We start from the raw sequence: 130,554 nt of genomic DNA, 5'->3' as shown, positions 1-130,554 counted from the left end.
ACCAGTTAAAACCTCCCAGCTTCTCCCACACCGTTTGATCCCCAAGCCCCAGCCTGTTCCCTGTGTGCTGGTCCCCAGTAACTGGCTCCAGCCCTGGGGCTCTGGGGACCAGGTATCTGGCATCCCTGCCTGTCATCAACATGCCCAGTGACTCGGATGCCTTCCTAAGCCCCCCTGAGCCCCGGCATTCCTCACCTGGGCACACACACCTGCCACACAGGTGTGAACTGAGAGAGTATTTCTCTGCGGCGGAAGGAACGAGGAAGCCTGGGGCAGCACGTCCTCTTCCCCATCATCACCATCACCGTGAAACCAGCCACCCATGCCAAATCAGAGGGAGCACGGGAGTGGGGGCACGGTGACCCACCTGTTCTTGTCCTTCTGGTTGATCTCGATTTTGGTCGCAGAAATCGTCTACCACCCTGCGCTGTGCGGAGAGGAGAGGCAGAGATGGGAGAGACCCGGTCCTTCTCCCTCAGGGTCCCAGGTCCACCCACAGGGCCCTGACGCCCCTCACTCCCCCAACCACACGTCGGGAAGAGCTTCTTACCAATTGGATACGTAGAATTTCCATGGGAGTTCTGCGTCTCTGTGGGGTAACAGTGACATCCAGGCTCACGTGACCTTGCCACCCCCACCCCGTGTGTCGTACACAAGCACATGTACACACATGCAGAGGTAGGAACATTGCTGTGGAGAGTGCAGGGTGGACCGGGGCTCCCGATACCTGACCCTCTCTGTCCTTTCGGTTGGCGGAGGGGAGGACAGGTGGTGGCATCCGGTCCTCCGCAGCAGTGACAGAGACACGCCTGTGGCCAGCAGCTCTTCCTGACTGCTGACTTTTTTATTTTATTTTATTTATTTATTCGTGAGAGACACAGAGAGATAGAGAGACGAGAGACAGAGACACAGGCAGAGGGAGAAGCAGGTTCCATGCAGGGAGCCCGATGGAGACTGGATCTCAGGACCCCGAGATCACACCCTGGGCCAAAGGCAGGCGCTGAACAGCTGAGCCACCCAGGCTGCACATGACTGCTGACTTTGAAGACCTCTCTGGGCTGCCCACACTCCTGGCTTGACCCCCGGCAGTGCCAGGTCCCCCAGACCCCCTTCACCAGGCTCTACCTGAGGGCTAACCGCGGTGCTGGCTTCCGCAGCCCCGGGGAATCAGTGCCACGGGCAGGCCGCAGGCAAACGCCTTTCCCCAGGCATCTGTCCCCAGGCATCTGTCCCCATGCTTTTTCAGTCGGTGATCCTGTCAGCCCATTGTCACACGAAATGGGACAAAAGAAGGACCCAACGGGGCCGGGCAGGTGGGAACAATTTGCTCTCCAACCCATCCTCCCAGACTGGCCTGGCCACCAAGCCTGGGGTCATTCCCTAATCCCATTGCCACAAGGCCAGGAGATGCCTGGAGCATCTGGTCAAACTTGTGGTAGCGGGAGACCGGTAGGGTGTAGGGGAGGCTACAGGGCACCCCGAAAGGAAGGAATAGACACAGAGGCTGATTCAGGTCCTGGGCTGCAGGTCCAGGCATCTGAGAGGAATTTGAAAACTTTGCAGGATGGGGTCCCTGGGGGGGCTCAGTGATTGACAGTCTCCCTTGGGCTCAGGTTGTGATCCTGGGGTCCCAGGATCGAGTGCCGCATTGGGGTCCCTGCATGGAGCCTGCTTCTCCCTCTGCCTGTGTCTCTGCCTCTCCCTGTGTCTCTCATGAATAAATAAATAAATAAAATCTTAAAAGGAAACCAAAACCAACTTGCCCCACCCCTCAGGTTTCTAGGGTATAGAGTCTTTGAGGATTGGTGCTTTTTCTGGCCCTCTGGACCTTCCATCCTCCAGCTGCCCCACAAACATGTGGTGTCTAACTCCTAGAGTAACTGCTTGTCCCATAGCTTGCGCTGTTCTCAGTGCCCCTCACACAGCCAAAGACACACACACAGAGCTGCCCCCATAGCTCACCCCAGACAGAAAATCACCCACAATCAGGACTTGCTGTATAAAGTGAATGACTCAGAACAGAATGAGACTGTGAGTTTTCTGTCAACAATTACTTAGAATTTCCAGATGTCGAGGGCAGAGATTCCACCAAACAAGGTCAGGGTCATTATGAGACTGGGGCCCTGTTGAGAGCCTCAGACTCCTGCCTCCCCAGTGGGATCCCCCACTGGCCCCAGAGAACCGGACAGAGCCAGGTGCATGTGGAGGGATCAGCAGGCCTGGGGCCAGCGCAGTGGGAGGGAGGGATGCTCCGCAGGGAAGTGGTTCCCACACGACCCCCTTCCCCTCCCGCCCCCTCCCCCCCAACTCCTACCACCACCATCACCCAGACATACCACCCCCCACCCCCCCATCCCCCCACCCCTGCCTGCCGCTCTAGCTCACCTCGGCCAAGTGCATGGTTTGATCTTTCAGGGCTCCAGGGGCTATGACCTGAAGGGGAGGAACACATGTTAGGAAAAGAGAAGCAGCCCCACTGCCACCCCCACAGAAAGTCCCTTTGGCTGCAGCTCCCTCCCCGGCCTCCACTGAGCCAGTTACCTTCTTGCAGTTTCTCCAGCTGAGGTTGGAGCTCTAGAGAGAGCCGCTCTTTTAAGAGGTTGGAGGTGGGAGGGAGGGGGGCGGGATTAGGGAGGGTGGAGCCTGTCCTAAAGGCAAGATACGGGGATGTGAGTGTTTGTGTGTGTGTGTGTGTGTGTCTATGTGACACACAGAGATGGAAGCAAAGGTCAGACGGGAACACTGAGGGGCCTGGGTGGGGGTGGGCATGGCCCTTGCTGTGGCCCCTCCACTCTCTGAGCTAGGGCAGGGATCTCAGAGCCTGGGAACAGGCCTTCCCCATCCTCATCCTCAGCCTGAGCCAGGGGAGGGGCGGTGGGAAAGTCTAGGCTTGGGAAAGCAGATTTTGATGCCTGCTGAGCTCTGTGAAATGAAGTAATCCAGTTGGGGGCCAAGGGCCTGGGGAATGCCGACCAGGTCACTTGAAATGGAATGTATCCCAGCTCCAAAGTCCAGAGAAGGTTCCAAGAACCAACTGGCCCAGGATATAGCAGGAGCTGCAAGCCACCTAGCATGGGCCTACCAGGCCAGGTACCTGAACAGACTGCCCCATGGGTCCCTGCAGGGGTGGCTAGAGGGGAGCCTATCTGCCAGGGGACAGGGTAAAGCCCCCAGGAGAGGTTCAGGATGGCTTACTGTCGACCTAGGCCCAGCTGACCAGGCTGTCCTGAGGTCCCCTGAGGCCTGGGGTAGGTAGGGGGGTGTCATGGTCCTGCAACCCTCAGGCACCCATGCAGGGGGCATCCAGATCCTGGCCAGGCCCTCGGGGGTCCTCTCACACAGCCAGGCTCACCCTCTGCTCTTCCCTCACCCCACTCTGGGACCAAAGCCCCTCCCAGTTCAGCACAGCCTCTGTCTGCCCTCTCTATTGTGTCCCGGGGCTGGCACAACAAAGTACCTCCTTCTGGGTTCCTATACAGAAATGTATTCTCTCCCAGCTCTGGAGGCTGGAAGTAGAAATCAAGGTATCCCTTCTGAGGGCCTTGGGGGAAGGGCCTGTCTCCCAGACCCGCATACAACTGTCTCCATGTCCAAGTCCTTGTCCTTGTATGCATGCCTGTCCTCTAATCTCCAGTTTTTATAGGGACACCAGTCGTATTGGATTAGGGCCTATCCAATGGCCTCATTACCTTGATTCCCTCTATAAAGACCCTATCTTCAAATCAGGTTGCATTCTGAGGTGCTGGGGGTAAGGACTTCAACATATGAGTTTGGGGGGACACAACTCAGCCCCTAATACCCTCAAAGAGGACTTGGGCTCCTAGGGAGCCACCAGAAGGACAGAACTGTACTGCACATTTCCTCAGTGAAAGTCTCACTTGCATTAACTAGACCTCGGCTGGTGTCTCCCCACCCCCTAGGAGCCCATCAAGCACACCTAGCAGTCCAGACCCTTCCCTGAGCCATCTATAAATTCCAGATGGGAAGACAGAAGACAGCTGCTCCTGCTTCACCTACCTGTAATATTTCTGGGCTTCAACTGGGAAAGCCTGGCTCCCTGATCCCATGGAACAGTTGGCCCCTCCACAACTGGCTCACAAAGACTACTGTCTGAAGGTATTTTTGCTTCATTGAGGACTCTACCATTCTCTTTACAGCTCCAGTGAGAAATAATTCACATACAATTCACCCATTAAAGTGGATGACTTTTGGCAAATTGAACCTCAATAATAAATAAATAAATAAATAAATAAATAAATAACTCGATGCACAGAACTGTTCCACCTTTACCACAACCAATTTTGGAAGATTTTCATTACCTCAAATAGATATCCTCTACCCATTAGCCATAACTTCCCAATCCCCAAACCCCATCCCCACTAGTCCTAGGTAGCCCCTCATCTACTATCCGTCTCCAGATTTTCCTGTTCTAGAGATTTCATATAAATAGAATCACATGGAAATGGTCACACTCATGTGACCTTTTGTATCTGGCTTCTTGCACTTAGCACAGTATTTTTGATACATCTGAGTGGCGATATCAATCAGAACTTCATTCCTGGAACACCAGCAGTAGAGCATCTGCCTTTGGCTCAGGGCATGATCCTGGGATCCAGGATGAGTCCTGCATCAGGCTCCCTGCTGGGATCCTGTTTATGTCTCTACTTCTCTCTGTCTCTCGTGAATAAATAAATAAATCTTTATTTTTTTAAATATTTTATTTATTTATTCATGAGAGACACAGAGAGAGAGTGAGTGAGACAGGCAGAGACACAGGCAGAGGGAGAAGCAGGCCCCATGTAGGGAGCCTGACGTGGGACTTGATCCCGGGTCTCCAGGATCACACCCTGGGCCGAAGGAGGCACCAAACCGCTGAGCCACCTGGGCTGCCCCTAAATAAATCTTTAAAAAAGAAAAGAAACTTCATTCCTTTTGATGGCTGAGAAATTTGTGCTGCATGGATATGCCACCTTATGCATCCTTTCACCTATTGCTGGGATGCTTGGGTTGTTTCTACCTTTCAGTTATTATCAGTCTTGCTGCTGTAAACATGTATGTACATGTTTCTTTCTTTCTTTTTTATTTTTATTTATTTATTTTTTTAGATTTTATTTATTTATTCATGATAGTCACACAGAGAGAGACAGAGAGGCAGAGACACAGGCAGAGGGAGAAGCAGGCTCCATGCACCGGGAGCCCGACGTGGGATTCGATCCCAGGTCTCCAGGATCACGCCCCGGGACAAAGGCAGGCGCCAAACCGCTGTGCCACCCAGGGATCCCTCTTTCTTTCTTTTTTAAAGATTTTATTTGTTTATTCATGAGAGACAGAGAGAGAGAGGCAGAGACACAGGCAGAGGGAGAAGCTGGCTTCTCGAGGGGAACCCGATGTGGGACTCGATCCTGGGACTCCAGGACCATGCCCTGAGCCGAAGGCAGACGCTCAACCACTGAGCCACTGGTGTCCCTATCTACTAGTTTCTGTGTAGAAATTGATTCTTCCTTCTTCCTTCCTTGGGTGGAGACACCGATGAGAGGAATGGCTGGTTCATATGGTAACTATGGTTTCAACTTTTGAGAAAGCACAAATTTCCCAGCAGTAGTGTACGAGGGTTCCGATTTCTCCACATCCTTATCAACACTTGGTGTCACTTTGAGCCTAGCCACCCACCCTATTGGGTGTGAAATTCTATCCCAGTGTGGTTTTGATTTGCATTCTCCTTAGGACTAGTCAGGTGGAGCATCTTTCCATGTGCTTATTGACCACTTGTGTATCCTCCTTGGAGAAATGTCTGTTCTGATGCTATGCTCATTTTTATTTTTTAAAAGATTTTATTTATTTACTTTAGAGAGGGGGAGCGTATGAGAGAGAGAGAGATCACAAGCGGGGGTGGGGGGGAGGTTGAGGGAGAAGCAGACTCTCCTCTGTACAGGGAGCCTGATGCAGGACTCAATCCCAGGACTCTGAGATCATGGCCTGGCCTAAGACAGACGCTTAAAAAAAAAAAAAAAAAAAAAAAAGACAGACGTTTAACCAACTGAGCCACCCAGGTGCCCCCTTTGCCAATTTTTAAACTGGGTTATTTATCTTCTTACTATGAAATTGTAAGCGTATTTTATATATTCTGGATACAAGTCTCTTGTCCAGAATATCCAAGATATGCCATTTGCAAACAAATTCTCCCATTTTGTGGGTGGTCTTTTTTTTTTTTTTTTTTAATGGTGCTCTCTGAAGCACAATTTTTTTAATTTTTTTTTTAGCACAATTTTTTTAAAGTGGGAACAGGTATAAGGACTTTATTCTACTATCCCAAATCAGAAATAATTTTTCTCCTGATTCCGAGCACTTTCATTCCTCTCCTTAAAATACTCTTATCAGGGAAGTTTCACCTGTGACACTCAAGATGAAATGAAAATCAGGAATTCAGCAACTTAAAGTGTAAGTATTTCAGGCAAAGGAAAGTGCAAAGAAATTGGGGTAAGAAAGAACACCTCCAAAAAAAAAAAAAAAAGAACACCTCCAAGAAAACAAAGTTTTCCTAAGGGCTAAAGCACCGTATAGGAAAATTGTGACAGGAAATGACAGGGAAAACAATTTGGTAGGAACCAGACCAAGTGCTTTAAACAATCTATTTTTAAATAGTTGACTTCAAAGGCAACTTCTTTATCCTCAAAACACAGCTATTTAAGACAGGATACAATTACAAGCACTCGTAGCTTCCCTGAACTTAAATGAAATGAATGTGATAGGTAACCTTTCATGTGTTTAAATTTTTTCTTTCCCTTAGGGATTTAAAGGGATTATTTCCCAACTACTATAAATATTTTCAAAGTAATACCTGGCAGTTTTCTAACCAAATAGGTATACTCTCTTGTACAATAAACCACTTCACACCTTTCAGCAAGAAAAAAGCCACTAAATTTGAATAAAAACATCACCCAATGAATTAGAACACAAAGTTTGCTTTAAATATTTTTTTTAAGTGAAAGGACACCAACCACACTCCTACTCAATTAAGAGAAACACTTTTACAATTCTGAAGTCTTTTATTTTCTTTACATTTATCATGCCATGAATTCATAGGGAATGGGTTCCAGCAGTTTAGGCTCCTTTCCATTGGTTCTCACAAAATGTGCTTCTCTGGGTGGGGCAGGCTGGCACTTCAGTTGGACCCAAGTACCTTCCTCTTTGGCTTCCTTCTTTTTCTGATCATTTTCCTTCACACGCTTCAGGAAGCTACCTCGGCTCTTTGAGTGTTTAATATGCTCAATGCGGACATTAATTCTCTTGGCAAGAATCTTGCCCTTAACTCGTTTGTTTACAACAATGCCAACGGCATGCTGAGTAACATTGTAGACTCTTGAGTTTTGCCATGGTAATATTTGTGGGGCATTCCTTTTTGAACAGTGCCCATTCCCTTGATGTCCACAATATCACCTTTCTTATAGATTCGCATGTATGTGGCCAAAGGAACAACTCCATCTTTTCCAAAAGGCCTAGAGAACATATAGCGGGTACCTCTCCTCTTTCCCTTTGTGTTGGTCATTTTGGCAAATTACTGAAAGATGGCGGTTCCACTGAAGCACAAATGTTTTACATTTTGATTATGGAACCATACCACTTAAAAAATAAAATTAATCAGTTTGACATGGCATTTGTCTGTAGTATACTTAATATATTTTTAAAGGCTGGAGAAGAAATTGCATGGAGCAATGATAGTGGACACAGATTTCACATTGGATGCCCCTCGTCTGTGCTCTCCCAGCCAACTTTTGGGTTCCTCTCGCTGCTTCATTCTTCTTTTTAAAAAAGATTTTACTTATTTATTTATTTGAGAGAGAGAAAGAGAGAGAGACTAAGAACAAGCAGGGGAATGGGAGAGGGAGAGGGAGAATCAGGCTCCTGCTGAGCAGGGGGCCTACGACGTGGGGCTGGATCCCAGGACCCCAGGATCATGACGTGAGCTGAAGGCAGATGCCCAACTGACTGAGTCATGCAGGCACCCCACTCTCTGCTTCCTTCTGCCACACATTCTCTCTCCATCTGCCACCCCATTGCCCATCAACTCTGAACCCCAAGTTCCTCTACAAGACATAGCAATTCGGGTCTGTCAAGTTCCTGCTGCCAGACTCAACCCAGGTCCATCTGTGCTCAGAAGTAATGAAAGGCTTTCTCTCCAATTATTTTCATTGTCCTCCTGTGTGGGGTTCATAAGCTTTAAAATAAAAGTTTCCTCATCCACATATTTTGAAAGGATCCCGACAGAGGCCCAGATTTCTGGTTTTCTGGTCGCTTACAATTCCCAGGTGATGCACCGGTTGAAGACCCCTGGTACTGTTCAGCTTCTTGTGACCAATGGCAGGCAACCCCCGCCCCACGCAGCCCTGTGGGCTGGATGGAAACCCAAGAAGTCCTTGCTAAGTGGCTCCACCCTGCTCAACCAGGGCCATCAGCTTGACCCTACCAAGAATGTGAAGAGGTTGGCCCCTGGGAGGGAGACTGGGCAGAGACACAGGGAAATCACAAGACTGGGATGACAGCTGCTGTCCCAGATCCTTTACACATCAAGGCCACCCAGCCCCCAAGCTTACTAAAATGCAGACTCCTGGCCCCACCATCAGAGGAATTCAGGGTAAGGGCATCGGGTCTGCATTTTTTAATTCCCTAGGTGATTCTGATGTGGAATATTCCAGAAGTATTGTTCCAGAGGCACTGATTTAGATCCTGGATTCTGTGGAGAGGGAGGTGGGTGAGGGTGCTAAGGAAGCAGTGGCCCTGGATTGAGGGGAATTGAGTCCACTGGCTTCCCAGCGCACTGAGCTGAGGAGTCTGGGAGCTGTCCTTGAGGGAGGTGGCCGACACTCCAGGGTGATGGTATTGAGAGGATCTGAGGGATCGGAGGGGGTTCTGTCAAACGGGGACAGTTCTGGGTCCAGAAAGGAGGTCCTGAGGCTCAGGTTGTGGAGGGCCATCCGGGTGGCCACTGATGTCACCCAAGAGGTGGGCGCTCAGGGGCAGTTCCAGGGCTGGGTCTGGGGTCCCAATCCGTGCCTCATTGGGGGACGTCGCGGCTGTGTCACAGGGTAGGGCCGTCCTGGGAACCCCGGAGCAGCGGGTGGAGACCTTCAGGCCATCCCTCGAGAGCCGAAGCGCCCCCACCGCTCCTGCGAGGGTCTGTCGCCAGGCGAGTGCTGAGGGACGTCCCTCGAGCTCCGAGAAGCACCAGCTCTTCCGGGAAAGGGAGCGTCCTGCGGTAGAAGCGCGGGCGGGGGTGGGGGGTGTGGCGGGGGGAGGCCGGGCGGAGCAGGTGACCGGTCCAGGCTACAGGCCAGCCGTTTGTCCCGTCCCCGTCCCCGGGGCTCAGCTCCCAGCTGCCCGCCCGCCGGTGGAACAGAGGATGCGCCTCCGCGGCCATTCAGGACCCCCCGCGCCCCAGACCCGCGGAGGAGCCGGTCCCCCTCAAACGGAGGCGACGCCGCCCAGCAGCAGGGCCAGAAGGGACACCTCTAAGGACAGCGACGGCCGCCCTGAGGCCTGATTGATCTCGCAGTGGCAATCGCAGGTCCCGGGGGCCAGGGTCCCCCTGGGGGGCCTGGGGGCGCGTGGGTCGGCGCTGGCGGCCGGGCAGTCCAGCCACTTGGGGCCCATGGGCTGCGGGGAGTCGGGCTCGGCCTTGACGCTGCCCTTGGGAAAGCGCCAGTAGTGGGCGCCCTTGAAGAAGTAGGTGTCACCTGCGGGGGAGGGAGGCGCACGTCGGGCCGGTCCAGGCCGTCTCCCCTGACCACCCCCCCTACCCGCGCCCCCGGGCCAGGGCCCTCCGCGCGCACTGCCGCACCCGTGTTGCTCACGGTGACGTCGTCCGGGGCGTGAGGCGCCCCTTCCCAAAGACTCAGGTCGCGGGGGTAGCCGGGGTCCGCGCGCGCCGCCGCCTCGTCGTAGCGCCAGTAGCGCCGGCCCCGGATCAGGTAGGTCTTCCCGTTCAGCGGCCACGAGAACACGGCGTCCACCTGCTCCCCCGCCGGCAGCCCGAGCGCCGTGAGCGGCCGCGGGGCGCCCTCCAGCTGCCGGTCCCGGAACACCCAGAACCGGGGGCCTGAGGGGCCGGGCAGGTCAGCAGGTGCGCCCCCCCCCCCCCGCGGGCCCGGGCCGCGCCCCTCGCGCACTCACCGCTGAACAAGAGGATGCGGCCGTCGGGGTGCCGGGCGTAGGCGGCCTGCACGACGTCCACCGCCGCGGGCAGCCCCTCCCAGAAGCGGTGCAGCCGCGCCGGCCGGGGGGACACCAGCTGCCCCGAGGGCTGCAGGCGCCAGAACCAGGGCCCTGCGGGGGAACGGGGCGGGCGGGCGCGTCAGGCGGCGGCGAGAGCGCGTCCCGCTCCCCCGGGTGAGGACGTCCGTCTGGGTTCCAAGGGTGCGGCGGCTCCGCCTTTTTTTTTTTTTTTTTTTTTAATAACACTGAAAGTCCAGGGAAACCCCGCAGGCTTGGTGGGTCATCCTAAGGGGGTAGGAAGCCAGCTCTATGGGGTCAAGGGAGATCTGAAGCGACTCACCTTTGAAGAAGAAGATTTCGCCACGGATGTTAGCGATAGCGTCAAAATTGCCATCACACCGGTCAGGGATGGGAAGAGAGGGACTACAAAGGAAAGGACGGGTGAGAGCCGGGTCGGGGCTGCCAGTCTTTTTGCTGAACGTTAGGACAGTCCTATGAGGTAGGGACTCTCACCACCCCATCCTACCAAGGAGCACACTGAGGTTAGGGACTTCACCCCGAGTCAGACAGCTGGAGAGGGACTCACCTGTCCGGGGGCAGGGCTGGGGGTGGGGGAGGAGGAGCCAGGGGTTTCCTTGTGGGCTTATCATATGGGGTCTGGGGCACTTTCCCTGTGGAGAGAGTCAGAGAGGCATGAGTTCCCTGACCCTGCTGCAGAGGCCACGGGGCAAACCACCCGCCCCAGTCCCGTACCATAGAGCTGCTGCAGGCCTTCTCGGTCGTCGTTGGACAGGCGGTACTCGTGCGGGTCACCCACCGGGCCCTGGTAAAAGGGCCTCATGATTGAATTGGGCGCTGAGGAGTGGCCCAGGCCCAGGGCGTGGCCAAACTCATGAACAGCCACAGCAAACAGGTCAGTCCCCTCACCATCTGGGGAAGGAGGGAGATCGGGCTAGAGCTGTGCCCTTCCCGGACACCAGGGAAGAAGGCAGCCAGGAAGTGTCTGACATGGGGCCTGCTGGCAGAGCAAACAACCAGGAGACCCTCCAGGGATGGCTAAACCCAGACCCTTCCATGAGCCATTTTGTCCCTCCTGTGTTCGTTCATTTATTGGGTAGATTTTTTTGAGTAGCTTTGTTTGGCAGTTCTGGACACTGGGATAAGGTCTGAAGAGGCCCACAGAAGGGGGCAGGGAGGGGGCAGGAGGAGGACAGAGGAAGGGGCAACCTCCTGATGTGGCGCTGGCTGCCAGGCAGGGGAGCCTGTGCACACAGAAACCCTCTAGGGGAAGCAGGAACCCAGGGGTGCGTGCATCTCTCTGGAGGAGGCCCCAGCCCTTGGAGTCTCCCTCCTCCAGGCTCCAGTCTGTGCTCAGAACTCCTGAGGAGTGTTGCTCAGTCTCCTGGGCCTCAGTTCCCAAGACCTTGCTCCCACCCTCATGGTGCTCCCCTGCTCTTCCCATGGGCACCTCTGCAGTGCCCCGTCCCCTCAGCCCTCTGTGACCCTCCCCCATCTCCCCCGTTCCCACCGCCTCCACCCCTCCCTGGCCTCCCTGAGGTCCTCTGATGCCTCTCTGCCTCTGCAGCTTCATCCACCTCCTCAGGCAGGCACTCTCAGACCACAGCCGGCTGGCCCTGGCGGCCAGCCTCCTTCCCAGCCTCTGTGGCCACAGCCTCTTCCTTGGGGACCCAGCCTAGGCGCCAGGAGTGAGCCTCTTCACGCTCCCAGTTGCTGGCCCAGTCTCAGCTCCTCATTGATCCACCTGCCAGCTCCCACTTGCACCGCTGAGAGGCCAAGAGAGCAAGGCAGCAAGACGGGCCAGCGGCTGCCCAAGAAAGCACCATTTCCACAGATGTAGATCTCCTGCAGGGAAATCTCTAACTCAGCCAGCAGTGTGGAAAGTGGGTTTATTGGGAGCGACCTGGTGATCCAAAATGCAAATTTCTCTCAGCCCTAAGGGCCGCTGGATGGGAGTATAAGAGAGCGCGTGAGTGAGTCTTAGGAAAGGTAGCAAGTTCTTGCCCTCATTCACCTCTCAAAACCTCTTCCGTCTGGCCTCATCTGACAGGTGGGAAACTGAGGCACAGGGAAATCAAGTGAAATGACAGGCTAGCCAGGTACTCTGGCTGGATCATCCTGCCTTTCAGCAGCAACTTCAGATGATCTTGGTCAACTGTAGTGATGAATTTCTGCGTGGACTGTGGGTTCCTTATTGCCCTGAATGCTTTTTCTGAGAAGCTGGAGGAAGCTCAGTGTCTACATCAGGTAAGTCTCTTTCATCTCTCACCCTCCTTCCCTGCTTTGCCTCTCCTTTGGCCACACCGTTCCTTGCAGCCTTCTTGTGCTTTGCAGCTGGGAAAGCACAGCTGCAGCCCCTGCCCACGAGAGCTTCCCTGGGGGCCAGTCTTCAGGGGTCCTTGATACCTCCTGTCCGCTCCTTTGCCCTCTCTACGGGTCTCAATTTCAGGCCCACAGCTGCTCAAGCTGCTCCCCAGCTCTGCCCCTCAACTCTTAGATAAGAAATGCTGACAAATCTATTTCCTATTTCATCAAGACAGGCCATGCGATGCAATCTGTAACTTCCTGTGTGCCTGGGCAGATAGGGCCACCTCCCCCAAGCTCACCTCCTGCCTCCTCCCCTTCCTGCCCTGTGCAAGGACCCTGCTTCACTTACCTCAAGGACAAGGAGGCCCCATCCATCCACCCATCCGTCCATCTCTCCATCCATCCATCCATCCATCATCCATCTATCCCTCTGTCCATCCATCAATCCATGCATGAATCCATTCATCCATCCCCCATTCTCTTTCTTTCTGTTCTCACCCAGCATCACCAAGGGCTCACTTCTCCCTCATCCTAAGACACCCCAGTACCTACCTGCGCCCATCCACAGCCCTCTCCTTCCCTAGTGAGTTCTGTGGTCAGCAGTCTAAACCCAGTCTTCACTTCCTCAGTCCCTCTCATGCCTAATCTTGCTGCAGTCGGGACTCCTCCTCCACCTGCCAAGTCTGTAGGCACCAAAGTCACTTTGTCCCCAGATGACCCAGTCCAGGCCTATGTTACGTACTGGAATGTTTTGCCACCCTGCCCACCACCCCCTGCTTGCCTCTTCAGTCTTGTTCTTGATCACCTGTGGGCCTGTTCTTTCTCCATTTCCTTTGATTCCTCCTTTCCTTCTACCCTCTCCTTAACCGTGGGGCTCTCCACAGCTCCGTACCTGACCTTCACGTCCTACATTGTCCTCCCAGAACCTTGCCAACCGCCCTGTGTGCCCCCAGGTCCGGCTCCTAACAGCCGGGGGAAAGCGGAGTGCTACCACATGCGGGGCCCTGTGCTAACAGCTGTGGGTGAATTACTTCTCTAACCCGCGAGCCCACCCTGCCTGCAGGTACTGTTATAATTCCCATTTCCCAGACGAGGAAACTGAGTGCATGGAGGTCAAGTAACTTAAACCGGTAGCGAGCAGAGGAGCCCTGACTTGAGTAGTGCTTCAAGGAGGCGCTTCAGTGCTGCATCACACAGCCTTGCAGGGCCTGCCTGCCATCCCCTGGCTGCTCCCTTCCACAGAAAACAGCTCTTCCCCCCTGGTCAGCCTCCCCGCAGCCGCAGGCAGATGGCTGAGTAGGATGGCTGAGTAGCTGGAAGAGTGGACCCCTCGCTGTTTACGCTCCCCACTGGAGCTGGGTCCGGCTCCTCTCAGCTGAGACCGCATCCTGACTTAGCTTCATTTCCCAGCCTGCTCTTGCTTCCCGTTCCCCAGAGAACATACCCTGAGAAACCGCTTGCACAAGAATTTTCATCTCAAGCTCCACTTATGGGGAACATGACCTAAGTCAGAGAAGTCCCAGTTCTGGGGCAAGACACTCAACCATTAATGCACTGCCCACACTCAACGGCCCGCAAGCGCAGCAGACATAGAGCCAAACTGAACTCACCTCTGCCTTCCCAGAGCCTGATCTTCCTCCTCCAGGGGCCCCAAGTCAGAAACCTAGCCATCACACCTTCCTCCCCATCCCCTCTGCCCCCAGGATCCAGTCAGATCCCAAGCTTTGCCCAGCCTGACTAAAGTGCCCCCTGACCCCCATCACCCAACATCATCTCTCTCCAGGACCCTGTATCAACCTCCCGCCTCCTTCCCCCTATCTTCCCCCCCCTCCACCCCCCACCCTCCCAACCCCCCACCCGCCGCTGTGGCCAGTGGTATCTCCACAATGCAGAACCTTCCATGGCTCCCATTCCCTTCCCCCACCCTGCCCCAGTCTGTCCCCGCGCTGGCAAGGCCCTCTGTGTTGTGAGACCCACCGTCCATCCTCAGTCTTCCTCCTGACACTGTATTTCAGCCTTCCAGCTCCAGATACCCCCTGTGCTCCTACCCCTGATGACTCTGGACTCAGTGAGCTCATTGGCTTGTACTTTTCTCTGTGTCCTCCCCGTGGCTCCATGTACTCCAGTAGAGCAAGACCTCGTGCATTACTCGGCCCTCAGTATACACATGGGGGATAAGCAAAGCCACCACATTTAGAAAACCCCATCAGTCAAAGGCTTTGGGTACACCTCTGCTCTGAGTACCACAGACCAAAGGACTTCCTCTGCTAGGATTCTCCGCAGTTGTGTCACTGTGTGTAGCAACTGCTGGTTACTCTTCTGACTCAGCTGCTAAAAGAAGCTGTTTTCCCCTCTTAAAGTGCTCACCTCAGAGCTGGATGCCTGAGAAGCCTCAGGGATGGGTAATTTTCTGTGCCAACTTAGCCACACTATGGTGTCCAGTTGTTTAGCCAAACACCAGTCTAGATGTTGTTGTGTAGGTTATTTTGTAGATGTGATTAACATCTACAATCAGTTGACTGTAAGCAAAGCAGATCATGTTCCATGGTGGGTGGGCCTTGTCTAATCAGTTGAAGGCCTTAAGAACCAAACCTAAGGTTTCCCAGAGAAAAAGGAATTCTGCTTCAAGACTGCAACACAGAAATAATGCCTGAGTTTCCAGCCAGCCGGCTTGCCCTGAAGATGTCAGACTCAGGACTGCAACATCAACTCTCCCTTGAATTTCCAGCCTGCAGGCCTGTCCCATATATTTAGGGTTTACCAGTCTCCACAACCCTGTGAGCCAATTCCTCAAAATAAATCACTTACATACATCCTACTGGTTCTGTTTCCCTGGAGAAGCCCAATTGATACAGCCTCCATCGATACATGTGACTTAAACCAAATTCATAAGGGCAGACAGGCCAGGGGAGAAGACCTCTCCAAACAGAGGAGACTGTACCTTTTGACCCGTAAGTCCAGGTCTCCTCATCATCGAAGTGAGTGTCCCCAGAGATGGGGTGTTCCCCGGGGAAGAAGGCATGGGCTAGGGTACCTCCCTGCCCGTCGAAGGGGTAACTGTCCTGGTGGTATGCCCGGGCAAAGTCTATGAGGATGTCGGGCTCTGTTGGGGCCTGAGAAACCAGCTCCTGGAATTTGAGGCCTGACTCAACGCCCCACGTGGTCAGGGCGTGGTGCATGAGGGTCCGCACGGTCTCCTGGGTCAGTGCTGAGCTCTGGGGAAAAGAGCGTACCCTGGGGAGACAGAAGGCATTCTTTCCAGGCGGGTCCAGCAGGCAGGCGGGGATGAGGGGGGTGGGCATTGGGACCTACCTCCACGTCAGGGTTCGCTTCCTCCACATGCTGCCGCTCAGAGCATACCGGCGGCGGCGGCGGCGCCTGACCAGCTCTGCCACCCCCAGCACATCAGGCAGGGAGCAGCGGGGCTTCTGCATGGTGGCCATCGTTGCTGAGTCTGTGGGAGAGGTTGTGGGGATAGGGGATCAGTGGTAGGCCAACCTGCCCTAGTCGTGGTGCCGGCTGGCTTCCTACACGGACAAACAGGCTCAGTGAGGTTAAAAAAACTTGTGCAGGAAAGGCCCCCCAGCTTGGCTTTGAACACAGGCTGTCCAGTTCTGTGAGCTCATACCAAACCATGACCCTGCTCTTCGGGGCACCGTCACCCTCTTCACCTGGCCCTGGATGACCTGGCTGCTTCCCTGTGGTGCTCAGGTCTGGGGTCTGGGGGTCCTGCTTCCCTGAGCCGTGGTGATTAGACTCTGGAGAAAGGAGCCACGGGGGTGCAGTGCAGACTCCTCTCATTGAGGCTGGAGCCTCCCCGGGAGGTTGCCTGCCCATACCTCACACCATGGGGCCCTAATCCTCACCACATCCTAAGTCCAAAGTCCCCAGGCTGGCTGGGTCTCTGGTTTCCCACATTAGGTCGGCCTGGAATCCCCCTTCCTAGCTCAGCTCCATTCCCAGCTGTCCCCTCATCTTCAAATGAAGGTCAAACCTCACCTCGTTGGTTGAGGTGACAAAGAGTACTGGAGCACATGCAGATGCCAGACACTACTCGGCAGTGGACAGGACTGAGAAAGGTCCCTTCTCCCTTGTAGCTGGCCACCATCCCCCCAACTCTCTCTTCTTCCTCATTAACCCAACAGATGAGCCTCTCAGATCTACCTCCAAAATATGCACCCTGGATTCAACTGCCTCCTTCTTGGTCTCCATTCCCACCCTCCATTCTCCATCAGCAACCACAGGAAGCTTACAACTGTAAATCCAACCCAATTGCCTCCTCCTTCAAACCCTCTGGTGGTTTCTTCTCATGCTTGTAATCAAAACCAAACACCTTTCAAGCATCACTCCCCTATCCCCCATCAGGCTCTTGCTTTTCAATCCACGTCTCAATACAGGAACACCAGTTGTGCTGACCACGGGGCCTTTGCATTTGCCTGGGACACTCTTTTCCTACATCTTCCCAAGGCTGGCTTCCTCCTTTTTGAACTCCTCTCAACCTATGACACCTTTCAGAGACATCTGCCCTGATTAGCATTTTATTTTCCTCAAAACATGAATCACTATCTGAAATTATCTTGCATATTTCTGTTCTTGATCTGTGTGTGTGTCCACGAGAGCAGGGGCCTTTTCTGCTTTGTTCATCACTACACCAGCAGAGCCTGAAATGGCCTTACAAGTAAGAGATTCTTAGTTAATATTTATTGAAAAAGGAACGCTTGAGAACCTGCTGCAGTGGGCTCCAAGATCAGCATATCCTAGCCCCTGTGATTCAGGTGATGCTGAGGTTTAGAAACCTCCGGCTAATGGTCAGGCTGGGAGCAGAAGCAGGGCTGGGGAGAGGGCGGGGGTCTACCTACCCAGGACACCCGTCTCAGGCAGCCCGGCAAACCTCTGCATAACTTTGATAGCATCCCGCAGCTTCGTAGGGCTCTGCAGCTGGGCTTGGGCAGGGTGGGGTGACGGCAGATAGCCATAGCGGGTCAGCCAGTCCTAGGCCACAGAGGGATTGGGGAAGCGGGATGAGTGGGGCGACCCTTCCCACCCCCATCCAGGAAGCCCCACCTCTCGCCAGGCACCCAGGCATCCGGAGCCCAGGGGGCCCTGCCCCGGTGACTGCCTGCTGCCTCTCAGTCTGGCCTCTCCAGCCCTGGGTTTTGTCCCGACCCAACAGTCCTGTGCTCTACCTCCCCGCCCCTGCGCCTCTACAGATCTTCCAATCCCGGCCCCAGCCTGATGGGTCCAAGAATCTGGGTCCCCAGGCCGCAACCCCAGTCCCTCTTTGGACATTTGAATCAGCAGTACCCCCGCCCCCCGCAGACCCGGGAGCCCGCAGACCCCGGTACTCACCACTCCCAGGCTCACGTCCTGCGCCGAGGGCTCCCGGGCGCGCGCGGGCGGCGGCAGCACCGAGAGCAGCAGCGCCAGGAGCCGTAGCATGCCCGCGGGGCTCGGGGGCGCCGCTCTGGGGGCCGCGGACGGTTGAGGAGGCGCGGGGGGCGCGGAGCTGCAGCTCCGAGTGCGCGGCGGCCTCTGGGTCCCGGGCCGGCCCCGCCGGACCCCGCGCGCCGTGGGCGGCCCCTCCCTCCCGGGCGGGGCAGGGCTGCGGCACCGGATGAGCGGCGGGGCGCGGCGCGGCAGTGGCCCGGGCTTCGGACCCCCGCGAGCCGGGGGGAGCCGGCCGGCGGCCCGGGACCCCGAGAGCCCGGTCGCGGCGCTCCCGAGAGGAACCGCGGCCCGGCGCCCCCGCCCCCCGTGCGCCCGCCGCGCCCGCGAGCTTCTCTTCCCAGAAGCGGGTCCGCTGGGACTCCCCGCGGCCCGGCTCGGTTCTGCTTTCTTTTTTTTTTTTTTCTGTTCTGCTTTCTCCGCACGCCTCGGCCGGGCCCCGGGGAGGATAGGCTCCGGGGCGCCCCCGCCGCCCTGCCCCGAGCCCCCGCGGCGGCCGGCCGGAGGCTGGGGCGCTCGCCTCCCCCGCGGGGTCCCGGGCCGCCTCCCCGCGCGCCCTGCCGGCGCCCGGCTGTGCGCGGTGCTGCGCCCCGGGGCTCCCCGCCCTCGTCCCCCGAGCCCGGGGTCGCGGGGGTCCCGGCCGCCCCGAGACCGCGCCGCCTCCCGCAGGTGCCTGCTGCGGCCCCCCAGGACCGGCACGGGGCGGGAGCGGCCTCCCGGGCAGGAGCGCAGCACGGAGGAGGGGTGACGCGCTGCACCCGGCGGAGCCTCGGGGACCCGCGGAGCCACGGCCCGCCCCGCCGGGGAAGCCCCGGGCTGGAAGGCGGCGGGAGGGGGCCGGGAGGGGAGGCTTCCGGGAGGGGGCGAGCTGCGTGCGAGCGCAATAGCTCGGTCTCTGGAGCCGGCAGCGGTGAGGCACCCTGTGTTTTAGACAAAATAAATAACGAGCGGGATTAGCGAGCTGGAGATACAAACTAAAACATTGAAATCCTGTATTCGTCGACGCCAGCTGCGCTAACAAAATACCACGCACTGGGCGCCGGAAATTTATTTCTGGAGGCTGGAAGTCCAAGATCCAGGTGCCCGCAAGGGTGGTTTTTCCTGCCATTTCAGTCCCTCTCCTGGGCGTGCAGGTGGCTTGAAGGGGGTGCTTCCCAGGGCTCGTTCTCTCGTGGTGGTCTTTCCTCTGTGCCCGGCTCCCCTGCTGCCTCTGGGCACCCGCATCTCCTCAAACTGTCAGGACAAGGTCAGGTCACCCCCACGGCCTCGTTTGGCCTTCGTGGCCTCTGTAAAGGCCCTGCCTCTAAAAACAGCCACAGGCTGAGGCCCTGGGGGTTAGGACTTCAACACAGCAGTTGGGGAGTGTGGGGTGAGGACACAGTGCACTCCACGGTAAATCCCATGTGTAATAAAGGCCTGCACTGCTCCTGCCCTTTCTCCTTCACTCTCAGACTACTAGGACACTCAGAGGCCTCCCACACCAGACATGTGTACGGTTTTTCTTCAATATCAAAAAATTATTTGGGACACCAGCTGAGTGTCCTGCAACTCAGTTGGATTCTGACACTCCCTGGAGTTACCACAGACCCCACAGGGTAAGGGCTCAGTCCCTCTGGACACCCCGCGCCCCCCACTTCAGATGCCAATCACAAGTAGTAGGCCCCCTGGTTACCCACAACTTCTGGCATTTGGCTACAAATTGTAGGTTCCCCTGAGCCTGCCCCCCCCCTTCAATTATTTGCTAGAACAAGTCATAGGATTCAGAGAAACAGGTGCACCAGCCTATTATGCAGTAAAGGATACAGCAGAGGATGCAGCTAAACAGATAAAGAGATACATCAGATGAGGTCCTGGAGGGTCCTGAGCACAGGGCGCCCCTTTACTAGGCCGGGCTGCCAGTGTTCTCCCGCCTGAGTCCGTAGACACCAAACCTAAGGGCTTTAACCACCGTTCAGTTCTTCCTTCACAGCTGGAAAAACAGCTCGCAGTTCAGCCCACCGAACTGACTTGTTTGTACCTTCCCCTTCCAAACAGGATGTGTCCGTTCACTTCCGAGCGGCCATCCGCAGAGCCAGCGGCTCTCTGTCGGTCAGCGGAGAGCAGGTTACGGGCACCGTCCAAGGGACGACAGCATCCAGCAGCTCCTTATTTTTTTTAAGGTTTTATTTATTTATGAGAGACACACAGAGAGAGGCAGAGACACAGGCAGAGGGAGAAGCAGGCTCCCTGCCGGGAGCCAGATGCGGGACTCCATCCCGGGACCCCGGGATCACTACCTGAGCCCAATGCAGAACCTCAACCACTGAGTCACCCAGGCACCCCGGCATGGTCCCATAGAAACCATTTTCACTTTCTCATGGCACTGCCGTCCCCATTAGAGTGTTTCTCTGACATTACTAAGACAACACCCGCATACAGCTCCAAGGTCATTTGAAGTCCTCCCCAGGGTAGCCTCAGTATCTGTCGGCAAGCAAGGTAGAAAATGCCCCTGGAATGGAAAATGCTTGAGTCCAAAGTCCTAGTGACCGTTGCTGGGGGGCGTGCGCAGGCTGGTGCCTGTCTACACCCCGCAGGGGCCGGAGCGCAGGGAGCTGGTCCCTCGCTGCGCTCCAGCCTCTCCTCCACGGCTTCCGGGCTTGATGCCTCCTACTTTATTTACAGTAGTAGGTAGAGGAAACGTCCCGGTCAGACACGATGCCCATCCCTAAAACACAATCTGGTTTAAGAAATTCAAACATCGCACATAACACCTGTTCCAACATACCAATTCCTATACTTTTACCTTAATTCCACCCACCCTTACATTCCTGTTAGCCTCCATTTAGGACTTCATCTACAGGGTTAGGTTTTTTTAAAAAAGATATTTATCTATTAATTTATTTGACAGAGAGAGAGCACAAGCAGGGGGAGCAGCAGAGGGAGAGGAGAAGCAGGCATTCTGTTGAGGAGCCCATCGCAGGACTCGATCCCAGGACCCCGGGATCATGACCTGAGCTGAAGACGGATGCTCAGCCACTGAGCCATCCAGGCGCCCCTCATCCGTGAGTTTTGGTTTTACCATACTAAGTAGGGGGCGTGTTTCCTAGTATGACTTAATATCCATTTGCATAAAATATTAAGTAAAGGAGATGGAGCAGAACACGCCTGCCCAAACATTCCAACTTTTATGGCCTTAACCAGCGCTTACATTTTTACATCCTATGTACTTGTAGCCCAAGGCAGGGTTTCACCAGGGGGATTTTGGTGCCACAGTGCGCGGGGCTCCTATGTCAAGGAGTCCAGGGAGCTTCTCTCCTCTGCCCCAATCACTCTTGCGAGAGGCCTTGGATCAGAGAAGATTCTGGGAAGACGGTAGAGGAAGAAGCCCTGGGAGTTGTCTCCCCACCGGGACAAATACTGCACAAATAGAATCTGTCTAAAGTAAACTGTTTTTGGAACTCTAGAGTCCCCTGGACGGCTTACAACTTCCAGGGAGGCTAGGGAGGGCCAACTGCCACCAATTTCAGCTTTCAGCACAGTAGCAGCCTCTGGCCGCCACCCGCAGACAGCCCCCACTGCTTGTGGGAACTCAGGTGGGGGAGAAGGCCGCTGTCCTCCAGGGACCAGGAATCTCAGCACAGAGGTGCAAGGAGGGGGGCAGCCGCTGGGGCCTTCCCCCAACCCTGGCAGGCCCCTGTCTCCCGCTGAGGTGACTTCCAGCGGATTCCAAAGGCCAGGGACTTTATTCCCCCTTCATTGTTCACTTTCCTGCTTTCAGGAGCCAGATATTAAAAACTAGAACATTCAAAACAACTGCATATAATAGAGACAGAGACTAGAGTAGCATGGCCGTAACCAGGGGCGGGAGGTGGGGGAGTGGGGCTGGGAGATGCTGTGTAAGGGCACGAACTTGCAACTAGTGGATTAGTAAGTCCTGGGGAGCTAATGTCCAGTACAGGCACAGGCGTCAACAGTCCGGCCTTACAAACTGCAAAGCTGCCAGGTGACGAGATCTGACGTGTTCTCACCACCTGAAAAAATGATCATGATGTGGTGTGTTGCAGGTGTCTGCTAGCGCCACAGCGGTAGCCCCGTCGCTGTGTATTAATGTGTCAGATCCACACGTTGCACACTTTCAACTTACACAGGTCAGCTAAAAAAACACCCCGCCCCCGCCCCCAAAAAACCACACTGACACAAAACAATTGTGTGTGTGTGTGTGTGTTGGGGGGGGGTTTGCTGGTGAGAAAGCGACTGCACCTGTCCAAGGAAGGGCTCAGACAAGACCCAAGTGTACCCCGCAGGCTGCTCCCAGGCACAGAGACTGCCCGCGACACCAGCAAAAAACAAAACCACTCAACAAGCACAATAACAAAGGGGGAAGGAGACTCTGGTGTCCAGATCTATGGCATTATTAGACTCAAATGTCTAGTGTGCCACCAAACAATCACAATGCCGGCTGGCTGGCTCAGTAGGTGGAGCAGGTGACTGTTTTTTTTTTTTTTAAGATTGTATTTATTTGTTTGTTTTTAGAGCACGCAGTGGGGAGCGGCAGAGGGAAAGGGAGAGAGAATCTCAAGCAGACTGTGTGCCGAGTGCCAGGTGGGGTTTGATCTCACACTGCGATTAGGCGCCCCAGCAGGTGAGTCTTGATCTTGGGGTTATGACTTCAAGCCCCGCGGTGGGTGTGAAAAAAAAGGGGGGTGGAGGGAAAAAAAAGGTGGAGAGAAAAATAAAAAATAAAAAGGGTGGAGGTGGCACCTGGGTGGCTCAGTCGGTTGAGAATCTGATTCCGCTCAGGTCATGAGCCCAGGGTCTTGGGATCGAGCCCCACATTGGGCTCCCTGCTTGGTGGGGCATCTGCTTCTCCCTCTGCCCTTCCTCCCACACTTGTCCTCACGCGCTCTCTCTCTCTGTGTGTGTCTCAAATAAATGAAATCTTAAACAAACAAACAAAAAGCAGGGGCGCCAGGGTGGCTCGGTTAAGCATCCACTCTTGACTTGGCTCAGGTCACCCTCTCAGGGTCATGAGACCCAGCCCTGTGTTGGGCTCCATGCTCAGCAGGGAGTCTACACTCCTTCTTCCTCTGCCCTTCCCCCACCTAAAAGAAACATATCTTTACCCAAAAAAGGCATACAAGGAAACAGGAAAATGTGGCCCACTCAAAGGGAGAAAAAATAAACCAACAGAAACTATACCTGAAAAGACCTAATGGCAGACAAATACTGTAAGATTCTACTTTAATGAGGTATTTAGTGTCATGAAAACCACAGGGACAGGGAGTAGATGGTGGGTACCAGGGGCCAAGGGACGAGAGCGGGGAGTCGGTATTTAATGGGGTCAGTCTCCATGTGGGAAGCTGAGGAGGTATCCGGGGGTGATGGGGCTGATGGCTGCAGCAAGATGTGAATGGCATCAGTACCACAGAAGAATGATCGAGATGGCAGGGCTCATGCGTGTGTATTTCACCTCAATGATAAAAAAAGACTGATGTGGAAAACCAACATAAGTAGCCAGACAATGGGGACACCTGGGTGGCTCAGTGGTTGAGCATCTGCCTTTGGCTCAGGGTGTGATCCTGGTTTGGGGATCAAGTCCTGCATCAGGCTTCCTGCTCCTCCCTCTGCCTGTGTCTCTGCCTCTCTCTGTGTGTTTCTCATGAATAAATAAATGAAATCTTTTAAAAAATTTTAAATTTCATGCAATCTCTTATATATGGGGCTTAAACTCACAACCCCAAGATCAACAGTCTCATGCCCTACTGACTGAGCTAGCTGGGTGCTCCACATTTTTACTTTTACCCATGAGAGGAAGTAGAGACAGCAAATGTAATAAGATTTCCCAAACTGCCCTATCCAAAAGGGCATCCCTTATTTTTTTTTTTTTACAGTTTTTAAATTTAGATTCAATTTGCCAAAATATAGTAAGACACCCAGTGCTCATCCCATCAAGTGAAGGGCATCCCTTAAACACAGCATTTACCGTGTCTGGGTAAAAAGCATATTCAGTGGGTGAATGTCCCTGCTAAGGCCGGTCCCGAGTGGCTTATGTACAGAGCTCATCCGCTGCATCATCTGGGGTGCTCCACTTGGCGTTTGTAGGGGGAAGCGGACAGCCCTCCTTGGGGCAAATGGACCTTACAGTGGCTTTTATCCCACCTGCCAGGCTGGCTCTTCCCTCCCGCGTGTCTGGATCATGTGCAGCCATCTGTGATTGTTTAATAGAGAGCTGTAGGTCCTGACTCACCCCAGCGTGCTCTTCCACTCTGCAGCATCCACAGCCAAAGGCACGGCCCCCACATGAATCATTCTCACAGTTGTGTCAGTAAGGGCTCCTCAGCCAGCCGATGATAGTGATCTATGAAACGAAACAACCCCTTCACGCTGACCCCCGGTTTCAGTGGCTCCTCGGTTCTGCCCTCCCCTACATCGACTACCTCCTCGGCAAGCAGTGGTCTCGGGGTACTTTCTGTTGTCACTGGGTAACTTCTCCCTGGGGGCGTGGCTTTTAAGCAATGGGCCAAAGCTTAGACTCACCAAAGTCCGAGCTTGTCTAGCACCAAGGGTTGTCCCAGCCTTCTCTTTTAATTGCATTTAACCATTACGAATAACCAAGGGATTGAATATTTTGTCTTTTTCTTACTAGTTTGCATTTTCTTATGCATCCAGTGAACCAGCTCTCAGGGAGCTGGATGGATCTCTACATTCCTTTGGTAACTTTTACCTTGAGTCACTGGATGCAGAAAACTGCTGCTCCCTACCACATGGGGGACCACATACCCACTAGGACTCAGAGGCTCCTCATCACCCACCTTTTCCCCCTTTCTCTTCCCAAACCATGTTTCTGTCAGTAAAGTCCATTCTAGCAAATCCTATTTCCCTGACACCAACTGTAAGGAGAACCACGTGTCCCTGGCACCCCTATATACCCTACTTACAAGGGTTTTAGGAGCTTTGTGTCAACAACCAGGGGTCAGTAATAGATATATAGATATACATAGTTTTTTTTTTCTCTATAATTTCACAGCATGTTTGCCATAAGACTGACAGAAGGTTTAAAGTCTGATAATGCCAAGTTTTAGCCAGATGTGAGCCAGGTGCAATTCATGTGCTGCTGTCAGGAGTGTGTTTTGTGGTTGCCCCACTATGGGGTCAAATCTTCACTTAAAATTTGATTCAGATGTGAAGACTGATGAGGCTGCCCACACCAAGAGACTATGACAAGATTGATTACTCACATAATGAGGATTTCTATGGGGAGCAGGGCCAGACCCCAAGCAGGTCAGAAGTGGCTTGAGAGAGTAAGGAGGGGTTTCATTATGGTAAAGGGGTGAGGCTGGGCTGAGGGCCCCTCCACACTGGACAGGGGTCCCCTAATTTATTTTTTTTATTTTTATTTATTTATGATAGTCACACAGAGAGAGAGAGGCAGAGACATAGGCAGAGGGAGAAGCAGGCTCCATGCACCGGGAGCCCGACGTGGGATTCGATCCCAGGTCTCCAGGATCGCGCCCTGGGCCAAAGGCAGGCGCTAAACCGCTGTGCCACCCAGGGATCCTGGGTCCCTTGATTTAAATTTCCCTCTAGTGCCAGAGAGAGAGAGCGTGCACCAGGGCCTTGTTATCAGCTTGCCCAGATGTGGAGCACAAGGCAAGAGGGAGGCATGTGGCTTTAAGGCTGTCAACCACCAAACATCAAGAATGGAGTCAGATTCTTTATTACAGAGTGTAAATTAATACCTACACTTTGCAAACCAGTTTGGCCATATTTCATAAAGCTAAAGAGCATAACCTCTGTGGTAGATAAAAGACGGCTGCAAATTCTTTGTTACTCCTCCCATTGAGAGGTGGAATCAAACCCTCTCCCCTGCAGCCTGGATTGGCCCCAGTGACTTGATCAATAGAATGCCACAGAAGTGATGCTCCTTGAGGTTGAGATTCTCAACCTCCAAGGTCGAGTCTTAAGAAGCATTGCAGCATCTTCCCAAGCCCCTTGGATCCTTACGCTGGGGAAGCGGCTACCATGTAGAAGTCTGGGATAGCCATACTGTGAGCACATCCATGCAGGCCACAGGCAGGGGCCATGTGGTGAGGGAAATGCTGACTGGCTCTAGTTGATCCAGTGACCCAACCATCCAGCCCAGGTGCCAGATGTGGGAGCCAAGAAGACTTCTGATTATCCTGGCCCCAGCCACTATTTACATACAATTGCATAGGAGCCCAGCAGAAAGAATCCCCAGCAGAACCCTGGCCGCCCTAAAACCTGTGAAACAGAAAATCAAATAATTGTTTTAAGCCTTCTAAGTTATGGGATGGTTGTTACACAGCAGGGGAACAATGGAACACCTCCCCTCTACTGATTCCACTTCTGGTTGGGTAAGAGCATAAGAATCCCATTCATGTTTCCATGGAAGTCTGTGTACAACGATGTGCATTAGAACGTTGTTTAAACATTGAAAAAGTGCCAAAAGACTAAGTCCTTCACTGATAGAAAAGTAGAGAAATAAATTGGGCATAAACATTGGATGAAAAAAACCATACAGTTAGTAACAAACTACATCCAAATGCATCTTTGGGGATAAATCTTAGAAACATTCTGGAAAACAGCTGCCTGGAGTTTTTTTTTTTTATTTTAGATGCTTTTATTCTTAAGTAATCTCTACACCCAACATGGGGCTCAACTTGACTCACAACCCCAAGATCAAGAGTCACACAGTCCATTGACTGAGCCAGCCAGGTGTCCCGTGGAGTCTTTAAAAAAAGAAAAATCAGGGCATTTTAAAAAAGATTTTATTTATTTATTCATGAGACATACACACACACACAGAGAGAGAGAGAGAGAGGGGGAGACACAGGTAGAGAGAGAAGCAGGCTCCACTCAGGGAGCCCAATGTGGGACTCATGCCCTGGGCCAAAGGCAGGCGCTAAACTGCTGAGCCACCCAGGGACCCACCCATTTTTATTTTGGGGAAATTTCTTATTTAAAACAATCCTATCATTTTGGGGTGCCTAGGTGGCTCAGTCGGTTAAACATCTGCCTTCTGCTCAGGTTGTAATCCCAGCGTCCTGAGACTGAGCCCCACATAAGGCTCTCCCTCTGCTTCTGCCTCTGCCTTCTACTCCACTTGCTTGTGCTCTCTTTCTGTCAAATAAATAAATAAAATCTTAAAAAAAAAAAGAAAAGAAAAGAAAAGAAGAAAAATCAATGTCCTGAAAGACACATAAAAAAGTAAGTAGAGGGACGCCTGGGTGGCCCAGCAGTTTAGCGCCTGTCTTTGGCCCAGGGCCTGATCCTGGAGTCCCAGGATCTAGTTCCACATCAGGCTCCCTGCACGGACCCTGCTTCTCCCTCTGCCTGTGTCTCTGCCTCTCTCTGTGTGTGTCTCTCATGAATAAATAAATAGAAGCTTAGAAAAAAAAAAAAAGGTCAAGTAGACTCTTTTTACTTTTGTTTTTTAAGGAGGCTTTACATCCAACATGGGGCTCGAACCCATGACTATAAGACCAAGAGTTGCACACTCTATAAACTGAGCAAGCCAGGCGTCCCAACAAGCGGACTATTTTTTTGTTTTAAGTTTGTGTATTTATGGGACACCTGGGTGTCTCAGTGATTGAGGGTCTGCCTTTGGCTCAGGTCATGATCCCAGGGTCCTGGGATTGAGTACCACATCGGGTTCCCCACAGGGAGCCTGCTTCTCCCTCTGCCTGTGTCTCTGCTTCTTTCTCTGTGTCTCTCATGAATAAATGAATAAAATCTTTTTTAAAAAGTTTATCTATTTATTGAGAGAGAGAGAGAGGGAGAGAGAACAAGAATGCAAGCACAGTGACGGGCAGAAGGAGAAAGAGAGAAGCAGACTCCCCATTGAGTGTGGAGTCTGATTGCAGTTGGGGAGGGGGGGCGGGAGCTCTATCTCATGATCCTGAGATTGTGACCTGAGCTGAAATCAAGTCAGGCGCTTAACTGATAGAGCTACCCAGGCACCCAATGGACTATTTCACAGTAAAGAAGACTGAAGAGAAATGACAGCTAAATATAGTATGTGGTCTTCGATTTCATCCTGGATCAATGAAAACATCATCTAAAAAGGGCATTAAAAAAAAAAATAAAAAGGGCATTACTGGGAACATTAGAACATGGGCTGTGGGCAGCCCCGGTGGTGCAGCTGTTTAGCGCCGCCTGCAGCCCAGGGCATGATCCTGGAGACCCGGGATCAAGTCCCATGTTGGGCTCCCTGCATAGAGCCTGCTTCTCCCTCTGCCTGTCTCTGCCTCTCATTCTCTCTCTGTGTTTCTATGAATAAATAAAAATCTTTAAAAAAAATTTTAAAAAACCATGGGCTGTATATTAGGTAGATTATTGTATGTATTTTATCACCGTTCAGTTTGTCACATGTGATAATGGTACATGATTACATAGAATATCTGTGCCCTCAGGAGATGACAGTTGAAGTAGCCAATTGGTTTAGCAAAATGTGTGCGGGTATGTGCCATGTAAGAGAGAGATAAAGCATATGTGGCAAAATGTTCACAATTGTGAGCCTACGTGGAGGTATTCTTTATATAATTCCCGCAATTTTTCTTTAGATTCGAAATTTGTCAAAACTATTGATTTCACTAATACATACAACATGGATGAATCTCAGAAACTAAGAGTTCTGCTAAGTCAAAGAAGCCAGGTGCAAAAGACCATGTACTATACATGATTCCATTTAGAGAGCATTCTGGAAAAGACAAAATGGTAGGGACAGTAAGCCGACCAGTGGTCGCCAGTTGCTAGGTATGGGAGAGAGGTTGACTGCAAAGGGTCATGGGGCTCTCTGGGATGAAGAAAGTGCTCCCTACTATGATTGTGGGAAGAGTTATACCATCACAGACATTTGTTAACTCATCAAATGAGGACTCTAAACTTGGTGAATTTTATTCTATAAAAATTACTCCTGGGCCGCCTGGGTGGCTCAGCTGGTTGAGTGTCTGACTTTTGGTTTCAGCTCAGGTCATTCATGATCCTAGGGTCCTGAGATTGAGCTTGTGTTGGGCTCCTTGCCCAGCAGGGAATCTATTTGGGATTTTCTCTCCGTCTCCTGCTGTCCCTCCTTCCTGGACTTACATTTGTGTTCTCTTGAAAAAAAAAAAAAAGAATTTATTCCTTGTAGTGGGTTGAATTGTGTTTCCAAACACAGATGTCCTAGTCCTAATTTCCACTCCCCGAGAATGTGCCGTTGTTTGGAAATAGAGGTTTTGCAGTTGAAAGTTAAAGATCTCAAGATGAGGGATCCCTGGGTGGCTCAGCAGTTGGGTGTCTGCCTTTGGCTCAGGGGTGATCCTGGAGTCCCAGGATCGAGTCCCACATCGGGCTCCCTGCTCCATGAGGAGCCTGCTTCTCTCTCTGTCTGTGTCTCTGCCTCTCTCTGTGTATCTCTCATGAATAACAAAATAAAATCTTAAAAAAAAAAAAAAACCAAAAACTCAAGATGAGACAATCGTGGGCTTTACATCAAGGGGTAGTGATAAGAGAAAGTAGAGAGAGATCTGAGACACAGAGACACAGAGACGACCCGGAGGGGGAGGCCAGGCCATGTGAGGAGGCAGGCAGAGATTGGAGTGCTGCTCTTCCTGGCCAAGGAACACCAAGGACCCCCGGCAGCCACCGGAAGCTAGGAGAGGCATGGGACAGATTTCATCCTCAGAGCCTCTAGAAGGAACCAACCCTGCCCCCACTTTGATTTTGGACTTTTGGCCTCCAGAGCTGAGACAATAAATTGCTGTTGTTTCAGCCACCCGGTCTGTAGTACTTTGTCACAGCAGCCTTAGGAAAAAAATACCTACTTGAATGAAGCTGAATTTTTTTTGTGCGTTTTTCGTGATTTTTTTTTTTTTTTGGATGGGAAGAAACTTGGAAACATCAGGTTAAGTGGAAAAAGTAAGCTGAGGAACAACGCATCCAGTGTGAAACATTTTATATAGAGGCTTAAAACACTCCAAACAATACAACTAATTGTTGGTGGACCTTGTCTCTGTGTAGAAGCCTGGAGGCGCCTGGGTCTGGACCTGGGCCATTCCCACAGGCTTGCCTGCGTGGCAGGGTCCTTCTGCCGGCCTGGATGCCAGCCTTGGCTGCCCCAGCTCTGTGAGGTCTGTGAGGGCCTCCCGAGGCCGGAGGTGCTGGAGCCAAGGCTTGGCATGGCAGTGGCCCAGCAGCTGGGGGGAAGGGTGCTAGGGTGGGCATGGGCCCAGAGGCTGCAGGAAGCTGGATGCTTGAGCGCGGGCCTGGAGACCTGTAAGGCTGGGTTATCTCCCCTGCCCTCACTGGACGTGTCCCAGCCCTCCTAGGGCCTCCCTGGGGCCACTCTGGCCCTTCTATCCATTTCCTTCCTGGAATGAGCAGGGAGGCTGGGGGAAAGGGGGTAGGGAGCAGGCAGGGAGGCCAGGCCTCAGGTCCAGTCTGGGCAGCTGGGTCCAGAGGAGGCAGGGCGCTGATCCAAACGACCAAAGAGTGACTGGGGCTGCCAAGCGGGGCTGGGGCCTCCGGTGTGGACACAGGTAGATCTCTGGGTCTCCATGAGCTGGTGTCTGCTCTGCGAACCATCGGACCTCACAGGGTGGCTGTGAGGAGGAGCTACACCAGAGCACATGTGGTGAGTCACCTCCATGGGCCTGCTCTGGCCCTGCTGAGGGCCACCACCAGGACTCGACCCTTCCTTTAGCCCCACAACCCTATAAGCTAACAATTATTATCATCCCCATTTTACAGACTGGTAAAGTGAGGGCTGCAGAGGTTAATCAGCTAACTGACACAGGTGTGCGACCAGACTGGGATTCAGCCCAAAGCCAGGTGATGCCAGTGCGCACGAGCCAAGCTCCTTTGCTGTGTGTACTGCTTTATCGGTCTGTTTCTGGTTTATAGATCTATGCCCCACCCCCACCCCAGCTCCTGGGTGGCTTTGGAACCTGGGAGTAAGGCCTTGACCACTTCATCACCAGGTGAGTCCAGCCCCCTACCTGGCAGAATGGGGGTCAGGGAATGTGTGCTAAGAATGGGTGTGGGTGGGACTCACGGTGATCCTTGCATTTCAGGGGGTCAGATGGTGGCACCAAGAGGAGATGGAGGCATCCCCAAAGTCCACCCGGCTGTCGTCGCAGGTGCTATGGGAAAACATGGTGGCCTACCTTGGCCCTGCAGCCCTCAGACTTCTTTTTTTTTTTTTTTTTTTTTCCTCAGACTTCTTTGCAAAGGTAACTGGCACCCCTACTCTATGTTGGCAGGAAACCTTGTCCCAGCCCTCCCAGGACCCAGAAGTCCCAGCCCCTAAACCACACGTCCAATGAGTCCTTGCACCGTTTTTCCCCAGGTCGGGAGTTCCAACTCCCATCTTTCTTATTTCTCTAGGACCAGGCAGCAAGGCCCCCAGGCCCCCCAGACTCGGGAGTCCTGGTGCCAGCCAGGGGTGTATGGGAGCCAGCCAGTAAGTACTAGCTGACAAAAGCCATAGTACACATCTCTGCCCAACTTCATGTTCCATAAGGTCATGTCCGTAGCTTGAAGTCAGCCATGCAGGGAGTCCTATACCTCGATATTGCCAAGTCAACAATCGGGGCTTTCTTTTTCCCCTGAAAGCCTGCTATTAAAAACCAGCACACCACTGTTCCTTCCAGCCTTCCGTGTGCCCCCGCCCACCAGGCCAGGAGGCCCCCCGTACCACCCCCAGGGAGCCCTGGGAGTCTAGAGACTCCCCACCAGCCACAAGGCCATGGCCGGGGCAGCCCCACACATGTCCCGGCTGCCGGCCCTGAATCCTCCAGTCCTCTGTCCTTGGACGGGAGCATGGAGTCCAGCCTCGAGTCCAGTTCAGAACCACACAGGCCAAGGCCTCAGCGAGGGAATCTGCATAAGAGCATGCACCCCAAAGTCACACTGCTGTGGTTCCCATTCAAGTTCTGCCCAGTGAGCCCCAGCAAGTTAGGGCACCCCCTAGCCTCGGCTTCCGCACCTGTAAAATGGGGATCATAGTTCCTGCTTCATTAGGATGTTGTAAAAGTAAAGTAGTTGTGTCTATAAAAGAGCTTCCTTAGCAGGGTGCTTAATATGTTCTATTCGTCCCTGTCGTTCTCATGCTGTCCGATTCCGCAGGGCAGTGGGGGGGAGGGGGCGAAGTCTGTGCCCCGCGCGGGGTTCGCACCCTGCAGGCGCTCAGTCCACGGGGCGTGGCTTCCGACCGCAGCAGGTCGGTGGGTGCGGGGGAGCCCGCGGGAGGCCGCAGGCCGCAGCCCGGCCATTCGGGCCGCCAGGGGGCGCCCCAGTCCCGCCCGCGGCACCGCCCCCTCACCTGCGCCGGCCCGGCACCTGGCACCGCCTCCGGAAGAGGGGATTGGGGACCGCGGGGACCTTGGAGGGAGCGCGGCGGCGGCGGGTGAGAGCCTGGGGGGCGCCCCGGGCTGGCAGGGTCGGGGCGCGGGCCCCGGGGCACGGGGAGGCCCGGCCTGACTCCTGGGCCCCGCCAGCGGGGGCGGCGGCGGGAAGGCGGTGGTCGCTGCGCTTCAGGCGCGGGGGGGCTGGGGGCTGGGGGCTGAGGGGTCGAGGAGCTGGAGGCCCAGATGCCTGGGTCGGGGTGCCCACCGGCAGCTCGGTGCCGGAGGCGGGGGACAGGGGTCGCCCCCGGGACTCCGGAGCGGGTGGGGTCCACAGGGGCCGCGTCAGGGAGACTCGGGGTCCCCGCTGGGCTGGGACTACCCGGACCACGGGTCCCGCGGGTAGGGCTGGGCTCGGACACCTGGAGAGGCGAGAGGAGGAGGGACAGGTGTGTGCGTGTGTGTAGGGAGTGGGGGGCTTCCAGAGGGCTGGAGGGGGGCCCTGCCCTGGAAGTCTGCTGTGTGGTCTCCCCCTGAGACCCTGGACCGCTGGGCCCTGAGCAGTCCCCGGAGAGTGCCACCAGGCTGCCGTCCCCCGGGGCGGGCCGGGAAGTAAACAGAAACCTGGAGTGGCCGGGCAGCACTCTGCTGGCACAACCTGTTACCTGGCCCTGCCCTGGGCCTGCCACCTGGGCCCCGGAAAACTGGGGCCAACACTCCAGAATGGGAGGACCGGTTCTGCCCACCTGCGTTCCCAAGGCCGGTATTCTTGGGAGGGGAAGGGGCTGCGCTCATCTGAGTCCTGAGTCCCTGAGAACTTGGTTTCTAGGAAGAGTTTCCCTGCTGCTAAGGAGCTGGGAGCCAGAACAGCTGAGGCGTGGGAAGTGGGGGGGCACTCTCAGCACGGTGACCTGAGGTCCTGGGGCACCGGGGCACAGTTACCTGGGGGCAGAGGATGTCTGCCAAAGGCAGCTCGTTTCCTTGTGCTCCCTGCCTCAGTTTACCCCGGGGACATTAACGGAGCTGGGTGGCCAAGATACAGATCATTAACCCTTCGTGGCCCAGGGAAGCCCTGGCTGCAGGACGGAGAGGGCCAGGTCTTGACCAGCAGGGGGCAGGTCCCCCTGGCTGCAGAGTAGAGTGTGCTGTAGCTACCTGTCCCCACTGACCCACCTGTGCCCACAGACGCTGCAGGTGCCATGAGCTCCCCCCAAGGACCAAGCTTCCTGTCGGGGCTGCTCTCAGGAGGTGCCTCCCCCAGTGGCAATGAGGGCTTCTTCCCCTTTGTGCTGGAAAGGAGGGACTCCTTCCTGGGAGGGGGCCCAGGGCCAGAGGAGCCTGAGGACCTGGCCCTACAGCTGCAGCAGAAGGAGAAGGATGTGCTGTTGGCCGCGGAGCTTGGCAAGATGCTTCTGGAGCGCAATGAGGAGCTACAGCGGCAGCTGGAGACACTGAGCACCCAGCACGCTGAGCGTGAGGAAGTGAGCTGGCTGCAGGGGCAGGGCCGGGCGGGGGTGCGGGGAGCAGGCTGTGGACAGGGAGGAGGCTCCTGGCCGGTGGGCAGGGGGAGGACAGCCAGGCAGGGGGAGGACGGCCAGGCCGGGAATGCCTGCAACCACGTTCAGGACTGGGCTGTCTTCCCGGGAGTATTCTCCGTGGTGTAGGACATGGGCTCTGAGGTCAAGTCCAGATGTGGGTTCAGACTCTGCCTGGCTGTGTGACCCTGGGCAAGCCACCGGCCTTCTGTGAATCCTGGGTCTGGCTCCTCAGCAGGATGGCAGAACCCCAGCCAGCAGTTACTGAACACCCGCCCTGCCTGGCTCTGGGTGAAGCCCTTTCCATGCATTACCTCCACCGCCTCTCACCTAATCCTGTGATGTAGGAAGAAATCCCCCCTCTGCCCAGGCTGTCCTCAGCCACAAAGTTATTCTGGGGGGTCACATCTGGCCCCCTAAACACCCCAGGCACCACTGATTCCAGCATCCAGGTAGCCCCAACCACTGCCCCGAGATGGGCCTGGGGAGCTTATGCCCCACACCCCCTCCCCAGGCCACCTAATGGGCATCTCAACATAAGCTGCAATCTTGATTCTCTGCCCCCATCACGTGTGGTCCTCATCCTGGCTTCCCACCTCAGGACCAGAGCCCGAGCAGCTCATGACCTCACTTCTCCCCCGTGTGCAAGCGCTGTGGATCTTGCCTCTAAACTAGATTTTTTTTTTTTTTTAATTTATTTATTCATGAGAGACACGGGGTGGGAGGCAGAGACACAGGGAGAAGCAGACTCCACACAGGGAGCCCGATGTGCAACTCGATCCCGGATCTCCAGGATCACGCCCTGAGCTGAAGGCAGCACTAAACCCCTGAGCCACCCGGGCTGCCCCTAAACTAGATTCTTAATCCTCCCACTTCTCATGGTCTCTCCAGCTACCAAGCTAGCCGCAGCCAACATTGACCCAGCCCCGCAGCCGCCTCCATAATTGTCCCCCCCTTCCACTCTCTGCCCCCTGGAGCCCATTCTCCGTGCTCCATTCTAAGGCAGCCAGAAGGATCTCCAAAAATTGCAAATATGATCACTTCGGTCCTTGCCTAAAATCTCCCGGCAGCTCCCCATCACATTTACAATGACACTGAGACTCTTCATCAAGGCCTGACAGTCCCCAAGTGCGGCCTCGGCTGCTGCGCCACTGTCCTCCCACAGGACCTCTTTGCAGGGCCTTGAGTAACCTGCGTGTTTTCTCAGGATCTTTGCACTTGCCATTCCTCGGTGTAGTCCTCTTCTTTCCTGTGCTTTAGGTGTGAATTCGAACATTGCTTCTCTTTAAAGGACCCCAACCTACCCCTGTCCGTTTGCCTGTGACTCTCTAGACTCAGCTGCTGGAGGCAGGGAGCTTGGTGGTCTCACTGACTGCAGATAGCCAGACCCCACAACAGGAGGAGCTCAGGAAACACTGGGCGGGTGGCTACATGGCTGGAACCTGGAGACATTAAGGGAGTTGTCTAACCACAAAGCAGCAGCAGAGCGGGGCACCGTCCAGGACAATTGGATCCTGACCCTGGGGAGTCCAATCCTAGAGCTGTGTTGCTCCCCGATATTTGCTTAAGAGTTTGGCCACCTGGGTTGGAATCCCTGCCTCACTAATTTACTGTGTGTCCTTGGGCAGGGCCTTCAACCTCTCTGAGCCCCAGGCTCTTCATATATAAAATAAGCACATTAACGATTCTAACTGTGGTTGATTAAATGAAATGATACCAGGAAAACAGTAACAACTGGCCCAGCAGGAGCGCCTGCTAATAATTGCAGCAGCGATATGGTCAGTACCACCTTCCTGCTTTGAGAGTTTATGGGGGCAGGGGCCGAAGCTGCCCCCCCACTTGCCGCCTCCCCAAGCGGGGGACCTGGGTGTGCCAAGAGCGTCCCCCTGCTGGTTGGACAGGTTTTGGAGAGGGCATGCAGAGGCACGGAGCCCAGGCGGGGCTGGCCAGGGTTAATTAGAGGGAGCTGGCCAAGAGGCGCTGGGGGTGAGGGGCTGAGCAGAGGCTGAACCTCCAGAGCCCCTGGAGCATCGGTGTGCGAGGCCATGGGCCGGGGCTTCCATTCTGCCAGACTCAGACGCCAAAAACGGCGCCTGCGATCTCGGCTCCAGAAGCCCAGGCAGCAGCCAGAGGTGAGTGGGCATCGGGGAGCCCCGCTCCACTCCGGTCCCGGTCAGCTCCTCCTGACCTGGAAACCCACCTCCCCGAGACTCTGCCTTAGGCTCCCTGCCTGCTCCTCCCGCTGGCTTCCCTGCATGGCGTGTCTGCGTGTCTCGGCCCGCTCGGACGCCCTCTGGGTCTGCGTGCTTACTGCCTCACCTCCCTGTCCCTGACTCTGTGTTGCGGCCCCACAGCGGCTGCAGCAGGAGAACCATGAGCTCCGCCAGGGCCTGGCAGCCCGGGGAGCCGAGTGGGAGGCCAGAGCGGTGGAGCTGGAGGGGGACGTGGAGGCCCTGCGGGCCCAGCTCGGGGAGCAGCGTTCAGAGCAGCAGGACAGCGGGCGTGAGCGGGCACGGGCCCTCACTGAACTCAGCGAGCAGAACCTCCGGCTCAGCCAGCAGCTCGCCCAGGTGGGAGCATGCTGACCCCACATCCCCAGGCAGGACCAGGGCAGATGGCTGTGTCCCCGTGTGGGGGTGGGTGCACTGGGCTTGGTGGTAAGGCTTGGACCAGCGAGGCCTCCCCCGCCTTCCCCTCTACAGGCCTCCCAGACTGAGCAGGAGCTTCAGAGGGAACTGGATGGCCTTCGGGGGCAGTGCCAGGCTCAGGTCCTGGCAGGAGCAGAGCTGAGGATGCGGCTGGAGAGTCTGCAAGGGGAGGTGAGTCCCAGCTGGGGCTGGGGGCCGTCTGGGGCTGGCCCAGCACTTCCCCTCCAGCCCTGAGGTCTTTCCCCAGAACCAGATGCTGCAGAGCCGCCGGCAGGACCTGGAGGCCCAGATCCGGGACCTGCGCGAGGAGGTGGAGAAGGGCCAGGGCAGGCTACAGGCAACCCATGAAGAGCTGCTGCTGCTGAGGCGCGAGAAGCGAGAGCATAGCCTGGAGGTGACCAGTGGGGCTGGGCGGGGTGGGTGCATCTGACCAGGGCATTGACCACTGCCTCAGGGCTTCCTGGGAGATGAGGCCAAGCTGGATCACTGGGAGCCCCAGAAGCTGGGCCAGGAGAGCCTGGGCATTAGCCAAAGGGCAAGTGGGAGCCTCAGAAGGGTATTGAGCAGGGGTGGTATGCTTTTAGAGGGCATCAGAGCCTGGCACTTGGGAGGCCAGGGCGGAGGCTGGGGCCAGAGATGACCGGGACTTGGACTAGGTCTGGGGCAGTGGAGATGAGCAAAAGGAAATGACAAGAGGCAGCATGGGCCGATGTTCGAGGTCTTTGTGGTCAAATAATATGGGCTCTTATCCCAACACCCCTTCTTACTATTGTGGGACGCCCAGCCTCAGTTTCCTTGTCTGCGAGATGGGATGGGAATGGTAGAGCGCCGCGGTGAGGGTGAGACACGAGTAGGGCGCTGGATGACCCATTAACGATTTGGGCCAACAGGTCGGGGGAAGGGGAGGGACTCTGCCAGGTGACCTGATGGGGCGGGGCTGGAGGGAGGGTGATGGGAAAATTTAAAGCGAGGGCACCTGTCCGCACCCTACTTTATAGATGAGGAAATTGGTATCCGCCAGGGGCAACTGCGCGCCCAAGGCCGCCGGCCGTCGGCCGTCCAGAGAGGAGCCAGCTGCTGGGGCGCCACGGCGCGCGGGCTGCCCGGCTCTCGGTGGCGCGCCGGCGCCCCCAGCAGGTCGAGGCGGGATGAGGCCGCCGGGCGCACGGGGCGGACTGCGCATGCTCCTGTCCGCCTGTCTGTCCCTCCGCAGCTGGAGCGCGCGCGCTGCGAGGCGGGGGAGGCGTTGAGAGCGCTGCGGGGGCTGCAGAGGCGCGTCTCGGAGCTGGAGGAGGAGTCGCGCCTTCGGGACGCCGACTTGTCGGGAGCCTCACTGCAGTCGGAGCTGGCTCACAGCCTCGACAGCGGCCAGGACCCGAAGGCTGACGCCCGCGGAGCTGCCCCGGTGAGCTGGCGGCCCCCGGCCCCCGTGCCCTGCAGACTCCGCCGCGCCCCCTTCGCGCAGGAGGTCCGACACCTCGCTGACCCATCCCTTTGGTCAACAGAACACTCCGTCCCCCGAGATCCAAGAAGCGTTCAGCCACCAGCCTTCGCCCCAAGAGGAGAGCTTGGAGCCTCCCAAGAAGCGAGCATCCCTGAGGCCAGGGGATATACTAGAGGAGAAGGAGGCCGAAGTGGCCGGGCTTCAGGATGAGGTGTGGGAGTGGGAGCATAGCGCTGGACGCGGAGCCCATTCCAACGCCAGTTTCTCTTGCCCATCTACACCTCTGAGCCTGCGCCCCTCTACCTGGATCTATCTTCATCCCAACAAACCTGTAGTCATGCTTCAAGAGCTGGCCGTACGCCACCTCTTCCAGGAAGACTTCCTGGACCACATTCCCCTCCTTGGTCCCACCTCCTAGTGCTTCCACCAGCATCCTTTCTGCAGACTTACACCACCCAACCGACCCTGCCCCACCTCACCCTGCGCCAGCCCGGGGGCTCAGCTTGGTCTCCAGCACAGGCTGCGGGGAGGGTCTGTGGGGCTGGCGGAGGGCCTGGCTGCCCCTCCTCACCTTTCCCTGCCCACAGGTCGCGCTGCAGCGGGCAGAGCTACAGTCTCTGCGGGAGGAGCTGCAAAGGCAGAAGGAGCTGCGGACGCATGGCGACCCCGACGAGGCCCTCAGCGGCGCCCTCTCGGACCGGGACGAAGCTGTGAACAAGTGAGCCTCTCCACCGTCCACCCCGGCCTCCGCACCCACCAGCGGCCCTCCGACCCTGTTTTCGGTGTTAGCCGCACCGCTCCCGTCCGGGTCCGGCAGCTCCCGCCACCCCCGGGCCCACTCTCTGCCCCTCTTGCCCGCAGGGCGCTGGAACTGTCCCTGGAGCTCGGCCGCGTCTCTCTGGAGCGGGACTCGCTCTCCCGGGAGCTGCTTCGCACTATCCGCCAGAAGGTGGCGCTGACGCAAGAGCTGGAGGCCTGGCAGGTGAGGGGCGGGGCCCGGCGGGGGCGGGGTCGGGGCCGGCGTCTGGGAGGGGCGGCCGACACGTGGCCACGCGGACCGACTGAGCCGCCCGGCCCCGCCCGCCCGCCCGCAGGACGACATGCAGGTGGTGATCGGCCAGCAGCTGCGCTCCCAACGACAGAAGGAGCTAAGTGCGGCGGGAGCCGTCCCGCGCCGCGCCGCCCCGCGCTTCTCGCTGCGCCTGGGTCCTGGGCCCGCCGGCGGCTTCCTAAGCAACCTCTTCCGAAGGACCTGAAGGCCGGGCCATGGGGGCCGCCGGTGCCTTCTGGCTTCCTTTCCTCTAATGGTCCTGAGCGTCTTCCAGAGGGGCCTGGTGCCCTCCCCACCCCGGGAAGCTGGGCAAAGGCTCGTTGGGAGCAGGGACCAGCTTTGGGGGCCAAGGGCCCCAGGTAGGTGGCGGGGCAGGTGAGGCAGAGCTGAGTTTTAAATCTCTATAGGTCTATATTTTCTAAGGGCCTGGCGCGCTGCAGGGCAGGGATGAGGGTGGGTATTTATGTATCAAGATCAAACAGAGTAATATATAAAAATCATGACACCAACTCAGCCTCCATTCTTGAGAAGAACATGCATGGAACAATAGCCTAAAAATTTACTTATTTAATAAAATAAAAAAAAGCAATCTAAATCCCTGGGATGATGGAAGGGGTGTTGCCAGAGGTCAGAAGGACAGGGAGAAGGCGCGGTAGCCGAGATTGGTGAAAACATCCACTCGGGAGCTGTTACCTGCGGCTGTCAGGACCTGGAAGCAGGAGGGCAGTGGCTGGCATGTCCACACACACGTGCCCTACCCCCCCCCATGGACCCCCACAGCCCCTTGCAGGACCCACCTTGCACTCGGGTGCTGCTGGCTGCTGGTTGAGACTAAGGCTAAGCAGCCCTGGGGAGGAGCCAGGCACCTGCGCCTTGAGCTCCCCACTCAGCTGCCACTGGTTGACACAGCGGCCCTGGCCAGCTGACAGAATCTGGAGGGCAGGGAGGGAGTCGGGAGTCAGGATTGGAGAGGGATACTGGGCAAAGGTGGCAGAAGCAAGACAGAGGGCCTCACCAGGTCCTGGTAGAAGGTAACATGTTTCTGTGGCACCCGTATGGGGAAAATAGTCGTGGGTGTGGAGGATCGGAGGTGCCAGAGGGTGAGCGCTGGGCCTCCTCCGCAGACCTGGGCAGAAAGGTGGGGGGCCCCAACCACTGTGAGCATAGTCCCTCAGTTGGCAGGGCCCGGAGTGGTCACCCATTCTGCACCTTGCCCCGCTTACCATCCAGTCTGAGTCAGTTGCCAAACAGCTGATCCAACGCCCATTGTGTGGCCTCGAGCACTCCTAGGGGTGAGGAGGAGAAGAGAGGAGGAGATGAAGACACAGGGGATGCCCAGGGCGGTGAAAGGGAGGACGGGGCCTGGTACGTGCCCTCACCTCATGCTTATATACCTCGATGGTCTGGACTTCCTTGGCTGTGCGGAGGTCTGTGCGGGAAGAACCATGAGAAGCATCCTGCTCGCCCCAGTCTCCGTTGCCATGTTTCCCTCCAACCGGACACTACGCTAACCTACCCCAAAGTCGCACAGCTCCATCCTCTCCACCTGACAGCACCTCGGGACTCCGCTCCCGCAGCGCCAGGCAGTGGACATAGTCTGTGTGGCCCCGGAGGGCCCGCTGCAAGAGGAAGCCCAGTGTCAGGAGATCCAGGAAGAATGACCCTACGACCATCCAGCCCTGACCACCCCAGCTCCATGGCCTTCTCACTGTGAAGGTCCCAGTCTCAAGGTCCATCGTATGCAACTGACAGTCTCCCCCTGCCAGGATGAGAGAATTCTCCTGCAGAAGAGGGAAGGGTGGAATCGCAAGTCAGCATCAAATCAGGACAGGGAGAGGAAAAAGGCTTTAAGTTTGGGCAGGGCAGAGCCCCGGTACAAAGGGCTCAGACCTTGGGGACGAGAAGCAAAGCATTGATCTCAGGCACTTCTAGGCTGGTCCTGGGAGAGAGAAAACGAGGTGAGCTCTGGTGAGGCAGTCCCTTCACCCCCAAGTACCTTCTACCCATTACCCACATGGCTCTCACTCACCTGTATGGGGGCTGACGCCGCCACAGCTCCTTACAACCCTTGGTGGAGGGAAATGCTACATGAGGTCAGAGGCTCTCTGGGACCAGGCACCCCAGCCCATCCCCCAATTCCACACTCCTTACCTTCTTGAGGATCTCTGCCCAAAGCCAGGCCTTCACTTCCCCATCCCCAGCACTGAGCAGATGTCGATCTGTGGAGACCATGCTGTAGACCGGTCCATCATGGGCTAGATGGAAATGAAGACCCTGAGTGACCCTGTCCTGCTGCCCTCCCCTACCTGGGGGTTCTCTAAGCCAGACACAATGGCAGCACCCACCTTGGAATGTCACCACTGGCTTCTTACTTTCTTCTTTGGCCTCAGAACTCAGAGCAGCAGACAAGCTGAAGGAATAGGGGAGGGGAGCCTGAGAGTCAGAAGCCGAGGGCGCCAGTCCCAGAGAGTACAAGTGCTAGAACTACTACTGTGTGGTGAAGCAGGGGTGAGGGTACCTGAAGATGGCTATCTGCCCGTAATTGTTGCCAGCTGCCAGGAACTTCCCGCAGGGGGAGACACTCTGGGAAAAAATGGTCATGTGGAGCCGCTGCAGAGCCTGAAACACTTCCATCTGTGGGGAGAGACTGGATGAGGGCCACGTGGGATATCTAGGACTGGAGATTCTGACTCCCTCCTGCCTGCTCGGCTCTCCCACAGCCCAGATCTCACAGCCGGCCTTTGAGGTGCCCCACCAAGTGGGTGCCTGCCCGTATGGCCCAGGGGTTGGTCCAAGAACAGGGTGAGGAAGTGGGCAGGTGAGGCAAGACTTCTACCAGGACCCTGGCAAGAGCCCAGGCTGGCCCCCAAGGTTCAAGGTCATATGGAGCTCCCAGGGGACTTGGTCACAAGTGTCAGAGCTACTGCACCTAAAGCTTCGCAGACAACTGTCTCATACAAAGCGCTTAACACATGGCTCCGTTTCCCCAGAACAGAGAAACATACTGACTTCTAATCCCTACCCTCCCACTTTCATATTAGGTCCCTAAGATCCTACTGGGTTACCCTCCCGCTCCCGGGTCAGAGTCCGAGTCCCGCGCAAAACAGGGCTCAGGGCACAACTCCCTGCCTGCCCCTAACGAGCCGGGCATGGACTACAAACCCAGAAGGCGCCGCTCACCACGCCCGCCTCACCTGACCCAGAGGTACCGCGTGTGGCACAGCGCGCTCCATCTCGAGAACTACAAATCCCAGAGTGCTCAGCGCGACGTAGCTTCACGAGTCCGAACGTGCCCGCGAGCGGTTCCCCTTCTCGGCGCCACACGGCCCCAACACCGCCAGCCTGTCCGGCGCGAAGGCAACCGCCGAGTACTCCCCAGAGCCTCAGGAGCCCAGGTGACCGCCGCGAAAATTCCCAACACTAAGTGGGGCCCCACCACAGCCCCGCTACGCCAGATTCCCCTCCCCCACCCACCAACCCGAGCCGAGCCGACCCGCCTTCCAGCCGCGCGTCGCTCGACTTCCGCGCCTGCGCGGAAGCTCGCCGTTGCGCGCGCCAAAACCCACGCCCCGCGCGCTGGACCACGCCCTCTGAGGCTCCGCCCTGTCCCCCGGATCCCACCCTCTGTTCGCAGGACCCCGAACCCAAATGATTCTGCAGCAACCCCTGGAACGAGGCCCCCCGGGCCGGGCCCAGCGCGACCCACGGGCCGCGTCGGGGACGCCCCGAGCCCAGGACGTGAGGTGTGTGTAGGGGCACCGGGTGGGCCTGGCTCAGGGACCCAGGAGCTTTGGCAGGGGGCTCAGGGCTGGTCTGCGAGATGACAGGCGGTGGGGCAAGTCGGCAAGGCTTGGGCATAAGCCGAGACTGGGCTGAGAGTTCCAAGGCAGGCTGCTGGCAGGCCTGGGAGAGGGAGGTGACTAGGTGTCAACTGAGACGAATGGCCTGGGGGCTTCTCGGCTTAGAACTGCAGGCACTGGAGAGCAGATCCTGGGGATGGGGCCAAGAGGGTGGGGTGCACCTGGATTTCTTTTCTTCCCAGCTCCCCTCTCCGAGGAGCTGTGCCCATGAGCACCAAGCGGCGCCTGGAGGAGGAGCAGTGAGTTTGGGGGCAGGGAGGGACTCCCAACAAGACCTCTGTCACCTTAGGTCCCCATCAGACTGTCACCCATGTGAATATCCCAGCCTGCCTGTCTTCCTTCCTGTCTCTCCCCAGGGAGCCCTTGCGCAAACAGTTTCTTTCTGAAGAGAACATGGCCACCCACTTCTCTCGACTCAGCCTGCACAATGACCACCCTTACTGCAGCCCCCCCATGGTATTCCCCCCATCTCTGCCCCCACTCAGGTAGGCACCATCCACTGACCACCGCCTGGGCCTTCTGGAGGATCACACCCGATCTTTGGAGCCAATGTCTAGGCCCTGCCTCATCCTGCTATTTTTAGCTTCTAGCCAACCTCTGTTGTTTCCCCTCTTGGCTCCTTGGAAGGTGCTGGCAGCCCAAAAGCTCTTAGGGACCTGGACCTGGTGGGAGGTGGCTCTTCCAGGCCAGCCTCAGCCCCATGCTGTTACTTCCTTTAACAGGAGCCCGTGCTCTGAGCTGCTTCTCTGGCGCTACCCTGGGAACCTGATCCCTGAGGCCCTCCGGCTGCTGAGGCTAGGGGACTCCCCTACCCCTCACTACCCTGCAACCCAAACTGGGGAGATGATGGAGCTCTGAGTGCTGGTGGACAGAAATACTGCCCACCCTCCCTCCCCACAATAGAGAAGACCAGCATTCCCACTAAGGGATCAGCTGTTCCGTATATTCTCCAGACCAGGCCTCTGGGCCCCAGGACCTACCCTCAACAGAGGAGGACACTGAATCCCACAGAGCCCTGGGGTGGGAGGGGCAGAAGGGACAGGAGCATGAGAAGGGGAGCACTCCCCCCCCCCCTAGAAACTGAATAAAGATTGCTGAGCAAATAAAGGCTTCAGTCTGGAACCCTGGGGCCTTTGGGAAGGAAGGTGGGAAAGCTGGAGTGCTGATGGTTGGGGTTTCTCAAAATCTTCCCTGGAAAAAACGGTCAGGGCCTGGCCAGGTCCTGGCAGGCTGGGCTCAGGCATTGAGAATGTGTGAGTCAGAGCCTCACCCCCGCCCCCGCGGCTGACTCACTCCTCCCTCCAGCTCTGGGAAGTCGGGCTGGGGATCATGCCACGCTCCGAACCATTTAAAGTTAAAGATTCTTTTATTAATAAATTCTCCCTCCCCTCCAAACTCTCTCCCCAAAATAAATATTTCCCCCCCTTTGGGGGTTGGGGGGGACAGTGTCTTAGGGCCAGCCCCCCTAGAGGGCCAGCCCCCTAGTGTTAGCAACAGGTCCCTAACCCCCCAGACAGAGACCCCAGGGTGGAATTTCAGCACATCTGAGTGGGTGGGGCCTGGTGTTGTCTGGCCCTCAGGTCAGCCTGGCCCTGAGGCCATGGGAGCGGAGGGACCCTTTGTGCAAATGCTGCAGTTCCTTAGTGTCAGCTGTCTGGTGAACCAGGTGGTCTCCTTTCCTGTCCTAGAGCCAGAGACAGGGCAGTCAGACACCTTGGAAGCCTCCTCTGAAGCCTGGGCCGAGGCCTCAGAGAGGTGATTCACCAGTCCCCCATCTCCACACCCCTGTGGTTGGAAGAGTCTGGCTCTGTTACTGGGGTGAGGGGGCTGGCTCCAGAATGAATGAATCAATGAATCAATGAATGATGAGTGGGTGGGGCCTGGTGCTGGCAAGGGCTCTCACTGTCACTGGATCAGTGCGACGCCAGGACAGCCCTCACCGCCGGTCTCCTCGATGGGGGCTGCAAGATAAGAAGAGAGGTGGTCAAGAGCAGGGGCGATGTTGAGGAATGACGGGGGGTGGGGTGGGCTGGCACACTTACTGGTAAACTTCTCTCTCCTGCGGCACCGTCTCCAGACCAAGAAGCCAGAAAGCAGTCCCAGCACGAGGGCGAGGCTCAGAGCACCCCCCAAGATGGGCCACAGCAGAGGGAAGGAGGCTGGAGGGGCCGCAGCGCCTGGGGGCGGGGCTCCGAGTTAGACCTCGCCCCTATCGGTACCGGCCCCGCCCCCCCTTGAGCCCCAAGCCTTTCCCCGCCGCGGCTCCCGCCCCGATTCGCTCCCCACCCCACCCCGCCTCCCACCCCCCTTCCCGATTAACCCCCCAGATCTGAAGCCCACTGTTCCCCGTCCACCCTCCGCTCCCATCTGCGGCCCGCTGCCCCGGACCCGCCCCCACTCACAGCCCAGGCAGAAGTCGCTGTGCGGTCGCGCCGGGCACGACGCGCAGTCCATGCACTTGTCGAGGTCCGCGCTCCAGGAGCTGCCGCGAGAGCAGGGGGTGGTGCCTGGGGAGGGGGCCGCGGGTCAGAGCTGGGGCGGGGCACGGCTATTCTGGGGGCTGAGGTCAGGGTCGGCCGGCTCGAATAACGTGAGTCACCGGCGCTCTCCCCGCGCATTCCTCACAGGTGACCGCACGGCCCGACCGGGACTCGGCAGCGCAGGGGAGAGGGGGGCCCAGCGCGAGACGCTGTGGGGGGGCGGTCAGGTCCCCGCACACACCCCCCCGCAGCCGGCGGGTGACTCACTCCTGGGCACCGGGCCCGACCCCGGTCCCTCCCCCCGCATAGCTGGGCACTGAAGTCACCGGATGGAAGGGGGCACCCCACATGGTATAGGGGGTACAGACCCCCGTGCTCTTCGACCCCTGGGGCTACACAGATCAGGCACTGAACAGGCTGGGGGCGTGCTCTCTCACCCAACGAGACGTGCCGCCCTCAAACTTTCTCCCGCTACTTCCGAGTCTGGACTTAGGACAGAAGCCGCCCCCACCCACCTCTGAACAGGGGGGAAACTGAGGCCAGGACTGCGGATGAAGTCCGGAGCAGGATGAGCCTCTCCTGGCCGGGGAGGCGGTGTCTGAAGACCGCCCAAGCCCGGATCCGCATGTCCGCCCAGTTCGCCCCAGTTCAGTCCAGTTCTCCGGCTCCCTGGCCCCGCGGCCTCCCGCCCGGCCCGGGCCCCGCGCCCCGCGCCCCGCGGTCCGCGCCCCGCGGCCCGCGTACCTGGCACTCGCTCCCCGGCGGCCGCGCCCAGCAGGGCCAGCCCGAGCCCCAGCACCAGGAGCCGCGGTAGCGGACGCAGCGGGCCCAGAACCATGGTGCGCGTCCGGCGGCCGCGGCCGTCTGAACCCGCGGCGCGCGGGCCGGGACGGACAGCGGCCGCCCCGCCTCCGCCCCCGCCTTCCGGGGCGGCGCCCTCCCTCGGCTCGCCCGGCGCCCGGCTCCTGGACGCCCCGCCCCGCCCGGCAGGCCCGCTGCGTTCAGGCATTCGCTCAACAAACGCTAGCGCGGTGCGCCAGCGGCTGGGACCCCGCAGGTCCGCAGGCCCTGCCCTGCCCTGTGGATGCTGAAGTCCGGGAAGTTGCGGGCGGGGGGGGGGGGGGGGGCGGGCTCGGGAATCAGACACGAAGCACCCGCCTCAACGATAACTGCAGCTTTCTTAGGGGCCCCGGGATATGATGATAACAACATAACCAATAATAATAATAAGGTCTTTAATTTCTACCTTAGGACATAGCTACACAGTAAAATGTGGGCTTGCTGTCTCCAATTTTGCCGAGTATGAAGCTGAAGCTTGGGCGGGTTAGGTGAGTTCCCGGGGTCCCCACTAGGAAGTAGCAGAGTCCGGAGCCAGCTCCGTCTGGCTCCAAGCCCCGGGCCCTGGGCCCTGAGCTCCTGCGGGCCCGGCCTCAGCCTGCTGAGGTCCCCGAGCCCGGGCCACAGGCAGGCGGGGCGGGCCCGGGCTCCAGCGACCCCAGCTGAAGAGGTTGGGATTCGCGCGCCCGCGGTCCGGAATGGGGTCTCTGCCCCTCCCCGGGGCGGTGGTCCAGTGACGTCACTGCCTCTTTAAGACCCCCGCCTCCGCCCGGGCCACACACTCGGCGGCTCCTACGAATCCCGGTGGGCCTCTTCGCAGGTGAGCCTGGGGGTGAGGGGAAGAGGCGGACTCCGCGAGGAGTGGGGTGCAGGGGGCGTGGCGGCGTGGGTGGGGGTGCGTGCAGAGAACCTAGACTAACCTGGTGGCGGACACCGGGCACAGCCCCCGGGCGGGGTCTGCCTGGAGCTGCGGAGCTCCTCAGGTCCTTCTGCAGCCACGGAAGGGTTAAACGCCCCTCCCCCCCGGACAAAGGCACCGAAACCCGGGCGCCCCTCCCCCACCTGCGCTGCTCTCCGGGGCGGGGCTCCCCTCCCCCTCCCCTCCGGGAGCGGACCCTGCCGATCACGCGGCCATTAAGCCCGTCCCGCAGCGCGGCTCCGGGGCTGGGGGCTCGCGGACCCTTCCTCTGGTCGGACTCGCAAAGGAAATAGGGCTCGAGAGCAGGAGGGGGCGCCGTCGGCGCAAGCCGACCCCGCGGTGTGCGGAAAGAGAAGAGGTCGAGGGAAGGGGTAGGGTCTTGGAGGTGCGGGGCAGGTGCGGGGCGCGTGCGGGGCGCCTGGGTGGGCCTAACCCGGCCGGAGGCGCGGAGGGCCGACCCCAGGGTCGGGATGAGCGGGGTCTTGCCGTCCGATCTCCCCCGAGGTCATTACCGCGGGTTTGGGCGGGATGCACAGGAGGCGAGCCCGCTCCGGCCTCTGGCCACGCTGCTGGGACCCGCGCGAGGTTAAGTCCAAATCGTGCGCGGGAACTTTGGGTAATGGAGAGCCACAGCCGGACCCTGAACAGAACCGCCCCGAAGCCAGCCAGGGCACTAAGTGGGATGTGAGGGGGCCCGGGGCTGCCCCAGAGGGACCGGTTCACTGGACACACTCCAAGGGTTTAGGTCCTTTTAGCAGAATTGAGTCCTGAGACGATGGCATTTGGGGCAAGAAGGCACAAGAAAATGTTCCCAACTTTGGAGGGTATGCTCATTGTGACCCTGGGGGCGGGGGGGGGGGGGGGGGGAGCACACAGCCTTGGGGAAGGAGTGATTTGGGGGGTGTTTTTTCCCTTTGGGGTGCTTTATTTCTCCTGCTTCTCTAGAGTTTGACTGCAGCAAGGCCAGGGAGGCAGGGTCACCTGAGACACAAATGTCCCTACCCGCCTGGGGATACAGAACCAGTGACGGGTTTGGACACTGCTATTGGGTAGTGGAAGGAAGCCTGGATCTCTGATCTTGATGTTGAAACTGACAGGTTTGGAGCCTGACAGTCATGGCCAGAGCCAACCCACCGTCTGAGTCCCAAGGAGGCCATCTGGAAATTGCCCTCTGTTGTTTCATCCTTTTTTTGCTACTTTGCTGTCTGATAAATGTACGCAAAGTGCAAAGTGGCTGGGGCCATGGACTAACATGGGTAAAGGCTTTGTGTCTCATTTGCCCTCAAAACGGCCAGGACTGGGTGACAATCGCATAACCAAGGTAAAAATTACACGCTAAACATTAAGTGTTCGTTTTGCCCATGAGAAAATGAGGCTCAAGGAGTGTGCCTTGCCCATGGTGTCCTTACTCCCTGGGTTTGTACTCTCTCGGTGCCCTGTGCGGTGGCCACGGCGTGTGGCATGAGAGTTAGCACTCACTGGGAACAAAGGGTCTGGACCAGCCTGTCCTCTCTCTCATGAATCTGCTTCCTTCGTCTCTCAATGCAGCTCCTGTCCCCCTCCACTTTGCCATGGCTTCTGCCGGCCTGCAAATCCTGGGGATCATCCTGACGCTGCTTGGCTGGGTGAATGCCCTGGTGTCCTGTGCCCTGCCCCTGTGGAAGGTGACGGCCTTCATCGGCAACAGCATCGTGGTGGCCCAGGTGGTGTGGGAGGGGCTGTGGATGTCCTGCGTGGTGCAGAGCACAGGCCAGATGCAGTGCAAGGTGTACGACTCCCTGCTGGCGCTGCCCCAGGACCTGCAGGCTGCCCGCGCCCTCTGCGTCGTCGCCCTCCTCTTGGCCCTGCTCGGGCTGCTAGTATACCTCGCCGGAGCCAAGTGCACCACCTGCGTGGAAGACAAGGACTCCAAGGCCCGTCTGGTGCTAGTCTCTGGGATCATCTTTGTCATCTCAGGGGTCCTGACCCTGATCCCTGTCTGCTGGACGGCCCACGCCATCATCCGGGATTTCTACAACCCCCTCGTGTCAGACGCCCAAAAGCGGGAGCTGGGAGCCTCCCTCTACTTGGGCTGGGCAGCCTCTGGCCTTTTGTTGTTGGGTGGGGGGCTGCTGTGCTGCACCTGCCCCTCTGGGGGGGGCCGGAGCTCAAGTCATTATATGGCCCGATACTCAGCATCTGCCGCACATGCCACCTCTCCGTGTGCCCCCGAGTACCCCACTAAGAATTATGTCTAATTCTCAGTCTAACCCCCTGAGCTGGAGAAATCGTGATGGTGATTTAGACAGCTTTGGGCTTGTTTTTTATCTTTTTTGCTTTTTGGGAGAGGGTTTTCTTTTCTTTTTTTTTTTTTTTTTAATTCATTTGATAACCAAGAAACCCAAGTCTCTCATGGGCTCTGCTGTTGGTATTTCTCACCTTTGGATGAGGGAACCAAGGAGGTGATGCTTCAGAGTTTCTGGATATTTCTCCGCCCTGGACATCCCCATCGTGGAGGCCAGCCTGGAGCTGTGGTCCAACATAAAGGCTGCCTGCTGTTCAGGTGCTTTCAGCCTGTCCCTCACTGGTTAGGCCTCTGGCTCTTGAGCATTTAGAAGAGCAGATGATAAGTCACCAGAGAACTGCCCGCCTTCAAGTCTTCTGACCTCTGACTCCACTATCTTGAGCCCTGTCCCAGCTGTGCTGTAGACCCCTGACCCTCTCACCTTCAGCCCCTGCACACTTCTGCCGTGCTTCCCCCACCACACACATGCACCAGTTTTGCTAAATAAAGCTTGTCTTATTTTGTTGCTTGCCTTGGGTGTTGCTGGGGGGCTGCTGAGTGCCAGCCTGGCAGGGGGAGGAGGGAAGCACAAATGACTCACCCACCTTATCTTTGGATCCCCCGTGGCAAGGGAGGGAGGGCACCCACTGGACAGGTCCTGGAGTGGGCCTTGGACTGACAGCCCAAGGGAAGACCACCTGGTCTTCCCTGCCTGACCACAGATCAGAAGAGCCAAGGTACAAAATTCTGTTTATTTCCAACTAGCAGGTGAGCAGAGAAGGTGGGGCAGGTGACTGGCTGGGACTCCTGGCCTGGATCTCTGGATGCAGGTGGTGGCCAGGCTGGAGAGGACCCACCCCAGGGCAGGGATCCCCTCCTTGGTTTGGAGCCAGAGACCTGCTGCCCTTGGGGTGAAGCCCAGGTGACCTCAGAGGAAGAGGAGGGCCAGCCCAAGTGTGGACCATGGAAGAAAGTAATCTGTCTGGGGATGGAGGCAGGGGCAGGCCAGTGTACCCCATCAGCTCTGGCTCTGCCTGGGTGGAGGCAGGAGAAGGACTTGTGGGAACCCCATTGGAGAGGGTCAGGTTTCAGCTCTGTAGTCAGGCCTGACTGGAGCTTCAGGGAAATGGGTTTCACCCGCAGGGGAATAGGTTGGCAGAATGGAGCCAGGGTGACAGCAGGGCATCCAGCACGAGGCCAGGGCTCATGAGGTCAGGGCTGGAACAGCGGGCTTCCAGGGACACCACCTCACACGTAGTCCCTCTTGTCCAGCCCAGATGCCCCTGAACGGGAGGGGATGGAGTAACCCAGCCTGGGGCCTCGGGGCCGGTCCATCTGGGGTGGAGGGCACGTGCAGCAGAGGAGGCCCCCACCCAGCATGAGCAGGGCGGCAGCGGCCCAGCCCAGGTAGAGGGAGGCCCCCAGCTCCCGCTTGAGGGCCTCGGCCACCAGGGGGTTGTAGAAGTCCTGGATGATGGCGTGCGCGGTCCAGCAGACAGGGATGAGCACCAGGAGGCCGGAGAGCAGCAGGAGGACCCCTGCGGTGAGCACGATTCGGGCCTTGGCGCCTTCATCCTCCACGCAGGTGGTGCACTGGGCCCCTGTGATGGCCACGAGCAGCCCGAGCAGGGCCAAGAGGAGGGCGACGACGCAGAGGGCGCGGGCAGCCTGCAGGTCCTGGGGCAGCGCCAGCAGGGAGTCGTACACCTTGCACTGCATCTGGCCTGTGCTCTGCACCACGCAGGACATCCACAGCCCCTCCCACACCACCTGGGCCACCACGATGCTGTTGCCGATGAAGGCCGTCACCTTCCACAGGGGCAGGGCACAGGACACCAGGGTGCCCAGCCAGCCCAGCACGGCCAGGGTCATGCCCAGGAGTTCAAGGGCTGTTGAAGCCATCTGTCCCCTCAGGTCTTCTGAACCTTGAACAACCTGGCTGACTCAGGGGTGGGTCGGATCCTGCAGGGTGGGCGTCTTGGCGCCCAGCGCAAGGAGAAGTCCGCGTCCTCGGCCGGACAGTCCTCACATCTGTGGGCCTCTTGCAAAGCACATCTCTCCAAGCCCCTCACGGGTGTCTCTCTCACCCCGACACGCACAGGTCAATCTCACAGTCCTGCTCCAGCCAAGTCGCAGTGTCCCCTCCAGGGGCCCGTTGCCTATCCGATGCCCAGTGGCTGCTGCTCCTGCCACCCTGCTGTCACGTCCTGGCCGCCGCCCGCCTGGCCCAGCTTGCAAAGACCCTCCAGACCCACCTTCAGGCTGAGGTCCCGCTGGCAGGTGCAGCTTCACACTGAGCAGCGCACCCTCTGTGGGTGTCACCTGGGGACTCAGCGGGCTCCCAGGTGCAGGCGGGGTTTTGAGGTGGAGGCAGAGGGAGGGGCGGCGAAGCGGAGACTGGCGGAGGCTGAGCTACTGGGAGAAGGAGGGGCTGGGGATGGGATGGGGAGCCTGGGAAGGGGTACTGCCACCGGGAACCAGACGAAAGGACATCCGTGCTTGTGGGGATGCAGGAACAAAAGAAAGGAGAGGCTGAGGACCAGCTGGGGAGTAGGCAAGGGTGAGGGCAGGGCTCCAGTCGGCGCCGAGAAGAGAAGGGAAGTGGAGGTTCAGCTGCCTCCTGAGCCACCGCCTCCGCCCCCAGCAACTCCTCCCTGTGGGCTTTTCATTTTGTGTTGGAAACACACCCAGCTCCCCCAGTATCCACACCCCCAGCCCAGCTCCCGTCCCCCTGCCTGCCCCAGGAACCCGATCTGTCTCCAGTCTCAGCCCAGTGGCCCCAGTTGCTCTCAGGGGACGGCCCCGCCCGCACTGTTCCCCTGGCAACAGGTGCCTGGCGCCCAGCTCAGGTAGCATCGCCCAGGCAACGGCCTAGAAACCCCCCCCCAACTTCAACCGCAGCTCAGGTGTGCCCTTCCTACCCCCCCAGATAATGAAACTGAGGGCTGAGCCGCCGAAGGTCTCCAGGGGCCGAGGCATAAAGAGTCGTCTGTGGAAGTAGGGGAGGGGCGTGCAGGGGTCTGTGGTGAAGGGAGGAGTGGCGGAGACAGGAGCCCCAGATGGGGGTGAAGCCCCCAGGACCCAAGTCTTTTCCACGGGGAGTAAGTGATCGCTCTGCAAGAGACCCCACAGAGGAGGGCAAGGGGGAGAAGCCCAGGTGAACCCTGCCTCACAGTCCTCAGGAAAGACCCCCTCGGAGCCTGTGACTCCGTTTGTGGGGAGCAACCTGAGACTCATAGACGTCAGTTCAAATCCTGCCTCCAACAAGGGACAGATTATGGAAGGTCAAGGTCCTTAACCTCCTTAGGTCAAAGACCCTCTGTGAGAAACCTGATGGGACCCACAAACATGGGCCCCTCATTTGGGGGGTCATGAACCCCCTCAAGCCCTTTCCTAGGTGCTAGGAGCTGAAGGAAAAGGAATGAGGGGTAGGGGACACTCATGACAATTCCTTCCATTCATATACTTTCCTGGGTGGCTAACAGACTCTTCAAGGAGCTGGGCCCTTAATCTGGAAGAGCCTCTGGCCTCTACGCCTCCCCCAGGAGGGCCCACAGCCCATCTGCCCTATGAGGAGACAGCCCCTGATGGCCCGGGGTTCCCCAGGCACACCTCATTCACTGCACTGCTCTAGGGCCCTGGGAGCCGTGCACACCGGGTGCCTCTTCACCTGCTCAGTGGGGCTTAGCCTATAAGAGATTTTCACTTCCAGTGCTTGCCTGCTTTTGGGAATGGGTTTTAGCACTTTTTGGAAGAGAGGCTTCTACTCTCATTAGATTTGCAAAAGGGTCAGTGACCAGAGGAAGCGGAGAGCCGCTCCCCCTAAAATGGAGACGGAGGCCAGCACCACGGAGTAGGACTGCAAGGTGAACTCTGGTGGCCCGGGCTCTTCCTGCACACACTACCTCCTCCAGGGCCGGGAGTGGGGGCGCCACTGGCAAGGGGCCGAGCCTAGATCTCTCGGAGGGGAGGGGCGGCTGAGAGGAAGGGCAAATAGAGGCAAGCCTGGGGCCTGGAGGAATCCAGACACACAGGTTCCAGCAGGTGTCAGGAGGCAGCGGCGCCCCGGGGGCGAGGGGCCCAGCGAGCCACCCATGGGGCCTCCAGCCGGGTCTGCCTCGGCGCCCCGAGGTGCCGGCGGCCGCTCAGCCTGCAGCGGGGGCCAGGCCCCCAGTCGCACAGGCAGGTGTAAACCCCCAGTGCCCGGCCCGGAGGAAGTGTCCTGCCCGGGGGCGGCACCGGGACCGTCGAGGTTGGAGATCCCAGTTGTCTTGGGCTCTGCGCTTGGGCCCTGCGCTCCGCGACATGGCCGCCCCTGGAGCCGCTGCTAGGGGGCCCACACGCGGCTGTCACCAGGCCTGTCACCCGCCTGTCCCCGCCGGCCCTCTGGGGGCCGCTGCAGCTTCCCACCTAAGTCTATTCTTTTCCGTGTTTGTAAGAGGAGGCACCGCGCCCCAGGCCCCCAGGGCGGCTGAAAGTGGGACAGGCCGCTGGGGACAAGGAGGGACGGCCGGCAGGAGGGGGCGGCCGCGGAGGAAGAGGCGCGGGCAGCCGGCAGGACGCGCGTCCCGCCCTCAGCCCTGCTCGGCCCTCCCGGCTCCCGGTCACCTGGACGCCGCTGGATCTGGGAGCCGAAGGGTTAAAGTTGGGGCCTGGCGGGGCCTGTAAATGGGGCTGGAATGCCATTGATATGGAGAGGTGGGGACTCCCTCTGCGCCGTCGCCGCCTCAAAGGCACTTCAACACGTCCGTCCGCAGGAATCCCCACCCCCACACCTCAGCCCGGAAAGAGGTGGGGGAGGGGAACCTGTCCCGCTGCACTGCTGTGGAGGGAAACTGAGGCACGGGGGAAGGGCCGCGCCCTGTTCACTGCTTCTGGTTGGGGCGAACTGGACGTGACCTTCGTTCTCTGGGTGGGGGGGGCACCCATGGGGGCAGAGGAAACCCGGATGGGGCTTAGATGGGGGAAGGGCAGTTGTGGGTTAGCTCTAGTCCTCACGTCCACCACGCTTTTATTTAAAAAAAACTTTTTTTAAATTTTATTTATTAGAGAGAGCACGCCAGAGAGCACAAGCAGGGGGACCGGCAGAGGGGGAGGGAGAAGCAGGCTCCCTGCTCAGTGGGAGCCCGATGTGGGGCTGGATCCCAGGACACAGGAGATCAGGGTCTGAGCCAAAGGCAGACATTCAACGGACTGAGCTGCCCAGGCACCCCTCTACCATGCTTTTAGAGAAAAGTGTGGCCCAAAGATAAAGGAGGGGAACTGAAGGTCGGGAGAGCCACCATGGTGCCAAGGAGTACAGGGGTGCACTGGGGAACAACCAGCCTCTGCTTTGCAGAGGTGCCCAAGGCCCCAGACTTTGTGGGTAGAAAAGCCAGATCCCTGGGCCCCTGAACCAAAAGGTGTAGATGAATCCTCAAGGTCCCTTGACAGTTCTTACTGGGTTACTACCCATTCTACATTTTACAGACAGGGAAACAAGCTCAGAGAGCTATGGGAACTTGGCCACAGGTACTTGTGAGAAACAGGACAAGCCTGAAAGAGCCCCAGACCCTGACTTCAAGGCCCAGAGCCCAGAGCCACAGGATGAGCTGGGCCTCCTGGTGCCTCTTTCCCCAAAGGCAGCCCAGTAGCCACCGCCCCCCACCCCCCAAATCCTGCCCCATTCCTCCCCAGCCGGCGATCCCTCCATCCCACACCAGGCACCCGCACAGGACTGCATCTGGATCTGCTTTCACCAGGAGCCACCCCCCACCTGCTGCACCTTCACCCTGTGTCCCGGGCACAGACCCACAGATTGCACCATCATTGCTCACCATCTGCTCTGGGCAGCCTAAGAGACTCTGGGCCAGACCTTCCTGGGCAAGTGACAATTGCAGTCATCTCAGGTGCCTCTTGGCTGGAAAATGAAGGAAGCAGTCTGCCTCGCCCACCTCCAGGGTCACTCTAAGAATTTGTGCAGGCAGGGAGCACCCCACGCACCTTGGGATGACTATAGGTATTGACTTGGCAGGAGAGTATTTTGTTAACAGTATCGTGGTGGTTTCACCTGTAAACCTGATCAGACTCCATGGATTGAGTAGCAAGCAATTAGCTTTATTATCTGTCCGGGGTTCTGAGGGTGGGGTCGCCCTTCCCCTCACTGTAGTGATGTCCTTCCTGTTTACTCTGATTTTTTGCAGGGAGAGGAGAGGGAGAGGAGAGGGGAGGGGAGGAGAGGGAGAGGAGAGGGGAGGGGAGGGGAGGGGAGGAGAGGAGAGCTCCGGAATGTAAAGGGGGTGGAGGAAGCAAGCCAGCATGAGTGGGAACTGGGCTGTGATTCAAGAAAGGGGAAGGGGAGTCATTAGTAAGGTACTTAGTGCCTTTGGCTCCTGCCCAGGACTGCTGGGCACCCAAGGCTCCAGGTCAGTGAGAGACAGGGTTTCAGACACAGTAGGAAGAGACACTGGGAAGACCGGTCTGGAGGTGGGCCAGCGCCCCAGGGGAGAGGACACTGCCTGTATGGATCGCATGGTGGCCCCCAACAGTATGCCTGGGCTTAAACCCTGGAATCTGTGAGTGTGGCCTTATTTGAAAACAGGGTCTTTGCAGTTGTAATTACATTAAGATAAATTTAAAACCTCAAGATGAGATCCTTCTGGATTCAGGGTGGACTCCACATCCAATGACAGGTGTCTGAGAGGGAAATAGGAAGATTGGAGACACAGGGTAAGGGCTGGTGAAGACAGAGGCCAAGGCTGGATGCCAGGGGCCACCAGAAGCTCCGAGAGGCCAGGAGGGATCCTCCCCTAGAGCCATGGGACAGCACAGCCCTGCAGCGCCTTGATTTGGGACTTCTGAGATGATAAATTCCTTTTTACTTTAAGCTGCCCAATTTGTGGCGATTTGCTACAGCAGTCACAGGAAATTCATATACTGCCTTTCTTGCTGATGGGTTCTCAGCTCTCAGAGGTCCCCCAAGGTCATGCTGGCTTCCTGATACCACTCCTGAGCTGCTGCAGAAGAGCACACTGAGATAGGGCTTGTGCCTGGTTACCTGAGCCGGAGCCACCTGAATAACAAAGGAAATGTTTATTCTGACTTGCACAGGCTGGGGAGAATCTGGCAATGTGGGGGTGGAGGAGAGGCCAAGCAAAGGTGGGGAGAGCAAAGGGGCTTCCTTTCATGAGTCACCTTGGGCGCTTTCCCAGCGGCGGGGGATGACCTAGCCCTTGCCTGTGATGCTGTGGCTCCAGGGCCCAGTATCGGTCGTCCATCAGCACCGCGGCTTTTCCGGGGCACCCAGGCCTGCAGAACCCTGGGCTCTATTTCAGTTCAGTGTGACTCAAGACTTAGAAGGCAGCGTATGGGTCTCGCAGAAGCCATCCACACATAGTGGGTCAGGACCTTAGTCATGCATCCAGACTCTTCGTTTTATAGTGGAAAATGCGACATTTTGCGAACGCAGACAGAGCATTTTATTTTATTTTATTTTTAGAATTTTTACTTATTTACTTATTCATAGAGACACACACAGAGAGGAGAGGCAGAAGCAGGCTCCACGCAGGGAGCCCGACGTGGGACTCGGTCTCCAGGATCACGCCCTGGGTCTAAGGCAAGCGCTAAACTGCTGCGCCACTGGGGCTGCCCAGACAGAGCATTTTAAACGCTTGTTTTAATTTCCTGGAGCCAAGTGCGCCCAACCCCCGCCCGCCCCGGCGGCTCTGATAAGCGGCCCACTTATCAGCACAGGGGATGAGTTACATTCTCAAATAACCAGGCAAGAGGCTTGCTGTAGGGCAGCAAAGTGGAATAAAGACCCTATTCTTAAAATGAACTTATTTTTAGACTTGCTCCCCCCCCCCCACCAAAGCTGGCCGGCTCCCCGGACACCGCTCCCGCCTCCCCAGCCCGGGCTCCGACCCTCGCTTTGCGCATCGGCCGGCCCCGCGCCCCAGGAGGCGCTGCTTACTCAGCCGCCCGCAGCCCGCCGGGGTCCAGACCTCGGAAGGGCCGGGCGGTCAGCAGGGAGGCGACAGGAAGAGGTGCGGCGGCGGCGGCGGGAAGGCGGGCAGCAACCAGGGCGCGCGGGGCGCGGGTGGAGCCAGCAGGCCGGAGGGCGAGGGCCGCGCGGGCAGCGGCGGCAGCGGCCGCGGGGGCGGATCGGCCAGCAGGGGCGGGCGGCCGCGCGCGCCCACGGGCCCGGGCGTGGCGGCGACGGCGGCTGCGGGCAGCGGCGGCAGCGGCAGGTGCGCGGGCGGCGGCGCGGGCGCGGGCAGGCGCGGCAGGTCCTGCAGGGCGAGCGCGGCAGCGGGCGGCGCGGACACGCAGGCCTCCGGCGGCAGCTCGGGCAGCGCCAGGTGGGCGCCGGGGCCCCAGGGCGCCAGCGGCTCGGGCCGCAGCGGCAGCGCCGGCAGAGGCGGCAACTCCGCCAAGGCGAGCGCCGAGGGCGGCGGCGGCGGCGCGGGGGGCAGGCCGGGCGGGAGGCCGGGCAGCGGCGGGTGCGGCAGCGACGGGGCGGGCGGCGGGGTCAGCGACAGGGACGCACGGGCCTGGCCCAGCCGCGAGTGGGCGCGGGCGAGGCGCGGGCTCGAGCGGGAGCGGGGAAGCCGCGCCGCCAGCTTGGCCGCCGCTGCCACCCGGGGGCCCGGCGCCCGCCTCCAGCCGCTACCGGGTCCCTCCCCTCGGCGGCCACGCGCGGCGCGGGGACCGGCCCAGCCAATCACGGGCCGACGCGCCCGCCGCCTTCGCGTCCGTCCCGCCAGGCGGCACGAGCTACTCCTGGCGGCCAATCAGAGGCGGCAGCGCTTCTGTCAAGCTCTTCCTCCCGCCCTCCCGTGTCCCCAACCAATCACGGCGTCCCGCGGAGCGCAGGCCCCGCCCCCGCCGGCCCGGGGACCAGGCGCTGCACACGCGCAGTTGGCGCCCCCACCTGGCTGCAGGGCCCGCTGAGCCGCCGCCCCGCGGCCAACCACGATTGACCTTAGTGACTCCGGGATGAGGCGCCTGGCCTGGGTCAAGACCTGTGCAGGTTCTCGTTCAGTTATCTCAAAGAAAAAATAATTCGGAACCAGAATTTGATGATATGGAGCATTTACGCTATTGTTAACGGAGGATATAAACGATAGATGGGTGACAATTAGAAAAAAGGAGAGAATGGTCCATCTCTTTATAATCGGAATATAGGGGGCACCTGGGTGGCTCAGTGGTTGAGCGTCTTCTGCCTTTGGCTTCCCGGCATCCTGGGATCGAGTCTCACGTTCAGGCTCCTCGGAGGGAGCCTGCCTCTCTAGCTCTCATGAATAAATAAATAAAATCTTAAAAAAATAAAAATAAAATCGGAATATAGAAACTTTTATTAGAATAATATTAGAGGGGCACCTGGGTGGCTCAGTGGTTGAGCGTCTGCCTTCGCCTCAGGGGCCTGAGATGACCCACAGGGAGCCTGCTTCTCCCTCTGCCTGTGTCCCTGCCTCTGTCTCTGTCTCTCATGAATAAATAAATAAACTCTTTTTGAAAAAGAATAATATTAGAACATTTTTAGGTGGGTTAGGAAGGATATCACCCATCGCCCTCACTGAGACAGTCTGCTGGGTGGCCCTTGTGTCCAGAGGTTGGATTTTTTTCTTTTAAGATTTTATTTATTTACCTGATGGGTGGGGGAGAGAGAGAGAGAGAGAGAGAGTGCGCGTGCGAGCGCACACAGCAAGGGGAGGGGCAGAGGGAGAGGGAGAAGCAGGCTCCCTGATGAGCAGGGTGCTGGTTGACACAGAACTCCATCCCAGGACCCCGGGATCACGCCCTGAGCTGAAGGCAGACACCCAATCACTGAGCCACTCAGGCGTCCCCAGAGGTTGATTTCTAATCCTCTTTTCCAGAGTTAAAGAACAAAAATTCAACTGAGTAAATTTGCAGGTTTAATCGGCTTTAAGGATTCATGAATGGGGCAGCACCTGATCCACCAAGTAAAGAGAACTGCAAGTTGTGCAGCATGGAAGGTTTTTATAGGGAGGAGGAGGAGGGTGCAAGGACGTGATTAGCAAAAGAAAAGATTGTTGCAGGCAAGGTCACCTTGTCTTTAGGAGGTATGTGTGTGGGGCGTCTTAGGTGGTCTTAGGTGGATTACCTCATCTTCCTTTGGGGAGGGCAGATAGTGAAGGCCCATGTGACATCAACTCATTGGTGCTGACCTGAAAATTCTTAACTGACACCTTAAGACTTTCTGGGGGAGGTGGAAATTGTGATTAACTTGGGTGTTAAGCCTTTCATTTGGGGACTTGGCCTAAGTGGCTCCATTTTTGGCCTGTGGTTTTCTAACACCTGTAAAAAGACATAATTTATTCTATTATCTTGGGACAGAGAAAGGTGAGACTATTTGGACTTTTTTTTTTTTTAATTTTTATTTATTTATGATAGTCACACACACACAGAGAGAGAGGCAGAGACACAGGCAGAGGGAGAAGCAGGCTCCATGCACCGGGAGCCCAACGTGGGATTCGATCCCGGGTCTCCAGGATCGCGCCCTGGGCCAAAGGCAGGCGCCAAACCGCCGCGCCACCCAGGGATCCCCTATTTGGACTTTAAAAAAATTTTTTAATATCTTATTTATTTGACGAGAGCTAGAGAGAGCCAGCCAGAACAAGTGAGAGGAATGGGAGAGGGAGCAGCAGACTCCCCACAGATCAGGGAGCCCCACGCAGGGCTCCATCCCAGGACCCTGAGGTCTGACCTGAGCCAAAGACAGATGCTTTACCCACTGAGCCACCCAGGCAACCCTATTTAGAGATTTTAAAACAATTAGTAGTTCTGTGAAAAAGGAAAAATCCAGGATTCTCAAACAGAGCAAATCAAATGAGGTTGGCTAAGAAAAATCAGGCTGGAATTCCAATGTGCACAGAATCTCCTACAAGCTGACAACCTTAAGCCTTGTGCCTATTGCACTGAGGTTTTGGTCTACACCTAAATCCCATCTTTGTAAATCAGGCTGTAAAAAAATGAGGGTTCCTCATAAGTTACCCAATCCTATCAAACTGGAAATGTCCACATAAGTACTTCTGTCAGGTGGCAAGAGGTATGGGCTTGGGAGGGCACAGGGAGAGAACAGAGGCCGAGAGGGATGGTTCTGGGCCTGGCCTGGCTCTGAGTAGTTCAGAATAGCAGGTCAGTCCCCAGTTGTGCAACTACCCCCACCCCTGAGCTCCCCACCCCCCTTTCTGGAGGAGGGCGGGGAGGATTTTGCTTCTGCATTTCTGGGAAAGCAGGATAAGAAAAAGCAGCCATCTAGTAGCACTAATATGGATACTGGATTAGTCACTGGCTTTTTGAGACGTTTGAAAGCGTTCAGTAATCTGAGCTATTATTATTATTATTATTATTTTTTTTTTTTTTTTATGATAGTCACACAGAGAGAGAGAGAGAGAGGCAGAGACACAGGCAGAGGGAGAAGCAGGCTCCATGCACTGGGAGCCTGACATGGGATTCGATCCTGGGTCTCCAGGATCGCGCCCTGGGGCAAAGGCAGGCGCTAAACTGCTGCACCACCCAGGGATCCCCCAATCTGAGCTATTAAATGACTGATTTATTAATTTCCAAGAGCCCCTTAAGTGCTTAGGAAGAAGTAACTGGTTGGATTTGTAGATCAAGGAGATTCCGTGTGTAATTGAAGCGTATAAGGAAATTGGGTTAATCAGGTTTGTAAGGTGCGCTGAATGTTCAGGGGGAAGTCAGAACTGTTAAACTCATAATCTTTTTTTTTTTTCAAACTCATAATCTGAGCATTAATCAGAGAATGTGAAAGTGAGTTTTATATCCTAATTATAAAATTAATCAGTACAATAACACTGGGAAGCACGTGGAAGGCTTAAGAGAAAAAGATTTTTTGCTTTAATAGGTTGATTATAAACATGGACATCAATAATGCACAGGTCCCCTAACTGGGATGTGGCTCCCCCTCTGGATGGTGACAAAGCGCTGCCCCGTTAGGGAACAGGTGAATGAGGTGGCGGCCCGCAGCAGCACACAGCACGCAGCCAAACAGGGAAGCACGTCGCCTTCATTAATACTTTCAGCCTGCAGGAGACCCCAGGCCAGAAGCACGCACCCGGGTCTGGGCGCCCTTGCCCAACACCCCAGGCTGCGTCCAGGGTGCTCAGGAGGGGTCAGCAGCAGGGCCTCAGGGCTCAGCGCCTCCCAAGAGGTCAGGGGCCTGGGGAGAGGCAGGGCGCTGGTGAGGTCTGGACCCCTCCTCGTCTCCCAGGGCCCCCAAACTGTCCCTCTTCCTCCTCTGGTCTCTAAGTCACTCAACAGATACCCACAGGCGACCTGAGAGCCCGCTGTCCCTCCAAGGGCTGGGGAGCCAGCCTGGAGGGGCAACAGTGGTAGCAGAGGGCGAGGGGGCGCGGGCAGGGCCACCATGACTGTCTCACCTCCATAGCCGTTTCCCAGGCCGCTGCTGCCACTCTTCGCATCAGGGCTGCCTAAGGCACAGACAAGCCGGGGCGCCGGGTCATAAGGGACGTCAGAGTCCTTCTGCCCTGCCCGGCTTCACCCCAGGCCCTGGGAGACCACCACTCACCGAAGGGTCCGGGGCCCAGCTCTGGCCTCAGCTGTCCATAGGTCGCTGGGGGGAGGGACAAAAGGTGGGAGCACTGAGTCCCCGGTGGCCCTCACCCAGGGTCTTCACCGCCCCATCCTGATCTCGTGTCCAGGCTCCTGCTCAGGGTCCCCTGCTCTACCTGTCTCTCCTCAAACCCCATCCCTTCCCACCTAATCCCTCCTGTCCCTGTTCTACTCCTGCTCTCCGGGGCACTGGGTGGGCCTAGCCCAAGCCCCTGCTCCCGACAGGCACCCCTACAAGCCCATGATGCTCCTCCATGCACCCCATTACCTGGCTGGCTCCCGACCCCTGGATACGCGCCTCCAGCCCCATATCCAGGCTTTGGGGCGAGGCCCCAGGGCTGGACAGAGGGCCAGGAAGAGCCGCGGAGGGCCCCGGCCTGACCTGCAGAGGAGGGCTGCTATGAGCACCCCGGCCCTCCGGAGCTGGACAACCAGGATGCCGCAACCTTCCCGGGACCTCAGAGGTCCCAGGCCGCAGTTCATCCCCTAAACACTCGTTCCTACCATTTCCTTCGGGGCCTGGAACTGCTGCTTTGGGGTAGGCAGGTGCTTCCTCCCCGTAGCCTGTAAAAGATCCAAGAGATTCCGGCCTGGCCCCTGGACATCCCTCTCCCTCATCCCCTGCCCTCTGCCCTCTGCCCCCCACTCACCGTTCCTAAGGCCATTGGCCCCAGGGAACTCTGGAGGAGGGAGGAGGAAGTCAGACAGGAGTAGCCCCTGGGCCCCCACCCCACCCCAGCACCCCCAGGCACCTGGCTGCAGGAAGACCCCGGCTCCCAGACCATTCCCATAAACAAAACCTGCAAGACAGAAGGAGAGGAGGGCTGGGTGGGCGGCGGGGGTGGGGGCTCAGGTGACCAGTTACTGGAAAGACAGGAGGCGGCAGGCAGACAGACAGACTGGCTCAGAGGCAACCCGGAGAGGGCCTCACACACTGTACCGCTCAACCAGCTGACCCTGTGCAAGGCCTACCTTCTGGAAGCCTCTCCTGGGCTCCCTGGGGGCAGCCTCCCTCTCGCCCCGGGCTGTATGTCAGTCTGCCCCTGTGCCCTCCCCAGATGCCACACCTGTCCCTGGCTGACCTGCTGGCCCAGTGGCGTGTGCCGGCTCAGTAAGGAGAGCCAAGCACAGGAGGGCTAGCCATGGGGAAGACAGCAGCTTGCGCCCAGGGGCCCAGGGGACTCACCGACTTTCTGAGGCTTGAGGCCACCACCAAAGCCTGAGAGGGAGGAATGGCAGAGACGGGGTCGGAGAGAGCTGAGCAAGGGCGCGGGAAGGGGGCAGGGGAAAGGCCTCCTCACCCAGTTCTGTACCTGCTCCATAGCCATTCGGGAGCTGGGACCCTGTGAGGGGAATGGGGATCAGCTGAGAGTACCCAGACTTTCCCTAACTCACCAGGGAGCAAGTAGGAACCTGAGGGGCTGGGGGTGGGGGACAGAGGGACACCCCCTACCGACAGGGAATAGAACAGGAAAAAACAGACTTCGCATTCAGCGAGAGAGCCTGCGGGTAGACTGGGGGAGGGACTTCCTGGCCTTGAGGAGCCTGAGCAGCTAAGCCTACAGGGGCCCAAGGACAGTGGAGGAGTGACCCCAGGAGTGCCCCAGTGTCCTAGGACGTGGGGACAGAGAGCAGAGTCACACCTGCTTTCTGAGGCTTCAGTCCCCAGGAGATGCCCGGAGTCGGTGCTAGGAGGAAGGCCAAGGGACAGGAGTGAGCCAAGGGCCAGGAGGAGGCTGTGCTGCAGCCTGCCCTGGGGGCCAGGGCGGGGGCGCTGCCAACGGGGGTCACCCAGGGTCTCAGGGCCAGAGTCAGGCTTCCCCTCAGCTCGCTGTGACCTCAGTCCCGCTAGAGTGGCTGTGGGGGCTTCCGAGCAGCCCAGCTAGACCCAGCCCCTCCTGTGACCAGGCATCCCTGGTGCCACTCCTGGTGCCCCCCAACCCCCCACACTGACCTGGGAACTTGCCGTTCTGCACTGGGGGAGAGGGCTGAGATTTGGGACCCCAGTTGCCCCCTTTATCAGAAGGGGCCCCCGAAGTGGGAGACTTGGGGAGAAGCAGTGGAGGGACCCTCCCATTGCAGGGACCTAGATCGGGGAGGAAGCGGGAGGGCAGTGAACCCAGGCGGCACCTTCCCCGGGTGCTCTCCTGGCCTGAGCCTGGCCAAGCCAGCAGCCTGCAGCGACCTCCAGGGCAGACAGCTTCCAGGGGGGCCACTGGCTAGGCCACACAAAGCCCCAGCCCCGTGGTGCTTGGGGACAAGGTGACCCCGCCATCTAGCACGGCTCCTCTGCCTTCCAACAACACCCTCCGGCCTCTCCTGATGTGCCTCCCTTCACCCCCAGCCCCACCTGGGAGCCTCACCTGACTGGGCCCTCAACCCATTTCCGTTGCCATATCCTGCAGAGAAAAAGCAGGGACATGAGGGGGAGCTATACGGGGAGGGGTGGGTCCTGGAGGGAGGCAGGAGGAGGTGCAGGACCACAATGGGAGGGTTCTCACTTGCCTGGCTTTTGAAGTTTCACACCCCCTCCCAGAGCTGCAGGAGACAGGCGGCTTCGGACTTCAGACCTCAAGCCCCGGCAGAGCCCCCCCCCAGTCCCCCGTCCTCCCCAGCCCCCACTGCACTCACCTGCTGGGAGCTGCAGCCGGGGCCCTGGCAAGTATCCTGGGGGGAAGAGCAGGCATGAGGGCAGAGGCTGGGCGGCAGCAGCTGCAGGGCAGGGCAGAGGAGGGGCATGGGGTGGGGGGGGCTCACCTGGCTTTGGAGGGCTCAGGCCCCTTCCCAGGCCTGTGGAGAGACAGAAACAGGCTGAGTGACAAGTGGGCCTTCCCCAGGACCCCACTCTGCCCCAGGAGGCCCTGTGCCCCCTCCTCCCCCCGCCCCCTCTCCCCAGCACCCCAGGGCCCCCCCTGCCTCTCTCACCTGGCTGGGCCCCCTCGCCTGGGAAGGTTCCTGCTCCCAGCCCGTTCCTGTAGACTGGGAGACAGGGTGTGGGTTGTGAGGGGGAAAGGAGGGGTGGGTGGAGAGTTTCCTGGGGTAGAGAAGAGTAGGGCCCCATCCTGACACCGACCCCAATTCCCAAGTTTTCCCACAGCACCAAGTAATTCTCCCGACATCAGCTGGATGTCTGACTATGTCACTCAGTCCTGGCACCAGCCACCTGCAGACACCGGCACTTCTGACCCGCTGGCTATGAACCGCACTCCCTGGGGGTGAGTGATTTGCTACAGCAGCTCACAGAACTCAGGGAAACAGGTTACCTACTAGAACATAGGCCTCTTACAGGGCCAAGAGCTCAGGACCGGCAGATGAGAGGCATGCAGAGGGCAGACTTGGGGGAAGGCCTGAGGGGCCTCAGCCCTGCCCTTGGGCCCCCCCCCCCCCCCCCCCGCCTCTCCGCACCTCCAGGGGGCACCTCCAGGGGCAGCTCCGGGGGGGGGGGGCACCTCCAGGGGGGACACCTCCAGGGGCAGCTCCACGGGGGTGGGCACCTCCATAGGAGGACAGCTCCATGGGGGCACCTCCAGGGGGCACCTCCACGGGGGGCACCTCCAGGGGGCAACCGTCCCAGTGGCTCTCCCAACCCAGCCCTTCTCAGGGTTTGGGGAGGCTTCCTTGCACTGGCCCGCTGGTGACTCTTTCAATCTCCAGCCCGCCCCCTCCCTAGAAGTCAAAGGGTGAACCCGGATCACAAGGTGGGTTCCCCTGGCAACTAGCTCCCCCCTTAGGTGACTTAGTTGCTCTGCAAGTCACTTCACTAGCCACAAAAGACACCTGCACCCCCTCACTGAGGAGAGTCCAAGACTGAGGAGCTCTGCGGGAACTAGAGACCCCACAGTTACTTCCTACTAGAAGTCACGGTATCACAGGGAGAGACTCCACCTGGCTTCAGCTTCCCGCCCTCACTGATGCCTGGAGAGATGCAGCAGGTGAGCCCCCGCAGGTGAGCGCCTGCCCCCATTTTGGCCCCTCCCCAGAACCCCTGGCGTCTGTCTGCCGCCTCCCTACCTGGTCTGTAGCCCATGGGAACCACAGGGCCTGTGGGGACAGGAGAGGCCCAGTAGGAAGGCCAGGGCTCAGACAAGGAACCCGGGCCTCCTGAGCCTCCTGCCACCTCTGCTCAGTCACCAGCCCCGCCCTTGCCCTTTCCTGGTCAGGCAGGACGCCTGATGGCAGCGCTCCTCTCCCCTCAGCACCTGCCCTGGGGCTGTGGGGAGCAGGGGGGCCCTGGGGGAGGAGGGATGGATGGGGAGTGGGGGGAGGCTGGATGAATGGGGGGTAGGGTGGGGGATGAGCAGGGGGCTAGGGTGGGGGAACCGCCTGTGGTCCCCCCTCAGAGTTTAGCAGAATCAGGGGTCCTGGAGGCCCTGTCAGCTGCTCCTAAGCCTTCACCAGCCCTGCCCCTGCAAGGCCTGGAGGGAGGGGGGTGAGGATGCCCAGACTTGTACCCCCCAGGCCCCTCCAGTCTCTCACCTGGCTGGGCTCCCAGCCCGTTGCCGTTCCCGAATCCTGGGGGGCAGATGGACAGGGGATGTAGTGGGGGCAGGGGAGCTCAGGTTTGGGGGAGGTGCAGAAAGGCAGGGGTGAGGCTGACCTGGCTTTGGGGTTTACTGCCCCACCTTGGCCTTGGCCGGGGGAGGTGGAGGCTGATGTTGCCCCTGCCCTGACCTCTCCTCAGGGTCCCCTATGCACCCCCCACACTCTGTTCCTGCTTTTCTCCCAACTCCTGGGACCCAAACCCAGCTATCCTCACATGGCTGGGCTCCTGGTCCATTTTCGTTACCACATCCAGGGAGGAGGAACAGACAGTGTTTGAGGGGTTCAGGAGGAGGCAGTGGGTGCAAGGCTGCCTCCTCCCTCCCCGGGTTTCAGGGGCTTCCCGCCCCTCCCGGCCACAGGCCAGGCTCTGCCCCCCGCACCACATGGAGGCCAGCCCTCTGCCTTCCTCTGGCCCCGGGAGAAGCCTGGGCCCCAGCCCTGGGAAGGCCATGCCCCGCAGCGCTTCCCAGACCCTAGGGAGTGACAGGGAGGCTGAGGAGGGGGTGCTCTGGCTTCAGGGGGTTCATGGATATAAATGAGTCCGGGGCAGGACCCACCTGGCTTCTGAGGCTTCGTGCCCACCCCAAAGCCTGGAGAAGACACAGGAGCAGGTGAGGCACCTGGGAGTCTTGTCCCAAGGCCTCCCCAGGGCCTCCCCACTTTGCTCCTACCTGCTCCATATCCATTCTGGGTTGCTAGGCCTGTGGGAAGAGGAAGGGTGGGTTGGGGTATTTGGGGTCCAGCTGAGGTAGATGTGAAGGGGCCCCCTTCAGAGCCAAGCCAGAAAGCTGGAATCCCAGAGGCCTCCTCTCAGCACTCCCTCAATTATTTACCAATCCTACCCCAACAAGGCCTGGAGGGAGGCAGGAGAGGAGCCCAGAGGTGGCTCCCCAGGCCCCCCAGTCTCTCACCTGGCTGGGCTCCCAGCCCGTTGCCATTCCCAAATCCTGGGGGGCAGTTGGGGGGCTGTATGAATGGGGTGGAGCTTAGGTTTGGGAGTGGAGATAGGCAGGGGCGAGGCTCACCTGGCTTCTGGGGCTTCATACCCCCTCCAAAGCCTGGTGGAGACAGGGAGCAGATGAGGGCCCAGTCCCCATCTCTGGGTGTCCCCAGAGCCCTGGGAAACCCCTACCTGGTCCGTAGCCATTTTGAGTCACAGGACCTTATGGGAGGTAAGAGGGGCTCTGGGCCAGTGTCTCTGAGGCTCCCCCTGGAACCTGGACCCTGTGGCTCTAAATCCACTGCCACCCCCACCCAGTTGAGTCCCTGACCTGGAGCCCAGCTCCCTGGGGAGCCTGAATGCCACCCCCGCCGCCTGGGTCCCATCTGGTGGGGTGTCACGGCCACCACGGGCATCAGCCAGCCAGGGAGACGGGCTCTGTGCCACGGCTTCGCCTCATGGAGCACAGGGTTAGTGCAAGCTCCTGCCACCTGGCCTCTGAGCTGTTCCAGTGCCTGCGCCCTCTGTCCTCTGTCGGAGGCCCCAGCTCAAGGACCCCCAGATTTTTCAGTGGGCCCCAGCCAGCGGTCTTCCCCAGCCTCCTCTCCCCAAATGCTCCTGGCTCCCCCCAGGGGGCACCGCGGCCCCCTTCCTCAAGCTCCTTTCCCATCCCCCATCTCAGCGCACCCCAGGTCCTGCAGGTCTCCCACCCGGCTATGCTAGGGCAGCTCACAGCAGGTGGGAGAGGAGGCAGTGGCAAGGGGGTGTCACGTGGCTTCTGTGGCTTTAGTTCTCCCAGGCATGGGGAGGGCCAGGAGGCCAGCTGTGTGTCCACCTGGCCCCTCTTCCTCCCTCGGAACTGGGGGCAGGCCCCGAATCATAACTAGGCCTGGGCCGCCTCAGTGACCCCCCACGCACCTGGAACCCCAGAGCCTCACCTGGTTGGGCTCCTGCTTCTGGGAAGGCACCGCCTCCTAGCCCATTCCCATTCCTGAATCCTGGGGAGACAGAGCGAGAGGGAGTAAGGGGGTGTGGGGCTCAGGAGCACAGATGAAGACAGCTGACAGGGAGACAACTAGGGGGCTCACCTGGCTTCTGTGGACTTACACCTGCTCCCAGGCCTGGGGGAGAGGAGCAGGTGAGGGACCCAGAAGCTCAGCCCTGGCTTCCAGCTTCAACCCGCCCCCTCACTACCCCCCACTCCCAAAGCTGCATGATTTAGTGGCCAGGGGACCAGGGGGTGACACAGAAGAGCTGGGTGCCGCTGAAACAGGCCCCCACCCTCCTCCACTCTGCCGTCTGGATCCCAGCCCTCCCCTCACACATCCGTCCTCTCAGCCTGGCGACCAGAGTCGGGCAGGGGGTCGTGGGGCCTGTGACAGGAGAGGGGCTGAGGAGGTGAGGCAGCGAGGGACCCACCCCCCAGACCTGTCCCCACAGCTGCCCTCCATCCGCCTGGCCCCTGCCTAACCCCTGGTCTCCCTGCCACTGTGAAGCCAAGTCCAGCTTCCTGGAGCCCAGGGTGGTTCACCCCGGCTTAAAACCCCAAGGGTGTGCCCACTGCAAGGTCAGAGCCCCCCAGCCTCAGGCGGCAGGCTCCATCCTCCCTTACCAAGTCCCGGGTTGGATTCCCCAGGACGGGGCGTGGCCCAGGGCAGCTACTGGGGTGCTAGGGGAATGACTGGGCCCCTAAGAGCCCCTCTGCTGGGAATCAAGGCCGGGGATCCTGACCTCTCCATCCACGTGACACCGCCCCCCCCGCCCCCCCGCCTGCCCCAGCTGCCCCAGCGATGGGCCCCCTGCATGGCCAGCTCCATGGCCTGGAGAGGAGAGGCTAGGATGGAGGACAGAGTCGGAGGGACAAGCCACATGTGGGCGTCATCCCATCCTATGCCCCAGACATCTCCCCTCCCCCCAGAAATCAATCTTCTGCCCTCCAGTCCCTGCCCTCCCTAGCTCCTCCCCAGACCCCAGCTTGGCCCAGGTGCCCTCACCTGGCTGGGCTCCGACTCCCATTCTGTTCCCATTGCCGAATGCTGGGAAGACAGCAAGAGGGAGTGAGGGGGAGGCCGGAGGCTGGGAGGAAGACCGCAGGTTGGGACAGAGGGGCGCGCGGCTCACCTGGCTTTTGAGGCTTCCCGCCCCCTCCAACTCCTGAGAAAGGGTCAGGGACCAGCTGAGGGGGCCTGGAGCTCCCCTGAACCCCCACACCCGTGCACATGCCCCGGCCCCCGCCCTACCTGGTCCCTGGCCGCCATTCTGAGTCATGGGGCCTGGGGAAACGAGGGGAGCAGGGCTGGAACAGCACAAACGTGGCTGCTCTGGGGAGCCCTCATCCTCTCCTGTGCTGCCCTCATAGGACCCCGTGTCCCTTAGCTGCTCGGAAGTCCCTCCCCCAGATGGCTCCCCCGCAGGAGTGACAGGGGCGTCCCTGCCCCAAGCCGGGGCCCCCTCTCCCCTCACCTGGCTTGAGGAGGCCTGGGGAGAGGCAGAGGCTTCCCCACCCCCTGCCCTGCCCCCCAACTTTCTCCCCCATTAATTCCCTCCTTCCTTTTTCTTTTTTAAAGAGTTTATTTATTTATTCACGAGGGAGACAGAGACACAGGCAGAGGGAGAAGCAGGCTCCCTGCGGGGAGCCCCAGTAGGACTGGATCCTGGATCCCAGGGTCATGCCCTGAGCCAAAAGCAGACAGACACTCAACCGCTGAGCCACCCAGGCAGCCCTCCTTCCCTCCTTCCAACCCCACCCCCGGGCTCAGGCTCCAGGTGTCCTCACCTGGCTGGGCTCCCAGCCCTGGGAAGGCACCCATTCCCAGTCCATTTCCGTATTCTGGGGAGACAAAGCCAGAGGGAATAAAGAAGAGGGAGATGGGCGTCAGAGGGAGCCTGACAGAAGGCAGGCTGGGGGGGGCGGCATGCAGCGGTCATCTCACCTGGCTTCTGGGGTTGCACACCACCTCCAAAACCTGGGGACAGAGATGTGGTAGGTGAGGGGGTCCCAGGGACCCAGCCTCTTTCCGGCTCCATAGCCATGCTGGGCTGAGGAGGAGGGCAGAGGGCTTCTGGGGTCCCAGCTGAAGTGGGGGTGAAACAGGGGTGCCCTTCCCCCCCTCCCCAAAACTTTTATGGCCTTTCTTTTCCATTTCCAAAGAGTCCCCAGGTCTGCCCTAGGGGAGCCTGGGAGACCTCCCAATGCTGACCCAGCCTCCTCAGCAACCCCCCCTTCCCCCGTCTCACCTGGCTGGGTGACAGCACCCGGGAAGGCCCCTGCTGCCAGCCCATTTCCGTTCCCAAACCCTGGGGAGACAGGGCGGGAAGCTGTCAGGCTGGAATAAGGGAATAATGCGGGAGGGCGGCAGAGCAGAGATGGGGGGTGACAGGGCGGGAGGCTCACCTGGCTTCTGGGCTCTCACACCCGCTCTGATGCCTGAGAGGGACATGGGGATCGAGTGGGGGTCTCAGCTCCCATTTCACAAATACCTCTGGCATCCTGACCCCAGCTCCCAATCACCCCGAGCCCACCTCTTCCTGTGGGTGGAGGACCCACGGGGAGAGGGAGGGATGAATGGGGTGATTTGGAGTCCTAGCTGGAGTGGGGGTACAGGACCCTTGGACCCAGCCAGAAACAGCAAACTGAAAAACTCCCTACCTGCCCCTCAATCATTAAAAAATCCTGATCCTCCCCCCTCAGGCCGGGGAGGAAGGCAGAGAGAACCAACCCCCAGAGTCTACCGATCTCACCTGGCTGTGTTCCCAGTCCATTCCCGTTCCCAAATCCTGGGGGGACAGATGGAGATAAGGGGTGTGAGAGAAAGGTGGGGAGCCAGAGCAGAGCTGGGGTGTGCCCACCTGGCTTCCGAGGTTTAATAGCCCCTCTGCAGCCAGGGGGTACCCAGGGAGTAGGTGAGGGTCCCAGGATTCCCTCCTGCGGGGTCTCCCGGGACACATCCCCCACAGCCATTCTGGCTCCGGTAGGTCCACCCCAGGGGGTGGAGGGCCCCGCTGGTGCCGGGCAGGGGCCCTGGAGCCCACTTCTAGCCGGCCCAGAGGGCGCGCAGCGAGCAGATTCGCGCCCCCCCCCTCCGCACGGGGCCCCACGGGGTGGCACGGAGAACAAGCAGGGACAGGGAGGGGTTGGGGGTGCCCGGGTTGTGGCACACGGGTGAGATGGCGCCAGAACAGTCTTGGTGTCCTAGGTGGAGGGCAGTGTGCGCACGAGGGAAAGGAGACGCGGAAGGGGGCACCAGTTCGCTGCTCTGAGGGGGGTGGGGTGGAGTCAGCAGCGTCCCCACATATTGTTGAGGTGGCTGCTTCTCCTAAGCCCAAGATCCCATTTGCCCGTCTCTCACCTGCTCCCAGGCCACCGAGGGGGCCATAGCCTGGCGGGGATGGGGGGAAGAGATAAGAAGTTGAGCCCTAAGGACCAAGAGCTGGGGTGCCTCCCCCTGTTCGGAGGACACAGCTGCTCCCGCCTGCCCACCCTCCCCCAGCTTTACCTGATCTGTAGCCATTGGGGCTCCCTAAGCCTGTGGGTTGTGGAGAAGGGGGTTAACTTCCTTCCCGGAAATCTCACCCTCCCAGTGCCTCACCCCCTGATCTTTCTTTCCTGCTGCTCAGGTGCATCAAGTCTCGGGAGAGAGCCCCTTGGACCCCACAGATCCCAGCGTGAAGACCCTTCTGTGCCACTCTGCGCCCACCAGCCCCAGCCCTTGGCCCGTCTTCTTCCCTCCTGCCGCACCTCCAGGCCTTTGCCCCTTCTCACTGCCAGGGGGTCCTTACCCTCCCTGTCACAGCTTGGCCCCCTTGAAGACCCACTTCCAAGCCTCTCCTCTGCAGTGTTCTCCCGCCCGGAGTTGGGGTTCTGCACATCTCACCCCGGTTCCAAAGACTCCCCACACCTGAGCTGACTACGGACAAGACTGTCTGCCATGAAGTCAGCGAGGGACCCTGACCCCTCCTGGGCCCTACATCTGGATCCCAGAACCAGGTAGCGAACATCTGGGGCCCTCCCTCAGAGATCTCCCAGACCCTAGGGGACAGACGAGGGCCTCTTCCTTGACCTCAGTGCCAGGAGGGACCACTTACCTTTCCCTAGGCCTGGAGACAACGGAGGTAGCCCTGGGGAGCAAGGAGGTGCAGACTCAGGGTGGGGACCCCAGAGATGGAGAGGGAGAAGGACCTAGGCATCTATCCCTAAGCTCCCAACACCCTGCCCAGGCCAGACCTCACATGCCCGACCCCCTCTCCAGAGCCCTGACACTGGCCCAATGCTATACCTCGACCTCCCAGCCCCCACCTCAGCTGCCCACCTCCCGCCCTCACCGCCTTGTAGGCTCTCAGAAGTCAAGCAGAGCAGGAAAAAGGCCGTGGGGAAGGCCCAGGTGCCCATGATGCCGAGTGCAGTGGGAGGGCACACACCCTTTGGGCCTTTAAACACCCCTGCTGGGTGGGGGCTCTCACCCAGGCCCCCCAGCTGTGAGTGGAGAGGCTCTGTTGGCAGACCCAGGGGGCTGGCCCCCCACCTCCCTCTGTGGCAGGACTCCAGACCCTGGCCTTCTCCTGCCCCACCCCTCATCTATCATGAGTGCTGACAGCCGGGACAGGCCCCCACCTGGCCCCTGAGACTCCTCCACCCCTGTCAGGATTGGGGCCCTGGCGCCAGGCCTTGGGGGCTCAGATTCCCTCCCAGCAGCTGGCAAGGGGGAGGCAGGCACCCCAGGCCCAGCCCACATACAACTGGAGACAGGAGGGAAAGCCAGGCCCAGAAATGTGGGGGTGGCTGACAGGGGAGGCTCAGAATGACTTACTGTGTTACACAGAGAGCCGGGGGCAGAGGTCACCGAGTTCCAGAGGCATGTAGAGAAGCAAGAGCGAAGGAGATGAGGTCTGACAGGTCAGTTGTCCAAGAAGAGCCAGGCTATTGGCTTATCTAACCCTGGAGACTCCAGGACCACACCAGGAGGTGCCCTGGGCTTCCAGCTGAGACTCTGAGTAGAAGCGTGGGCCCCAGCCTCCCTCCCCTGAGAGGTGGTGATTCACAGGGAGCCTCTCCAGGGAGCCCTGCCATTGCTTGAAGGCTCACTGGGGCCCTCCTGCTGCAGGGCCCTCGTGTGTCACCTCCAGCTTCTGCTCCGCTGCAGCCGCAGTGACTCTAACTCTGGGGGAAATGGCGGGGGCACTGCTTAGGTGTGATGAGGACAGTGAGCACTTTGTTTCTAGGTGGTGGCAGATGAGCCTGCAGCCCGGGCCAGGAGCCAAGTACGGGAAGACAGAAGAGGCAGGCCTAGAAGTGCCAGGAGCGAACCCCACTGAGCTGGCTGGGGACAGCAGTGACTCAGGCCCCCCAGGCGCTAGTCCAGAAGGCTCCACACCCTGTCTGCTGATGGTCTGGCCCATGCCCAGCGGGCCACTCCTGGCACCTCTGGCGAAGGTGGGCAGCCTGCCAGGTCAGGCTGGCTGACAGGGTGGCGCTACAGTGGGGAGTGGGCAACACAGGAGTCTGTTTGCACACACAAGAACCACACTCATGTGCACACACCCGGCCATCCCCATGGTGTCCACCATCGTCCTCTCCCTCCCCCCAGCACACACACACAAGGTCCCCTGTTCCCTGTTCCCACTGGGTCCCCTTGGCCCAACGCTCCAGTGCAGCCCCCCATAAGCCCACCGCTTTCCCTGCCTGGCATAGAGCCGTGACCCAGAGTGCTGAGGACTGGACCTTTGACTGGCTGCTGGGAGGGGCCAGGGGCCACTCCACGAGAGCCCAGAACATCTGGAATAATCTATTCAGATTCCCTGGGAAGGGCTTTCCTGCCGGGCCACCTGCTCCACCGTATGACTGCAAGCACCCACTCCCTGGCCTCATTGAGGTCTTCAGAGTGGTCGTGTGGTTACAAGGCTGGGTGCCGGATTCAGATTCAGATTGGGTTCAAACACCCGCTCTATCTGCCTGGGATGCTGGAGCAGGAACCCAATCTCCCTGAACCTGTTCTCTTTCCTGTAAAATGATGACACTAACAGTTTTACTGTGTCAGGACTATTGGGGGAGCTGCTGCTCACACCACTTAACAGATGGGCAACAGGCAGAGAGAAGGAACATGCTTCAGAGGATACAACTCCTAAGCAGTGGGCCTGGCACTTGAAGCCAGGCGGTCTGCAGGCCCAGTCACCCCAGACACTGCATTGCTCTCTGCCTGCCCTATGTCAGTCTGGGCCCGAGATGTCTGGTTCAGACTTTGGAGAGCCCATGGCCCCCTCTACAGACCCAGACACAAGGCTTGCCCCACAGGGTGCCAGGAAGCTTGGCCCAGGATGTGGGCACAGACTACGAGGGGCCGTGCAGGAGGTACACTGCTGCTAGGCTACTGCCAAAATGAATGCTGATGCCCACTGCCACTGCCAGGCTGCCTGGGTGCTGGCAGGGCCTGTGGAAATGCCTGCCAGCCTGGGGACTTGGGCCAGCTTGATGCTGCTCAGGGGCTCGGCCAAGCCCAGTTGGGCACCCCAGGCCCACGCAATGGCACCACCCCCACCCCAGCACATCCAATCCCTTCAGGTCATCCCTAGCTGTACCCAGGCCAAGCTGGCCTAAGAGCATATGAACCATTTGGGGGCTGGGAGAGTCCCTGGTGGAGCCCTGGCCTGGGGTACCCTTCCCCCTAGGGGTGAGGGGACATGGTGGCCCAGCTTCCAAGTAGAGGAGCAACTTTGAGAGGACAGAGCCCAGGGCAAGGCGACAGCTGGGTGTTGAAAGTGCAAGGCAGCGGCCCAGGAAGTATGTCGCCTCAAGGGCAGAGCCCAGAGCCATCAATAGACCCCCACCCAGCTGCTCAGAGCAGCACCTGCCAGGGTGGGAATTGAGGGAGGACAGCTGAAGGGGAGGGCAGGAGCCTTTGGGACCTGCAAGTGCATTGAAGTCCCCTCAGGTCACCCTCCTGGCCCTCTATCTGACAGCTCTTTTGCCCCATTCCTGCACTGGGACACCTTTGTCAGCACCCCCCAGGCACTTGCACGGTGCAAAGCTGACCTCTATTAACTCCCTCTCTCCACTCACCTACCAGTTGGTTAAAACCTACCCCAACGTGAAGTAGAGCACGTACAGAAGCGTGCACAAGACAGAAGTGTACAATTGAACAAATACCCACAAAATGAACACCTACAGTAGCTGGCACCAAGATCGAGGAACAGGACATAGAACATATCCAGCTCCCCAGAAGCACCCATCACAATCTCCTCCTCTGTTAGGGTGGCCATGTGTGTGCTTGGGGCCCTCATTTCCTTCTTTTCTTAAGTCACATCAGTCCTGTTCTGTGGCCGCAACCCAAGGGCTTCCCAGGTGAGCGGTGACTGTCTTCCTTGGGAGAGTCTGGGTGCTGCCACCGTGCTGCTGTGGCCGCGGGACACATGGGGGCGCCCGGGGCTCAGGCCGGCTCTCACCTGAGTGCAGGCAGGACCCGGAACCCCAGCGTCTGGGCGGGGCATTGGGGGGCCTTCCTCCCGGACAGAGCTCCAGGCCAGTTCTTTGGTCTCGGGACGTGCAGACCAGTGCCTCTGCCCCCGTGGTCCCGGGGCGGTGTGGGGTCTCGGTTCCTCTCCTCCAGGAACTTCCTTTTGGTCCAGGCACCTGCTTTGAAAACTGCAAAACACTATGTAAACGCGGTAACATTACTGTTATTATTTAACAGTGAGTAAACTCTTACTGTGCGCCTGCTCAGCCTTGAGCTAAGCACTTCCCATTCATTTTTCTTATTTAGTTCTACCCTACAAGGAGGTAGGAACTATTCTTTTTTTTTTTTTTAAAGATTTTTTTATTTATTCATGGGAGACACAGAGAGAAAGCAAAGGGAGAAGCAGGCTCCTTGCGAGGAGCCCAATATGGGACTCTATCCCAGATCCCAGGATCACGCCCGGAGCAGAAGGCAGACACCCAACCACTGAGCCACCCAGGCATCCCGGAACTATTCTTTCTACTTTACAAACATGGAAATGGGTCCAGAGAGATAAAACAACTTGCTCGTGATTAGCACAGTTTCTGTGTGCGGCAAAGCAGCAAAGAGCCCTAATTTTCCTAACTCTACGGCCCATGCTCTTACCTACTATCTGTACTTAACTTCACATTACAGTCCTTCCACACAGTGAAACATCCATTGGAAGTATATTTTCAAACGTAAAACATATTTAAGTCATTGCAAATTAGCCCTTCAAGACTGGGCAGCTGGAAGAGGCCCTGGGTCCAGGACTCCTGGAGATGGGGCTGGCACGGGACACCTGCACCCCGATGTTTATAGCAGGAATGTCCACAATAGCCAAACTGTGGAAGGAACCTCGGTGTCCATCGAAAGATGAATGGATAAAGAAGATGTGGTTTATGTATACAATGGAATATTACTCAGCCATTAGAAACGACAAATACCCACCATTTGCTTCAATGTGGATGGAACTGGAGGGTATTATGCTGAGTGAAGTCAGTCAATCTGAGAAAGACAGTGTATGTTCTCATTCATTTGTGGAATATAAATAATAATGAAAGGGAATATAAGGGAAGGGAGAAGAAATGTGTGGGAAATATCAGAAAGGGAGACAGAACATAAAGACTCCTAACTCTGGGAAACGAACTAGGGGTGGTGGAAGGGGAGGAGGGCGGGGGGTGGGGGTGAGTGGGTGACAGGCACTGAGGGGGACACTTGACCGGATGAGCACTGGGTGTTATTCTGTATGTTGGTAAATTGAATACCAATAAAAAATTAATTTATTAAAAAAAAAAAAAAGAGAGAGAGATGGGGCTGGCAGCTGGAGAGGAGCCCGCCTGCTTCCCCAGGCCTCCTGGGGACAAGCTTGGGGGCTTTCACAGGATCCAGCCTGAGTCATAGGGGCTGTGGCTGCCAGAGATGCAAATGCAAAGAAAGGGTGCACGGAGGTGGGAGGGGGGGAATGCAGCCCCCAGAGAAGCTCTAGTCTAGGCTGTGGGCCTAACCTGGTGTGCCAGGCCCTCCTGTGCTGGCCCATGTACTGGAATGTTCGCACAAGGCGCAGGCACCACAGGGGGCTGGGAACCCTAACCTGTCAGTAACTTGGGGGACTGGTGGTCAACACATAGACCCGTAGAAAGAGAACAGAGTTTCAGATGGAGATAAAAGTAATATGAAGATAAGGCGGAGGAAACGAGATGCAGTGAGATGGGCGGTGTTCTAGCGACGGTGGCCTGGAAGACGGACTCCCGTCCACCAGGTCAAACGGATAAAAGCTGCAGCCGCGCAATTGTTAGGAAGCGGCGCTCGCTCCGCCCCGGCTCCCCGCTAAGAACTCGAAGGGGATCATCCAATTTGAACTTCCAGCTCCGTATGGGAAGCTGCAGCAGCTCGGTTTTTGCAGAAGCGACTAATCCGAAGCTCAGCAAGGCCCAGAGCGTTCCCAAGGTCGTGCCCCAGGAAGGGGCCGAGGCAGGGCTGAGATGAGCTCAAATCTCAAATGCAAAGAATGGCCGGGGCTGCCTCGAAGGTGGCAGCGGTTTCTCCGGAGGACCTCGCGGGGGCGGGGAGAGGTGGCGTCCCGGGGCGGTGCGCGGCCGGCAGGACCGAGCCCGCGGGCCCGGGGCGCTCCACCCTGCACCCTGCGGGGACTTCCCGTCCGGTCCCGGGCACGTCCCCCAGGCACCTCGGGGCCCCCGCACGGAACGCCCCTTTATAGTCTCGGGGACTACGGCTGCGGGGCGAGGGCCGGGGCGCGGGGTCTGGGTCTGGATACAGGTCTGTCCGTATCCCGGGAACCGAGCGGGAGAGGCGCAGCCGCCAGCCCCGCCCGCGCCACGCCTTCGCGGGGACTCCGCACAGCGTAGCCGCCCCTGCCCGCGCGGGCGCAGAGGGGACGTCGCGCCTGCGCAGTGACAGGGTACGGCCTGAGGAGCCGGCGGCGACGCGCACGCAGGGCCGCGGGGGCGGGGCCGCGGTGCTCTGGGCGCCTCTGATAGGCTGCTTTGGAGAGAGGGCGGGGCCAGAGGCGTTCCTGGGCGGGGCCTCGAGGCCGGTTTGGAATTTTTGGCGCGAGCCGGTTCTGCGCGCGTTCACGGGCCGTTCCCCCTCCGAGAGTCCTCCCGCCCGGCGTCAGGAGCCGTCGGCCGCAGACCCCCTCCCGCCTGACCGCCCCAGCGGCTTCCGCGGCCTCTGCCCGCCCGGAGTCGGGGCCCCGGCCAAGCCGCGCCCCGCCCACCCGTCCAGGTGAGCCCAGGCCGGGGCCTGAGGGTCTTGGGCCGGGACGTCCCTCCCGGCCGCCCTCTGCCCCCTGACAGCCCGGTCCGGGGTCAGCCTCAAGCCCTCCGGGTCCCGCGGGGTCCCCGCCCACCGCCCCTCCGCGGCTCCGGGGCCGACCCGGGCCTCCGTCCTTCCCGGGCCTCCAGTGCCCGCCGGGAGCGCCCCTCCCCGGCGGCGGCCCCCCGCAGCCCCTCCCGCCCGGAGCCCCGCCCGCCTCTCCCCTTGCGCCCTCTCCCCCCGCCCCTCCCCGTGACAGCCGGCCTCTCCAATGGTTCGCCAGGGTTTCCCCGCGTCCACGGAGCTGAACCAGCTGTGGCCCTGCCCGGGAGGAGCTCACAGTCTAGCGCGGTAGACCGTGGTCAGCAATGTGTCCGGCGCAGCGAGAGGGTGAGGCCCCTGAGAGCTCCAGAGCTCCCGCAGGCCTGCTCGGGGCACCCCCTGTTCCTCCGCCCTCCTCTGTCCCCTGCAGGAGCTGGTTGGCCGGGCCAGCGGTATTCGAATGCAGGTGACACTGGGCTGGTCCCAGAGCTGGTTCAAGATGCAGGTGCCCGGTGTGCCAAATATGCTAGGACTGGGCCTGCAGGCTGTGCTTCTGCCGCGACCTAGGGGGTTCCCACACCCTGGCTGTGCACTTTAAGACGCCCTGAGATGGGAATCCTGACATGAATACCGGCAGGGGAAGGGTCCCCACGGGATGTAGGATGTCTTACAGGCCGGCCCCCATGGAGGTCCCTCCCGCAGCCCCTCCCTGTCCCAGCGACGGGAGGGCACACTTCAGACTGCTCCCTAGGCTTCTGTTACTGGTTCACTCCCGGCTGGGTATGGCATCTTTTGATACACTGTGGCTTCCTCTCAAAATTGGAGGACCCCTCCCTCCTCCTCTTTGGTTTTCTTGTTTTTGTTTCTCTTATAACATTATAGCAACACACCAGCCCTTTCTCTCCCAGCAAACACCCTTGGGACCACTGCACTTTGTTCTTTCATTACTGCTCAGAACAGTGTTTATTATATGTTACTTATTATGTAACAGCATTTATTGGAGGATGTGTATGCCTGTCCCAATTCAAAATGTCTCTGATTTTAGAAAGTTAATAGAGTACACATATCATTTCTATGTAACATCACCTGTGGGCCTAGGACATCATCCCATAATCAGGCACATAAATATTTTTTCTTTTTTTTTTTTTAAGATTTTATTTATCAGTTTGAGAGAGAGATAGAGCAGAGGGCCGAGAGAGGGAGAAAGAGGCTCCCCACTGAGCAGAGAGCCTGATGCTGGAGCTGGATCCCAGGACCCTGGGATCATGACCTGAGCACAAGACGGGCGCTTCACTGACTGAGCCACCCAGGTGCCCCCACATTAATATTTCTGTCAAGAAATATATGAATATTGACACTTAGATGGAAAAATAAGTCAGATTTTTCTGCTAATTGATTTTTGGATGTAGAAATCCAGTTGTTCCAGCACTATTTATAGAGACTTTCCAACTGAATTGTTTTGGCACTCTTGTCAAAGTCAATTGTCTATAAATGTGAGGGTTTATTTCTAAACTCTCAGCTGTATTCTGTTGATCTATATGACTGTCCTTATGTGAATACCACACTGTTCTGATTCCTGTAGCTTTGTTTTTAAGATTTTATTTATTTATTCATGAGAGGTACAGACAGAGGCAGAGACACAGGCAGAGGTAGACTCCCCGAGGGGAGCCTAATGTGGGACTCCATCCTAGGACCCCTGGATCACAACCTGAGCCAAAGGCAGATGCTCAGCCACTGAGCCACCCAAGCGACCCTGATTCCTGTAGCTTTGAAATCAGGAAGTACAAGTCTTCCAACTTTATTTTGACTATTCTGGGTCCTGTGAATTTCCATATGAATTTTAGGATCAGTTTCTCAGTTTCTGCAAAGAAACCAGCTGGGATTCTGATTTGGATTTTACTGAATCTGTAGATCAACTTGGAGAGTATTGCCATTTGATCAATATTAAGTCTTTGGGTCTATGAACATGTCACATCTTTCCATTTATTTAGGTCGTCTTTAATTTCATTGAGAAGCTGAGGGAAGAATGGAAAGTAAGTATATATGTATATGTATATATGTATAAGTATATATGTATATATGTATAATGTTTCTCATATTGACTTTTCTTATTTATTGCTCTGGTTCTCTTCATTTGTTTCTGTGGATTCAAGTTACCTTCTGGTGTCATCTTCTAGTCCAGTATAGTTCTGTTCCCCCCCCCACCTCTTTTGGGCTGGTATTTGTAAGTATGTTACATTTCTATACCTTATATGGCCAGTGTATAATTACATTGTATTGTTTTGTCCAATTTCCTTTTTTTTTTTTTAAGATTTTATTTATTTATTCATGAGCCACCCGGGCTGCCCAGTCCAATTGCTTTTTAAATCAGCTGGGTGAGGGGGGATATCCCTGTGTGGCTCAGTGGTTCAGCACCTGCCTTTGGCCCAGGGCGTGATCCTGGAGTCCTGGGATCAAGTCCCACGTTAGACTCCCGGCATGGAGCCTGCTTCTCCCTCTGCCTGTGTCTCTGCCTCTCTCTCTCTCCCTCTCTATGTCTGTCATGAATAAATAAATAAAAATCTTTTTAAAAAAATAAATCAGCTAAGGGAAGAAATATGTATTTACATTGTCTTTTGTATCACATAAGTATTTTTACCAATTACTGTTTGGGATCACTTGCTTTTTGCCTGGAGAATTACCTTTTACTTTTTCTTGTAAAAAACTAGAGCCTATTACCAATGAAGTTTTTGTTTTTACCCGGGAACGTCTTTATTTTACCTATGGTTTTTGAAAGATAGTTTTGTTGGATATAGGATTCTTGGTTGACAAAGGTCACCCTCCAACACTTTGAATATGCAACCCGACTGCCTTCTGGCCTTCACTGTTTCTGGTGAGAAGTCAGCAGTTAATCTCCTGGGGTGGGGGAGGCTTGTGAGTGATTAGTGCTTTTCCTTTTTTTTTTTTTTTAAGATTTCTATTTATTTATTCATGAGAGATAGAGGGAGGCAGAGGGAGAAGCAGGGTCCATGCAGGGAGCCCAATGCAGGACTTGATCCCAGGACTCCAGGATCACGCCCTGGGCCGAAGGCAGGTCCTAAACTGCTGAGCCACCCGGGACTCCCAGTGCTTTTCCTCTTAACACTCTCAAGATTATGTCCTTCTTTTTGGTTTTCAGCATTTTAAAAAATGGAGACAGCACAAGCAGGGGGAACTGCAGAGGGAGAGGGAGAAGCAGGCTCCCCGCTGAGCAGGGAGCCCAACACAGGGCTAGATCCCAGGACCCTGGCATCATGACCTGAGCTGAACGCAGATGCTTAACTGACTGAGCCCCCGAGGGGCCCCTCTTTTGAGCATTTTTAATATGATGTGTCTGCGTGTGGATCTCTTCACTTATCCTACCTGAAGTTTACTGAGCTTATTGGCTAAGTTAATTCATTTTTCTTGGGGCAGGGAGGTTTTTCTGGGAATCACACTTGGGAAGCTTTCCTCTATTATTTCTTAGCATATTTTCCCTGCTGCTTCTCTTCTTTCCTTCAGTGTGCCATTCTGTACATGCTGGTGTATGTACTGGTATCCTACAATCCTCCAAGCATCTGTTCCCTCTCTTCATTCTTTGTTCCCTCTGTTCTTCAGACTGCATAATCTCTGTTGATCTATCTTCAAGTTTGCCAATCATCCTGGCAGTTCAAATCTACTGTTGAGCCCCTCCAGTGAGTATTTTTATTTCAGCATTATACCTTTCATTTTCATAATTTCCATTTGGTTCTTTATTTTTTTTTAATATTTTATTTATTTATTCATGAGAGACAGAGGCAGAGGCATAGGCAGGGGGAGAAGCAGCTCCCTGTAGGGGGCCCAATGTGGGACTCAATCCCAGGACCCGGTGATCACACCTTAAGCCAAAGGCAGGTGCTCAACTGCTGAGCCACACAGGCATCCCATCCACTTGGTTCTTTTTATAATTTCTATCTCATTATTAATATTCTTTATTTGGTGAGATGTTATCATCCTGATTCTCTTTGGTAAGCATGGTTTCCTTTAGTTCTTTGAAAATATTTATAGCAGCTACTTTGACGCCTTTATCTGTGAAACCTGGCATTTGGTCCCTCTTACAGGTAGTTTTTTGTCATCTGCTTTGTTCCTGTGTGTGGGTCACACTTTCCTATGTCTCTATATCTAGTAATTTTTGTTGTCGAAAACTGGGCATTTCAGACAATGTTATAGCAACTGTGGCTCCTGGTTTCTCACCCCCCTCTGGGGATTGTGACTGTTGTTTGCTTGTTTATGTGCTTTGGATGGACAGGCTGGGCCTTTGGAGTGATGTCTCTTTTACCTGCAGTGTGAAGCCTCTGCTGCTACTCCTCAGAGGGCCCAGGCTTGGGCATGTGTGAGGTCACCTTGGAATGCCAGTGGTTTTACAGGGGCTTTCTTTATCCTTTTCCACACTTAACTGTTAGGCTCCACCAATTGTGGACTGATTGTTCTATTGCTTTTGACAATGCCTAGGGCATCAGTTGCTCCGTAGACTGAGCTAAGTAATTTGGGGCTCCTTAGACAAGGTAGCTTTTGAATTCAGTGTCTGAGGTTTGTTCTGACCCCAACAAAGCTCTTGTTAGCTATTTCTTTCCCCAGTTCTCTCTGCTAAACCAGCTGGCCTATAGGGTGCCTTGTTGCACTAATGAGATACCAGCTTCCTGCTATTTGCTTACCACCAAAACCTGCACTGACTTTGAGAGTGCCTTTAGGCTTGAACTTCCTACACATTGTTTGAAATCAAGTTTTTTGTTTTTTGTTTTCAGGGAGCGCTTCAGAACTTTCTTTCTCCATTGCCTGTTTCTCTGTAGGCGGAATCTTTGGGCCACAGGTCTGGAGCTGAGGGCAGGGACAGTGGTGCCCATCTCTCTGGGTGACACTGCTGCATTAGGGTGGGGACGGTAGCTTCTGGCCTTCTCTGCTCGCCCTTCCCATGGGGGAGCTTCCTTTCTGTGAATGAGCCTGGGCTGGAGCGATCAGGCCTCAGTGTTCCCTGCCCTCTGGCTCTGAGCTAGAGCTTTTGCCCTGTGACGGGGACTGATGGAAGAGGGAGCCCCCAGCCTCTCTGCTGCACCTGCCTGGACCTTAGCATCTGTAACACGGAGCTGGAAGTGGAGCCCCACTAAAGGAGTTTTAGCCCTGCAGCAGGGAGAAAAAAGTCAGAAAAGAAACTTGGTTTCAGACCTTTGTTTTTACTTTTGAATTAGAGATAAGGGCTGGTGGGCCTGTGTTAATATTTCCACTTTCCATTTTTGGAAGAAGGTGCATATTTTAAAGCCAAACAGCTGGTTTGTTTGCCCTTATGTGGCCCTGGATGTGGCAGGGATACACATTCAGGCGGTCCAGCTCCAGAACCTGCCTCAGCTTAACCTCTGCTGTACTGTGGAAGTCTCTAGGACATGGCCGTGGGTTTTTCAGTTCATGCTTCTACGACCTCCAGGGTACAGACAACTCTGTCCAGGCCTATGTATATCTGTCCCCTGCCTTCTCCCAGCAGGTGCTCGTCCCTGTGGCCTCCATGTGTAAAGCAGAACGTGTGAGCAGAGTGGACGTGGCTGTCTTCCAAGGCCTCTTTGGGGCCACAGAACCAGGCACTGTTTGAGTGGACACACTGCTCCGTGCTGTGCACCTCAGGACCTCCTGCGCTGGTCATGCCTGTGCCCACAGAGGGCACCCCTCCACCCCTGAGTGGTACCCCTGTCCCAGTGCCAGCCTACTTCCGTCACGCAGAACCTGGCTTCTCCCTCAAGAGGCCTGGGGGGCTCAGTCGGAGCCTCCCGCCCCGGCCCCCTGCCAAAGGCAGCATCCCCATCAGCCGTCTCTTTCCTCCCCGGACCCCAGGCTGGCACCAGCCCCAGCCCCGGAGGGTGTCATTTCGAGGCAAAGCCTCTGAGACCCTACAGAGCCCCTCATATGACCCAAGCCGGCCAGAGTCCTTTTTCCAACAGAGCTTCCAGAGGCTTGGCCGCCTGGGCCATGGCTCTTATGGAGAGGTTTTCAAGGTGAGTGGGGAGACGACTCCTTGGGCTTGCTGGGGGATGCCCCCTGCCCCACCTCTCACCCCTGCCTGGATGGGACTGTCCTGGGCAGCCTGCTTCTCACAGGTTGACATGCTCCGTTCCTCAGTGCTTGATTCGACTGCTTTCGCCTTCCCCTCCCACAGGCCTCTCAATACACACTCACCCTTGTCCACAGTCTGGCACGCCTTACAGGCTCCTGGCTGCTTTCTCTCCTGCCCTGGAGCCAGCCCTGTCTGTAGGGCACACGCTTCCCCACCCCTTTGGCCGGCAGGCACTCAGGCTACCCCCTCCATGCCACTTTTTTTTTTTCTTAAAATATATTTCTAGTCATTTATATTTTCTTTAAAATGGTGATTCTGCTTACACAAGTACTACATGGAGATAATTTTGTGGTTAAAAAGTACAAACAACATAGGTCTGTAGACCAGTTCTTCCCAGAGGAAACTACTGTGCTTCTCAGGTGGGTGTCCCTCCTTCCAGACCCTTCTCTGTACATCTCCAGAGTTGACCATATAGAGACAAACTCATCTTCAACACAGCGGATCATACTGCCCACATGGTTCTGTAGCCAGCTTTCTTCACATAACTGCGTGCCACGGACACGCTTTTAGCCCAATGCTTAGAGCTCATAGTGGTTTATCCATTTATGCAATTGTGTGCGCGCGGGTCTCTCTAAGGTAGATGCCATGCTGCAACTTCCACACTTGTAAATTCTTAATAGAACCTGCCAGATAGTCATTCTAAGTGGTCATGCCACCTCCCGTCCCACCTGTGGGCACCGCCTCCCTTCCAGGTGCGCTCCAAGGAAGATGGCCGGCTCTATGCAATAAAGCGCTCGATGTCACCGTTCCGGGGCCCCAAGGACCGGGCCCGCAAGCTGGCTGAGGTCGGCGGCCACGAGAAGGTGGGGCAGCACCCGCGCTGTGTGCGGCTGGAGCAAGCCTGGGAGGAGGGCGGCATCCTGTACTTGCAGACCGAGCTGTGCGGGCCCAGCCTGCAGCAGCACTGTGAGGCCTGGGGCACCGGCCTGCCAGAGGCCCAGGTCTGGGGCTACCTGCGAGATACCCTGCTGGCCCTGGCTCACCTCCACGGCCAAGGTCTGGTCCACCTTGACGTCAAGCCTGCCAACATCTTCCTGGGGCCCCGGGGCCGTTGCAAGCTGGGTGACTTTGGGCTGCTGGTTGAGCTGGGTACGTCTGGAGCTGGTGAGGCCCAGGAGGGAGACCCCCGTTACATGGCCCCGGAGCTCCTGCATGGCTCCTACGGGACAGCAGCCGACGTGTTCAGGTGAGGGCTGGGAGGGGGGCGGGGGGCGGTGCCGGGGGTGGGGGCTGCAGTTGCCCGAGGGAGGGAAGCCCCACCCTAGCCCAAAGTCAGGAACCCCGGCCTGGCCTCGGGCTGAACATCCTGCCCCAAAGGGGTGGAGGCCTGCCCTGAGGCTGAGGGGGTTCTGCAGTCAGGCTGTCTAAGCAGCAAACCCTCTGGAGCCACTTTACATGAATCTATCCACTTCCTCACTGCACCTCCACAGGAGGGATGATTACTGCATTTACAGGGACTGGACCTGGCACTGGGCTCCCTTGTCCCTGCCAGTAATGCTGTTCGGCCTCTAGCAGCCATATCCAGCTTTATCAACAGAGTGGGGACAGGAACATGAGCAGACCCAGTGCCTGTCCAGTGAGCGGTGCAGGATGGCTCACCGGCTGGTGGGCAGCCTGTGCTGTGTGTGGGCTCCATGCCCCACACCATGGTCCCACCATTGGACCTCCTGGGGCCTTCTCAGGACCCCTCACTGCTCCCTCCCCACTTCCCTGGATCGGGGTGGAAGACAGCAGCCCTTCTGGAATCCGGGTCCCAAGGCCAACCTTGCCTCTTCTGTTCCTGTCCCCGTCCTTCCCAGTCTGGGTCTCACCGTCCTGGAAGTGGCATGCAATATGGAGCTGCCCCACGGTGGGGAGGGCTGGCAGCAGCTTCGCCAGGGCTATCTGCCCCCTGAGTTCACTGCTGGTAAGTGGAGGTCGGGGATGGTGCTACCTCCCACCAGGGGGGTCCTGGGGGATGGCATGGCTGGCGGTGGGGACCACTGGCCTCCAGGCCCAGTCGCCCCTGACACGGCCCTGCCCTGTGGACAGGCCTATCTTCCGAGCTGCGTTCTGTCCTCACCATGATGCTGGAACCTGACCCCAAGCTGCGGGCCACCGCTGAGGCCCTGCTGGCTCTGCCCATGCTCAGGCGGCCTCGGCCATGGAGCATTCTGTGGTACGTGGCTGCCGATGCCCTCAGCCGAGGGTGGGCCCTGTGGCAGGTAAGTCAGGCGATGGTGGCAGGATGCCCCACCCTGCTCCCCAGTGCCAGGGTCTGACCTGCCTCCACCATCCCTGTCCCCACAGGCCCTGCTTTCCTTGCTGTGCTGGCTCTGGCACGGATTGGCTCACCCCGCCAGCTGGCTGCAGCCGCCGAGCCCACCAGCCACCCCGCCTGGCTCCCCACCCTGCAGCCTCCTCCTGGACAGCAGCCTCTCCAGCAGCTGGGATGATGACAGCATAGGGTGGGTGAGAGCTGAGGGTGGGTGAGAGCTGAGGGTGCTGGGGGCGGGGGATAGGGGTGGTCAACAGCGCCAGGTCCCAGACCCAGGAGGATTAGCAGGGAGAGACCCCTCCCACAAACCTGGCCCCCATCATGCCCTGGGAAGGGAATCGAGGCCAGTGGGGGTACAGCCTGCCCTGTTTGAATGCAGCTGTCCCTTCCAAGCCCAGAGCAGGGAGCAGGGTGGGGGCCACAGCTCCCATGACAGCAGGGGCTGCCGGTGCTCACAGATGAGGTACTGTCCTCTCACAGCCTGGGGAGCTGCGCCCTGGGAAACTCCTCGGTTCTAGGTACCTGGTGGCCAGAGGAGAGGCTGTCATTAAGGAACTGTTACAAAAGAAAACCACAGGCTTGGGCACCACCCTCAGGAGGAACCATACCATTAACCCCTTCTTTAAGGAAATGTCACCCCTTTGCCATGGGGACACTTTATATCGACATGAAGTACCAGCTAAGCTTCATTTGCCACAAGGTCACTTCAAAGCCAGCTGTCCAAACCCATGTGTTCCAAAACGGAACAGAGGTGGCCTTTCAAAGTTGTGAAAGTGCTTTTCTCAAGGGGCACCTCGTTTCCGCTGGTCCTGACAGTGGTCCTGCTCCTGTCCATGGCAGGAGGAGCCTGGGGCTGGCTCCCTGCCCCGCCCAGCTGTGGTGGCCTCCGGGTGCACTCCCCACCCCTCGACACCTTACTTGTCTGGCTACCCGGTGCAGGCTCTCACTCTCTGCAGAGGCTGTCCTGGCCAGGGCTACTGGGAACACCTCCACCCCCCGCAGTGGCTCCCCCGCCCCCCGGAACAGGTACACACTGAGGTGAGCAGGCCCTGAGTCCAGGGGGGTGGGAGGTGGTGGCTCTCAGTCTCTGAGTGTCATCTGTCTCTCTTCCCTCCCACCCAGGGATGCCCTGGACCTGAGTGACATTGACTCCGAGCCCGCTCGGGGCTCCTTCCCCTCCTTCGAACCTCGGAACCTTCTCAGCCTGTTTGAGGACTCACTGGGCCCAGGCTGAGTCCACAAGCCAGCCTTGGCGCTTTTAACCTTTTAGCCACCCCCCCAATCCTCCTGGAGGTGGGGTTCCCTCTGGGAACTCCACTGGTGCCTCCTGCCTACCCATGTCTAATAAAATGTATTTGAATCTTGGGAGCGCCCAAGCTTGCTTGTGTGGCAACGCAGCGCTTCCTACCCTTTATTGATGTTGCCAGGGGTTTGTGACCCCAAGGCTGAGCCCTGATACAGGGCCCCAGGCCAGCTGACTGGAGGTAGGATCCAGGCGCTGTGTGGAGCAGAGATTTCCTGAGCAGGCACGTCCCCACTGTGTAGGTCGAGCCATCAGAGCATGGCACTCGAGGTGGAGGGAGGGCCCTCAGCCCAGTGGCCACTCAGTGCTTCATGTCTCTGTGCTAGCTGCCTGGAAAAAGCAGCTGCAGCCGCCCTCCTACCCCTTGGTCCTGGGATAAGAGACTAGTCCTGTTGCCCAAACCCCTCACTCCACAGTCTCTGGATGAAGGGAAAAGGGGTGGGTGAGCCTCAGGCTGCAGGGAGGGCTGGCATGCAGAGCAGAAAGGTCAGGAAATATGGGCTGAAGGCTGGGCAAGGCAGCCACGAGGTACCTTACATGTGGGGCAGGGTGGTGGGCTCACGGCTCTGGGCTGATAGCATCCCAACTGTCAGAGCCAGACGTGACCCCAGAGTCCCTCTGGCCACACCCTCACAGGTCACAGAGGAGGATAAACGGAGGCCTAGGAAGGAAGGTTTCCGTCTAGCCCACACAGACAGTACCCTGAAAGAAGGCAGGGAGGGAAGCCAGAGCTCTGAGACGTGCGTAGAAGAGGCTAGTCCACAGGGAAGATCAGACGAACGGGTGATGGCTTCCAGCTGGGAAGTCCAGTTTGCTGGAAGCATCCAGGGAGTCAGCCCCTCGCAGACCAGCAGGAGCGAAGGGCGATCGTCGGTCCCAGGTGACTGCAGAGAGGGTGACGTGGCAGGCAGGAGGTGGCTCAGTCTGGGGGGCAGGTGTGGTGGGCGGCCCAGAGCAGATCTGGCACGACGCCGGCGTGCAGCTGGAGGATGGAGCCCACACTGAGCAGGTGCATGATCTGGTGGGAGTTGCCCCAGTAGTCGAAGCGGCCAGGTCCCCAGCGCTCTGGCAGGCGGGCCACGTTCACCAGTCCCCCAAGCAGTGCCAGCGCATCCATGCGCAGGTAGCAGTGCAGGGAGCCAGGGGCGCCGGAGCCCAGCCCTACTCCCCGGGCCCCGAACACCAGGAGGCGGGCAGCAGCCTGCCAACCAAAGGCACGGAGCCGGGCACTGGTGGAGGGGGCAGTGAGGGCCCGCCAGCCAGCCACACCGGACAGCACGGTGTAGCCCACCAGGGCAGCTGGACGCAGCCAGGGCCTACAGGCCAGGGTGCAGTGGATGATGGGCAGCGCCCCTGTATGGAGAGAGGTGGGAGGCACGTCACCGGGGAACTGCCTGCCCTCTACTTCGGGGGCTCGTGTGAGTGACCCTCCCTCCACCTCCCTGGCGGCCACCCACCTCCCGTCCTTCAGGCCACCCCGTCGCATGGCTCACCAAGGGTGTTGACAAGGCAGACGCCACACATGTCCAGGGCGAGGAGGCGGGTGTACACGGCGCTGCCCCCTTGGTGGCACATGAAGAGATGGTAGAGCACAGAGCCCGCGGGAGGGGCCAGGCAGGCCACACAGTGTGTCCCGCCCAGCCAGCCGTCCTGGCCCAGCTGGCCCCACGGCATGGTCATGGGCAGCAGCACCAGGAAGCCTAGCAAGGCCAGCCCTGGAGGAGGGAGACAATTATCCATCACGCGGCTTGAGCGCCGAGGACAAGCCATGTCCTCAGGGAGCCCACAGTCTAGAAATGATACAGGAGGGAGGAGGCAAGATGGGTCTTGATGATGCTCTTAGCATGCTCGTGGCTGGGCCCCCGGCAGGGGCAGGCCCTGTGCCTTCAGTAACTTCAGTGACTTAGCAGAGCTCCCAAGAGTTTCTGGAGGTAGAGACCGTTGTCCACACATTCAGTTGAAGAACCCAAGCCAGTGCCCCAGGTGACCCCAGCAATGAAAGCAGAGTAGAACCCAGCAGTCTTATCTCCTCCCTGCAGCATATTACCTCCCCAGAACACAGGTGGCCCCGATCCCCCAAACTTGGTGTGTCAGCAGAAGCCAGAAGGACGCATGATCTCATGCTGAATTTTATATAGGATATGTGGGCAATGATACTAGATCTGCGGGTCACTTAGCTTGCTTCTCTCAACCCCTGTGTCCTCTCTATAAGTGACCAGACGCAGGGAGGCTTTGGGTCTTTCTGTCTTCCAGAAAGGGCAGACTCAGGCAGGGGAGACGGGCTGCAGGAGCTCGTTTCCTACTTCCCCAGGGAGCTTTTCCTGCCCTCCATTCCTCTCAGCCCCAGCCAGGCCCTTCCCACCCTTTCCCCTGGGCACTCCGGCACTGCCCTCCCAGGGGTCAAAGACAGGCACAGCCTACTAGGCTGCTGGCTGCACATGGGCAAGGTCTGGCCAGGCCCCAGTCGGCCGGCGAGCCAGGTACCAAGGTTAGGCCCAGCGGGCTCAGGCCCCTCTCCTGGCCCGGACAGCCCAAGGAGTGGCAGGGCTGTGTCAGCAGATAAGGGCCGCGGAGGTGGGGAGGAGGGGCCGCCGCCAGGCGGAGCCCCGTGGCCGGGCGGAGGAGGGTGGCAAGACCGCCACCCCGGGAGGGGCTGGGGCCTGGCTTCTTTCCTGGGCCCCGAGGCCGAAGTTAACACCCATGTCCTGGACGAGCGCAGGCGGGGGAGGGTGCCCCGGACGCTGGGATTATGAAGGGGCGGGCACCAGGCTCCTCCCCGGGGCTCAGAGGGATTAAGCGGACTCGGTCCCCCACTCTGCGTCCCCCGTCTGCCCCGGGGGCCCCGCCCGGGAGCGGAAGGACAGTTCCGTCCGGGACAATGGCAGCTTTGTCACCAGGGCGCCCGGCCGTGCCAGGGCCCAGGCAGCCCGGGACCTGAACCCTGGGCCCTCGCCGGCCCCCGGGCCCCCGGGCCGGCTCGGGCAAGGCTGCCGCGGGTGCGGATGCGGGGCGCGGCTCACCGTGCGTGTAGATGTTGCCCAGCTCGTTGTGCAGGTAGAAGAGGCTGCGCAGACAGCCCGAGCCGCTGCTGGCCGGCCGGTAGCCCGTGAGCACGAACTTGTTGAACTGCAGGTGCGGCGGGGAGCTGGCCCAGTCCAGCAGGCGCGGCCCGGCCAGGAACGCCATGGCCCGCGCCGGGCGGGCGCCGCGCTCCTCTGGCCCGGCCTGCTGCTCACAGCTGCCGCGGCGCGCGGAGGCTCATCCCGGCGCCCGCCCGCCGCCCGGCGCTCCGTCCGCGCACGCGCCGCCGGGGGTCCTGGCCCGCGCCCCCTCCCGCGCTGCGCACGCGCGGCCGGGCGCCCCCACGCCGGGGCGGAGGCTGGGGCCGCGCGGGGCGCCGGAGCGCAGTGCGGCCGGCCTGGCAGGGGCGGGCGCGCCGCGGGGACAGCGCCTGGTGGCGGCGGCGGCGGCAGCGGCGACGGCCGGCTGTCTCTCCGCGGCCGGGAGGACGGGTGCGGCCGGACACTGGTGGGGACGCCAGACTCCGCCCCAGCGGCTCGCCCCCGCCATCCCGCCAGCGTTTCGCGCGCGGTGCCAGTGACGTCGACCCTGCGAGGGCCAATGGGCGCGGCTGGCGGGGAGGCCCCGCCCACGCCCAGACTTTGGCTCAATTAGCATAATATACGCGGTCCCAGCCTCATTTGCATGGGGCAGCTGTGGGCGAGGGCTCCGAGGTTCTGGGTCCCGGTGGCTCTGCTGGAGTGACCCCGGAGCCTTGTCTGCCTCGCGCGCCCCGGCTTTCCGCGCGACCCCCCAGGTCGACGCACCCTGGGGCACTCAGCCTCCCCGCCGCCCATCCCCACCCCTCACCCGGGCTCTGTCCAAGGTGCTGCCGGCCCCGGCCCTTCGGCCCAGGAAGGTCTAGACCCGGCGCGCCCCCACTCCAGGGGTGATCTCTCCAGTCGACTCAGCCCGAGCGCAGAGGGCCACGCTCAGATGCTCAGGCCTCTACAGGTGTGTCTGACGCGCCCCGCACCCTCGGGCGATGCCCTGCCCTTCGGACCAGTCTTCTGAGAACTTGGGCGCGGTCAGACTCGCTCCCTGTTATCGCCCATGGAGGGCACCTTCAGTTCCACCCGGAAAAGACAGGAATCGGAGGGGAAGAGAGTAGGCAGGAGGCCAAGGGAAAAAAGTCGGTCCCTGCCCGGGTTCATCCTAAAGCGGGTCCAGGAATGCATCCTCCTCCGGTTTAACCCCGCTCACCCCCGGCTTCCCCCTCCTCCCCTTCTCCCGGACCCCACCCACCCTTCTGCCTCTGCCTTTCTCAGTCCTCCGCCTTCCTGGCGGCCCCGAATCACTCCACGCTCCGACCAACCTTAATTTGCATGGACACACCCAACCCTGCTCCAATACCCTCATTAACATAACCCCTTTCATCACGCAGGAACTTGCAGAGCCCTGTATCAAAATAGGTCCTTTATTCAAAGTCTATGGTTGGTCTTTTGACTGCTTTCCTTGACCTCTCACATTTCACTTAGGGCAGCAGTCCAGGACCACCCCAAGAGGCTCAGGAAGCCAACTGAAATCAGAGACCCCTCTATCAAAGTTCATGAGGAAGGGGAGCTGGGATCCTCTTGCCCTTTGGCCTCTGCCATCTGGCCCCTGAGGGTCAGACCAAGTTCTCAACAGCACCAGATGCTTCCGGTCCAACGTCTGGCCTCCACGGGATGACCAGAGACCCAGCTGCCCTTAACGGGGCAGAAGGTCAGCGCTGAGTGCAGCATGGAGTCTCGGGTGTCCATCCCGCTTGCAGAGGGTCCGGAGTCAGAGAGCAGAGATGAGCGAGCGCAGGGAACTCTGGCTGGAGGCGCTCAGGGGCCGGTAACTCGCCGCTAGACCCTCAGCCTGAGGGTCCCCGGGGGGGCAGGGCAGGGCCACCCCTCGAGGCCGGCGGTACCACACAGCCCAGCTTCTCCCGGGGCCCCGCGAAGGCCCCAACGCCGGGGGCCCTTTTCCCGGAGCCAGCAGACAGCTCCTAGAGAAGGAGCAGACGTCAGCCGAACCCAACCAATCTTGCCTCCAGCGTCCTGCTTCGCCTGCGGTCGCCGGCGCGACTCCCTGTGTGGACGCAAGGCCTCGCCCCCGAGAACCCAGCCCGGCCCCCCTGGAGCTCCCAGCTTCCCAGCACCCCTCCCGCGCAGCGAGGCGTCCGCCCTCAGGCCCTGCCCCGGGGGGCGCACCGTCGGCGCAGCAGGCGCAGCAGCGACAGCAGCAGCAGCAGCAGCAGCAGCACGGAGACGGCCGCGACCGTCGGGAAGACCCGGGCTGCGGGCACACGGTGCTGTGAGGAGCTGGTCTGGGCGGGGCGGCTCCCCAAACTCCCTCCCGCCTGGCACGCCCGCCTCACCCCCCATCGCGGCCTCCGGAGCCCCGGGCCGGGGGCTGCAGCTCGCGTTGGCCCCGTCGAGGGGCGCTGCGGGGGTCTGGGCCCAGCCCTCGGGCGCCGGGTTGTCAGCGGCGTCCTGCAGCCCTGCGGGGAGAGGGGTGAGGCGGGCCGGGGGTCGGGCCGGGGGCCGGGGGCCGGGGGCGGGGCGGGGGCGCGGGCCGGGCTCTCACCGTGGAATGTGAGCGCGAAGCCCTGCGCGTGGCCGCGCGCGTCGCTGCGGAAGGTGAGCAGCAGCGCGGAGACCCGCAGGCGCAGCGGCCCGGGCGGCGGCCGGCGGGAGCCGTCGAAGGCGCGGAGCAGGCTGCCCGAGGCGGCGTCGCGCAGCTCCAGCCGGTCGCGCGGGTCGGCCAGCTCGAAGAGGCGGAAGGTGAGCTCCAGCGCGGCGCCCGGCGGGCGCAGCAGCCAGCTGCAGTTGCGGTCCGGACCGTACTCGTCGGGGAAGTCCGGGGAGTACACGACGCCCTGAGGCGCGGTCCAGTTGCCCTGGCAGGAGCCCACGGACACTGTGGGCGGAGCCGGCGTCAGAACCCCGGGCCGGGCTCCCCGCCCGCCCCAGGCCCCCCTGCCCGCTCACTCCTCACCTTCGTAGATGCCCAGGCGCCCATCGCCGCCGCACAGCTGGCCTGGGTGGCCGAAGCAAATCTGGTCGCAGTCGGTAGCTGGGGCCGGGCGTCCCCGGTCCAGGTCGCTTTCGGAGCCACAGAAGCAGGCGTAGCCGGCCTCCACGCCCGCCAGCTGGGAGCACAGACTGGGTGACCCCCGAGGCAGGGGCGGGGGCAGGGGCAGGGGAGAGGGAGGCTGGGGCCTGGGCCGTAGGTGGGAGCCGGCCTGGAGCTTCCAAAATCAACGTCAGGGTTTGACGTCAGAGGCGGGAGTTGATTTGGGTCCTGAGATCAAGTTCAGGGGGTCACCGTTCTGGGCCGGAGGTGGGGGTCAGTACCTGGTAGCCCTTCATGCGGCAGAAGCGGAGGCACACCTGCACCGTGAGCTTTGTCGAGGTGCCGCTGGGGCCGCTGAGAGCCGGGGGGGCCCCCGAATCCACGAAGCAGCCCAGGTACCCCGGCACTGAGGAGCAGCAGAGTCAGGCTTGGTCCCTTCCCTCCAAGAGCCAACTCTACCCAGGCAGCCGGCCGTTCCCAGCCTTGCCCAGCCAGGCCCACTCACTGTGACACGTGGGGATGTCGCAATAGCGCCAGTAGATGCCTTCCTCTGTCTCAGCTACATAGCACCATGGCTGCACGTCGCCGTCTGGGTTCCTGCCATTGGGGGAGAAGTGGTCCAGATCCCCCCACCGCAAGGGCTGCAAATCCCAGGCCCCATCCCACAACCTGTTCTCAAAACGGCCACCACCACGTGTGTTAGAACTTATTTGTTCGTTCCTCTCTGTTGTCCCACAAGTTCAGGTTTGTCCCACGTGCTTCTGGATGTCAACTTCCGACTGGGTGGGGGGTAAGGGGGAGATGTCCTTAAAGGGGCCCTGAGGACATATTTTGGGCTGCAGCTGTTGCTAGGACATGACCTTATACACAAGGACTTTGAGGCCACCAGGGGTTTCCCCAACCCTGTCTTGGGCCTCAGCCATTCTCTTGCCTTGGAACCCTACTTTAAGGCAAAAGTGGGGATCTCTGAGCTTTGTGTGTCCTCCCACTCCACTCCAGACAGCAGAGGGGGCTCTGAGCCCCCAATCCCTCCATCACGAGTAGAGCCTCTCAAGTAAGTTGTATGGCAAGGGCCCAGCCCCTTGCTCCAGGGCTCGCCCCTGCCTGGGTTCCGCTGGCACGGGCTTCTGGGATGCCCAGGCCTGACCTGACACTGCAGAGTTTGGGCACCGAAGGCCAGTCCCCCACCGGAAAATGTTCAGCGCGTCCCGCCTGGCCCCTAGGAGGGGCTAGGCCAGGTCCCTCGTGCAGCTGCGCGCCCAGCCCCTCCAGGTGGACTTTGTGTCCCACGGGCCAAGACCTCCGCACAGCCCAGTCGGGCCCCCGGCCCTCCCCTCACCGGCAGAAGTTGTGTGGGCCCAGTCCCCAGCGGCCCTGGGGGTCGCTGGCGCTGCTGTAGCTGTGCTGCTGCGTCTGGTCCCAGAAGAGGCACGGGCGGCCAGCCCCGCGGGGCCCTGTGCGGTTCTGGTGGCCGCGGTAGTCGGCGCCATTCACCTGGAAGCACTCGGACAGGACTGCAGGACAACCGCAGGGGCCGGAGGTCAGACCTTCCCGCATCTCCACCACTGCGACCCCAACTGCCACCCTGCTTGCCAGCCAGCACCTCCGCGCCTATGGGGCCCTGGAGCTGCTCAGCTGCTCCAGCCACCGGCTCCGCCCCCTCCTCTGCCTCCGCCTGGGTGAGGCAAGGGACAGGAGTTGGGCCGAGACTCACCTGGGCTGTGCAGGCTCCCCGCCGAGGCCCTGAGGGGCGGCAGCAGCGGGAGGAAGAGGAGGAGGAGGAGGACCTGTGGGGTCCCCGTCTCCATCGTCCCCAACCAGAGAGAGGTTGCCTGGGCTGGAGCAGGGTCCAGGCCGCCCCCAGGGTCGCTCCGGGGTCTTCCAGGCCACCTGGGGGCCGTTGTCCTCTGACAGTCTGCTCTCCAGGCGCGCTCTCAGTCTGGACCGGTGAACTACCTCCCACGGGGATCTGCCTCCCCGGTTCCCGCCCCTGAAGGCGCCTCTCTGCCCCTGGTTCCCCCAGGCTGTATCCCTGGGGTCCTCTGGCCAGCAGCGCCCTCTGTCACTGCCTCTGGGGGCTCCAGGTCTCGCCTCCGCTTCCACGCCCACCCCCTCGGGAGGCGCCTTGCTCTCTGAGTCGCCCTCGCTCAGGTCTCTAACGCACTGGCTCCTGCCCCCCTCGCGTCCCTCTGTGGGTCCCTCCCCCTGGAATCCCTCCCTCCCCACCCCATCCCCCCCCTGAGGCCGGGAAGCCCCGCCCGAGACTGGAGCGGAGGCAGCAGGTCCAGACGCCTCCCACGCCAACACCCCCCTCCCCAACACCCTGCCCGGGGACCCCGGTGTCCCGGCCCGCGGCTCCCCTCCCCCAGCCCCCCGCTCGCTCCCAGGGTCCCCGCGGGCTCTAGGGCTGCGTGGAGCAGGCCAGGCCAGTCGGTGGACAGAAGGGCCCTAATGGGGCTGATACAAGACCCTGTCCCGAGGCCGCCCGCCGCCGGGACACCGCAGAGGCGCCCGTGAATCCGGCCCTCGCTCGCACTCCCGGTCACCCACCCAGCGCCACAAGCTCCAAAGCACACCCTCTTCGGATCCCCGCGCCCCTCTCCCCAAGTACCGAATGCCTCTGGTTTGACGAAGGAAGTGCCACTCCCTGCCCGTCCCCCCCCCCCCCCCCCCGCCCCGCGCCCCCGAGACAAGCGGGACCGGTGGACGCTCAGTCCCGGACAGGCAGGGCCAGCTGGTGTCTGGGGACGGAGGCAGCTGCGCCCCTGGTCCCGGCCCGCCCCCTCCTCTCTTCCCCCTTCTTTCCGTAGGACCCCCGGCCCAGGCTCGCCGGGGCCCTCGCAGCGCCGTGGAATTCCCCCAGCGGAGCCCCCCCACCCCCACCCTGGCGGGGGAGGGGGAGGGGAGCAGGCCCGGGCAGGCGTGGGGGGAAATTCCCCGCCCCCTCCCCCCGGGCCGACTCCTCCGAATCCTCTGATCTCCCAGCGCCGCCCGCCGGCTGCCCCCAGGGCTTGGGGGGAGGCCAGCGCAGGTGCGTGGGAGGGCGGGGGCGGGCGCCGGGGCGGGGACGCGCGGCAGCGCCTCCCCTGCGGCCCCGCTCCGCGCGCAGCTCTGGCCGCTCAGTCCAGCCTCGCCCCCTGCCCAGGCCCTCGCCAAGCTGTTCAGCCCTGACAGAGCTGTCGGGGCCATTAGGATGGGAGGGGGAGCAGGAAGGATTCTAGAAGGGCCAAGATGTGGGCGGCGCCGGCGGGTCGGACACCTCGCAGTTGGTGCCCGGGTGAGCCTTCGGAGGAGCCGGGCTTGGCTTTCCGAAAGTAGGTGCCCAGGCGGGTGGCCTCCTGGGGAGTACCCCTCGGCCGCCAGGATGCCCAGGGCTCAGCTCCCGGACTCCTGGCCTTGCTGAGCACTGGACTGGGAGGCTCACCTGCGCAGGCCAGCCCAGCGCAGAGCACCTGTCTAATGCCCCCCTGGGCCAGGGGACAGCTGGAGGCCAGCCTTAGCTGCGGGTGGGAAAGAGGCAGTTGCTGCCAGGGCTCGTAGGTGCCCTCCCAAGTTTCTGGCCAGCAGGGAGCTGGGGTCTGCGGGCCGCGGCTCTGTGACCGAGTTGTGTGCAGAGCCTCACCACCAGGGTCACCGAATACCCAGGAAAGGGCTGGGTGGGGGATAGGGACAAGGGTCAGTAGGGAGAGTAGAGTAGGGACTGCCCCCGCCTGGCGGGCCAGGCTGTCGCGCAGTCTAATGTACTTCCTGAGGCCTCCGTCTCCTGCAAAGGGGAGGCTGGAGGACTGGGGGAGGGTGCTCCATTCCAGAACTGGGGCACCCACGTGAGGGGCAGTGTAGTGTGCTCCTTGCAGGCTCCAGTGCCAGATGACTCCCGGAACCTCAAACTAAAGAGGCCCTTGGCCCTCACCCTGCCACTTAGAGGGAGTTCAGGAAAGTTGAAGGGCCTCACAGTCTCAGCCAGGACTTCCGCTTGGTCCCCCCAGACTGCCGTGGGGGGAGGGCTGGGTCCCTCCTACCTGCTCCGGCCCTCTACCTGTGTTTACTGACCCCGGTTCCTCCTGCTCCTGTGCAAACAGCTGAACTTCATTTTCCTGCCTCCCTTGCATCTGACTATGGGGGTGAGTTCGGGCCAACCGGGCGTGTGCAGGAGTGATGCCTCGGTACTCGAAGTAGGGGGGCCGCCCACCAGCAGCGGCATCCCTGAGGAGCTTGTTAGAAATGCAGGTTCCCAGGCTCCACCCCGGACATCCTTCATCAGGACCTCCAGGTTGGCAAAGCGCACACGTAGGCCCCTGCCAACTGGATGCGGAAGATGCCCAGGGCCTGGAGAGGGGAAGGAGCTGGATTGCCGGGTGACCTCGTGGAAGGTGGCCACCAGCCAGGAGAGTAGGGATGCGTGAGAAAGAAGCCCGTGTTGCCTGGCAGCTCCGCCGACACAGCCCTGCCCCGTCTAGTTCTGGTCGCCCGTGTTGCTTTCCCTGGCGTCCTAACGAAGTCCCACAGTCTGGGCGGCAGGGTGGCTTCCTTCTGGGAGCTGAGTGCAGGCTCCTTTGACGCCCCTCCACTAGCTTCAGGAGGCCACTGGGTCATCACTGGTGTGCCTTGGCCTGTGGAAGCATCACCACAGTCTGGCTTCATCTTCACGCGGCGTTCTCCCTGCGTGAGTCTGTGTCCAAATCTCCACCCCCCCGCCCACCCCGTTTTAAAAGATTTTATTTATTCATTTGAGAGACAGAGCACGAGCAGGAAGGAGAGGCAGACGCCATCCCAGGACCGGGATCATGACCTGAGCCCCCCGGGCGCCCTGTACTGCCAGACGCCCCCAGGAGTCCCAGATCTCTCTCTCTCTCTTTTTGAGGGTGCATAGTAGTCCATGGTGTGGCTAGACCACATTTTCTTTATCCCTTCATATGTCAGTGGACATGTGGGTCACTTCCACCAGCCAGTGTCCAACAGACTTGGGACAGGGACCTGAGCAGGACCCTGATTGGGTCCCCACTGCCCCCCGTCTTCACCTCCTCAATCACATTTAACAGAGATTGTTTGAGCCCTTGTAGGTGCTGGGCAAATACTCTTCCTTTCTCTAAAGCATTGGGGGTGAGAGGCCAGAGCCCAAGGGCCAAGCCAGGGCCTTATTGCCAAAGCCAAGGGGCCCTTCTAGAGCCTTCCAAATCCTCAGGGGAACAGTGGGATAGGCGGCCAGAAGGGTCTGGGCTCTGCAGGGCCGTGGTGAGGATATGGCCTAAGGCCAGGGACCTCCTGCCCCAGTACCTCTGGCTTTTGGTCCTTGGTTCATCATACTTGATGTGGAAACCAGACAGAGGACACCTGGGCCAGGTGCTGCGTGATAGGACTGCATTTTAGGGGCACCTGGGGGGCTCAGCAGTTGAGCGTCTACCTTCGGCTCAGGGTGTGATCCGGGGTCCTGGGATTGAGTCCCGCATGGGGCTCCCTGCATGGAGCCTGCTTCTCCTCTGCCTGTGTCTCTGCCTCTCTCTCTCTGTGTCTCTTGTGAACAAATAAATAAAATCTTTAAAAAAGAAAAAAAAAGACTGCATTTTAGAAAGCTCCTGGCGATCATGGGGATGGATTGCAGAAAGGGGGCAGTGGAGACTGCTGTAGCCATGCAGGCCAGTGGTTGGGGCTCTAGTGATTCTGGGGCCGGGACTGGGGGTGTTTACTCAGGCAAGGACCAGCGACACGGTTGTCTTCACTGTGTATGTGCCTTAGCTGGCGCCCTGGAGTGACTGTATCCCTCCGAAATTCGTATGTTGAAACTCGAATCAAATGTGATGCTATCAGGACGTGAAGCCCCTGGGAGGTGTTTAGGTCAGCATGGAGCTTCAGGATGGATCATGAGCGGCCAGAGAGTGAGCTAGTCACCCGCCCCAACGAGGACGCAGCAAGGAGGCTCTCATCAGAACGCACTCGGGCGTGCCCCCTCATCCCAGGCCTCCAGCCTCAGAGCCCTGAGGCGTGCACGTTGGTTGTGGAAGGGTCCCTCCATCTGTGGCATTTGTTAAGACACCTTGGATGGACTGACACCCGAATCCCCCAAAGCCTCTCAGCGCCAGGGAAAGAAACCCCTTCTGCTTCACCACGTGGGGAAAGTGGGCAGAGTGAGTGAGCCTAATGGGTCTGGGGCTTCTTTTTGGGGTGATGAATATTCTGGAATTAGATGGTGGTGATGGACGCAGCACTGGTGAATATACTAAGAGCCACTGAGTCACAGACTGAGTGGCGCGTGGATTAAGGACAGGGCGGCACGCAGCACAGCTCTGGGTTTCTCCTCGTGCGGTGGAACCACCACGAGGAGGACAACAGGTGGCTGTCCCCCTCTGCTGCTGTACCCCGTGCCCACGGGTCACCAGGGCTGAGGCCGTGGAGGCGGGTGGACACACGGGTCCAGTTCCGGAAGACAGGGCCAGGCTGATGCAGCAGACGGACAGACTAGGAGGCCTCAAAGCTGCTGGGCAGGATCTGGGCAGGAGAGGGCGGAGGGCCAGTCCCCGCCACACCAACCACCCAGTTTTAGGGGCGGGTGGGGGCAGGGGAGCCCTCCAGGGAGGCCTGGGCCAGGAAGGGAGGCCCAGGACCGAGGTGTGACCTTGGGAGGGGGCGGGAGGGGCAGGCGGGGAGCTCTGAGAAGCACCCGCTGACTGTCGGCACAGGAGTTCCTGGGTGCCAGGGTCCTGCGGGAAGGATGTGGGGGCCAGAGGCGAGGGACCAAGGGGCCTGAGCCGTGAGTAGCCTTTCTGCGATGCTCACCTAACACCCCTGGGGGCAGGGACTGGGGGCCGGGGCTCCTACAGCTGGCCACTGCCCCCCAGTTTTAAGAGTTGAGTTCCTTGTTGATACTTCTGTTATTCCTAGTGAAGTTTTATTTTAATGCCATAATTGAAATGTAATTTCATAATTGTTGCTCACCATCACGCAGAGGGGGCGGGCACACTAATGACCTGCTCCGGTGGTGGAGACATCCTACAATGGGGCTTACTGGGGGAAAGTAGCAGCAGAGCAGGAGCAGGGAGGGAGCGGGCATTGCCCTGCCGATCCATCTCCATCCATCCACTGAGGCGCCAGCTTCCTGGGCACCTGCCCCTGTGCACTCTGCTCTGTGACGGGACAGGGCAGGGGACCTCTCCAGGGCTCTGGACTCTGGAGGAAGCAGACCTATGGGAGGAAGCCTGCGGAGCTCGGAGCAGCCGTGGGGCACCCAAGGGGACGGCGGTGTCAAAATTCCTGTCCATCTGGGAGTCGTCAGTCCAAGCGCCACAGAGCATCCGTGTGTCCTCTGAGGTCCAAGCAGGAGCAGAGAGGAGCACGCAGGCCCCTGTCAACACGAGTGTCCAGGAATGAAGAGAAGCCTAGGTCTCTCTGTGACTCTCCTTGTGCTGCATCCCAGAGCACAGCCAAGCTGAGGGCCATGGGACTTGAGAATGAGGAACTCAGTGTCCCTGCAGGTGGCTTTGCAGGTGGCAGCAGCTGTCGGGACTCAGCACTTCTTGCTGGAGCACCTCACGCCTGTGGGGGGGCTTCCCTTCCACAGTGGAGCTGAGCAGACTCAACTGGTAGAGGCACAGACTCTCCTCCAGGTGTGGCCACTGCCCGTGGGCATGCGTATGTGTGACACGAAGATGGATCTGGGATTGGGTGTCTTATCTGTTCCCACAGGGCTGTGTCTGGCGTCGGCCGTGGGCAGCTCATTGTCTCAGGGAAGTATGCTGTGTGGCCAAGAGCATTGCTTGAAACGGCCCCCGCGTGGGGCGTCCACTGCTGAGGGCCGTCAGCACAGGGGTCCTCTGGCAGACACCTGCCTCCTACCTGCTATGTCCCTGCACCGTCCTCTCAACCGCTGCCAAGGCTGCGAGGCTATGGCCCCATGGGGCTGCAACTGGGTCAACTGATGGGGCACTTACTTGCCTGGGAGGGGAGCCAGGGTCTGATTGGGGGTCTAAGTGCCCTGTCCTTGGGGTAGTCATTCCATTTCCAGCTTGCCCCAGTTTCTGAGAGTGGGGTGGGGCTCAGGGTGAGGGGCAGCAGCAGAGAATCAAGGTGTTTCAGCGACACAAAGGCAATGGCCAGCTGGGGCTGCAGCCCTGTGTGCTTGGAGCGGACCCCTTGGCCACTGCTCCAGAGCACCCCCACCTGCTCCTGCTCCAGCTGACATCTGGGCCAGGTACCTGGTACTGCCTCCTGCGTGGGGGTCTCTTCTGGGGGTGCCTGGCCAAACTCCATCACTCCCGACCTTGCACGGAGACACAGTGCGTGTGGCTTCACAGCGGCCAACTGTCTTTGCAAAGGGGACATGGGCGTACATACCAGTTCTACACGGTGAGATATAAAAGAGGGTTTATTGGCAGCAAATCTACCCGTGGAGGGACAGTGGGGTCCCAAGCCGTCGCTGCTCCAATGCCAGACAGCAGGCTCCACGGCCAGCTATGCGCTCTCTGTACCTACGGCTGGCGGCGAGGAACCCCGTGGGGAGGCCACGGCCCAGTCAGCCAGCAGCGGCCTCTGGAGCTCTGGGCCACACCAGCCTGCTTCTCCTCGGGTCTGCGAGGCCAGCTCTCTGTTACGCAGCCAGATGGGAGAGGTGGGTGGGCCTCGCTGCCCCCTGGGCCTGCCTGTCGTCCTGCATCACACAAATGTGGGCGACCCAGACGTCGCTGGCCAGTAGCGTCTGTCCGGGACCGACTCCCGCTGTGGGGAACGCCACATGCTACGGTGATCGCGGACCCTGGCTTTAATTTCAGTTGGAAGAGAGCAAAGGAAAGAGGCGCTGAGAGGGTGTGGCGAGGCCTCTGCTCTGGCCTGCCCTGCTACTGTGAGGGGTGTGCGGACGCCGCCCTGGCACCCGTCCAGAAACATCTGGGGAGGCGACAGCTTCACGGGGCGCTTGGCTGGAAGCAGCAGGAGGCTCTCAGTGCGCCCTGGCCGAGGCAGGACCCTGGCAAACGGGAAAGTCCTGGGCAAAGTCCCGGGCTCTGGAAACAGGCGGGCGTTTGCGGCTCAGGGCAGCATAGCCGGGAGGAGGCGTCTCCGTGTCAAGAGGCTTCTTTGGACCGTCGCGGGCCGGGCCCATCCCCGCGTCATGCACACCTGCAGCTGCCAGCTCCTGGCGCTCCTGCCTGCCTGCCCGGAGACGCCGTCCAGGTATGAGGCCCTTGGAGAAACGTGAAGGCCAGTGCTTCGGACGAGTGGAAGAAAGTCTTTGTGAAGCAGGATCTAACTGGGAGGGTAATGCCAGGGGCCTGGGTACGCTCGGACGATCCCTGACGCCGGCAGCGTGGAGGCTCGGCCGCTCGAGTCGGGAAGGAGGCTGGCCTCACTGGGCCCCGCTGTCCAGCTTTGTACCATTCACCAGCCTGGTCACAAAGAAACACACGTTCATTATAAAAATCCAAACGCAGCAGAGGTGGGCAGTAGAGGAAGTGTCCTCCCGCCCGGAGATAACCAGCTGGTGCTCACACACGCTCAGGACACATGTCCTACCATTTCCTTTAAGAGGGGAGGCTGCTCTGGGTTCCCGGCTCTCTCTGCAAGCCTGTCCTGGGGGGAACCGACACTCCTGAAAAGTCGCATCTCCCACTCGGGGAGTGCTGGGACGTGCCCGGGCCTCTGAGATTCTTTTCCAAGAAACAAAAAGTTCTCTATTGCCGTGATGGCTTTGGAAAACGTGGCAAATTCTCTGATACCTGCCACTGCAGGGGAAAGGGCTGCCTGGGTCCCAGGGAACAGGGCAGGCAGGCAGGCCGTGGCCCCAAGTCACCGGGGCTCCCTCCTGGGCTCACTTGGCTCCACTGAGCAGTCATCCTCCTGCCACGTCACCTGCCCAGGTGGCTGTGGAACCAGGCGCCCACCCCCACAACCGCTCCGAGGATGTTCCCTCTCTCCCCGAAAGTGCTCCCCCTCCTTTCCTACTGTGGGGGGAGCTTATGAAGGGCCGGTGTTGATTCTTGGCCAAGCTTTGGTAGAGGGCACCATGGTCGCTGCCATCCGGCCAGGCTTTTCTGGGTGGGAAGTTGTCAAACAATTCCATCAGTCTCTACCTGGTACAGGTCTGCTCACATTTTCTTATTTCTTCCTGGGTTGGCCTTGGCAGCTGTTCTGCTACTGCTCGTGCCATTCCCTGACGACCCTCTGTGTGTGCGGCTCTTCCTGTGGAGTAGGCAGTCATGCCCCGCTTTCACTCTTGATTTTAATAACTTGAGTCTTCCCGATCTTATTTTATTTTACTCAAAGATTTTTTTTTAGTCATCTCTACACCCAACCTGAGGCTCAAACTCATGACACTGAGGTCAAGAGTCACATGCCCCTCTGACTGAGCCCACCGGGTGCCCCTGAGTCTTCTCTATCTTTACAGACCGATTTTTGGGAAATAAAATAAAAATAATAGAAAAGTAAAAACCAGTTTTGGGGATGATGGAGCTAAAGGTTTGGCAATTTTGTTGATCCTTTCCAAGAACCAACTTCTGGTCCTGTTCCTTTTATCTTCTCTCTTTCATTAATTTCTGTCTTTTTTTTTTTTTTTTTAAGAGAGCGAGGGAGAAAGAGAGAGAGAGAGAGTGCGCACAAGCATGGGGAGCAGCAGAGGCAGAGGGAGAAGCTGACTCCCCACAGAGCAGGGAGGCTGACACGGGGCTGGATCCCAGGACCCCGGGATCATGACCTGAGCTGAAGGCAGACGCCCAACCACTGAGCCACCCAGGCACCCCTCATTCATTTCTATTCTTTTTTCCCTCCTTTTGCTTTAGCATTGCTCCATTTCTCTATCCTAGTGTCTAACTAACGTAAGCGTAAGTTACGGACTTGGGATCTTTCTTCTTTTTTCATGTTAGTCTTTCCAGCTATACTTTAAGCTCTGCTCTGCTGCCCCCCGTGCATCTTGCTGTGCTGGGTCTCCATCTGCCTCGGGATTTCTTCTCAGAGTCTCAGTTATTCTGGATGTTGATTGTCCCATGTCTATAAGTTTCCAGCTTTCTCTGTGTTGCTGATTTCTGGTTTCATTCCACTCTGAACAGATAACGAGCTTTGTGTGATTCCAGTCCTTGCTGTTAGACGAGGCCTGTTTTGCAGCCTAGGTTCTGTCTCCCAGTGAGTGCTCCAGATGCTCCTAGGGGGACCACCAACTGCACTTGCTGGTGGCCTCCTCCTGGCTCTGCTCACTCGCAGATCACTGTCTTGGGGGGAGAGAGCTGTCACGGTGGAGGAGCGGGGCACACAGCCCACAGGCGTGTGCGCAGTGAGGCACTGTGGGCCGCTCCTGGCCCACTCAGGCCTTCAGAGACGCAGCCCTGGCTGCCGTCCTTCCTCCAACCTCATGAGAGACCCCACGCCAAAACCGCCAGCCCAACCGCTCCTGCCCACTCTGAGAGAGACAGTAAATGTTTGCCAACATAAGCCACTACGTGTTGGGGGGACTTGTGGTGCCCGAGACAACTCACAATTACCCACACAACTGCTGGCTTTCTGGAGAACCAGGCTGGACGCACAGCTGCACTTCCGGCAGAAGTTTCACCTTTTCTGAGGAAAGAAAATTGAAAACATGGATTAGTAATTCTGTTTTGTGTTTATGATTTTCTTTTTGTTATTATTATTTTTTTTTATGTAGGCTGTACACCCAGCACAGAGCCCAACACAGGGCCTGAATTCACGACCCTGATATCAAGACCCGAGCCGAGATCAGGAGTCAGACACTTAACACACAGAGCCGCCCAGGCACCACCCCCCCTTTCCTTTCTTAAGTCTTCTCTACACCCAGTGTGGGGCTTGAACTCACAACCTGGATATGAAGAGTCATGTGTTTCACTGACTGAGTCAGCTGGACGCCCCATTAATTCTTTTCATATTGAAGCTGCTAGAGCCAAAAGTACATATTTTGTAACAATGACCTCACCTTGAGGATAAAGAAAACTGGGTAGAATGACTCTGATTTGGGCAGTCACTGGGAATTCTGGTTTTCTGAAGCCCCAAACTACCCGTGCCTGGTGAAAGAAGCTATTTGGGACTCTGAGGGTCAGCATTCAGCCCGTCATTCAGCAGAGCAGGACTGAACAAGTGCCCTCGACTGCGCCACAGGTGTCCCACAACTTCTCTTTCATATTGTCGTCAAACAGTGGCTTTCTCCCAGAAACCTTGTTTTTAAAAATTTTTAGTTATTTTTTTTAGCAGAGATCAAATTTCTTTCAGTTGTTTTATACAACTTGGATTCGTTTTTATAAGATATGGCCCTTATTATTCACACGAATTCATATGAAACACAAAAATGCAGGGCACCGGGGCGTCTGGGTAGCCCAGTGGTTGAGCATCTGCCTTTGGCTTAGAGCATGATCCCGGGATCCTGGATCACATCCCACATCGTGCTCCCCACAGGGAGCCTGCTTCTCCCTCTGCCTGTGTCTCTGCCTCTCTCTGTGTCTCTCAGGAATAAATATAATCTTGAAAAAAAAATGCAGGGCACCTGGGTGGCTCAGTTGGTTAAGCGTCTGCCTTTGGCTTGGGTCATGACCTGGGATCAAGCTCGCATGCGGCTGGGCTCCCTGCTCAGGGGGCAGCCTGATTCTCCCTCTCCCTCTGCCCCTCTTCCCGCTCATGTGCTCTATCTCAAATAAGTCAATTAAATCTTAAAAAAACAAACAAACAAACAGAAAAATGGTTCCTAAAGACTAGTTTTGTATTCTGTTTATATGAAGGAAACTAATTTTCAGCTCAATAAAATTAATTCTTGGCAAAACCTTGTGAGCATGCATGTGTACATGTGTGTGTGCATGTGTGTACACACAAATATTAGCTTGCTCTTTTTGGAGCAGTCTCTGTTTCTTCATCTGATTTTCAAGAGAGATTGATCTGTAACCAGTCAAGACCTCTTAGAATAAATGACAGGAGAGGAACTGAATTAGAAGGGAAGTCGTCTTGAGGATGGGAAGGATCTAGGGAAGGATTAGTTTTCAGGTTCCAGAGAAGGCATCAGTGGACAAGAGGTAGGAGAGTCTGGGGTCGAAAGGCTAGGGCACAAAGCTCCTCAGATGGTGCCTATCCCGAGGGGTCTGAGCCTTGGGCTGGCAGAGACGAAAGGCCCACGGCTCTTTTGTACTCCCAGCTCTGACCCCTGTCCCGGGCTGTACCTGGGTCCTCCTGCGGGGCCACGCTGGGGAGCCGCTCCCGCTGCCTCAGGGCCTCCAGGCCTGCCAGGTCGGGCAGGTGGCAGTGGCTACGCATCACCGTCACCAGCTGGCCCTGGGTGATGGCCCGGCTGCGGCAGCCCAGCCGGGCCTGGTCCCGGCACATCCAGTACACCTTCTCCCCCGCCGCCTTCTCCTTCCTGTAGAGGAAGGACTCGTACACCAGGAACCTGCCCCCAAGGGACGTCCTCAGGAACTCCAGAGGCTGGAGGGCTCCTGGAAGGAATGTGGCAGCATGAAAGGGGCATCTCGGAAGCAGGGTAAGAGCCCGGGCTCCAGGCTCAGAGGCTCTTTCCTTTGTGCCCCAGCCCGCCCCAGGAACTGCAATCCCCCCGCAGGACCCACTCTGTTGGCCGCCTCTCCACCAGCCCGTGCTGCGAGGCCCAGGGCCCTGACACCCTCCAGCACAGGCTGGCTGTGTCTTCCTCAGGGCTTTGGTGCAGCCCGGGAGGCTGGCCCCGTAACTGCCCAAAACCTGAGCTTTCCTGCAGGACTCTCCTGAGCTGGAGTGGATTCTACACCCGGGCCAGCCCCCCAGGTCAGAGGCTAGGCTGGAACATTCAGCCAGGCCCATGGTTGGGGCCATGCACCTGGGCCTCCTGGCTCCGTCCCCACCCTCCCCTTGTCTAGCTGGCAACCAATCAACTCTCTCTTGAGGCTTTTAACACTCTGAATTGAAAGGTCACACGATGTTGGGGTTTGGGTGGCCAGAGAGAACTGGGGCAGGGGAGGCAGGAAAACAGACATGAGATACCCAGAGAGGGGAGACAGAGGGTCCCTGAAGTCTAGGCGCATCGCCCCATAAACGATGCTGAGCACTTCCTGGAGGTGATGCCCTGCCACTCCCTGCCCTCCAGCTGTCTGAGTGGGCTCCTCTCTGCTGACGGCCAATCCCACACCAGCAGCGGGCATAACTGTGGAGCCCACGTGCAGCCCTGCCCTTAGGGAGCTCACACGGGGGGCAGATAGAACAATGTGCATGGGTGCCCGAGGCCACGAAGCATGGGCTGTGGATAGAATGTCTCAGCGGGGAGACCGGAGCACCTGACCCCCTCCACACCCTCTTACTCGCACCTGAGCCTTCCCTCTGGGCCGGGCTGGGGATCTGCTCCCGCTGCCTCAGGGCCTCCAGCCCCCCCAGGTCGGGCGGGTGGCAGTGCCTGCGCATCACCATCACCCGCTGGCCCTGGGTGATGGCCCGGCTGCGGCAGCCCATGCGGGCCTGGTCCCGGCACGTCCAGTACACCTTCTCCCCCGCCGCCTTCTCCCGCCTGTACAGGAAGGACTCATATACCAGGAAGCTGCCCCCGAGGGGGGTCCTCAGGAACTCAGGGCCTCCTGGGGAGAAACGGGAGAGGTGGGTGGGGAGGGAGAGCTGGGAGCTAGGTCTTGGAGTTGGGCAGTGAGGTGATGCGGGCCCCCGTGTCAAAGCAGGAACAGCATGGCCCCTGGGGTGAGCCCCACCGCCCCATCCCAGTATGTCCTCCCAGGGAGAGGACATGGCTCTGGACTCCAGGGTGCAGGGCCCCCACTTCCCAAACCCAGCCTAGCCTCAGGTCCCAGGGGGCTCCCTTCTCAAGCCTAGGAGTGAAGGGAGGCGGGAGCCTGGTGAGGCGAAAGCCCCTGAAGGTGGGAATCTGTCTCCCTCCTTGTGGGGCCTGCAGGGAGGTGGTGGCCTTGCTATGACCGCTGACTTCTCCTAGGTTCCTGCGATGGGTGGGGGTGCTCATGCAGGTCTGTTCGGTCCTGGCATAGTTGGAGGAATATGCACGGGCCCTCTGGGTCCAGGAGAGAGATGGGGGCCGGGGTGAAGGTGTGCATTGCAGCAAGAGGCTACGGCAGCATGAGGTCCCCAAGCTGAGCGGGGGTGTGACCCGAGATGCTGGGAGGAGGCAAGGAGTGGCAGGGCCAGTGGAGGGTGAGGACCCAGAAGGCGGCTGTGCCTTCCACCCTGAAAACATCCTCCCAGGCACGGGGACCACAGAGGAGCAGGTGACAGACTGGGGAGTCTATCGGGGCTGCAGAAGCCACTGGGGACGAGTACGTCCTGGAGACGCAGGCGGAGGAACTGAGTATGTGACCGCAGGGCTTGTCTTCGCTCCCTCTGCAGCCCATGACAACAGGCAGTGAAGAGTGACAAGAGCACAGCACTCCAGGCCGGGGACTTGGAGCGGAGAAGCCCCCAGAATTTCAGAGTTGTGGGGGGGGGGTGGGCAACTTGGCAAAGCAGCCTGGGTGGGAAGCCAGTGAAGACATCAGAGCCCAGGGGCGAGCGCCAGGGGGAGGACATAGTCTTTCCACAAGTGGCATCCAGGGCAGGCCTCCACCCACAGGGACAGGATGGGGCTATTTGTGGGGAGAGCAAAGAGCCCAGGGGGCCGCGCCCAGGGGAAGGGGCAGCAGGTGCCTGTGTCCCCAAAGCTGGCACTTCCTGCCCATCGTGTCTGCCGGCTCCGAGAAGGCTGGCATTGGGTGAGACACCCAGCGGGAGGCTGGGTACTGGCCTACCCGCAGACCCATAGAGCCAAAGTCAGGGGTCTCAGGCCACAGTCACCACTCACACTCGCAGCCACCTGACTGCAGGCCCCTGCTCAGCACCCCATACAGAGCTTGTGAGCCTGGCCTTGAACAGGAGCAGCCAGGAAGGGTCACCAGACACGAGAGAAGCTCCACCCCGAGGGCAGAGGCCAAAGCAAATGCACCAAGCCACGGCACAGGGGGTGAGGGGGCGACACGGCCACCGCCACAGGCTAGACAGGATGACGGAGTGAGTGCAGAGATGTCCAAATACAACAGCAGAAACTTAGATGTTACATGGAAAGACCGGAAGGCAAAATGGAGGAGCTGTCCAGGGCAGGCACGCCGGGAGGACGGACGTCTGGCCAACAGGAGCAACGGAGAGAAGCGAGCAAGGAGCAGAAAGTGCCCGGGAACGGGAGAAAGAGTGCACGACTTGCGATTCCTGCCTCAAAGGCCCTCAGCCCAGCCAGGTGTCCCAGCGATGGAGACGTGACCCCAAAACTTCAACAAAGAAGCAGCACAGGCCTAGGACCCGTCCTCTGAAAGCTATGGTCGGTTCGACATGGGGACCAAACAACCCCAGAAAAGGACTCACGACAGCCACTCTCCATCAGGCATCCTCGGATGCACGTGGTCCCCTAGGGTGGCCCCAGGGCCTCCGCAGGACAAGGGAGTAAACCGGGCAAGAGAAAGAGGGGCCCGGCGGCGGGGCACAGCCAAGGGGGTCCTGGGAGGACTGGAGCCAAAGCTGGAGCTGCCCCTGGCCCGGCCACCCCGTGCGTGAGGCCCACAGACTAAGCAGCTACTGGACACTGGACGGCTGAGCAACCGCCTCATGAGAAGGACCGGAGCCGTGCGGGCCCGTGTGCCGCCCCGAACAAAGCTCCGCAGGGACCCCCCGCCCCCAGGTCAACAGGCCAGCTGACAGAGGCGGTTTGGAATCAGGGCAGTGGACGCCCCGTGAGCAGATGGTATCTGGGGTAGGAGTCGGGGTGAGGACGGGGCCGGTGCTGCCACAAGCCTTGGAGCCTGCACCCCGCGGACGCAGTCACACGGAAATGGAATTAAAAAAAGAGAGTCAGAGGGGGTAAGACCAGAATGCTGGAGTTTGAGAGAACTTTGTGGCCAAGAAGACTGTAAAGGTGACTCCACTGACTTGGGAACCTAAGGGACAGGGGCCCCCGAAGGATGGGCAGAGTTGGGGGTGGGTGGGTGGGCAACTTGGCAAAGCAGCCTGGGTGGGAAGCCAGTGAGGACATCAGAGCCCAGGGGCGAGCGCCAGGGGGAGGACACAGTCTTTCCACAAGTGGCATCCAGGGCAGGCCTGCTGGGCGGGCAGGGAACACTCCAAAGCGCTCTTCTTGGCAAGATGAACACAGGAATATTGACCAGAGAGACAAAACGCCAGGTGGACAAAGATGAAGAGAGCAGGGCTCCGACTGTTGTCATGGGTCCCTTACAGACGATGCCGTTGAGGGAGCAGGGCTGGAGGAGGGAGGGAATGTCCCCTCCTGCAGGATGTGCCGGTTGCGGGCCCTGTGTCACCCATTCACACGGGGCATGCGGGCAGCCTGTGATGAGCTTCCTCCGGAAACCCTGCCGCCGAGGGGGGCCGGGGGCAGGGAGGCAGAGCACGAGGAGGGCGGCAACCACAGCGCCCCCGTGAGGACGGAGGATGCTTGCTGCGGGCCGCGGGGGTCAGAGGGTGAGGCTGGCCACCCGGGTTCCCTGCTGGCCCCGAGGCCCACCTGAAGTCCTACCTGGGCTCCCCCGCTGAGCTGCCCCCGGGTGCTTCTCCTGCTGCCTCAGGGCCTCCAGCCCCCCCAGGTCAGGCGGGTGGCAGTGGCCCCGCATCACCGTCACCCGCTGGCCCTGGGTGATGGCCCGGCTGCGGCAGCCCATGCGGGCCTGGTCCCGGCACGTCCAGTACACCTTCTCCCCCGCCGCCTTCTCCCGCCTGTACAGGAAGGACTCGTACACCAGGAAGCTGCCCCCCAGGGGGGTCCTCAAGAACTCAGGGCCTCCTGGGGAGAAACGGGAGAGGTGGGTGGGGAGGGAAGTGGGAATTCCAGGTCTTGGGCCCCCTCCTACCTCCCTGGGCCGGCTCTGGGCCGGCAGGTGAAGGACTCACCCAGGTCCTTGTCCTGGTCCTCAGCGGGGGATCCTGGCAGGGCTGGGGGCTGGGCTGGGAGGACTTTTGGGCGCTTTCTAGGCCGGGTTCTGCTGAGATTCAGGGTCCCGGGCCCCCTGCGGCAGAGCAGGCTGTCCACGCCTTGAGGCAGCTGGTCCGCCTGGCCCCCAGGCCCACCAGGCCTGGCCTGCAGCGTCTCCATGGCCTTCTCCTGCTGCCGCCGGGCCTCTAGGCCCTCCATGTCGGGCGGGTGGCAGTGGCCCCGCATCACGGTTACCCGCTGGCCCTGGGTGATGGCCCGGCTGCGGCAGCTGTGCAGTGCGTGGTCCCGGCATGTCCAGTACACCTTGTCCCCCACGGCCTTCTCCCGCTTGTAGAGGAAGGACTGGTGCACCAGGAAGCTGCCCCCATAGCATGTCCTTAGGAATTCCAGGGGGGGCCGGAGTTCTCCTGGAGGAGGAATCTAGGGCAGTCACGGCAGGCAGGCCGATAGGATAGGAGGCCGGGGAGGCAGGGGGTGGGCAGCGCGCTTCCCCTCTATGGGGACATTTCCTGTAGCTTCCCCCAAGCGGGGCGTGCATGGGCCCCTGTGCATTCCCACTGACCCCCACCCACTGACCCAGGCAGGAGGTGCAGTTCCTCTCCTGGAGGTCAGTGGGCGAGGCCACAGCTCTCAGTGGGTAAACATCACATCCAAGCTCATGCACCCGGGAAGGACAAGCTGGCTTTGACTTCACAGCCTATGTGTTCAGTCACTCTGGTCATTCTTTTTTTAGGGTTTGTTTGAAACTTTTATCTATTTTTGAATAACACATGGACACGCCATAAAATACAAATGGTGGCAAGAGACACGCAGTGAAAAACAAGTGTTTCCCTCCCCCTCTCCATCCAGTACCCAGCACAGCAGCTGCCCTAAGTCCTTAAACCCTCGAATCTGGGTCAGGAGGGAGCCAGCGCTTGGGACTGAGCCCACCTCCCACTTGCTGGTAATAAAAGCCTCCAAGAAGCCTGCGGCTTCCAGGCACTCAGCGCCACCATCACGGGACTGGCGCTGAGCGCTTCCCGTGCATCACACATCTAATCTCTCTGGCATCTGAGCCATCCCTGACAAAGCTCCCGACACCCCAGAGGTTCAGCACATGTTCTGACACCAGGTGGGGCTGGGCTGTGACTTGGCCCTGGCCCAAAGCTCTCCCCTAGGCTGACCTTCCCGAACCTCATGGGTTACTAGGACTACCTGGGCCTGTTAAAACTCAGGTTTCTGGACCTCACACAAGATCATGCTAAATCAGAAAGTTCCAAAAGGACTTGGGGCCCCTGGTTCTATCCCATGGGCTTAAGATATATTTATATCTTTTAAATATGATATCTTGACTTTGAGCACGTTAGAAAACCATGTGGGACCCCACATTTCCACCTGGGCACAGGAAAAGGCCCATGGGTACTCATTGGCCCCAGAGTGGAGCCCACGCGTGGGGCACTTACCGATCCCCAGTGTCGGGCGTTTCTTGGGGGGCAAGCTCAGCAGCGACAGGGCTCGTAGCCCCTCATCCTCCTCTGCAGCAGGCTTGCTCAGCACCAATGTGGGGGCAGGCTCTGGCTCCTCAGGGCACAGCCACGGGCCCACCCCCTCTAGCGGCTCTTCCACTCGGCCTCCTCCGGGACCCTCTGGGCCCCCCAAGCCTTCAGGCAGGGATGGGCTAGGCAGCTTCTGTCTCCGGCGCCGGGCCTCCAGGCCTTCCTCATCAGGTGGGTGGCAATGGCCCCGCATCACTGTGGCCCGGGGGCCTCGGGTGATGGCCCGGCCCCGGCAGCCCAGCTCACAGTGCTCACGGCACTTCCAGTACACCTTGTCCCCCACGGCCTTCTCCTGCTTGTATAGGAAGCACTCGAGCACCAGGAGGCGGCCCCCGAAAGGGGTCCTCAGGAACTCCAGGGGCTTGGGGGCTGCTGAGGGCAAGAGAGGGTGGGGTGAGCTGGGATGGAGCAAGGCTTCAGGTCCAGGGCATGGATGGGAGTGAGGGCGGATGCCCAGGGGTGATATCCTGAGATCATCACACCAGCCTAAGACGGTGTCCTGTGGTTAGCTCAGGTCAGGGATGGGACCCCAAGGCCGTCCCCCTAGAAAGGGGGTGCACAGAACCTCTGTCTGAGCATGTGAGGCCACAAAGAGGGCTGGGCCAGGAGCAGCAGCCTAGAACTCACCTGTGTCTGGCTTGCTGCGATACTGCTCAGGGGCCTGGAGGGTTGGCTGGACTGCCCCCACTTGCTCCTCCACTTGCAGGATCTGGGGCATCCTGGCCAGGGTGTCAGGGCCAGACATCTCCAGGGACACGACACAGTGTCCTCCTTCAGGCTGGGAGTCCACCCCATCCACGTTCTCTGTGGAGACTGTCAGCAGGACCAGTTTGGAGAACTCTTCAGGCTTCGTGGGGGCTGCGGGGACGACATCTGTGCCTGGTTCAGGGGACTCCGGGGACGGCTCCTGGCCAGCCTTCACACTCTCGCCCTTCTGCTCACTGGACTCTGGCAGGGGCATTCTGGGACGATGGCCTGTCCCGCAGGCCACGCTCAGGCCCTGGCAGAGGGATTTCTCTTCCTCCTCCTCCTCCTCCCTGGTGGGGAACCTGGCAGTCCAGGAGCTCTGTCCTAAGGAGGGAAGCAAAATCCATCAGTGGAGGCACCTTTGGGCCTGGTGCTCAGGAAAATGGATGTGGGTGGAGGTCGAGGCAGATGCGGCTGCCTCAGGGCCTGGGCCTGACAGCACGGAGTGGGAGCACCCCGGGGGGTCGGGCTTCTGTGGGGCTGCCCCCATCTCCCGCAGCCCTGGCTCGGTTACCTCCCCACCCACCCTGCACCTTCCTGTCTGTAAGATGTGCTGCCTGCAGGGCTATCCAGGGGCTGCAGGACGGAGGCAGGGGGAACCCTGAGCTTCTACAAAGAGAGGCCCGGGGGCAGCCCTGGTGGCTCAGCGGTTTAGCGCCTGCCTTCCGCCCAGGGCATGATCCTGGAGACCCAGGATTGAGTCCCACATCTGGCTCCCTGCATGGAGCCTGCTTCTCCCTCTGCCTGTGTCTCTGCCTCTCTCTCTCTCTCTCTGTCTCTCATGAATAAATAAATTAAAAATCTTTAAAAAAGAACTTATATAACTTAATTAAAAAAAAAAAAAAGAGAGAGAGAGAGAGGCCCGGGAATGCTGGAGCTGTGCATGGTGGGATGTGTCTTCATGGGTTTTCCCATTTAACCTAGCCCCGTGTTACAAAAGCCGATCATTCCTGGTGACCCAATGTACAGATGAGGACACCGAGGCACACCAGGATGGCCAACAGCCCTGAAGCGCAGAGCTGGGTGGCTGGCCGAGGGGGATCCAGAGCCCGTCCCCTCACGGTACCTGGTGTGCCTCGTCCAGGAAGACAGTAACTGACCTTCCCGGGCACCAAGCACCAGACAAGAGCACTCGGGACATGGGCTCAGCCACGGACCCCCCCAGAAGGCCCGGTGGCCTTCGTCCTGACACTGTGTCACCGGGACACTGAGCCGGGCACCCGCTGGCACACTGCACACCACGAAGGGGAAGCGTGGCTCCAGGAGGTGGCACTCTCTGGCCTCACAACGAGACCTGTCCCCCATCCCGGGCCAGAGGCCCTGGACCACCCAGCACTCGGGAGGTGCCGGGGCCCCGGGAGGGCAGTGACCTTGTGTGTGAGCCAGTGCTGGCGCTGCCTCAGCTGGGAGGCGACAGGGCCGCAGAGGTGTCCAGAGACTCCACAGTCACTCAGGGCTCCGTGGCTTCTGGCCTGGAGAAGCAAGCGGGACGTTATTATGCGGGTAGAGCTAGCCCGGAGACAGGCCCTGGGGTGTGGGGTGAACTTTTTTGCTTTCTTGCGGAACTGGGTGGTGGGTGAGTGGCTGGGTCTCTCCCAGCTCTCCTCAAGAGCCCAGAGGAAGACTGGGGCCTCCCTCACATTTCAGCTCTCCCTTTGTGAGGGGTCACCCTCATTTCCAAGTTCTGCTACTCCAATGCCCTCTAATCCCCTACTCCTGCACCGAAGTTCCCTGGTTGGAGCCCACATTCAGCTCCCCAAAGTCTGGTCAGCCTAAGGGCAGGGCTGCAGCGTCCCTGCCAAGACACAGCCACGCCGAGGGGTGCCTCATCCCCGCCCCCCCCAGCAGTCCACGCCTGCCCATCCCAGGCGTCTGGCCCATCCCCAGGGGTCGGGGTGCCGAGACTCCAGGAAATCTTCCCGTAACGGGACAGCTGATGGGGAGTCCCGGCTGGCCTGCCCTCCCGCATCAAGCCCTGGACGAGCCAAGCCCCGCTGCCCCCGCGGGCCCTGCGCGTCTGCCCCCCAGCCAGAGGCCGCGCCGCAGAGCCGCTCGGGCGGGAGGCCCCGCCCCCGGCCCGCCCTCCCCCCGCGGATTGGCCGCGGCGCCCATCGCTCCGCCGGGAGCCCGCCCCTTGCTCGCGTGCCGGGGTCCCCACTTCCAGGTCCCCTGCACTGTCCAGTCCTGCAGACGCCCTCTGGGGTCCCCGCGGCCTCCGGCCGGGCGGGCGCCTCCCTCCCTCCCGCAGGAGGCCTCGGACACGTCGGGCCGGCCGGAGCGAGGCCGAGGCGCTGCTGTCCACACAGCGCGCACTCCTCCAGGCCTGGGCCCACCCCGCGGGGCGCCGGGGGGTGGGGGACGCTGCGGGGACTCCGACACGCCATCGGGTTCGGCCTCCTCGGCGCGGAGGGCGTTGGCGGGACCAAGAGCCCCCACACTCCCAGGGAACCGGGCCTGAGTCATGGGTACCTCGAGTCAGGAGACCGTGGAGTCTCAACTACAAGCTGTGCTTAAAAGGCTTCTAGGATCCACGCACCTCAAAGAATGGAAGGAGTTCCAGCGCGACAAACGAGCTATGGCCAACCCCCACCTGCAGAAAAGCGTGTGTCCAGCGGTGACCTAGAACGTGGATTGGACTGACCGTTACCATTCTCACCTATTAAAGGGCCCTGGGATGCAGATTGTCCCGTGACCACAAATCCTCCCATAAAGTACACAGGCCCCTTTGCAATGTGGTCTTGAATCTGGACTGGCTCCAGCCCAGATGGGTCGCTCCCGGGTGACTTGCTGAGTGTGGCAGAAGCAGGCTGTGGGGGTTTGGAAGTCCTCCCCCTCAGGCACCCGGCCCTGAGACTGCCCAGCTAAGAAGCTGTGGGAGAGGCCACACGCAGGGACGGAGGCACTGCCAGGCACCAAGGAAAATCATCCTGCACCGTTCAGTCCCGCAGGCCCCCCAGCTGAGGGTAGCTGCATGAAGGGGCCAGAAGAAACCAAGCCGGCCGGCGCCGATCCTGCGTGGTGGCCAGAGGAATGGCCTACCCATCTTCGAGAACACTGATCGGTGACAGACTGTTATTTTAATTTTTTATTTTATTTTTTTTAAGTTTTTTATTTATTTTCAGACTGTTATTTTAAGCCAGTGATACCAGGGTCATTTATTACTCAGCAGTAACTGATATTCTTGGGTGAACTTGGTGGGTTTTGGCTTTTTGATGGATGGAATACTAAAGATTGTGAAACACACACCAAAGTGCCTTTGAACTTCATGTGCCATGCTACACAAATGTTAAATCCCTCAGTTGATCATGTTTAAAGGGCTGATAATTCAGTGAGAATAAAAATAGTAAGCACAAAGGATAGCAATGAGAATTATGTATTTAAAAAGTCTGTAATGCAAAACGTAAAATAAGCCAGTCACAAAAAACACACACACACACACACAAATAAATGCTCTATGATTCCACTTATGTGATGTCGCTATGCTTGTTAAATTCACAGAGGCAGAGTCAGGTGGTGGTTGCAGGGTGGGGGTGGGGCGGGGAGCTGTTCAGTGGGTGTGGAGTTTCAATTTGGGATGATGATGAGGTTCTGGCAGAGGATGGTGGTGATGGTGGCACACCCGTGTGGGGTGCCTCATGCCAGCGGGCTGTGCACTTAGAATGATTCAAGTTGTAAATTTCTGCGATATGTATTTTAACTCTCACACACACACACACACACGCACACACCTGTAACAAACTACATGTAGTAATGTTCCATTTACCGAACACCATGGGTGAATGAGGTTCTTCAAAAAAGGCAGATTTCAAACTAAAGTTACATCTCCATGATTCAGACTGTTACAATTTTATCTGTTTCACAGTTTACTCCTTGAGGGTGGATCTCTTCATAAGCTCTTACCACTCTTCACTATCTGGATGAAGCGCATACATATTTTATCCTGATTTGGAAATAAAAGGATATCCACCCAGATCCCCTGACACAGCCTCCACCCCTGCCTTGGGGCCCTTTCACCACCGTCTGTATCCTGCTGTCTTTGGTCACCAAACCTCTCTGCCTCCCGTAGTTCTTTGCATTGGGACCACCAAGGTTCTTCAGGCTCCTGTGTCCTCAAACACCTAACAAAAGCCCCTCCTTCCCTCAACAGTTTGACTTTGCAAGAACAGCCCACACCCCTTCCTTCTTACCCTGGCTGTCCGGGTCTGCCCGCCAGCTCTGCGGACACCACTCTCTTCTTCAGCCACCATGAGGATCAGTCCACACATCACCCCTCTGAACCATCTGCTCTGGCCTGTGCGTGGTCTACCCGTGCAATGGAATATTATTCGGCCATAGCAAGAAATCAAGTTCTGGCACGTGCTACAATGTGGATGAACCTTGAGAACATCATGCTCAGGGAAAGAAGCCTGGCACAGGAGTGCCTGAGTGGCTCAGATGGTTAAGTGTTTGCCTTCTGCTCAGCTAATCCCTGGGACCTGGGATCCAGCCCCATTTTGGGCTCCTGGCTCAGCAGGAAGTCTGCTTCTCCCTCTCTGCTCCTCCCCTGCTTCTGCTCTTTCTTTCTCAAATGAATTAAAAAAAAAAAAAAAAAAAAAAGCCAGACACAAAAGATACCATACATATGACTCCATTTATATGACATGTTCAGAACGTGCAAATCCACGGAGATGGAAAGTAGATGAGAGGTTGCATAGGACTGGGGAAGGGAAGATTAGGAAGTGTTGATGCTAAGGGGTGTGGGGCTTCTTTTGGGGTAATGAAAATGTAAAACTGTTTGTGGTAATGGTTGTAATTGTAGGACTGTGAATACACTGGAAGCACTGAAGTCTATACTTGATAGGGGAGTTGTACGGTATGTAAATCATATCTCAATAAAACTTAGGGAAAAAAATCCTCATGGGGACTCAGGTCCGCAGGGTCACTTGGATGAAAAATAGTTGTTTTTTGTTTTGTTTTGTTTTAAGATTTTAAATGCTTTTAAAGTAATCTCTGGGACGCCTGGGTGGCTCAGCAGTTGAGCGTCTGCCTTCATCTCTGGGTGTGATCCTAGGGTCGAGTCCCACATCAGGCTCCTTGCAGGGAGCCTGCTTCTCCCTCTGCCTATGTCTTTGCCTCTCTTTCTTTGTCTCTCATGAATAAATAAAATCTTAAAAAATAAATAAAGTAATCTCTACACCCAGTGTGGGGCTCAAACTTACAACCCTGAGATCAAGAATTGCACCCTCCACCAAAAACCAGTTTTCTACACCGCAAGCAAGCCTTTTGCTACTGCCCTTGGCTTCCGCATCATAGAAGAGGAGTGGCATGATTACATATGAGGATATTGTGTAAGTTGCTATTATATTGTAAAAACTACATAAAAATATTTTAAAAATATTTATTCATGAGAGAGAGAGAGAGAGAGAGAGGCAGAGGGAGAAGCAGGCTCCCTCCAGGGAGCCTGACGTGGGACTCTTCCCCAGACCCGGGGTCACGCCCTGAAGCGAAGGCAGACGCTTAACCACTGAGACCCCCAGGCGTCCCTATAAAAATATATTTTATTTTTTAAATATTTTATTTAGGGATCCCTGGGTGGCGCAGCAGTTTGGCACCTGCCTTTGGCCCAGGATGTGATCCTGGAGACCCGGGATCGAATCCCACGTCGGGCTCCCGGTGCATGGAGCCTGCTTCTCCCTCTGCCTGTGTCTCTGCCTGTCTCTCTCTGTGTGTGACTATCATAAATAAATAAAGACATGTGCATTTAAAAAAAATAAAAAAATAAATATTTTATTTATTTATTCATGAGAGACACACAGAGAGAGAGGCAGAGAGAGAAGCAGGCTCCATGCAGGGAGCCCGACATGGGACTCGATCCCGGGTCTCCAGGATCACATCCTGGGCTGAATGCAGGCGCTAAACCGCTGAGCCACCCAGGGATCCCCCTAAAAATATATTTTAAATGTTAACCTTTTACTACAACTTGCCCCTGATCCTGCCGCTCAGAGGCACAGCTCTTTCCACTCTTGGGTTAGAGCCCTCGGCGTACTTCGTGTTTTCTGCGGTGCACCCTGCGCTCACCGCGGTGTCTGCTATTTCACCCCCACTTCACCGAGCAGACGGGGGGGGGGGGGGGGGGGGGCGGGGGCGGTCGGGAGGGATCGCACCCCCAGGTGACAGAGGCCCAGAGCGGGCGCGCCCGCCGACCGCAGAAGCAGCGCTCCAGGAGGACACGAGGTGGCGATGTCGCTCCTCACGCTGATCGTGGGGGGAAATGACCTGCCGGACACAGACACAGACGCTTCCGAATCAAGAATTCGGGAGCTCTCCCACACGGCAGAAATAACTAAAGGTTTCCAAAAATGCTTGCATTTACAGGACTTACCAGTTAGATGGCAGACGCGGTTAACAAGGTCTGCAAATGCTATCTTTTGGAAGCTAAGGTTTTCCCAAGATACAAACCCCAGTCGGGCTCAGACCGCCCTCTGCCCCCCCCCCAAGCTCTGCTCAAGGCCTCCAGTTCCCGCCTGCTTTTCAGTACTCGTGGCTTTAAAAAAAAAAAAAGCAAAATCTTAGATAACTAGTTAGAAATATCTCAAAGTGTTAAAAGTAGTAAGAACAGTGAATCTTTCTTTTTGCTCCTTACGTTTTCTTTTGTTTTCTTTTTTTTTAAGATTTTATTTCTTTATTCATGAGAGAGAGACAGAGAGGCAGAGACACAGGCTGAGGGAGAAGCAGGCTCCATGCAGGGAGCCTGACGTGGGACTCGATCCGGGGTCTCCAGGATCACGCCCTGGGCTGAAGGCAGCGCTAAATCTGGTGGAGACCTTCTCGAGCATGGCTTCCGTACCTTAGGAGAGCAAATACCAGACTTCTAAAAATCCCATCTGAGATTCCTTACGAAGGCTTCCAGCAAAGCAAACTCAAGAAGGCCTTTATGGTGAATTAACATGCCCGTACCTATGTAAACAACCAGGCCGAATCTAATGAGACCAGTCTTAGTTTATGATCAGCAGTAGCTTTCTTTCTTTCTTTCTTTCTTTTTTTTTTTTTTAGCGGTAGCTTTCATTGAGGTTATGAGACTGTAAAGAAACTTTATGCCTCAACGAAAACGATGCATTGTCTAGAACACATCCTTCCAGGTTACAGGGTTCTAGCCTTCGAGCTATTTGTTCAACTCTGCACAGTGCAGATGACTGAGAATGATGCGAAATTATTCTAGTCTGTAGGCAATAAACTCTCTCCATGTAAGTAAGTACATGTAAATAATTCTTCCCACTTCAGAAGAAGCCAATTTTGCCTCCCTGTGCACATTTATTTCAATATCTATAGTCTTCTAGAATCTTCTTTGGCTTCTCTTGTTTGAGTTTTCTGGTTCTTTGGTTAATGAGTTAAGTAAAAGCTTCCATATGCGTTCATTTTACATCTGTATGAAACACCTTTATTTCCATTGTTTTCATCTAAGGTTATACTTTTCTAATTGCTTGCGTCATTGGTCCTATAATCTCTGGTTCCCGTCAGAATTTTTAAATTTTTTTTTCAGAAATTTTTAAAATTACACATGAAATACCAATCTGCATTGCATGCAGTAAAAATGGGTATTATGCTATGAAACTTTCATTTGTTATACATATATCTATTTATACTAGGTAAATTTAAATGCATTTTTTACTTTGAAAGGTCATTGCTTTGAGGTCAACACTTGGGTCCTTGCATTTGTTTTGTTAATATTCAATTTTTACTCACTAAAGATTTATTGACTGGAGTGTTTTTAAATCGGGCAGATGTAAATGGAGAGTTTGAAAACCTCACAGTTTATGCTTCATCACTCTCTTATCTTCTCTCCCCTCCCCCAGAATTGAGGCACAAAGGAATTTGAGTGCAATTCTCAAGCTGCCTGCTCTGATATTGCTGTCATGCTGGTGGTCACAAAGGGGTCACTGTAAGCCTAACACCCAAGAGACACACAGTAATATAAACTGCTAGGTGCCTCTCAGGCAAGCCCTAATCAGCAAGGACCCTGAAAGGCCGAGCCTCAGTCAGCATCTGATGGTGGATCAACAGAATTACCTTCACAAACAGAGAGGGAGAACCACCATCCCCATCCGCCAGTACCCAGGTCCTCACTGCTGGCTTGCTGGGTGCCACACCTGGGGCAAATTCCATCGATTCTCTGGATTGATTTTACCTGTTAAACAGGAAAAGTGGCAAATGAGACACTGTACGGGAAATGCTTCTGTAAACTGTAAATCATCACACAAGAACAGAGTTCTTTGTCCGGCCCAGGGATCCTGATGTTTGAAGAAGCTCCTGGCTGACCCCAATTGCTGCCCCCCTCCCCCACACACTAATGAACTATGAGGGGTCAGAGGTGTGCATTGACTGACTCATAGCTCTCCTATGAACTATGCATGCTCTCTGTGTGTGCACACGGGTAGCACTCCTGGGAGGTGCTGAGGGTGTGACCCACCCTCCCACCAGCCATTATGAATCTCTGTCCTAGAGCAGGGCTTCTCAACCCCAGCACCATTGGCCTTTTGTGCTGGCTACTTCTTTATTGGGGGCGGGGGGCTCTCCTGGACAATGAAGGATGTTCAGCATATCCCTGGCCTCTGCCTGCTGCATGCCAGTAGCACGCCTCAGCCCAACGATCGACATTGCTATACGTCCCCTGGGAACTACTGCTCCTGAGAGATGCACAGGGCACAAGAAGGAAGATTCTAGCTCCAGGTCCTCCCAGTCCCAAATCTTTCAATCACCAGATCAGAAACTTAACTTTTTTTTTTTTTTCTCAAGTAATCTCTATGCCCAACGTGGGGCTGGAACTCACAATCTGGGCATCAAGAGTCACATGCTTTACCCAGTGGGCCAGCCAGCGCCCCAGAATCTTAGCTATATTTTTACTCCTTCCTTACCAGGCCTCGTGTGTCCTCAAATCTCATTCTCTGTACACCTGGTCACAGAGTGACCTTCCATTGCATTCTCACTGAACATCACTTCAGGGCTTTCATCCCCACCCATTCAAAGGTCTTCCCATCCAGCATCCATTCAGCCCAGTCAATTCTCCCTACGCAGTGGACACCGCTTAATCTTTCTAAAGCTGAACTTTAATTATTTCTCTCTCCAGCAAAAATCGTCTCCTTCTCCATTATCAACACTCCACAATCCAGCCCCAACCTCACACACTCTTCTCTTCTCCAAGTCCGACTAGCTTTTGGAAGAAGAGCAAGATAAACCCGATGGCATCAAATTAGAAAATTCAAATCAAGTCCTCAAAGTGATTCTGGCCCTGAGAAGCAGAAACGTTAAAATCTTAAAAATATACCTTTTCTTTGGAATTGGAGGACACCCGTGATTATCTGATTATTGGAACTCAGCATCCCCCAAAGGCAGAGAAAGTGTGATGCTTGTTAAAAGCAAGGGTTTCAAAGTGTTGTCAGAACCATTAGGTCCTGAAATCAATTTCGTCGGTTAGCGAGAGTCATTTGGGAAGCAAAGAACAGAATGGGATTAGAACAAAGGTACAGCGGATCCGGCTGCATCGTGAGAGGCTGGGGTCATGTCTCCCTGGGAACTTATCTTTTAGGATCTACACCTGCGGGCACAAGTTATGCACCTAGGGCATATTTGTTAGTGTAGGTTGAGGCAAAAAAGTTTGAAAGTCACAACAGGCGAACTGCGTAACCAGAAGCGGGAGGAGGGGTCTAATAGGCAAAAGTGCAAGGTCACTGGGACCTACAGAACCGCACGGATGGGACGGGGCTGGGTGGGCGAGGCGCGGGGCGGGGGCTGGGGCGGCAGGGAGCGGGCCGGGAGGGGGCGGCGACCCTGGGGCTCCCGCTGCGGGGGTGGCCGGGTTGCGGCGAAGGAGGAGCCGGGAAGGAGGCGCGCCTGCGGTGAAGGACGAGGAGGCGGCCTGAGCGCCGGGACGCCGACCCGGGTGACATCCCCTCCGGCCTCAGCAGCCCTCGGGGCCGCGCCCACGCCGTGGGACCCGGGACCCCCCGCCCGCTGGGGCCCGTGCTCACCGGGCACCGGCCGGGCGGCGGCGGCGGAGCCCTCCCTCTCCGGAGACCGAGCCGCGGCGGGTCCTCGGGCCTCGGCCGCCGCGGCCACAGCGTGCACCTCGCGGCCAGGCCCCTGCGGCCGCCGCAAGCCTAGCGCCCGCTCCCCGCCCCCACTGCCCTCCCGCTGGCCGGGAGCGCGCCACCCCGCTGCGGAGCCCGCCTCTCGGAACGCCGGAGCGGATCGCAGCGAGCATGCGCAGCAGGGCCGCGGGGCCCCGTTCCTCGGGCGAACTCCGCTTCTCCGGCTCTTCCGGGAGCGGCGCCGAGCAGGCGGCCTGGCCAATCGGCGTGGGAGGGAGAGGGCAGGGGCGGGCGAAAGGGGCGGGGCGAGCGCGGGATTGGGCGGCGGCGGGCGGGGGCGGGGCGGCGGCCGCCCAGACGCGGGTTCGAGGCGGGGGCCCCCCCCCCCCGAGACTAGTTAGTCGGGGGCTTAACTGAGGCCGCCCCCGCCTCGCCCGGGGCTCCGCTCGGTGCTCGCGGGGCGGGACGCGTGTTGAACATATTTTTTTTTTTTAATTTTTATTTATTTATGATAGTCACACAGAGAGAGAGAGAGAGAGAGAGAGAGGCAGAGACACAGGCAGAGGGAGAAGCAGGCTCCATGCACCGGGAGCCCGATGTGGGATTCGATCCCGGGTCTCCAGGATCGCGCCCTGGGGCCAAAGGCAGGCGCCAAACCGCTGCGCCACCCAGGGATCCCCGGGACGCGTGTTGAAATAGCGCTTGAGACCCTGCGTGTTCCTTAGCCGGCAGGAGGACATTTCCTATACACCTTCTTAAAACCTTCAGATGACCCCACCGCAAAGCCGGGCCAATTTGAGGTTCAAAACACAGGGAATAATCATAACGGATTATAACTTCGAATAAAATAAGAACCCACCAGTTGATACTGATCTAAATAAGCAGGAGCGCCTGGGTGGCTCAGTGGGTTAGGCATTTGATTCTTGGTTTTGGATGAGGTCATGACCTTGGGGTGCTGGGATTCAGCCCCTAATGGGGGCCTTTGCTGGGGTTAGAGTCTTCCTGAGATTCTCCCTCTCCCTCTGCCCTTCCTGCACCCCCACCCCGCTTAAGTACTCTCTTTTTCTTAAAAAAAAAAGGGATAAAAAAAAAGTGGGGAGAAGGGAAAGCTGTTTCTCACCAAAGAAGGCCAACTAAGAAGCGCAGAAGGGATGATGCAGAAAATCACCATTTGTCAACCATCCTGCTTAATAGCCTATGTGGGCGAAAAATCATCGATGGCCACTAAAACTGGAGGGTGAAAGCTTAGCAAGGAAATGGTATTTACATAATCCCAAGGATACTCTTTAAAATATATTTTTTATTTATTTATTCATGAGAGACACACAGAGAGGCAAAGACACAGGCAGAGGGAGAAGCAGGCTCCATGCAGGGAGGCTGATGTGGGACTCCATCCCTGGACCCCAGGATCTCGCCCTGAGCTGAAATCAGAGGCTCAACCACTGAGCCACCCAGGAGTCCCCAAAGAAGGGGCGAGTGTGAATTTTACAGTAGAAGAATGGTTCTCAAAGTGTAGTCTGGGGTTCCTGGAGGTCCCTATGGAATATTGCAAAGGCGATGTGACATGATGTTGTAACAGGCTGATGGCCAAAGCACCCATGAGAACCTCTAGTATTTCTGTAGGCTTCCATTAAGGAGATTTGCAAAAATGTAAAACAGTTCCTGCTCTTCTCACTGAATTTCTTTGTTTTGAAAAATATAGCGATTTCTCATAAAAATATGTTATTATGTTAACACATAAAGGGTTTATTATTCACTTTTGAGAACAGCTTCATTGAGATATAATTCACGGACTATGTAATTCACCGGTTCAAAGTGTACAATTCAGTGTTTTTTATTTTTTTATTTATTTTTTATTTTTTAAAACTTTATTTATTTATTCATAGAGACACAGAGAGAGAGAGAGGCAGAGATACAGGCAGAGGGAGAAGCAGGCTCCACGCAGAGAGCCTGAGTGGGACTTGATCCAGGGTCTCCAGGATCATGCCCTGGGCTGCAGGCAGCGCTAAACCGCTGTGCCACCGGGGCTACACCTTCAGTGTTTTTTAGTATATTCATAAAGGTGCGCAAACATCACCACAATCTGTTTTAGAGCATTTTCTTTACTCCAGAAAGAAACCTGTGGCCATTGCTGTGAAATCCCTCATCCCCCAACCCTAGGCAACGGTTCATCTGCTCTCTGTATAGATGTGCCTATTTTGGACATTCATATAAATGGAGTCATACAATATGTGGTGTTTTATGTCTGGCTTATTTCACCTAGCCTCATGTTTTCTTTTTTTTTATATAAATTTTTTTTAAATTTTTATTTATTTATGATAGTCACAGAGAGAGAGAGGCAGAGACACAGGCAGAGGGAGAAGCAGGCTCCATGCACCGGGAGCCCGACGTGGGATTCGATCCCGGGTCTCCAGGATCGCGCCCTGGGCCAAAGGCAGGCGCCAAACCGCTGCGCCACCCAGGGATCCCTAGCCTCATGTTTTCAAAGTTCATCCATGCTGCAGCCTGTAGTAAGACATCATTTTTTTTTTATGGCAAATAACATTGCATGGTATATATAGACTATGGTTTGTGTGCCCATTAATCTGTCGTTGGGCATTTGGGTTGTTTCCAGTTTTGGGCTACTATGACTCATGCTGCTATGAGCACTTATGTCCAGATTTCTGTGTGTACATGTTTTCAATTCTTTTTTCTTAGATATTTTATTTATTTATTTGAGAGAGAGAAAGAGAGCGTGCAAGAGCAGGGGGAGGGAGAAGCATGCTCCCCGTGAACAGGGAGCCCAATGTAGGGCTCAGTCCCATGATGCTAGGATCATGACCTGAGCCGAAGGCAGATGCGCAACCGACTGAGTCACCCAGGTGTCCCTGTGTTTTCAATTCTTTGGGATGTGCACTTAGGAGTGGAATTGCTGGGTCATATGGTAACCCTATGTTTAACCATTTGAGGAATTGCTAGACCGTTTTCTTTTTTTTTTTTAAGATTTTATTTATTTATTTATTCATAGAGACACAGAGAGAGAGAGGCAGAGACACAGGCAGAGGGAGAAGCAGGCTCCATGCAGAGAGCCTGACGTGGGACTCGGTCCAGGGTCCCCAGGATCACGCCCGGGGCTGCAGGCGGCGCTAAACCGCTGCGCCATCGGGGCTGCCCGCTAGACCGTATTCTACAAGGTGTTCACCATTTCGCATTTCCATCAGCAGCATATGAGGGTTTCAATTTCTCCACATCTTGTCAACACTTGTTATCATCTGAGTGTAGCCAAGCTGGTAGATATGAAATGGTATCTCATTGTGGTTTTGATTTGCATTTTTTCCTGATATTAAGATGTTGACCCTTTTCTCATGTGCTTCTTTGTCATTTGTATATCTTCTTTGGAGAAATGTCTATTTAGATCCTTTGCCAATTTATTTTTTTAGATTCTATTTATTTTTAGAGAGAGAGTGTGCGTGCTCAAGAAGGGAGAGGGGCAAAGAGAGAGGTAGAGAAAGAATTTCAAGCAGATTCTTGGCTGAGTGTGGAACCCATCAGGGGGCTCAGTCTCATGGCCCTGAGATCATGACCTGAGCTGAAATCAAGAGTCTGATGCTTAAGCACCCAGGTGCCCTGATTCTTTGTCAATTTTAAAATTGGGTTGTCATTTGATTTTGAGCATAAGTGTCATTTTATATAGTAGCACGTGGGTGGGTCAGTTGGTTAAGCATCTGCCTTTGGCTCAGGTCACGAACCCAGGGTCCTGGATGGAGTCCCACGTCAGGCTCCCTGCTCAACCCGGAGTTGACTTCTCCCTCTGCCCCTCCCCCACACTAGTACCTTCTCTGGTGCTTTCTCTCTCAAATCAATAAAATCTTTTTTTTTTAAAGATTTTATTTATTTATTCATGAGAGACACAAAGAGGGAGAAATGAAAGCTAACTTAATGGACAGTTAAAACTAATAAATAAGTCTTCAGGTAATGCTAATGTATTTTTAATAACATTGGGACACTTTATCTTATATTCTAGGCATCAAAATTGGCATCTATGTACCCCAGCCTTGGAAAAGTGGTTTTAGTAAAGACAGTCATCTTTGTTGTGAGGTATGTTCAAACAGGAGCCTTGTAAGTTATTTAGCTTGCCAGAGCTAATTTCATTATTTATTTATTTATTTATTTATTTATTTTAATTTTAATTTTTTAAAAAATTTTATTTTTTTTTTAAAGATTTTATTTATTCACTCATGAGAGACACATAGAGAGAGAAAAAGAGGCAGAGACACAGGCAGAGGGAGAAGCAGGCTCCATGCAGGGAGCCCAACGTGGGATTCGATCCTGGGACCCCAGGATCACGCCCTGGGCTGAAGGTGGCGCCAAACCGCTGAGCCGCCCGGACTGTTCAATAAAATCTTTACATAAAAAGGAGTTGTTTATACATTGTAGACATATAAGTCCCCTATCAGATATATGATTTGTTAACTTTCTCGTGTTTTGTGGGTTGTCTACACTGCCCACAGTTGAGATGGCATCCTTTGAAGCATAAATGTTCCTAATTTTGATGGTGTCCAATTTATCTGTGTATTTCTTTTTTGTGTGGTTTTGCCTCATATACCTTTTGCATATTTACTGTTAATTGCTTGTTCTACACCTTGCTTTTCTTAGTGAGGTCTAGTTGACGAACAATGTTATATCAACGTCAGGTATACAACGGAGTGATCTGACAATTCTATATACTAGACAACACGCACCGCAATAGGCGTGGTCAGACCTGTCACCACACAACGTTATTACAGTATCACTGTATTCCCCAGGCTGCACTTTTCACCTCTGCGATTTAGCCAGCACATTCTGAAAGCACTGCATTTTGAATCCCCCAGCACCCAAACTGAACAGCAAAAAGAATGGAACTCATTTTTGTTGTTGTTGTTGTTGCTTGGGCTTTTGGTGTCACATCTAAGAAATTCCTACCTAATCCAAGTTCACAATGATTTACCTGTATGTATTTTAAGATTGTTGTCCTTTAACTCTTATATTTGAGTTATAGGCCCACGTTTAGTTATTTTTTGTATATGGGGTGAGGTAGGGCTCCAACTTCATTCTTTTGCATGTGGATATCCTAGTGGTCCTGCCACCACTATTGTTTCCCCAGTTTAGTGGTTTTGGCACCCTCGATGAGAATCAGTGGACCATAAACACCAGGGTTTATTTCTGGACTATCCATTTTATTTCATTGATCTATGGCTCTCCTTACACCAGTGCCACACCATCATTCCTGCTCCTTTGTAGTCAGTTTTGACATCAAAGTGTGAGTTCTCCAACTTTCTTCTTTTTTAGTATGATTTTGGCTGTTCTGGGTCCCTTCTATTCTCATGTGTCATCTTCTTTACAATTAATTTTTAAAAGTATTTTATTGATTGATTGATTCATTCATTCATTGATTCATTCATTCATTCATTTAGAAAGTGTGCGGAGGGGCAGAGGGACAGGGAGAGAATATCAAGCAGACTATGCTGAGTCCGGGACCCGACTTGGGGCTGGATCTCAGGATCCTGAGACCATGACCTGAGCGGAAATCAAGAATCCAAAGTTTAAGGCACCTGGGTGGCTCAGTGGTTGAGCATCTGCCTTTTGCTCATTGTGATCCTGGGGTCCTGGGATCGAGTCCCACATTGGGCTCCCCACAGGGAGCCTGCTTCTCCCTCTGCCTGTGTCTCTGCCTCTGTGTGTGTGTGTGTCTCATGAATAAATAAATAAAATATTTTTTAAAAAAAGAGTCCAAGATTTAACCACCACCCAGGCACCCCTCTTTTCAATCTTTTTGACAACAAATCTGTTTTAAATTTTACATC

At 57.8% G+C, this 130,554-nt stretch overlaps 13 protein-coding genes, 3 long non-coding RNA genes and 1 pseudogene across 57 annotated transcripts in view; 7 read left to right on the top strand and 10 right to left on the bottom strand.

Moving 5' to 3' along the window:
• Positions 1-2,604, bottom strand: part of IL32 (interleukin 32) — a 3,912-nt gene extending 1,308 nt beyond the window's left edge. The window contains exons 1-4 of one of the 2 annotated variants that reach the window (XM_077904924.1): positions 2,542-2,604; positions 2,386-2,433; positions 551-589; positions 368-427 (exon numbers count right to left, since the gene is read on the bottom strand). In XM_077904924.1, the coding sequence (XP_077761050.1) occupies positions 368-427; positions 551-589; positions 2,386-2,400 (114 nt within the window). In that variant the 5' untranslated portion in view covers positions 2,401-2,433; positions 2,542-2,604. The remainder of the gene's footprint in view (positions 1-367; positions 428-550; positions 590-2,385; positions 2,434-2,541) is intronic. The other variant, XM_077904925.1, reaches the window with a different exon arrangement.
• A 4,422-nt stretch (positions 2,605-7,026) lies between these two features.
• LOC144318879 (large ribosomal subunit protein eL21 pseudogene) lies at positions 7,027-9,235 on the bottom strand (annotated as a pseudogene).
• Positions 8,642-18,057, bottom strand: MMP25 (matrix metallopeptidase 25). Its single transcript, XM_077906336.1, has 10 exons — positions 17,884-18,057; positions 17,394-17,526; positions 15,847-15,988; positions 15,476-15,768; positions 10,963-11,139; positions 10,796-10,880; positions 10,550-10,632; positions 10,168-10,320; positions 9,836-10,093; positions 8,642-9,731 (listed from the first exon to the last, which is right to left on the bottom strand). The coding sequence occupies exons 1-10, from the start codon at positions 17,971-17,973 to the stop codon at positions 9,460-9,462; spliced, it is 1,686 nt and encodes a 561-aa protein (XP_077762462.1). The 5' UTR covers positions 17,974-18,057; the 3' UTR covers positions 8,642-9,459.
• A 12,042-nt stretch (positions 18,058-30,099) lies between these two features.
• On the top strand, positions 30,100-31,152 carry LOC144318099 (uncharacterized). Its single transcript, XR_013383946.1, has 3 exons — positions 30,100-30,592; positions 30,709-30,938; positions 31,032-31,152. It is a non-coding gene; the product is annotated as an uncharacterized LOC144318099 (long non-coding RNA).
• A 1,096-nt stretch (positions 31,153-32,248) lies between these two features.
• On the top strand, positions 32,249-39,570 carry BICDL2 (BICD family like cargo adaptor 2). The gene is made up of 10 exons (XM_077906330.1): positions 32,249-32,365; positions 33,489-33,784; positions 36,193-36,408; positions 36,541-36,657; positions 36,734-36,880; positions 37,700-37,891; positions 37,992-38,141; positions 38,518-38,648; positions 38,792-38,912; positions 39,025-39,570. Exons 2-10 carry the CDS (start codon positions 33,503-33,505, stop codon positions 39,184-39,186), a joined length of 1,518 nt encoding a protein of 505 aa, XP_077762456.1. The 5' UTR covers positions 32,249-32,365; positions 33,489-33,502; the 3' UTR covers positions 39,187-39,570.
• THOC6 (THO complex subunit 6) lies at positions 39,534-42,513 on the bottom strand. Its single transcript, XM_077906331.1, has 13 exons — positions 42,176-42,513; positions 41,500-41,615; positions 41,327-41,391; positions 41,133-41,236; positions 41,011-41,048; positions 40,872-40,920; positions 40,691-40,762; positions 40,498-40,600; positions 40,361-40,410; positions 40,205-40,267; positions 39,997-40,107; positions 39,779-39,913; positions 39,534-39,690 (listed from the first exon to the last, which is right to left on the bottom strand). The coding sequence occupies exons 1-13, from the start codon at positions 42,212-42,214 to the stop codon at positions 39,610-39,612; spliced, it is 1,026 nt and encodes a 341-aa protein (XP_077762457.1). The 5' UTR covers positions 42,215-42,513; the 3' UTR covers positions 39,534-39,609.
• Positions 42,224-43,948, top strand: HCFC1R1 (host cell factor C1 regulator 1). Of its 2 annotated transcripts, XM_077906332.1 has the most exons (5): positions 42,224-42,376; positions 42,616-42,724; positions 43,024-43,080; positions 43,198-43,326; positions 43,564-43,948. In XM_077906332.1, the coding sequence occupies exons 2-5, from the start codon at positions 42,630-42,632 to the stop codon at positions 43,697-43,699; spliced, it is 417 nt and encodes a 138-aa protein (XP_077762458.1). In that variant the 5' UTR covers positions 42,224-42,376; positions 42,616-42,629; the 3' UTR covers positions 43,700-43,948. The 2 variants fall into 2 exon arrangements, with proteins under 2 accessions (XP_077762458.1, XP_077762459.1); XM_077906333.1 differs by lacking the exon at positions 43,024-43,080.
• A 240-nt stretch (positions 43,949-44,188) lies between these two features.
• Positions 44,189-46,222, bottom strand: TNFRSF12A (TNF receptor superfamily member 12A). Its single transcript, XM_077906334.1, has 4 exons — positions 46,066-46,222; positions 45,244-45,348; positions 44,884-45,018; positions 44,189-44,802 (listed from the first exon to the last, which is right to left on the bottom strand). The coding sequence occupies exons 1-4, from the start codon at positions 46,157-46,159 to the stop codon at positions 44,747-44,749; spliced, it is 390 nt and encodes a 129-aa protein (XP_077762460.1). The 5' UTR covers positions 46,160-46,222; the 3' UTR covers positions 44,189-44,746.
• A 212-nt stretch (positions 46,223-46,434) lies between these two features.
• CLDN6 (claudin 6) lies at positions 46,435-49,866 on the top strand. Of its 3 annotated transcripts, none has more exons than XM_077906328.1 (2): positions 46,435-46,649; positions 48,626-49,866. In XM_077906328.1, exon 2 carries the CDS (start codon positions 48,649-48,651, stop codon positions 49,312-49,314), a length of 666 nt encoding a protein of 221 aa, XP_077762454.1. In that variant the 5' UTR covers positions 46,435-46,649; positions 48,626-48,648; the 3' UTR covers positions 49,315-49,866. The 3 variants fall into 3 exon arrangements, with proteins under 3 accessions (XP_077762454.1, XP_077762453.1, XP_077762452.1); XM_077906327.1 differs by having other exon boundaries at positions 46,437-46,978; XM_077906326.1 differs by lacking the exon at positions 46,435-46,649 and adding an exon at positions 47,489-47,901.
• A 207-nt stretch (positions 49,867-50,073) lies between these two features.
• On the bottom strand, positions 50,074-52,096 carry CLDN9 (claudin 9). The gene has a single exon (XM_077906329.1). The coding sequence runs from the start codon at positions 51,240-51,242 to the stop codon at positions 50,589-50,591; it is 654 nt and encodes a 217-aa protein (XP_077762455.1). The 5' UTR covers positions 51,243-52,096; the 3' UTR covers positions 50,074-50,588.
• Positions 52,097-61,179: 9,083 nt separating this feature from the next.
• Positions 61,180-72,834, bottom strand: GREP1 (glycine rich extracellular protein 1). Of its 18 annotated transcripts, none has more exons than XM_077906295.1 (32): positions 72,742-72,834; positions 72,505-72,537; positions 71,916-71,945; positions 71,769-71,798; positions 71,161-71,196; positions 70,814-70,846; positions 70,657-70,716; positions 70,353-70,385; positions 70,196-70,249; positions 69,541-69,573; positions 69,414-69,455; positions 68,508-68,540; positions 68,358-68,417; positions 67,391-67,537; positions 67,151-67,180; positions 67,037-67,069; positions 66,414-66,449; positions 65,949-65,978; positions 64,863-64,916; positions 64,695-64,727; positions 64,569-64,604; positions 64,301-64,336; positions 63,581-63,625; positions 63,251-63,280; positions 63,124-63,156; positions 62,690-62,737; positions 62,588-62,617; positions 62,442-62,501; positions 62,236-62,319; positions 61,894-61,938; positions 61,745-61,795; positions 61,180-61,524 (listed from the first exon to the last, which is right to left on the bottom strand). In XM_077906295.1, exons 1-32 carry the CDS (start codon positions 72,806-72,808, stop codon positions 61,517-61,519), a joined length of 1,413 nt encoding a protein of 470 aa, XP_077762421.1. In that variant the 5' UTR covers positions 72,809-72,834; the 3' UTR covers positions 61,180-61,516. The 18 variants fall into 18 exon arrangements, with proteins under 18 accessions (XP_077762421.1, XP_077762434.1, XP_077762422.1 ...); XM_077906308.1 differs by having other exon boundaries at positions 67,505-67,537; XM_077906296.1 differs by lacking the exon at positions 63,251-63,280.
• On the top strand, positions 64,859-76,139 carry LOC144318870 (uncharacterized). Of its 3 annotated transcripts, XR_013384845.1 has the most exons (5): positions 64,859-65,152; positions 65,702-65,869; positions 72,037-72,406; positions 73,239-73,312; positions 73,639-76,139. It is a non-coding gene; the product is annotated as an uncharacterized LOC144318870 (long non-coding RNA). The 3 variants fall into 3 exon arrangements; XR_013384844.1 differs by lacking the exon at positions 73,239-73,312 and having other exon boundaries at positions 64,861-65,152; positions 65,702-65,883; XR_013384843.1 differs by lacking the exon at positions 73,239-73,312 and having other exon boundaries at positions 64,864-65,152.
• A 2,337-nt stretch (positions 76,140-78,476) lies between these two features.
• On the top strand, positions 78,477-88,462 carry PKMYT1 (protein kinase, membrane associated tyrosine/threonine 1). 10 transcript variants are annotated; one of them, XM_077906320.1, is made up of 11 exons: positions 78,477-78,632; positions 78,946-79,052; positions 80,696-80,737; positions 83,486-83,550; positions 84,217-84,721; positions 85,533-86,026; positions 86,640-86,746; positions 86,872-87,044; positions 87,130-87,287; positions 87,938-88,135; positions 88,220-88,462. In XM_077906320.1, the coding sequence occupies exons 5-11, from the start codon at positions 84,371-84,373 to the stop codon at positions 88,329-88,331; spliced, it is 1,593 nt and encodes a 530-aa protein (XP_077762446.1). In that variant the 5' UTR covers positions 78,477-78,632; positions 78,946-79,052; positions 80,696-80,737; positions 83,486-83,550; positions 84,217-84,370; the 3' UTR covers positions 88,332-88,462. The 10 variants fall into 10 exon arrangements, with proteins under 10 accessions (XP_077762446.1, XP_077762443.1, XP_077762449.1 ...); XM_077906317.1 differs by lacking the exon at positions 83,486-83,550; XM_077906323.1 differs by lacking the exon at positions 83,486-83,550 and having other exon boundaries at positions 84,214-84,721; positions 88,037-88,123.
• Positions 83,892-91,666, bottom strand: PAQR4 (progestin and adipoQ receptor family member 4). 3 transcript variants are annotated; one of them, XR_013384842.1, is made up of 4 exons: positions 91,421-91,665; positions 89,894-90,115; positions 88,506-89,382; positions 83,892-87,619 (listed from the first exon to the last, which is right to left on the bottom strand). XR_013384842.1 is itself a non-coding variant. In XM_077906324.1 (3 exons), exons 1-3 carry the CDS (start codon positions 91,584-91,586, stop codon positions 88,934-88,936), a joined length of 837 nt encoding a protein of 278 aa, XP_077762450.1. In that variant the 5' UTR covers positions 91,587-91,665; the 3' UTR covers positions 83,892-88,933. The 3 variants fall into 3 exon arrangements, 2 of the variants coding, with proteins under 2 accessions (XP_077762450.1, XP_077762451.1); XM_077906324.1 differs by having other exon boundaries at positions 83,892-89,382; XM_077906325.1 differs by lacking the exon at positions 83,892-87,619 and having other exon boundaries at positions 89,070-89,753; positions 91,421-91,666.
• Positions 91,667-92,863: 1,197 nt separating this feature from the next.
• On the bottom strand, positions 92,864-96,699 carry KREMEN2 (kringle containing transmembrane protein 2). 2 transcript variants are annotated; one of them, XM_077906293.1, is made up of 9 exons: positions 96,220-96,699; positions 95,845-96,019; positions 95,011-95,102; positions 94,787-94,911; positions 94,428-94,581; positions 94,017-94,349; positions 93,790-93,930; positions 93,641-93,725; positions 92,864-93,435 (listed from the first exon to the last, which is right to left on the bottom strand). In XM_077906293.1, exons 1-9 carry the CDS (start codon positions 96,311-96,313, stop codon positions 93,225-93,227), a joined length of 1,410 nt encoding a protein of 469 aa, XP_077762419.1. In that variant the 5' UTR covers positions 96,314-96,699; the 3' UTR covers positions 92,864-93,224. The 2 variants fall into 2 exon arrangements, with proteins under 2 accessions (XP_077762419.1, XP_077762420.1); XM_077906294.1 differs by lacking the exon at positions 93,641-93,725 and having other exon boundaries at positions 93,808-93,930.
• Positions 96,700-101,366: 4,667 nt separating this feature from the next.
• FLYWCH1 (FLYWCH-type zinc finger 1) lies at positions 101,367-124,778 on the bottom strand. Of its 7 annotated transcripts, none has more exons than XM_077906290.1 (12): positions 124,673-124,778; positions 122,715-122,832; positions 117,205-117,287; positions 116,039-116,140; positions 114,549-114,992; positions 113,829-114,293; positions 112,344-112,793; positions 111,973-112,236; positions 108,767-109,030; positions 107,636-107,908; positions 105,956-106,034; positions 101,367-103,876 (listed from the first exon to the last, which is right to left on the bottom strand). In XM_077906290.1, the coding sequence occupies exons 5-11, from the start codon at positions 114,880-114,882 to the stop codon at positions 105,958-105,960; spliced, it is 2,127 nt and encodes a 708-aa protein (XP_077762416.1). In that variant the 5' UTR covers positions 114,883-114,992; positions 116,039-116,140; positions 117,205-117,287; positions 122,715-122,832; positions 124,673-124,778; the 3' UTR covers positions 101,367-103,876; positions 105,956-105,957. The 7 variants fall into 7 exon arrangements, 6 of the variants coding, with proteins under 6 accessions (XP_077762416.1, XP_077762413.1, XP_077762417.1 ...); XM_077906287.1 differs by having other exon boundaries at positions 105,962-106,034; XM_077906291.1 differs by having other exon boundaries at positions 105,966-106,034.
• A 639-nt stretch (positions 124,779-125,417) lies between these two features.
• Positions 125,418-129,269, top strand: LOC144318860 (uncharacterized). Its single transcript, XR_013384837.1, has 4 exons — positions 125,418-125,991; positions 127,055-127,242; positions 128,736-128,809; positions 128,933-129,269. It is a non-coding gene; the product is annotated as an uncharacterized LOC144318860 (long non-coding RNA).
• The last annotated feature ends 1,285 nt before the right edge of the window (positions 129,270-130,554 follow it).

Source organism: Canis aureus, chromosome 8, assembly GCF_053574225.1.
Source record: "Canis aureus isolate CA01 chromosome 8, VMU_Caureus_v.1.0, whole genome shotgun sequence".
Lineage (NCBI taxonomy): Eukaryota > Metazoa > Chordata > Mammalia > Carnivora > Canidae > Canis > Canis aureus.
Note: the sequence above shows the minus strand (reverse complement) of the source record. Positions and strands in the feature narration are given on the sequence as shown.

Coding starts and splice junctions, on each gene's coding strand:
- CLDN6 (XM_077906326.1), top strand. CDS start 47,853: ATGGCATTTGGGGCAAGAAGGCACAAGAAAATGTTCCCAACTTTGGAG. Junction 47,902..48,625: donor AATGTTCCCAACTTTGGAGG/GTATGCTCATTG, acceptor CTCTCAATGCAG/CTCCTGTCCCCCTCCACTTT.
- BICDL2 (XM_077906330.1), top strand. CDS start 33,503: ATGAGCTCCCCCCAAGGACCAAGCTTCCTGTCGGGGCTGCTCTCAGGA. Junction 36,881..37,699: donor AGCGAGAGCATAGCCTGGAG/GTGACCAGTGGG, acceptor GTCCCTCCGCAG/CTGGAGCGCGCGCGCTGCGA. Junction 37,892..37,991: donor ACGCCCGCGGAGCTGCCCCG/GTGAGCTGGCGG, acceptor TTTGGTCAACAG/AACACTCCGTCCCCCGAGAT.
- HCFC1R1 (XM_077906332.1), top strand. CDS start 42,630: ATGATTCTGCAGCAACCCCTGGAACGAGGCCCCCCGGGCCGGGCCCAG. Junction 43,081..43,197: donor CGGCGCCTGGAGGAGGAGCA/GTGAGTTTGGGG, acceptor GTCTCTCCCCAG/GGAGCCCTTGCGCAAACAGT. Junction 43,327..43,563: donor CCATCTCTGCCCCCACTCAG/GTAGGCACCATC, acceptor TTCCTTTAACAG/GAGCCCGTGCTCTGAGCTGC.
- GREP1 (XM_077906295.1), bottom strand. CDS start 72,808: ATGGGCACCTGGGCCTTCCCCACGGCCTTTTTCCTGCTCTGCTTGACT. Junction 71,946..72,504: donor GTCTCCAGGCCTAGGGAAAG/GTAAGTGGTCCC, acceptor CACAACCCACAG/GCTTAGGGAGCCCCAATGGC. Junction 63,281..63,580: donor ACTGAAGCCTCAGAAAGCAG/GTGTGACTCTGC, acceptor TTCCCCTCACAG/GGTCCCAGCTCCCGAATGGC.
- PAQR4 (XM_077906324.1), bottom strand. CDS start 91,586: ATGGCGTTCCTGGCCGGGCCGCGCCTGCTGGACTGGGCCAGCTCCCCG. Junction 90,116..91,420: donor GGGCAACATCTACACGCACG/GTGAGCCGCGCC, acceptor TCCCTCCTCCAG/GGCTGGCCTTGCTAGGCTTC. Junction 89,383..89,893: donor CTGCCTTGTCAACACCCTTG/GTGAGCCATGCG, acceptor TCCATCCTCCAG/CTGCACGCCGGCGTCGTGCC.
- CLDN9 (XM_077906329.1), bottom strand. CDS start 51,242: ATGGCTTCAACAGCCCTTGAACTCCTGGGCATGACCCTGGCCGTGCTG.
- THOC6 (XM_077906331.1), bottom strand. CDS start 42,214: ATGGAGCGCGCTGTGCCACACGCGGTACCTCTGGGTCAG. Junction 41,049..41,132: donor GGGCAGAGATCCTCAAGAAG/GTAAGGAGTGTG, acceptor CCCTCCACCAAG/GGTTGTAAGGAGCTGTGGCG. Junction 40,763..40,871: donor CTTTGCTTCTCGTCCCCAAG/GTCTGAGCCCTT, acceptor CCTCTTCTGCAG/GAGAATTCTCTCATCCTGGC.
- TNFRSF12A (XM_077906334.1), bottom strand. CDS start 46,159: ATGGTTCTGGGCCCGCTGCGTCCGCTACCGCGGCTCCTGGTGCTGGGG. Junction 45,349..46,065: donor CGCCGGGGAGCGAGTGCCAG/GTACGCGGGCCG, acceptor CCCCCTCCCCAG/GCACCACCCCCTGCTCTCGC. Junction 44,803..44,883: donor CAGGAGAGAGAAGTTTACCA/GTAAGTGTGCCA, acceptor CTTATCTTGCAG/CCCCCATCGAGGAGACCGGC.
- KREMEN2 (XM_077906293.1), bottom strand. CDS start 96,313: ATGGAGACGGGGACCCCACAGGTCCTCCTCCTCCTCCTCTTCCTCCCG. Junction 93,931..94,016: donor CTTCGCGCTCACATTCCACG/GTGAGAGCCCGG, acceptor CTCTCCCCGCAG/GGCTGCAGGACGCCGCTGAC. Junction 93,436..93,640: donor CTGCGCCTGCTGCGCCGACG/GTGCGCCCCCCG, acceptor CTCCTTCTCTAG/GAGCTGTCTGCTGGCTCCGG.
- MMP25 (XM_077906336.1), bottom strand. CDS start 17,973: ATGCTACGGCTCCTGGCGCTGCTGCTCTCGGTGCTGCCGCCGCCCGCG. Junction 15,989..17,393: donor GCCTGAGACGGGTGTCCTGG/GTAGGTAGACCC, acceptor CCTCTCCCACAG/ACTCAGCAACGATGGCCACC. Junction 10,094..10,167: donor CCGCATCCTCTTGTTCAGCG/GTGAGTGCGCGA, acceptor CCGGCCCCTCAG/GCCCCCGGTTCTGGGTGTTC.
- PKMYT1 (XM_077906317.1), top strand. CDS start 84,371: ATGCCTGTGCCCACAGAGGGCACCCCTCCACCCCTGAGTGGTACCCCT. Junction 86,747..86,871: donor GCCCCCTGAGTTCACTGCTG/GTAAGTGGAGGT, acceptor CCCTGTGGACAG/GCCTATCTTCCGAGCTGCGT. Junction 87,288..87,937: donor TGGGATGATGACAGCATAGG/GTGGGTGAGAGC, acceptor TGTCCATGGCAG/GAGGAGCCTGGGGCTGGCTC.
- FLYWCH1 (XM_077906287.1), bottom strand. CDS start 114,882: ATGCCCCTGCCAGAGTCCAGTGAGCAGAAGGGCGAGAGTGTGAAGGCT. Junction 114,294..114,548: donor TCGCAGCAAGCCAGACACAG/GTGAGTTCTAGG, acceptor TCTTGCCCTCAG/CAGCCCCCAAGCCCCTGGAG. Junction 112,794..113,828: donor ACGCCCGACACTGGGGATCG/GTAAGTGCCCCA, acceptor TTCCTCCTCCAG/GAGAACTCCGGCCCCCCCTG.